The 125,349-nt window shown below is 35.8% G+C and overlaps 3 protein-coding genes and 1 long non-coding RNA gene across 8 annotated transcripts; 1 reads left to right on the plus strand and 3 right to left on the minus strand.

Moving 5' to 3' along the window:
- Positions 1-5,198: 5,198 nt before the first annotated feature.
- LOC126978814 (uncharacterized) lies at positions 5,199-10,479 on the minus strand. Its single transcript, XR_007732708.1, has 4 exons — positions 10,465-10,479; positions 7,530-7,715; positions 6,617-6,757; positions 5,199-5,642 (listed from the first exon to the last, which is right to left on the minus strand). It is a non-coding gene; the product is annotated as an uncharacterized LOC126978814 (long non-coding RNA).
- Positions 10,480-16,961: 6,482 nt separating this feature from the next.
- On the minus strand, positions 16,962-77,738 carry LOC126978802 (neuralized-like protein 4). 4 transcript variants are annotated; one of them, XM_050827879.1, is made up of 32 exons: positions 77,647-77,737; positions 77,253-77,547; positions 74,613-74,714; positions 68,912-69,025; positions 68,109-68,261; positions 60,915-61,038; positions 60,477-60,543; positions 59,336-59,468; positions 58,995-59,150; positions 53,924-54,064; positions 50,231-50,330; positions 49,148-49,250; positions 47,911-48,093; positions 45,724-45,814; positions 43,769-43,886; positions 42,417-42,525; positions 39,205-39,398; positions 37,528-37,701; positions 37,251-37,375; positions 36,232-36,341; positions 35,545-35,677; positions 34,662-34,803; positions 33,527-33,705; positions 32,500-32,584; positions 31,090-31,257; positions 30,024-30,106; positions 29,560-29,712; positions 28,356-28,541; positions 25,688-26,465; positions 21,663-21,822; positions 20,895-20,954; positions 16,962-19,165 (listed from the first exon to the last, which is right to left on the minus strand). In XM_050827879.1, the coding sequence occupies exons 2-32, from the start codon at positions 77,406-77,408 to the stop codon at positions 19,066-19,068; spliced, it is 4,680 nt and encodes a 1,559-aa protein (XP_050683836.1). In that variant the 5' UTR covers positions 77,409-77,547; positions 77,647-77,737; the 3' UTR covers positions 16,962-19,065. The 4 variants fall into 4 exon arrangements, with proteins under 4 accessions (XP_050683836.1, XP_050683838.1, XP_050683839.1 ...); XM_050827881.1 differs by lacking the exons at positions 74,613-74,714; positions 77,253-77,547; positions 77,647-77,737 and adding an exon at positions 70,377-70,516; XM_050827882.1 differs by lacking the exons at positions 16,962-19,165; positions 20,895-20,954; positions 21,663-21,822; ... (18 more) ...; positions 50,231-50,330; positions 53,924-54,064 and adding exons at positions 56,300-56,455; positions 57,598-57,823; positions 57,895-58,004 and having other exon boundaries at positions 77,253-77,738.
- Positions 77,739-84,447: 6,709 nt separating this feature from the next.
- On the plus strand, positions 84,448-101,131 carry LOC126978803 (ER degradation-enhancing alpha-mannosidase-like protein 3). Its single transcript, XM_050827884.1, has 11 exons — positions 84,448-84,781; positions 85,089-85,235; positions 91,398-91,550; positions 91,646-91,799; positions 92,646-92,815; positions 94,117-94,338; positions 94,874-95,039; positions 97,332-97,711; positions 99,167-99,368; positions 99,692-100,481; positions 100,988-101,131. The coding sequence occupies exons 1-11, from the start codon at positions 84,669-84,671 to the stop codon at positions 101,044-101,046; spliced, it is 2,556 nt and encodes an 851-aa protein (XP_050683841.1). The 5' UTR covers positions 84,448-84,668; the 3' UTR covers positions 101,047-101,131.
- A 625-nt stretch (positions 101,132-101,756) lies between these two features.
- LOC126978810 (uncharacterized) lies at positions 101,757-119,864 on the minus strand. Of its 2 annotated transcripts, XM_050827891.1 has the most exons (9): positions 119,758-119,864; positions 114,369-114,501; positions 113,206-113,331; positions 111,815-111,954; positions 107,515-107,691; positions 106,593-106,630; positions 105,890-105,970; positions 103,754-103,840; positions 101,757-103,213 (listed from the first exon to the last, which is right to left on the minus strand). In XM_050827891.1, the coding sequence occupies exons 1-9, from the start codon at positions 119,818-119,820 to the stop codon at positions 102,985-102,987; spliced, it is 1,074 nt and encodes a 357-aa protein (XP_050683848.1). In that variant the 5' UTR covers positions 119,821-119,864; the 3' UTR covers positions 101,757-102,984. The 2 variants fall into 2 exon arrangements, with proteins under 2 accessions (XP_050683848.1, XP_050683850.1); XM_050827893.1 differs by lacking the exon at positions 103,754-103,840.
- Between the last annotated feature and the right edge of the window lie 5,485 nt (positions 119,865-125,349).

Raw genomic sequence — 125,349 nt, forward strand, 5'->3', positions numbered from 1 at the left:
CCCTGTTTGGGGTGGAGCCCGCGTAACTATTATGCTAAGTCTAGAAAGAGCTCAAAGAGTTATTCTAAATATAATACTTTAGAAATCTATCTGATACTCTACCAACCTACTTTACTCAGAATGCCAAGTTTTAACGGTCGGCAACCATATATTCTTCGGAGTATATTAAGACAACATGCTACCCTACCCCCTAAAGTGACTGTTTTTGGACGACACCGCACCCAAGAGTCCCATAATAAAATGTAAAATGGCCTTCGCGAAACATCAACATGATGCTCTATCCTCTAAGCTTTACAATAAGATTCATAAGAATACTTTTATCTACACACAAAGCAATTTTGAGCCTTACCTCAAATTCTTTTCTTCTTTTTTAAAAGAAAGCCACTGCCTATCTTAAACAATTATCATATTCAGAAACGGAACGGAAGTTTACTGTAACCTACAGCAGCGGATTTTGCATCCGGTCTTATAGACATATAAGGGCTCAAGCCCTGTTCACTTGCTCCAGGTGCTTTCTACGTAACGAACCTTCAGAGCCTCGAAGATTGATTCCAAGGTCTGGTTATTTTTTGGTACGTTCTCTAAGATGGATACGGCATCTCCTCAAAAACCAAGAGTTAGCGCCATGAGACTGTGCTCTTCCTCCCATGCATTCCTTTTACTAGTGTTGCTTGAACGCCTTCCATAATGTAGTAGCGTCGAAGCTTTGAAACCTTGAGTTTTGGAATTCCAACAGTTACTGATGTAATGGCAGAGCCCATAATGATAGTTTTCTAGAGCTTTCTCCCCATTCTTAGAAAACATTCTAGGTTCCTCTCTTGGGCGTCGAACTTCCTCTCATAGGCGCCGAACGCTCGTGGGTATTAAGGGTTGATGTATAATTTAGTAACTGCATCATTAGATTTTCGAACTCTTCCTTCATAACATCCAATAGTCCTTTGACTTTCGCATCAATGATTACAATCCCCCATTCTAGTGTGATATATTTATGTGGGCATATCAAGCTGGCTTCTCTGCAATTGTACTGTTATTTGGCTTTGGGAGTACTGATACCTTTCCTACATAGCCTGCATAGTAGTGAGCAAGGTGTCAATATTATCGAAACTGCCTTAAGTCTTAATGGTACCAGTAGGTCCGGATGTTGGTACAGCAGTTATAGGTGCTGGAGCAGTCGCCTGTCGTCGCGTTCGCAGTCCTTCTTGAGTTTGCAGTATAATAGGCATTCGGCTTCTGTCGGGACTACAGGGTTCGGAAAACAAAAGTATAACTTCGCAAATAAGTATTTCACGTCGCAATAGTAGGTAATATACTCTTTACTATGTACCTACAAACAATACTAATACTGATTAACAATGATACACGAGTATCGCCAGACTGTTCACTTTATCGCTCGTTTACTGGATAGCTCAATGTATGATGCACGGCCCGTTACATACCGATAAGGATCATTCTAGATCTAGAATGACTAGGTAGTAACTATAAAAACATGCCTGTGTAAACAACTCCAATGTCAAAGTTCCGTTACGCATTAATTTATTTATGATATAAAAACGATAATTTAAAAAACTTTTAAACCTAATGACATACATAATTTATTATTTAATAAGTTTTATAATTTAAATAATTCTATGTTAACTTCTAAGTTGGTCTTGCAATCAATTTCAGTGAGTGGGTAACAGATGAGTTACTACTTAAAAATTACTAAAACAAAAGATACGTTTATATTCAATACAAATACGAGTTTTATTATTAATAGCATGATCAACTTGTCCCACCCATGCATTTAGCGAGTATTGCATAGTAATTATATGTAAATACACATTCTAATTTAATTTAGAACTTGGGGCAGGCCGAGATGTATTGGCAAATGCGTCATGTTTAAAAACGGACTTATGATGGCTGGATGACCCTGTAATCAGGAACTCTGCTTATCTTAAAATGTAATGTCATATATATCATATACATGTTGGAGAACCATTATTCTCGTTGGCAATGTTATTAATAGTTGTGGGTGACATTAGGGTTAAATGTGAGCACAAAACAATGATCAATGTGTTGCAATATTGTATCACTTCACAATAATTCCTACAGAAAACTCAATAGTTAAGACCAAGCAACGAGTTCGAGACACCGATCTTACTATTATTCAACTAAGTAATATACTCTCAATAATGATCGAACTCGATCCATTGCTATCAATTTCCAAAAGATAATATGTGACCCGGACCCCTGACAATTAAAGATGGCGCCTCAACGTCGCTCGAGGTACGTGCCCTACTCTGATCAGTACGTTTATCGCGTTACACATTTCAGATTATTACCAATACCTAAATCACCATCTCGCCTCGTCCACTATTCTTCTGATTTAACTTTTCAAGGGTTATCTCGCCTTTCATTTGCCACCTCCGTTTTTAATTAGAACCTCGCCTTTCAGTGGCCACCTTATCTTTCAATAGCCACCTTACCTTTTGATGGGAGTCTCTCCTTTCAGTGGCCTCCTCGGACTTTAGTGCCCGCTTCGATTCTTACAAAGCTTAACAAATGCTTAGCCACCTCAACGTGCTAGGATATCTTATAAAAAGTCTACTTATTATAGGCTCTATTCGACCATAGCGTATAATTCAGATTTTCCAAGTTCCAGTTACTCACAAATCAACAAAGTTGACATTATCAAAGGTAATGGACCAGATATGATACCACCAATATTTATCAAGATATGGCTCTGAAACTAGCGTTGACAATTATTATAAACAAATCACTAAGTGATGGGGTTTTTCCAGAGCTATGGAAAATTGCTAAAATCACTCCCATTCATAGAGCAGGCGACAAGACCGATGCAACAAACTGCAGGGCTTCTAATCATAGGCTTTATCCGATTCCGAACATGGCTTTGTCAGTAGTAAGTGGTAAGTACTATCCAGACTCCAAAAATCACAATAATCGTAAATAGAATTAGATTTAAAATCACGCAATTATTTTTACTTTTTAGTGCATATTATACCTATCTCTTGTTTTGTTATAGTGTTTTTGAAGTCGGTTGTTTTTTGTTTTTTTTTTTTATTTTTAGTTTTAGTGAATCTGATATACACTAACTAATAATTTATCTACATATGTGTAGATCGACTTAATTTTGGAATGCAGCAATGTACGTAAGCGCATTGAAATTTGATTACAGACAGTAAGAAATTATGCCACAGAGCGCCCCCTTTGCCCTTACTGTAAGTCGTTAGGGAGTTCCATTGATCATCATATTTGAGTACAATAACTACTTGACCGTAACGACGTTACAATAGGTGGCTCAAATATCTTATATAATCAACAGAGTATCGTTAATTTCCTCCTAAGAATTGAAGAGTTTTGTTACTTTGTCATGGATCCCATAATCAGACCCTAACCAAACTACCTGTGAAGTATATTCTTTCCAATAAAAAATCATCATCATCATCGAAATCGGTTGGTGCGATATTGAGTTATTCTTAAATATTTCGCGCACCGTTTTTTAAAGTTTATTCTTAGTGTTTTCTCATGGAAGTAATTGTCAGATCTGGTCAAGTTGTATAATGGGACAACACGGGGAGCACCAGCTTTCAAATAAAAAAAGAAATATCAAATTTCGTTCACCCAGCCAAAAGTTCTGAGGTAACAAACATAAAAAACATGCCGACGTATTGAGAACCTCCTCCTTTTTTGAAGTCGGCTAAAAAAAGGTTAACGTGGAACATTCTCCTACCATGTCAAAATCAAAAGCTTTCAGAGAATTGCAGTCAGACTGTTTACCAATACCAACTTATTTACACTAAATAATCTTACTAACCATCTCGCTAGATTAAATTTTCTTATCTTCAATTTGTTTATATTAATCTCGTTGACAGATTTCATATCACACACGTCTACTGGCTTCACAACTCTTTGTGCGGCCGTGGAGTATGTGCTGCTACTCGCAACTTTTCTTTGAGCATCCGATGCGAAGAGACCCTTGTCGCGTAGCAACGGTCATGTTGGCGCGCTCAGATGGCAAAATTGTTTGTTGCTTGTCATATGATGGACTGTATTGAACATAGTGGCTAAATTCTCTTTAAACTGTAATTCAATAAGCAGTACCAAATACAACACTCGCATAGAATACCGGCGTGAAGTAGCGGCCTAGTGCCGCTATGTTTCGCATAGGTTAGTATCGAGGACCGGAGGCAATCCTTTAATCCCCCCCCCCCCCCAAACAAAATATGAGAGCGGTCCCAAAACCCCAGGAGGGTACCGGCTCTACAGAGCCGGAGAATCCCGGCGTGCCGGCAACGCACTTGTGATTCCTCTGGTGTTGCAAAAGAATGTGGGCGGCGGTGATCACTTAACACCTGGTGACCCATACACTCGTTTGTCCTCCTATTCCAAAAAAAAGCAGTATCTGCCGTTGCCAGACCCAGCACCGGGCCTCGGTGTCTGCAAATCCCGGTTAAAATTTAACCAGTGATAATCTATCCTCGATATCTGACGAGTTTGTGAGCACCTCCACGAGTAGCCTCACGCTGGTTTGTGGCGCTTCGAATAACGCTCACCATTCGTCATTTGCCGCTGTGTTTGTTCGCTCACGTAACCGATCTTACTTCTAATGTTAAGGAACTTACTCTCGTTGGCATTTTCATTAGTAGTTGTGACCGACAATACGGTCAAATGCGAGCACGAAACACAATGATTAATGTTTTACACTTTTTTAATTTAGATTGAATAGTGTTATGTCACTTCACAATAATTAATGCTTTATGGAATGGCAGGACAAACGAGCGTAGGGTCACCTGATGGTAAGCGATCACCGCCACCCTCATTCATGGTGTTTTGAGAAGGGCGGTGATGGCCAAGTCGGAAACTACGAGACAGTTGTGAGAAAAGTTGTGAAAGGAGTTATGCCTTCGATTTATAAGAATGTTGTATTGTATTGAACCAATGGGCTCTGTTGCTGATAAGGATCAAAATTTGGAAAGATATATATTACTAAAAATTAAAATAAATACCAAATTTTCTTTATTATTCTTTTTACACGAAAGAAAACTTACCCCCTACTCAAACTTTTTGTTAGAAATCCCACTGACCGAAAATACAGGTTGTTATTTTTTTTTAATATCTTTCGGGTCGAGATCCGTCAAAAGTTCAAGAAATTAAAAGAAACTATGCAGTTATCTATCTCGAAATAAAATAACATTAAATTTGAAGTAAGAAAGATGTAATAGCGTTTTGTGGAACAGATGAATGTATTATTTCTGTTTAATGAAGACAATATAAAATTAGAAATAATATCTGAAGGGACGACTCAGCGCCGGATTGCTGTGGTTCCTCCAGATGGAATCAAGAATCTGACGCTCCCGTCGTTTGAACTTCAGTGCTGCCTCCACTGCGCTATTCGAACGCTGGTTTACATACACATAATTGTGGTACAGGTCTACACTAATGACGCAGTTGTCGGAGGTGACCACAACATGGATATATGCGTCTGATGCTAGGATCGCTTCTACTATCGTCTCATGGTCAGCTCCTTCGATGTCATACCCGTTCAAGGCGATGATCACATCACCTTTCTTCAAGCCAGCTGCGGCCGCGGTGCCGCCGAAGTCAACGTGGTCCACGTATGTTACGATGTTCAAATCTTGTCCCTGTGCCAAAATGAAATATAATTTACTATATTTAACCCCATATTGACAGAGAACATTAAATATATATATATGGTCAGTCCACATTACCAGTGGGAGGCTCCATTGCACAGGAAGCCGGCTAGATTATGGGTACCACCACGACGCCTATTTCTGCCGGGAAGTAGTAGCTAGTGAAATTACTGGGCAAATGAGACTTAATATCTTATGTCTCAAAGTGACGAGCGCAATTTTAGTGCCGCACAGAATTTTTGGGTTTTTCAAGAATCCTAAGCGGCAATACATTGTAATGGGTAGGGCGTGTCAATTGCCATTAGCTGAACGTGCTGCTCGTCTCGTCCCTTATTTTCATCAAAAAAAAAAATTGTGTCACGTTGTTTGTCCGCGATGAATTAATGTCACAAACGTCAGAAAATTTCTGAAAACTTTTATTTTTAGATGATGTTGTGCGCGCGCAACGTATTAGCAATGAAGTTTATCTTCAATATCATCAAAAAGGTCCAAACGTCACTATATTTTTCTTTAATGTCAATGTAATTTTGCAGAAAAACATTTAAATATGATTTTAATATTCTTTTATTGTATATGGGTTTGGTTTGGTCTTGTTACCAATGCTCTAAATAAAGAAAAACAAAAAATCAATGTAATTTGTCAGAAATGTGTGTCAAATGTCAATAATTGTTAATTGTTAATGATTAAAAGACATATTTTAATAACCAACTTCAACCTGTTACTTTTGTGTTACAGTGATGCGCGCGCATCTTAAAATTTTCACTCTCATAATTTTTTCATAACGCGCCTAAAGAAGTTAAGTTAAAAAGTTTTTGTTGAAGTTATACAACTTCAACAAAAACTTTTAAACTTAAGGGTTGACTTTAAAGTTACTACGACATACTGTTAATTCCTATCAATTTATCATGTGTCAAATAAAATATATATATATTTTTTTTTGAATAAAATGATATTATGATTTGTACCCTCTCGTAGTGTTTTCCGTAGCTTTGAAACGTGAACCCATAGTGGCCGCTCCTTTTCTTAACAATGATCGTACGCCTTCTGCATACTTCCACTGAAGGAGCCCCAGACCTAGCACCTCCTGATGCCATTGACTCCGGAATCTATTAAATACATCAATTGAGTAACTTAAAAGTGTACAAATTAAATTTAAAAACAAATGAACGATGCGCGCTCGAACCCGCGACCTCTCGCATTCCGTGCGAGCGTGAGAGTTGAACAAAGACATATCAAAGTTTATGAACGTTACGTCACTCGAACGGTTGGCTAAGTGGAAGAGCGCGAGAGTTCATAAATGAGGCTCATGGTTCATGTTTGAGGCTCTTTCAAGCCTTAACCACTGATCGTATGGACATGCAACTACCATCATTCGATGCGAAATTTATCCTAGATGGTTTATGGCTACTTATTTTTCGAATTCCAACGTTGCTTCTTTTTAAAATTCACCCAGCGAAGCGGGCGGGAACGGCTAGTATCTTAATAAAAGAAATGTCGGCGGCGCAACAGGTTGAATCGTTGACTCTCAGCCCTCGGTTCGATCCTCGCCCGCCACGTAGTAAAGTGGTTCCGGTGTTCGAATTCATATGTTCATTTATTCGACGCTTTATAAGGTCGGCGGCAACGCTCATGTGCCTCCTCTGGTGTTACAAGAGTTTGGGCTGCTGTAATCACATACCATCATTTAAAACAAATTGAACAAAGAAACTGAGGCCAAAAGTTATGCATAATAATGTACTTAGATTTGGCAATAACAAACAGTATTCTGAACTTTCTAGAACAATAATTGCGAATCAAATTGGTTTATAAATTTCTTCATTATCTCCCACCGACTCCTGAATTCTTATTTAAAAATGTATCTTTGAAAGTGTAACTCACCGAACTATCATGGGAGTCTTCACTGCGGTAGCTGTTAAACACCTCTACTGCCTTTTTCAAAGGATTCAGGTATCTTCCGTTCTGTTCCCGAGGCGGCACACTGTTCTCCATGACGATCAATTTTATTCTGAATTCGGATTAGTTCAGTTTCGAGGTTGCGGCGCCTCTCGGCGAGTCGCCATCAGTCTGCACACGGTCGGCGCCAAAATACACCTTATTACGTTACAATACAGATTTCAAAACGTGAAATGACTATCGAGCGGATTGCAAACGCGGCGCATGCGCGATTATGCAGGCCTCTGTCGCTTTAAGTAACACTCGCAGACTCCCGTTGACAATAATTTGAAGTAGGACCAATGACTTTATATAAATAACATATAAAATAATAGAGCTATTTATTCTACTACTTAAATTTGCAAGTTTTGCAATGTATACAATAATAAGCTCAAGATATTCCTGTCAAACGTAAAGACCGTATTGCTGTATCGGTGTGAATCGTGAAAGTTCACCAAGTCTATCTCTAATGAACTTCAGGTGTTTATTAACCGATGCCTTCGGCAATATCCTGCGACAAAATTGCCAGCGATCATCTTTGGCAACGCTGTCATGAAGTCCCAATCGACCAACAGATAAAACGTCGCAAATGGGCAAGACTGGAGGGATACCAATCATATACCGAGGCAAGCCCTAGACTCATCATCATCATCAGCCGGAAGACGTCCTCTGCTAGACAAAGGCCTCCCTTAAAGATTTTACGACGGTTGGTCCTGCGCTGCCCTCGTCCAACGTATTTCGGCGATGTTGACCTGATCGTCGGTCCATCTTGTGGGGGGCCTACCAACACTGCATCTTCCGGTACGTGGTCGCCATTCGAGGACTTTACTGCCCCAACGGCCATCTGTCCGTCGAACTATGTGCTATCGGGTGCTTTGTCTTGTCAGTTACTTTGGTTCTCCTACGAATCTCCTCATTTCTGATACGATCTCGCAGGGAAACTTCGGCAATAGCCCTCTGAGCGACCATGAGCTTTCTCATCAGGCCCATCTTTAGGGACCACATCTGCGCACCGTAAGTCGTAACTTGAAAACCTTCGTCTTCAGACACGGGTATTTGGGACGAGAATATTTTACTGAGCTTCCCGAACGCTGCCCATCCGAGTTGGATTCGACGAGTGACCTCTTTCGCCAAATTGAACGTGTCTTACTGGATAGTTTGTCCGAGATAGACGTTACTCGTAGATAATTTCGAGAGTACAGTTCCCAATTGTTATGGGAGTAGGTGCGACATGGACATTTGACATGATCTTCGTCTTGTCCATGCTCATTTTGAGACCTACTCCTTGGGAAGCTGTATTGAGGCCATCGAGCATATGGCTTAAGTCTTCCACAGTCTCTGCCATGATTACGATATCGTCTGCGAATCGAATGTGAGTGATATGTTCGCCGTTGATGGTGATGCCCAGTCCGTTCCAGTCCAGAAGCATAAAGAAATCTTCATCGCCTAGTCTGACTCCCGCTGCAGTCGGATAGGCTTCTAGATCAGATTCTTGCTGCAAATGATGTGTCCTTATATGTGTATAGAATGTTATTTAATCGTTATTATTATAAAAATGATTAAGAGAAAATTTTTAAGAAATAAACATTTTGACTGTTGCTTCTTCGATATATTCTTGATAATGACACGAGAGTGTGTCAGGGATTGGAAATAATACTCCGCTTATAGGAACGATCTTTATTTGCGTTCACTTTTTTCTGAACTTGCACTTGCCGGTCTGCCGCTGTTCCTCTTGTAGGTGGCGGTACCTTCAACGCGTCACACCGCACCGAACACTCTCTTCTATCTTCCTCTTCTTGGAACACTTTTCACTACTTCTTCTTTTCTTCTTCTTTACACTTTCGAGTCAGAACTAGAACTGCCGTAGGCCACCTTTAGTACGGCTTATATACCCCGGATCTGTTCTAATTTCAAAAAGATTCTCCCATTCCATCTTTAAATTTAAATTGTACTAGAAAATTCTTTTAACTATTTTTATCCTGCTTACACATTTTCCATCCCTTTTTTGCTGTTCGATTTGATCCTGAACTTACTAGAAATTTCCATTCACTTTACAAAACCCAAAAAATTCCGTACACTGGTAGGTGTATCTAACCCGGGTCTACAGCGTCTAAAGTAAACACTTTTACGCTAGAGCTACGAGTATTGCTGACGGAGCTGTTGAAATTATCAGTGACTTGAAGTTTGACAACTCTCGTCATGTACGTTGCTGCACGATATGACGATTGACAACTCTCGTCATATACGTCGAAGCGTTGCTACGCGACAATAATGTCCTAGATGTTCATAAACACATTGAGGAATTTACTAAAAACTGTCACACTCATAATTAACACGAGGAACAAACATAAACTTGTTATGCCTACTACTCGGTTAAGTCGAGTTAGTAGCGATGTATATGCTTTTACATTATGAACCCAGAAAGTGTACAAAATAAATGCATTATGAAATTTGAAAGAATTGATAACAAACGTTTGTGTGGGATATGTTATTATAACATAAACGATGTTCTTAATGATACCACAGACTGGGAATGAATCGAACACCCTCAGGCTCTTTAATAACAAATGATTATTGTGCTATATTACATTGTAATCCATATTTTTGTTCATTGTGTGTGACGATGCGGAGGGGTATCATAACCGGAAAAAAACGTCCGGAACGTAAGATTATAATTATTTATAAATATTAATTAACAAGTAACAATTATTGACATTTGACAAATTTCTGACAAATAACATTTAGATTATTTTATTTATTTAGAGCATTGGTAACAAGGCCAAACCAAACTAAAATACAGTAAACGAATATTTAAATCTAAAGAGGTTTATAACTGCAAAATTACATTGACATTAAAGGAAAACATGTACATTATGTATACCTTATTGATATCATTGAAGATAAATTTATTTGACAATTACTATGCGCGCGCACGACGACTGCTGACGACTTCTGACGTTTGCGACATTAATTAATTTTTCTGACTTCTTTGTCCATTATTAGGACAGGCAAAGAGTTCAAGCCTATACAGCCGTATTCGTTAATATTCAATAATTTATATAATAATTTTTGTTCTTTCTACAAACGTAGAATAAATAATTTTAAGGATTTGTTTTGTTACGCCAAAGAAGTTCTTCTTGCGTGCATACATATGTATTCACACACATTTTTTTATTTTAGACAGTGGAATTCAGTGGAAACTGCCCTATTTTAGTAATTCAGTAAAATTAATATATTTATAATAAGAAACTTCGTTCCTATCCGGTGTCCCAGGACACCACACGGTTTGATAAAAAAAGCCCGCTGAGTTTCTTGCGCCCGTTCTTTTCAGGACTGAGGCACTCTATTTTGAATAGCTGGTAGTTTTGACGTGTGCGTGTGTTTAATGTGAGCGTTAGCTAGTCTAGCTCTCCCAACTGAGCTAACCGTTCGAGTGACGTATCGTCATAAAATTTGTATACTTTGTTCAACTGTCAGGTTGTGGCTTCATCTACAGGATCTACTTTAGTTCCTATATATAACCTGCTCAGTCGGAACGCCAGAGGGCGTGGGTTCGAGCCCCGCATTGTTCATAAAATTTTGTTATTCAAATTTTATTTGTGTTTTAGAAACATAGAAAAAAACATGTAAATATATAAATAGAAAAAGTAAACAATAAATTTTGGGGATTGTATGTTGTATGTAGAATTATTTAGACCTGAAAATAACAGAATAATAAAACTAAAAAATATATATGATGTACATTAATTACCATGCAAACTTCTACCGAAAATTGTTTTTGAACGAGATAGTAAGTAGTTTGTTTTTAACACACTATCATTAAAACATCGATCAAAGTTACAACGAGCTACAAGTACTTTTATATTATTTTACTTGCTGCTACGGAACCCTCAATGCGCGAGTCCGACTCGCTCTTGGCCGTTTTTTCTTTATTGCGGTACCGTCGAGATGTTGCCAGAGGTCGGTCACTCCATTCCCAATCTGTGGTATCATTAATAAAGTCGTTTAACTTTAACCACATAATCCTTTTTAAACAATTCTGAATTAGCTTTAGAATTTTGAAAAATATACATCACAAAACAAAATACTTATGAACCCGACTTAACCGAGTAGAGCCATAACAAATAATATTATGTTTGTTCCTGGTATCAACATTTGATTATCACAGATTCTACCAAATTCGCTAGGTACCTAAACATTTTTATTGAAGAGGACAAACGAACGTACGGGTCACCTGATGTTAAGTGATCACTTGATGACCGACGTCAGTGCTGACCGTCGGTCGAGCACAAAATGCAACCTAAGTAGTCTAATTAATAATGTAGCAAGCATCATACTTAAGTACATGGTCTACATTTTTTTTTCTTGATAATGTAGTGTTTGTATCAAATATAAAAGAAACATGATCATAATTCGACTCTTGAAGCAGCATCGCTTCATTTCTTTTATAAACTATTTATCATATCTTAAACTAGGTAATCGTCATAGGTTATTAAATCAAGGCACATGTCTACCAAATTATTTATTGAATGATTAAAAAATAGTAGGTATATAATTTATAATAAAATACGAATAATCATATTATCAAGACATAATTATAAAATAAAGGAAGGATAAACATAATATCATCTCTTAACGGCTAACAAGAAACTAAAAGATATAAATTAGTTTAATTAAATAGAGTATAAATAATTACAAATATTTGAGAAGACGATTATTTTCGATTTTGATATTTCAATCATTTAATACGCAAAAGTTAAAAGCAATCTGAGATTTTAAAAAACACAGTATAGTGCCACAAACTTATCTGGCCCGGTGGCCAAAAGTAGAACTAACGTCGCCATTTTGAAATGTCAATCAGCCTGTTATTCCATGACATTCCCACCATTGATTGTTTGTTACGTGTGTTTATTTTTCTTTTTGTGGTTTTAATAAGTGAAAAATGCCGAAAGCTTTAAAAAGTGATGCGAGGAACGTTATATTACAAGTTAAGAATTATATGAAGGAAGAAAAACGCCTTCAGGCACCAATTATATGCTTCGATAAGTTGTATGAACGCGTTGCTGCTGCCACAGGTTAGTGTTGTCAGCTTCTAAAAAAATACCACCACGCACTTTAAATTAAAATACATATTTTTAAATATTATTTATTTACTTTTTGTTATTCCTATTGTAGGTGTCGGGGAGCGATTTGTAAGAAAACTTGTAAAAGAAAAAGAGCAAGCAGATGAAACTGGAACAAAGATTTCCACTCCAGGAAAAAAAAGGAAAAGGACTAAAGGCAAAATTGAAGTGGACAATTTAGATCTCGGTGTCATTAGAAGAAAAATTTATGAATTCTACAGCATGCGCATAGAAATTCCCACATTAGCAAAGTTGTTAAATGTGCTCCAAGAAGACATTGATTTTAACGGGAGTCGTGAAACACTCCGAAAAATACTCACTAAACTTGGATTTCCTTACAAGAAATCAAAATCTAATCGAAAAGTACTAATTGAACGTAATGACATACATAGCATGGAGAGCTAATTATCTACAAAAAATTTATGAAAATGAATGCGGTGAAAAAAAAACCAGTCATATTTTTGGACGAGACTTATATTCATTCGTCTCATACAGCTGGACGCTGTTGGCAAAGTGATGAAGTTGATGGTGTGCTTAATCCAGTCTCGAAAGGAAACAGATCAATAATTGTTCATGCGGGAGGACAAGCTGGCTTTGTGGAGAATGCGTTATTAGTTTTTCAATCAAATACAAAAAGCGGTGATTATCACGATGAAATGAATAGTACAAATTTCAAAAAATGGGTGACTGATAGACTTCTACAAAATCTACATCGGCCAACATTAATCATAATGGATAATGCATATTTTTTTTTTAGTATTTCTATAAACAAATGCCCTAATTCAAATTATAAAAAGGGTGATATGCAAAAATGGCTGTCAGAAAACAATGTTGAATTTAGTCAACATTTCACAAAACCGCAACTCTACGAATTAATCAAAAGGCACAAACTAAAACCTATTTACGAAATAGATGAATTATTGAAAAGTAATGGACACAGCGTGTTAAGGTTACCACCATACCATTGCGATTTAAATGCAATCGAAATGATTTGGAGCTCTATGAAAAGAAATGTAGCAGATCAGAATATTGGTAGATCAAATTCTGAAATGCCTACATTGATTGCAGAAGCTTTTGATAAAATAACAGTTACGGAATGGCAAAAGCATTGCAATCATGTAAAAAAAATTGAAAACGAGTATCGAAAAAGGGATGGATACTTAGACGAGGCTTTCATCATTAATTTAGGTAGTGATAGTGAAAGTGAAAGTAGTGACTCTGATGATGATGAAATGACTTATGTAATTCATACAATTAAACAATTCCGGTGATATAAGAATACCTGGAATATCTCCATTAGAGAACACTCGGCATACATTTTATGTAAATGATCATAATTATTGTATAAAAATATAAAGATTTTTAATGGCACTATTTGTTTACTTTTTAGTGAAGTAACATTTATGTTACATTAGGCGTGTTCAGAGAGTCACTATTAACGCTACTTTTGCTATTTTCTGTCAGATGCGTGAACAAAAAATAGCGAAAGAAAGCGAAAGTAGTGAAAACCGTGACACCCTGAACACCTCTAATATGTGCATATTATTTTTACCCACTGTATTGCAAAAAATATTTAGTAGCAACACTAAATGCGATAACAGCGACGCTGCCAGCGGGCCAGATAAGTTTGCGGGACTGTAGCGGTTTGTTTATGTTGAATTTATAGTTAATAGGAGCTATTTTATACACTGAATGACTTCAGAACAAATCTAATGATGTATTTGCATGCATTTACACACGCCGTGCATTTGCATGCAGAACATATTGGCTTTGGAACTTTTGTATGTCATTTTATTTTCAAAATTAACTCCCAATTGGATTCTTTTTGATGTCAGCTAAAACACTTACACCAATTCAGACGCAATTGGTACTTTGGTAAAGAAATTGCGCAGAAAAATTCACAGAATTCTTTTCAGCGCTTTATTTTAAATTAAAAATGCAAGAACGCTTCGTATTAATAGTACAATATTGTAACAAATTATAAGACATTGTGTTGAACTTTGTAAGTTATCACACATTATAATTTCATATTGGTAAAGGTGTTTATACTTTATAATCACGATATGCTTGAGGGTCCAAATAAATTGCTCTGAATGACCAAAGGATAAAATCATATTTAATTAGTCTGATATTTCCGCAAAAATATCGGTATGCTGTAATCATCAGTATTTCACTAACTTTATAAACATTCGTTGCGATATTTTTTTTGTTCAACTTAAAAGCCTAAATATATTCGAAGTTCTGGTAACCGGTGCCGACTGTCCGTTACCGATTTCAATATTCACCCAACCCGATTACGTCGGTATATATAAAGATAAGGTACATGCACTTATACCTGATATATTGCACACACTGAACACTTACAAATCATTCGCCTAACCAGACAGTCGGTACTACGCAAAGAATTCTTACAAATCAAAACTCAAGAATACGCTTAAGATATATCTCAAAACCAACGTTTTAAAACAACATTATTACCACAAGTATTATAGTTTGATGAAATATCAAATATCTTCAGATACATCTATTTATTTATACATACATAAATAATATTGAATGAGGAAGTAAGTATACATTATTATACATCAATCGAACAGACTACAAGTAACGTTGCACCTACAATACTATCAGGCACAGAGGACTTGATAACAAATCGAATAAATACTACTAAAACTTCCTTAAAATTACGAATACTTCAGTTGAAATGTATTATTTGCATATATTGAGTAATTAAAGTGGATTAAGGTGCCATTGTTCTAATAATGTCTATGGAAATGTGATCTAAATTTGAGATTTAATCGGAACGCTTCTTATATATATAATCTTGTTATAATCACTTAAAAATAGTAGTTCTCCATCTTAGGACCGTCAAAAAAGAAGTTATGAATAAAAAAGTAAATCTCGATACTGACAATTTCTACATCTACCTATGTACCGATTCTACTCGCATGAGACATTGTCAACGTACAAATTTTCTGCTTAGTCACCTGCAGTTTCTGTTTCGTCGTATTTTAATGACACAATTCAATTCTGACCGCGCCCGTTTTCTTTACGCTACTTGCGGCACGCTATGATGGCAGCTTTGAAGTGACTTTTGAAATCAAACTGGTGCACATTAAGAAACAGAAATTTGTTCCTTCAAAAAACTAGTTGTTATTTTTTCGCAACTAAATGAACAACAAAACCTCAAAATCGCCATTATTGCAAGCCGCTAGTGTTATTGACACACTCCAGTCGCCGATTACGGAGACCTCACGTTTATGCCTAGGTGGCGCATATTGTGGCCATGTGCGCTCACAACGTGATGCCACCCGCGCCATGTTTGAGGGTAGCGATGAATCGATACTACTGAGTACTCATTCGGTATCGATACTTTCATACTGATACTGAGTACTAGTATCAAATGAAAGTATCGTATTGATTGGTGTCGCAATGCCGCCATCCGCCTCAGGCCCGAGCCCTTAACCAGCTAGCGGCCGCGCTCCTATCCGTCAAGATGAATTGAGGCACTACATAATATTATGAAGAATTTATTGGTCAAATTAAATGATTTGGCAGTAAATAAAAAAACGTTGATTATAAATGTATCATTTTTACTCCATCTCTCTTATGCATATCGGGCAAAGCCTCGCTTATGAATTTAGTAATGTTGTTAAAAATTAAATGAGTATTGATTACTCACTAGTATCGATACTTTAATAAAGTATTGAATGTGGTATCGATACTTTATTTCGATACTAGTATCGATGAAAGAGTGGTATCGTTTCATCTCTATTTGAGGGTAACTCGTAGATCATTGTTTGAAAAATGTCAGAATTCTCTGTGCTCTGCAATAGGAGGATAACAATTTCACAGCGTATATTAATAGGGATCATTATCGTACCTTACTTATATTGTGATCATTGTTAAAATAATATTATAATTAAAATGACAGATCAAATTATATTTTAATTTGATTTTCACTTATAATTCAAATTGAAACTAGGTGATACCTTGCTTAAATTTGAATAATAATCTAAAAAAATTGCAACATACTACTTATAAATTTATTTTACAGTAAATATTATCATTTATCGTTTATTAATCACCGCATGTAAACAACATACTGATCTCACAGTATTCTCATACAATAATTTAAATAGTAACAATATACGTTCTCTTATTAATTATAAAGACTAGCTGGCATTAAAATGTTACATTTAAATCTTGTGTCCTGTTCTGTAATAGAACACTGTGTGAGTAAAAAGATATGGAGTGGATATTTATTTCAAATACTTTATTAAAATAGAATTAATACAATTTCGATTGGTTAAAATTTTCTGTTAATATGTATGATACGTATGGAGGAAGGTATGAGTGTGTAAGGGAAATAGTAAAATATTCTTAAGATATTAGTTTTAAAGAAATACTAGAGTTGTACTTTGATTCCAAAGCGTCACAATTTGGATAACAACTGATAATATTATGACAGTAATTGATGAAACTGCTATTAATACAATTATACAAACACTAGAAACGCATTTTCATCAATCTCACAATTTCTACGTATTCAATTCTAATGACAACAGTTAAAATTCGAGTCAGAGCTTACACTACTATAAGTATAACTACTGGGCCTTCATTAAGGCTTAATTTTTTTAACAGATATTAAGAATATGTTAGGCCACCAGTTATCGCAATATAATTTTAGGGAAATATGATTTGACGTCGTGCGATAAATTGATGGCTTTAGCGCTTTCTCTAAGCGGCTGTTTCACAATATCCAAAAAAATAGCAGATTGTCATAGGATAGATAAATTAATGACAATAAAATAATGCTTTATTCGATAAATAAGTACCTCCTTATTCATAATGGTCCGCTAACTTTAAACAGCCGCTAAGGAGTGTTTTTTCTCATTCTGACACAGGTCAATAGAAGAAGACAGAGCGAAAATTAGCAATGCTTTAAGTTAGTTAAACTATTACGAATAAGGGGGGTAGAAAGTAGCCTATTCGTAACTTTACTTGGACATTGTGAACAGCCCCTAAGTTTTCTCCCTGTCGTGTATTCTGTAAATTTGGAATAACTTAACTTCGCATTTATTAATAACACAGAATCCAAGCCTCAGACGCTCTTTTGTGTGTTCAACGCGATAACGGACGTTAGGTGTCAAGCCTTAATGGAGTCCATAAATAATAGAACAAAAACTCGTTCACCGTTACAATTTGTTAGAAGACAACAAATTGAGTGAACATATTTTCGCATAACCGTGAAATGTGCGATTGTAGCCTAACTAGACATCGGATACAGATGTATTTTCAAAAACTCTTACTATCACTATTTACAAAGTCTAGAGTTTAAAAGCCAATGTTTGCTTGTTTGGAAATATTGTAATTGCTGTCTCAACCCGCGGCAATAACTTCTAATAGGTAGAAAAATTATTTTAGCAGACGGCCGATACAGTTGATCACATGTGATTCGTTGACTTGTCGAAATCTATTTATAAAATATTTCTACTTCAGCAGACATTTCAGCGAGTTGAAATAATAGAAATTTATTTATTTTCAACTACAGATAAACTCTTGTCTTTCTGAGAAATAAAAAAGAATAAGGGCTTTAAAGATTTTGTAATGATCATGTGTCCATCTGACGTAGCGCTTTATCGGTATAAAATACCCAATTCTTAGAAATATATCGGTATATATGTCTTCTTTGTGAAATGATTTTAAAATACTATTAAAAGTATTATTGAGTAAACCTGTGGGTTAAATAGTTAATCATGGAAGTAGTAGTAAACCATGCAGGTTAATATTCCTTTCAAAATCTCAGTATTTTCGTATGCATAATATATATTTCTAGTGCAACTTCTAGTCGCCGCAAGTGTTCATTTTTGTAGTTATCTGTTATTCGTTGTTTATTCTAGACTGTTACACACAACAGTTAGCGGCAGTTTCGGACCACTTATGTTAAAGGCATGATTCGAACATCATCTACGATTTTACGACTTACCTATCTCTTAAACCTTTATTGTGTCGTAAGGCGTTTTGTCATTGGTACGCCATAACTTCCAGTTCTTCGTCAAATAAAATGACTCAGACACCATTTTGAATGTTTGCCGAAATTTATTTTGATATTGACAAATAATACGAATTCAAAATGAACATTGCAATGCAATGTGCAATCAACAAACTTATTATAATGTTTCATTTGATCGCGCATCAAGATTACGTGACCGATTGTCGAGTGCGAACATTTTGCACGAGTCGCACCTTGTACATTATAATTGTGATGTTCCTGGCTGTGGTGGAGGCAACATTTTGCACGGGTCGCACCTAGATTATTATAATTGTGATGTTCCTGGTAGTGGTGGAGTCGGTAGTCACTCGTCGCTGCTATAAAGTTCCTCATCTGCTAATACCATGAAAGGCTTCAAGTAGATGAGCAAGGCGAGAAGACGGTCTTTGTCAGCGTCGTTCCCTCTAGAATAATACGAAAAACATAAAATATGTGCTAATCATCGAATAAATAGTGGGGCTTATCAAAGCTGCTGACATTATAATTCTGTGTTTATTTTAACATGACTTTCAATTCATTCACATATTATATGGCAATCAGGGACAAACTGAGCAGGATGCTCAGCTGATGGTAATTAATACGCCCTGCCCATTACAATGCAGTGCCTCTCAGGTTTCTTGAAAAATCCAAAAATCCTGAGTGGCACTACAATTACGCTCGTCTCCTTCAGACATATGGTGTTAAGTCTCGTGTGCCCAGTAATTTCAATAGTTAGTACTTATAATATACTATAGAAAACTCACAGCCACATAATTCGTGAGCTATTTTGACTTAGCTAGTGTTTTAACATTTAAAACAATAAGGGGCTGTTTACGACTTGTCAATGAAAATCGGTCACAGTAACAATAGATATGCTTTCTTTTCTATCTTGTTGCATCTTCGTTGGAGGTTTTCTTATCTCTCATACGCTTTGTCTGTACGCCATTATATTACAAATCTTCCTTTTTTTATGGAATAGGAGGACAAACGAGAGTACGGGCACTTGTTGTTAAGTGATCACCGCCGCCCACAATCTCTTGCAACACCAGAGGAATCACAGGAGCATTGCCGGCCTTTACGGAAGGAGTACGCGCTTTTTTTAAGGTACCCATGTCGTATCGTCCCGGAAACACCGCACAAGGAAGCACTTTCCACAGCTTTGTAGTACGAGGAAGAAAGCTCCTTGAAAACCGCACTGTGGAGGACCGCCACACATCCAGATGGTGGGGATGATATCCTAACTTGTGGCGTGTCGTGCGAAGGTGGAATTCGGCGGCAGGAATCAGGTGAAACAGCTCTTCGGAACACTCCCCGTGATAAATGCGGTAGAAGACACACAATGACACAACTGTAATCTACTTTACTGTAGATGTAGCCACAACCTGAGAGTTGAACAAGACATATAAGATTTATGAGCGTAACGTCACTCGAACGGTTCGCTCAGTGGAAGAGCTCTCGCACGGAACGCGAGAGGGCGCTGTTGCGAGTCCCAAATTGTTCATAAATTTTGTTTTCAAATTCAATTTGGTACCCATTTGTATCATTAAGGCGAAGAGTAAGCAGAAAACACGCAAACATGGTGTGTTTAGACAAGTTTTGTGGGTGAAAGTATAGCATTTCGAGCTATGAACACTATTTGATCCTGTTACACATATCCTTAAGTCTTATTTGTAGGTTGCTTATGCTTACTGTTGGTTATAGTTAACACTGCCGAGCCTTTTTGAACTACCACTTTTCTTTGAAGTTAAACAGGTTTTTTGGCATGGCGTGTCGCATTTTTTTGGTACTTCTCTCAGAAAAGTTATACTTATAGCTTGTACTTTTTTGTGTAGGTTCATTTATTCAGATCAGAAGTGAATAACGAGGATTGTAAGCATATAAACTGTTTTCCACGCAAGAATTTTGAAAATATTGGCTTTGTTATATAGATGGCGGGCCGGCAGCCGTGAATTCATATCGCTCAAGGTCGCTGGCATTTAGTGTCGCCTTAATTAAGAAAATTGATTTGAAATAGAATGAATTACTTACAATAATTTGATATAAAGGTGCAGCAGATAAATACAAACAAATAAAACCTAGAATGTGATTTTTGTGTAGTACTAAATTATAACAATATTTATACCGTCTACAAAACAAAAAGGAACTAATACAAACTCAATATCAATTTCGAGAGCCAATTCTGTGTGGTGCGGTTTTCCTTCTTCGTCCATCCATCTGAAATTAAGTTAGAGACTATAAGAATACAACACAATCAAATGGTTAATAGTGGGTACTTGAAATATTAGACACATCGTTAAATGAGTTTTATTTATAAACTTGAGAGGATTAAAGAATTTCATTGATTCATGGCTAAGCTAACACACATTCAGATCACACATGTAGGTTATATCAATCTTTCCTTAGCTAATTTATATGTCTAGATAGAGTATCTTGCTGTTAGACAACTGATAAAAACAGGCCAGAAATATGAGTTCAGTGTGCGTGACAAGCTATGCCTTATGCTCGCGATTTGTATGACACTTTGTGTTGGTGTGCGTGCATTGCTCAAAATAGAGGTTACTTCTAAACTCATTTTTTTTTTCGACGTTTTCACAGCTGTCATAGTCTATCTAGACGTAAACGTGATCTAAGAAATCTGGTAATTGATACGCCTGCCCATTACAATGCAGTGCTGCTCAGGATTCTTGAAAAAACCCCAAAAATTCTGAGCGGCACTACAACTGCGTTCGTCACCTTGAGACATAAGATGTGAAGTCTCATTTACCCAGTAATTTCACTAGCTACGGCGCCCTTCAGACCGAAACACAGTAATGCTTACACATTACTGCTTCACGGCAATCATAGGCGCCGTTGTGGTACCCATAATCTAGCCGGCATCTGGTGCACTATCACTATAAGGTGCACTTAACATAATGGTCTTACCCGGCGGGGTTGGCCGCAGAGGGCACGGAGGCTAAATTCGCGGGTCGCACGGGTCGTGATGCGGTCGAAGTCTTGGCTGCCATGAGCACCACGCGCGAGACTTGCCAGAACCCTCGCCGAGCCGCACCCACACCGTCGATACGCTCGAAGCGCACCCAACCTACACCAACACAAATATTCATCATCATTTCATGCGGAAGACGTCCACTGCTGGACAAAGGCGTCCCCCAAAGATCTCCACGAGACGATGTGTCCTGCACTGCCCTCATAGAACGTACTCCGGCGATCTTGACCAGATCGTCGTTCCATCTTGTGGGGGGCCTACTAACAATACGCTTTCCGGTACTTGGTCGTCTTTCGAGGACCTTACTGCCCCAACGACCATCTGTTCGCCGAGCTATGTGCCCTGCCCACTGCCACTTCAGTTTCGCAATCATTCATACACATATACTATTAAGCCTGTCAACAAAATTTATGAATGATGCGAGATTCGAACCCGAGAGCTGTGGCGTTCCATGCGAGCGCTCTTCCACTGAGCCAACCGTTCGAGTGATGTAACGTTCATTAATCTTGATATGTATGGTTCAACTCTCAGATTATGGCTTCATCTACAGGATCTACTTTACAGTTGATTACCTGCTCACGATCGCGGGTTCGAGTCCCGCATCGTTCATAAATCTTGTTTGCAAATTTAATTTGTGTAACTGATCCCAGAAGTCAGATCTATCAAAAAGTAGATTGTTTAGATTTGAAAAAGCGACGTCTCAAGTACAATTTCGTAATAGTATGCAAATATTGGGGTTGAGCAGGTCACAGACCTAGAATGGTGGTCCCAAACCCTCGACTGGACAATCACCCAACGAAAACAAAAGTATACGCTGAATATGCTAGTGGAGAAAACCACCAAAACCCTCAAAAATTGAATTTCCGTTTTTAAGAGCAAAATGACACATTCTTCTTCAACAGATAAGTACTCTATTCACGACAGTAATCACCAAATTAGTTACAAAATGATTGCGCTACGAGTTATGGAACATTAAGGGTTTCTCCTAAAACATTCACGAGCTTGAAACCATACTCACAGGTAACAAAATTTACGAAGCACTCATATCCGAAACTCATGACGGCAGTGCCCAAGCGGAATGGGCTGTGCTCATGAAGTCCAATCTAAATTCCATTTACTAAATCTAACTAAATCCACAGACTTCCTCCAAGCTATCTCTCATATACCTCAATTAGAGTGGAGATCCGTACTTGTCCTATAATCTTTTCTGCCGACTATAGTCCACCGAAACATCGAATTTCCAAAGAAATGTATCTTTAATACCAATGACGTTCTATACATGTGGACATATCATTCGCAGTCTGATAACGGAACGGCAAAAGTGTGTTTAAAGACAATGTAAGCACACTTTTCTTCTTAATTATTTACTATGTATCCCACCTTACACCTTAGGGAGATGGGAATGGCTGAAAACCAGCGCTGCATGAAAATATTATTTCAGGCAGCATAAGCTGAGCCTACTTAATCCCTTTTGTCTTAATGTATGTTTTGTAATAAGCTGATATTGTATACTTAAATTAAGTTCAAGGCAATAAATTTTATTATTATTATTATTATTATTAATCGTGTGTCAACTGTGTGTCAATCAACAAGCCTATGTGTGCTATTTAAAGTCCTTACATAATACATTAACGACTTAAAAAAAGATTGTGTGACTTATCATCGATAAGGTTATTTTATTTATATAAGATTGATATGCAAAGAGCGTAAGTAATTTAATTTAACGATAATTTTTTCATTAAATATGGTACAATTAATGACAATTGTCAGCCGCTTGTCAGAATGGGACAGATGAAAGGACACAGTCAGAAATGAAAAAACAATATTCGCTCTTTTTAACCGTCTTTAAAAAAGGAGGAGGTTCTCAATTCGTCGGTATATTTGTTACCTCAGAACTTTGGACTGGGTGAATCTATTTTGATAATTTTTCTTTTATTTTTTAATTGAAAGTTGGTGCTTCCTGCAATTTGGTCCAGATTTGACATTGGCGGCCATGAGAAAACCATAAAAGTGTTAAATTTGCTATAAGTAGGTAAATAACTCAAAATCGCGCCAAAAGATTTCGATACTTCGTTTTTTTATTGCAAGGATATACTTTAAAGGTAGTTTGGTGATAGTTTGATTAGGTTCTGCTTCTGGGATCCATGACAGAGTAACGGAACTCTTCAATTCTTAGGATCAACGATACTAGGCCGAATCTTTTTTATGCTATCCGGATATTTGAGTCACCTACCGTAACGTCGTTTTGGTCAAGTAATTGTCGTAGTAAAATATGATGATCAATGGAACTCTTTAAGGACTTACAGTAAGGGTGCGATCTGTGGCAGAATTTCTAACAATCTGTAATAATATTGCAATGATCTACACAAATTGAGACACATTATTAGTTAATGTAGTTCAGATTCACTAAAATAAAAACCGACCTCAAAAATACTATTCCAAAACAATAGCTATAGTATGCATTAAAAAGTATAAAAATAATTGAGTATTTTAATACAATCTAATAAATAAATCTAATTCTAGTAACGATTATTGTTATTTTTGGAGTCGGTGTCAGCCAAGGTAGGTCTGTAACTACATACATAGTTATAGGTGAGATGTGCTTGAGTCGGACACGCGACGTGAGGAGGCGAGCAGCAAAAGCGGGGCCGCGGCGGGAGTACACCGATTCAAAATTAGCAATAATCGTTCCTAGATTTATTAATTAGATTGTATACAAATACGCAATTACTTTTATACTTTTTAGTGCATATTATATCTATTGTTTTGGAATAGTGTTTTTAAAGTTGGTTGTTTTTTTATTAATTTTGCCTAATGAAGAATGATTGGATATTGTATTTTGTGTTATAACGGCTTACAAGAACGTGAACAATTACATACTAGTGCTATTTACACGTTATCACAGAAGTATCGTTACCTAGTGATAATTGATACTTATTCATAAGAGAGAGATGTGAAGAAATTAACAAACCAAATAAGCATATTTATATTACACCACTAAAGTATTCAAGTTTTTTGGATTTAACCACATTTAAAATTTGAGAAAACATGTCATACAAATATATCTTGATATCCGCTTACACTACATATACCAAAAAGATATACTGAAAGATATCTAAGTCTAAAAAGACAAATTTTATTTAATTTAAGAAAACTAAACTTTTAATAACCTGTATAACTAATTATTTTATGTGAATAAAAATATTATATTTTTGATTAAAAACGTAAAAAACCTCCCGACTGAACAGATCTTCATCGGAAAATAGGGTCAGACCGACGAATGTAAAACTTATAGGAACGCTCTTTTTCTTCTCGGTTTAAAAAAATACCTAACTGTCAACACAAGCATTGTTCAAGTTCAAAAAATGTACCTAATGCATTGTCAATAAGATTGGCAAAAAGGTGGTTTAAGCATTTTCAATCCGGGAGTTTTGATGTCAAAGATGAAACTCGTTTTGGTCGCCCTGTCACACGTAAAATAGACTTCATTCTTGAAAACTTGGAGCAATATCGGCATATCAGTAGTTACGACATACCTAAAGTGAACAAGACCATTGACCACAAAACAATTTAAACCCATTTGTAAATCACGTCACTGCCTACAAGAAGGTAAAAAGTCATCGAACAAATCGGACATATATACTGGAATTAATGTAAAGAAATGTCTGGAGTTTTCACTTGAAATTCAAAAACCCCTAGCGCTCCTAAGATTACTGTGGTGTATTCATCATATATCATATATCAGGTGACCAGTACGCTTTGAATGTAAGGGTTAGAAAAAGTTAAGCTAGGCGCAAATTACATGATCAGACTAGGGATGCATTGAATAAGAACCAGGTCAAGAGTACCAGGAGTAAATATATACACAATAATAAAAATACAATGAGTGGATGGCAAGCACCGAATCAGTACCGTGGACGTAAACGACAAGGTTATATGTATGCGTGTAAAACAAGGTTACCGGCGTAAATCGATTCTGAATCCGGCGCGCACTTAGGACAATGGCAAACGACTTGTCCCCACGAGACAGCCCTCCTCAGCTCAGGGTATGGCCCCACAAGATAGTTCCAGTACTTCAGCACCAAATGTAGATGTTCACAACCCTCGCCGGATGCCTCCCACTCCGACTCCAAGCTGGCCTCACCATATTCCAAGCTTAACAATCGTTTCAGGTAAGTCAAGTTCTCCGCAGTCAAGGCGTCTGCATCATCACGCCGTATCGACTCGTCGATAGATGACGACTGTTCCTCTGTAAGGTCGGGCAAGTTGCCACTCTCCAGTGTCAACCCATCTATTATTTCATTATCAAGGTCCACATCATGCGCTTCTGGGTATCTGTCGTTTTGTTCGATATTCGTATCATAATCTGCATTGCTGTTCGAGTCGTTTATCGAAAAGTCATGAGCCGTGTGACTCTTCTTAACGCATCTGTATTCCATCTCTCTGTTTTGGCAAGTCGGAGTTACTATGAGACTCTGATGCATCATAGCCATTGGTGGGGCACTTACGGCCTTCTTCGTTTTATACGGTGACGCTCTGCTCGGCCCTGGATCACACGTAATGTAACTTTCGATAAGACATTCCTGACTGAGTGATCTTTTTGCATGTCTTAATTCAGGAGTCTTGCTCTTCTGTTCATCTAGCTCAGCCAGGGATTCTCCAGTTCTGCTCTCTGCTATCGCAGGTAAGTCGAGTGAAATGCCAGTAATTATGGAGTAGGGATGGAGTAGTATTGATATCTAAAAAATAAAAATAAAGGTTGTTTCATATTACAAGCTCTACTAAAAACTACAATATAACCTAAATTATAAATAAAATAAGATAATTAAAGATAATTTCGAATTTGACGTATTGTTTCTAAAATATTTATTTGACCGTTCTCACGTCACTATACACTACACTCACTCTTACTGGCGCGTGACCTATACAGCTATTTCACACCGTATAAAATACTCAAGTAATACGGAAACGAAATATATCGTTACATCAAAATTACTCGCTTTATTTTATTTTAACAAGTGAACGCATATAAAACATGGAATCAGTCTTGTTATATTATCTACCGTTGATTATTAGCGCCAAAAGTTAACACAGTTAAGTCACGATACCGTAAACGATCAATGCATAAAAAAGAGTTATTCATAATTAAATCTAGGTCAATATTAGGATGTGATAGAATCTACAACAAATTATCTTGAAATTGGTATACTAAAAATCGTCTTAACAGTAAAAATTAACGATTAACTGTGATCCATGTAAGGCAGTAAGGAAGAAAGAAAAATAATGGATGATTTTGTATTACTTTAAGTATATTTATTAAATAAAACAAATCCAAATAGCAAATAATATTATTTACAGCTAAAAATATCACTTATGTATGACATACAACTCTCAAAAAGTATGTCGTGATACAAAAATTATTCACAAAGTCTATTTGTATACATAGCACTTTTTATGGCATGCCCAAGCAGGTACAAAAAAAACATGAGACCTTGAATTGAAATTGGCTCCGAAGTCGGGCTAATTGTAATATTAACATCAGACCCGTGGCTTTGTTCATTACAGAGAAAACATTAATAAATCAACAAACATGAGATTGGTACTATTTTAGTACCTTACCTTTATAACTTTATCATTACCACAAAAACAGTTATGGTCATAAAGTCACTTTTATTTTTATTAAATAGTAAATCAAATTTCCTAACAGATAGAGCTATAAAAATCACTTCTTGTGAAACAAAATTAAATACTAATAAGCTTGGAAATATGTGGAAATCAGCACATACTCTCCGAACTGGCGGGTGACCAGTATCGGGTCGCCATGGCGACGGTTAAGTATTTAGCATATTATATAACAAATTATTTTAATGATTCACTGTTTCGGGTGTAATGATAAGATAAAAAATAAAGAACTACACACGATTTAAATACCGAAATTGAGGTAAAATAATGTATTTTGTAAGTAATAGATTTTTGAATGTCGAGAGAAAGTATTTATACAATCGTAATAATGTATATTACGTTCCCAGCCATTGTTATATCAGAAAATCCTTCCGAAAACACACTTTCACATTTAATGGTAGCCAAAGACTGGATAATTTTTTTGCAACATGCATTTGAATATAAACACCTACAAACACTTCAAACTCAGATTATTATTACTTTCTAATCCTTCAAAAATATTTATTGAATTTTTAAGTAATTGGTCAACTTATAAGTGAAGACTCATTCAATTACCTTTGGGACGACGATGCGTATGATTTCCACACCACTTTATTATAAACACATGAATCTATTTTAAATCCTTGTTACATCTGTTTTTAAATACCATCCGACCAGGATAAGATCGTACTCATCTAACCGAAATGATCCGTGAGCCGGAAGGTTCTAAGCCCTGCCTGCTACGGGATAGTTTTAGTTCCGCTATTTTAAAGGGTCAGAAATGCTGCCATGTTTTTTGTGCGTTCACTTAGTATATTTCTAGGCATTTAAGCTTATAGTTTCTAGTGATATAAAAAACTACCTGATATTCCCCTTTATCTGGCGTACATACTAAACTTTATTGTATTGTATTTATTTGTTTATAAATTAGAATAAGTACTTTTTGTGAAACTAATCAATTATCATACCTGGCATACTCTCCCGTATAGATCTACCACCGGATAGACGTGGTTGAGATGGAGTGGCACTGTGGCGAGGGTGGCCAGAACGGTGCCGTTTAGTTCTACCACCAGGTCGTTGCTGAATCTGAAGTGCAGCGTGATCACCGACTGCTCTCTAACCTCCTCTAGATCCAGTACCATTGGAGCTCGTATCTGCAGCAGAATTAGATACAATTCGTGAAGCTTTTTAAACAGGGTGAGCCTTCACGGGACGCCTAGCTCATGTAGAACATTAAAAAAATTCAAATCAATTCAAAAATTATTTACAATGATTTCATTATCCGATTATTAATTTTACTCTCACATTGAACTCACGTTTTAATGTGATTTTTCAACCGATCCTGAATATTTATTTCAATATTGTAATCTTAATTTCCATATAGTATAGGAGAACGAAAATTTGCATACAGTATGAGGAAAGGAAACTCTACAAGCACTCTGATGAAACCATGTACACGGAGATCGATAAGAGCTATTCGGCGCGAATGCCCGCGATGCTAGGTATCACAGGAAGGGCCAATTTGTGTAAGACTTATATGCTTAAAATGATTTAATCTACATAGGGAATTAAAATATTTTATTAGCTATAAAAAGACTACACACAAACTTATAAACAAACAAAATACCCCAATCCCGGATATAACAAAGGAAAAACAGTGGTAAGAACATCTCGTGAATGTTCGCCAATGATTCACGAAGTTTAACTGAACCCTATGATTTGAGTGATGGGTACTCTATCCTGAAGGACGAAGTTACAAAGGCTTTAAGAAAAATTAAAACTGGAAAATCAGTGGGCCCAGATGATGTTCACATGGAGATACTTAAACTTATGTAGGAAGAAAATATTGATGGCCTCGTAGTGCTATTTTTGACTCTGGCCACTTGATCACTATGAGTCAAATACTAAAACTATTTCTCAATATAATTCACGAACGCATAAGAACGAAGGGATATTTTATTGATAATATTAGTTTTTGTTTGTCTCTTTTCCTTCCTGATGAGTTTTATGACCATTTTGTTAGTTTTGGTGCAAAAATGCCTGCCCGCAGCATGATGTTTTCATGATGAAGCCACTGGCTCTCTACATACTGATAATTTAAAAGCTTGATAAACATATTATTAATAATTGTATGAATAATAAATGAGATAAGATCAAAGTCAAAAAACTCACATAAGATCCATCGTAGAGCAGTTGGTTGGATAGAACCCAGGATTCAACCTCTAATTGTAGGGCGCTTTTAGGGAGTTCCTCCTTGGGCAAGCTGACGAGCGCACCAATGGCCAGGCTGCCCATCCACTCCTCATCCACTCTGTCTATGCGGAACTGCAAAAACGAAATTCATATTTTTACGTAGAAGCACCGAGTCTAACGTTAACTAAAAGGTTGTCCAGGCGGTAATTGTAGTAAAGTAGTGGCCGTTCTATCCCATGATATACTAATTCACAGGTATGCTTATTGAACGCTGCCGGGGTGAAGGAAAATCGTGTAAACTTTAACAAATCGAACTGAGCCAGCCTGGCCGTCTAAGAACTTTTGTTTTAGTTTTTAGACTATTAGTTAGACTCAAAAGGACTTGAACTCGGGGCCGTATTCATTAAAAATTAGGTGTACAGAAGAAATAATTTAAGTGTTACCCGGCAGCTGTGTCCTCGAGCCAGCGGCTGATTTACGATTGCGATGGCATCGTTATAGCCCGCCGTCCGTATCGCGACTGTGTCTGGAATATAAAAAATTGTTATAGTACTATTTTTGTACATAATGATTTGATCTTCGAGGCGTTTTCAACAAGCTGAAACTTGATTTCAGGCCATTTCAACAGAGGTTCTAACACATACTAGAAAATTGAAAATAACCCATTGTTGCCAGGAAGTTGCAACAGTATTTCAGACAGTACTAAGCAGTAAGACTAGATACTTGGTACAATTGTCAGGTAATCCATTTTCTGGCATTTTCGGGACTGATAAACCCCTTTGGTAAAAGAACATTCTTGAATAAAGGTCTAGAATACATGACAAGGACGGCATGATGAACGTGACACAGAGAAATAAGATACCAACTTTCTAGACGGAATATTGTCTGGAAAGATAGAAAAATCTTCCATGATTAGAACTCTCTAGAGGTTGAGCTAACGAACTTTCAAGAAATCTACGACGGTATGGAAAAAGATGAAAGATCGAACATCCGAAGATAAAAGTGAGAATATTGTGACAAGTTAAAAATTATTGAGTGAGTGTAAAGTATATGTCATTTAGAGTAAATAGTATTAGTGTTTTGTGTAAGCGTTAACAGTCTATTTTCTTCAGTGCGTAATTAATCTTAATCTCTCTTGCATTCTTTAATATCCATCCCCGAACCCCTAGCTCGTAACAATATATATTATTTCTCTTAGTCTGCCAAACCGAAATCTTAAATAAGAATTCCACAGTAACAGACCTAAGGGATTAAAAGCCAGGCAACACGACTCAGAACTCAGACTTTTACTCTGAAAGACACTCCGCTCAATCCTTTTTCCTTCCTAATTCTTATCCTTTTTATAGTTAAACCAGGCAGCAGAGAAGTACCTGTAATAGCAGGCACCTTTTACCAATAGGTACCCTGGCACCTATTGGTTAAAGGACCACAACAAAATATTTTGCAGGGTTTGAAATAATATTTTTATAAAAATAGTTAAACTATCGAGTGAATGTATTGCGAACTTACCCGAGCTACATAATCTAATGTTAGTGCCGTGCACTCCGTGGAACGTTAGCGGCAGCGAGCGTCGCCTCCTCTCTGTGTGGTGCACGGAGCTTGTTGAAACAGAAGTTTCCTCCGACCGCTCGTGTTCCTCCGCATCTGTCGCCGGAGGAGTGAGCGACGAGTTCCGGACTAATACAAAAGATGAATGATGAATGCATTACCAACAACATTAACACTTAGTCTATATTTAAGAAAATATTTCTATTTTTTGTTGAGGATCAAACTCGGGTACAACAATTTCTGTTGATTTTAATAATTTACATTTTACTAGCTGACCCGACGGACCCTGTTTCCAACGTAAGTTTGTCAACGTAAATGTAGTCAAAGCCATCGGAAAAGTGTCATCAGAGTTAATGAGTAGAAATAGAAACATATTTTGCCACATTTTTAAAGTGTTAAAATGGATATTGTATATTGTGAGAGATAGACATATGCCACCATGGACTCTCAACTTCTGTAGACATACGTTATTTTGTTATATCTCAAAGGATTTTCGTTGAAAGGTCCCACACAGACACCGACATCTCCGTTTTTTCCGACATCTCCAACTACTATCGTTGATGTGTACGAATACGTATACAAAAACTTAACTAATTTTATACTTAAACCTACCTCGAGAACCACGCTACCCATTGGTGAAAACAGCATGAAAATCGGTGCAGTAGTTTTCTAATTTATCGCGAACAAACAGACGCGGCCGAGGACTTCGTTTTATAATATGTGTATTTTATACGTAAAAGTGTGTATATAGTAGTCATCAACAATTTCATTCACCGTCTCTGTCTTAAGATTGATAAGTATTCACTTATTAATTTTTTAATGTTGTTTCACACTTTCACTGCCATATTCATCACAAATATGAATAAATGACAATTATAGCAATTTGCTTTTGTGAATAATAATAAAACACTTAAAAATTAAATTTGCCACTGTTAACAAGTTATACATGAGTATTTGTTGGTAATAAAACAATCTACACGACAGTCGCTTATATACAGAATTTCGGGGCTGACGAATGCACATGGCTCGATCATACCTACTCTATATCAGCCGCTGATGAGGGCGATTCCCCGTTAGATAGTACCCTCATCTACTATAGGTACTGTAATTCGTAACCCGACCATATGCCAATATATTTATAATTTTAATACATTTAATGAAATTAATGTAACATGCCTTCAACTACCGGGGACTTTCTGGCACGATACGACATTAAAAAAAAGCGCGTACACCTTCCTTAAAGGCCGGCAACGCTCCTGTGATTCCTATGATGTTGCAAGGGAACGTGGGCGGCGGTGATCACTTAACACCAGGTGACCCGTACGCTCGTGTTTGTGTCCTTTACCATAAATAAAATTAAACAATACTTACTTGTTTGTGGCACGACGGTTATTTCTCGCTTTACTGCTTGTATTTTAGAAACGCAGCCATACAATTCTATCACTACGTACACTTTCTGTGAAACAATTTATTAATTAATTTGTCTTAATGTCATTTTCTTAACTAAGATATATTCCATGTATATAGTTATGGTGAAGTGTATAGGTATGTACAGCACTCATCAAGGGGTATGAATGCTCTCTAAATTCTCCGTGTTACAGGAGACCAATGGGAGCGGTAATCTTTTATCATCAAATGACCTCTTCAGGAACTTAATCAATAATACATTGTAGTCATTTAAATTTGAATACGATATTGTTCTAAAAAGCTTTTATCTCTTTAGCCATCAGCTAGTTTTAGTTATGTTGTGAACGTTACTTAGACCTGGTGAAGTAAAAATGGTTACCTTAATGGCTTCTGCCGTTGTAATACTTTAAGTCAAATTCAAATAATATTTAGCCTAGAAGTAATTTAATAACACTTATGAATTTTCAAAAACATTTTTTATTATTACCACCTATTCAAAGACCTGCATGTGTTGAGAGAACCGACATAATATTAACAATTCATAAGAAATGTTTTTTATGGAAGTACAGAAGTACCAGTTAGAGGCTCCTTTGCACAGGAAGCCGGCCAGATTATGGGTACCACAACGGCGCCTATTTCTGCTGTGAAGCAATAATGTGTAAACATTACTGTTTTGGTCTGAACGGCACCGTAACTAGTGAAATTACTGGGCAAATGAGACTTAACATCTTATGTCTCAAGCTCACGCTCAGAATTATTGGATTTTTCAAGAATCCTGTGCGGCACTGCATTGTTATGGGTAGGGCGTATCAATTACCATCAGCTGAGCGTCTTGCTCGTCTGGTCCCTTATTTCATTTAAAAAAAAGCATTTAAGTGATATTAAGCGTCGACATCGCAATACAAAACGATGTAAGGCGAATCGTAATGCAAAACGTGTCATGTGTCGGGGGAAATATATATAGTTGATTAAAAATATGAGATGTACATACATCGGGAACCTTCTCGAAGGCGGTGTCGAGCAGTTCGGAGTTGTAGTAGACGAGGACTTGGCCGTCCGCAGTCTTCTTAAGACCAACGCGGTCTCCAGGCCGCAGCCACTCGAACGAGGGTGTCACTGCGCGCAGTTCGTGCTCGCGGGAACAGGCATTAGTGGTCTTCATATACCTACCTGTTATAAAATTTAATACTTGAATTACTCAAAGCTTTCGAGGTCAAACTAGCACACGTGTCGCCTGACGGTAAGACAACATACACTCTGTGGCAACATCAGAGGAATCATATCAGCTGTCACGGCCTTCAGATGGTTTCACACGGCTTTTATGTAGCTCTATGTCGTATTGTCTTGGAAAGTCCACGCAAGAAAGTTCAATCCTTAGAGTCATAGTACGAGAAATAAAATTCCTTGAATACCATAAAGAAACGCCACACACCCAGGTGGTAAGTCATGCTACACATCCATTACTCTTTAAACGGTTAAAATTCATATGTATAAATATTTGTATTTAAAACTTTTCGGTTATTTAAAAACACAGCATTAGGTATTTGTCTAAGACTATGTTTCATTTTCAGGGAGACTTAGTTTAGACAGAAGTCAAAGAATAATTGTCACAGTGAAAAGTAGGCTGTTTAGTTACATTTACTGACTCGGATGTGGTATTTGCTGCAGATGATGGGTTTAAGGAAAAATGAATTATAGTGCCAAAATACTGAGTGTGAATAAAATAGCGTATGGCTCTATACCCTTGAAGCATTCACAGAGTACTAAATACCCGACATAAATAGCAGTTAAATCTAAATACATGAAAATGAAATGATTTATTTCAATTGGAATTAATTTAAATGAAAATACAAGTATTGTGGGAAGCTAGAGAGTGGTCATTACTTCATCACTAACGCTTTGCTTTTTAACTCACGAACAAAAATGAGATGATTGTACAACTTTTTGCATGACATTAGTGCATCTCTCATTTCTAAACCACAGGGACAACATGAGATTTGCTGAAACATTTGTTAATACTTCGGCTTCGACAAATTTATAAAATCGTAATAAAGATATCTGTAGCTAGGACAGGGCAAGGTCAGTCGGGTTAATCAGCTGTTAAATGTAATACTATAGCAACTTACCGTCGATGTACGTGGTGAAGTGCGGCAAGTGTACAATCGACGGCGGCAGACTTCTGTTAACATGTGCGTTCAGTATGTTTATGTCCGTGACCCCGATTCGGATGCCTCCAGAGTAGCTGTGCTTGCAATGGTCGATCTTCACCTTTAGTAGTAAATTAAATTAATTAGTAAAATTAAATTAAAGTCACGCGCGATGGAATAGGAACCTTGTCAAACTAAAGTCTGCGTGAAGTGATCGCTGGCATCACTATGACGTCACAAATTAATAAAAGGGAATTATATACCTCAAGAACTTAACAATAACCGTCCCCATACGCATCGTAATTTTGTATATCAATGTATTTATTCTACAGTTGATAGCCAGCTCAAGCCAATAATTGCGTAGTATGAAATTAATTTGAGATTCTTCAAATCTTTTGCAATGTCTAAATTTTGCGCCTTCTGCTGAACTTAGGTATGTATGTCAAATTTTTCTTTCTTCCTTCACTCAACTCTGTGAACATTACTGGCAGGCACATTGTATTTATATTATATAAAGTTTTCTACTATTTTTATATTTAGAACTATTTGTTTCCATTAGAATATTAGCAAAATCCAACAATTTTACCTAGCAGTAGTACTTACTCTGTCACGATTGTCATAGCTACCAAAGAGGATGTAACTACTACGTAATAAGAGGCGGGAGTGCCTAAGTAAAAACTTAAATTTAGTTTAGTATGAAACGTGCAGTGATTTGACATAAGTTTGAAATAATAGTAATTACAGAATGGCGATTGATGACGAGGTATAATCCGGCTAAGTTCGAAAGCGAACAGTTACTTAAAACGTGGTGGATTTCGGCTATCCCCGATTTTTACAATATTATAACCGTCATCTGTCATACCTCATAGGTTTCTCCAACAGTCAAGTGTCCCGAGCTGAAGACGAGACCGTTTGTAGGGTCCTGGGTCTTTCTCACAGCCACAGAGTAATCGAGTTTCAGCTCGATATTTTCACCACTATATTCGGAGAAACTCCTGCGAAATAGTAATATGTAAGAAATAGCTGGCAAAGTTCACTGGCGTTTCATGACGGCGTTAATCACTTAATATCAAATGACGACCACGCTCTATTGTGCTCATCAAACCATGCCTGTCAACTTAGAAATGGTTAAGAATTAACACATGTCATTTAAATTATTGCTTTAGAAAAAATACAATTTGAAATTATAGAAAAAGATATATGAAAATATTTTGTGAATCACGTGTTATCCAGGAGTTTAAGTCAGTTATGATATTGATTCAAATAAATATCTGACCACCATTGTGGCAGCTAGAAAACGACTAACTATTACGATTTAGGAGAAACAGCCTGCTGATATACAGACAGAAGGCGTCTGACAGATTGATGACAGATTCATTGACAGAAATAAAAGAGGCCGGAGGTCGTACAGGATTCGAATCCCGCATCGTTCATAAAATTTTGTTTACAAATTTTATTTGTGTATTAATCCTAGAAGTGAGGGTTATCACTTTAAAAACATAACATATTGTTTAGAAATAAAAGACTTGTTTAAATTTTAACTGTTTACCAATATGGCAGCGGCGGTGTAACGGTTCTAGTCTGCCCAGGGATGGGGTTGTCCGCCTGCGGGTACCCGTTGTAGTTAAATGTTCTTTCGTCATTGCGCAGAATGGTCACCTGTGAATGCACAACTACATTTACAACTATTTTTATCGATTACCTATGACTTGTTTTTACTATGCGGTATAGTATAGACTCCTTAAGGTCCTATTCACTGAGAGGTAGCTTTATATGCGCGTATTATACGCACAGATTAGTGCTTCAAATTAAATTCTGGAAGCATTCCACTATCTCCTATTGAGAGATGGCCACATCAAGTGGTGTTGGAGGTATTTGTTATATTATGAGGGCCGCATTTATTCAGCGTGTATAATAAACCGCCATATTTAATTAAAAAACAATAAATAAGTACTTAAGATAAAATAGGTAGATAATATATACCCAGGGTGGTACAAATGGATTAAAATGTAAAAATATATGTGTACCAAAAAACACAGGATAATTGATGGCCTCTTCGGGCTGAAGGTAGTCGTATCCTATAGGCCCAGAAGAATGACGCAAGAAATTTTTTTCAAACAGCTTCGATTTTCAAGGTTTTTTTCAAAACCGCACTGTGGACTAACGTCTTACTTCCAGATGGAGAGGATGTTATTTAACTACACGGCGTGTTGTGTGATGTTGGCATGGCGCTGAAGAAATCAAGTCAGACAGATCTCCTACTTCCCTGTGATAGCAGCGGAAGACACAATGAAGCGAAGTCACTGCACAATGCCTCCGAAATTTGAGCAAATACATCGAAAATAGTACTACTGCTAAAGGATGTGTTACGCTACATCATTTTAGAGTCAAGTTAACAGGCTTTGTTCATATGAGGCTAAACGAACGACGGCGATAGAAAGCTACATGGAATAAAGGAGAGAGAGTATGTGAATGAAAAGGCAGATTCAGCTGGTGTATGTTGACAAGGCCATAGGTATCGCATCGGACTAACTGCTTCTCAAAGTGGGAGCTCTAAATGAAACTTACCTGCGTACACTGCGCGTACAGATCTATGACCGCGTATATATTCAAATGAGGCACGTACCACGCGACGCCCATATCCATACCATCCAGGTAGAAATGGATGCTTTTATCTGCGTGCCACATGATACCTGGAAACAGAGAAACCATCAGGCAACACGTAATTGTTACGATAGTTAACAACATGATGCCTTCAACATTTGCTACCATCTATGCAACATACATCAACAAATGAAGACGTTGCAATTTTTATTATAAGTTCTTGATAAGTTAGTTGACTTACCCACTCTACTGCCGACAGTGAGTTGTTCGAGGTCGAGCGGGTACCCACTGCGCTCGGGCACGCCATCCTTCATGAGAGTAGAGCCGCTCAGCATGTAAGTGTCGCACTCGAGGTCTGTGGCCGCCACTTCCACGCCCTCCGCATCCATGTCTTCCGGCCGTATTGCCGTCACACCTACCAAACAATAAAGTACCACCTATGTATTAAAATGTAATGAAATTCAAATAAAAATATCATTTGGATTTTCATCCATATCATTATTTGTAATGACACATATAATAGTGATGATTACAAACAAGCCTTGGCATCGGTTCAAAAATTAATGGTAATTGCCTATTTGTATCTATTGTTATTATTGCGTACGGAATAAACATTAAGTGTTGCATACAAGAACTTAGAGTAAAACGTAATCATAATAGCCCTTAAAATATGTTTATACAACATGCTCCCAAAAAATCTACAAAACAAATGTGATACGAAATTAAAAAAAAATATTAAATATGTTTTGAAGAATCGTGAATAAAACGTTTGTGTAATAAAGATTACTATAACATAAATGACTTTCTTAACGATACAATAGATCAGGAATGGAGCGACCACGCTCCGGCTATTTAATAATAGATTTTATTGAACGATACTATATTGTTTCGAAATTTTATTTAAATAAAAGAAGCCCGTTCTTTTCAGGTCTGAGGCATCTATTTTCAAACAAGTGCTAGTTATTGACGTTCAATAATATGATTTAAAATCATATTTTGAAGAAATATTTTAATTTGAATGTAATAACCGGTTATATCCCTAGGAGCCGAAACGGTACGGTAGCTATGTTACCTACGAATATGTAGACAGACCGCACGCTAGTTGTTGTTGATGAAATTGACAAAATATTTAACTGTGTTCTGACAAATAACCAGGACGATTTACAATTAAAATTAAATTTGTTGAAATAGTACACCGAAATGTACGCGTACACCTTATGAATATGATAGTTAATGTAAACGTTGGTGTGGTGGATTAGTTTGTATGAAACGTTTTTTTATATAAGAGGACGCAAACGGGCAACAGTAGTGAGGCAACCGTCCATGGACATCCAGTATGAGTATGCTCTTTTCTTGAAGGTCCCTATGTCGTTTCGGTTCGGGAAAATAACAGCCGGTAATTGATTCCACAGAGTGGCTGTGCGTGGTAAGATTGGACATAAGTTTGAAATAGTAATAGCAATAGGGCGACGAAGTATAATCCGGCTAAGTTTGAAAGTGAACAGTTTGTTTAAAACCGTTATATTATAGCCGGCATACAATCGAGTGAATCGCTTTCTTCTTACGGGCGTTCCCAATATACTATCTACAGATAGAAATAAATAACTACCACCTACTGTCAGTAGTTAGCTGTCAATAATCTGAAGCTGTCCCAATATACCCGATAAGTAATTCTTATCGCCAGTTAACTGTTGCAATTTCCATACAAACTTCTATCCCTGGTGAGCTATACGTCGTCCCATTGACAGACAGCGTGTATAGATAAAGTGAGTTACCGTCGATAAGTTTAATGGGACAGAAAAGTCAACGATAGTTACGATTTTTTATCCCAAGTAGGTCACAACCGGAGATAGACTGAATATTGGGAATAGCCGTTAGAGAGTTTCGCTAGGCTGGTGAGAGTAAGTGAAACACGTACCAATGTCGAGACTGCCGATCCAGCAGTCAAGGATGGCGTCAATCCGCACCTCGAACATGTCGCACTCCCGGAGCGGCTCCGAGCTCAGCAGAACCGCGTCGTTGAACCGCTGCGAGGGCGTACTGCGGCGCGCACTCATCCTCGTCCGGGAAACCACGGCGTTTGGCCCATGCACACGGTGGAAGCACATAGTCCTATAAATATTTAAAACTCTTTATTGCTAGTAGATTTCAAGGAAAATCATACTTTTTTAAACGAGAAAAATACTTAAGGTAAACATTACAAAGGAGGATGGCGAGAATGCATGTAGTTTGGGATCCACTGAAAGAAGTGGCGTACATCATGGAATCTTATTAATAAATGTAGAACGTAACAAAACTAAGAAATAAGCAAATCGTATGTAAGTCTAAAAAAGTGGGAGAAAAAAGGTAGAAGTACCTAAAGATAAAATAGAACCTAAAATTATTGATCAATATCTAATGTTAAATCAATAATTTGTATCTTCTATGCCTAATTACTGACTGCTTAAAGATAATATTATAATATATTTGTAGAATGTTAGCCAGCAGCTAATAATTGAGGATTACAATTCATTCTTTTTTCAAGAAGGTATCGATCGAATCTGTTAAACCTACCTACTGATTTTAGTATCAAAAAACGATAATAATATTATTAAATCTTATTTTGAATTATTACTGAATATACTATGATTTGAGTAGGTATAGATAGTTTGATGGTGCTATATTATAAAAAATTACTGTCATGTTAAAAAAAAAATATAGATATCAATTGCGCAAAACGTTCCGTTAGTGCAAGATGACTTATTTTTTAGTAAATTATAATAATTTATTTCTTTTTAATCCCATACCTAAGCGCCTCAATATTTTTTGTATACACATCGTATAAACTTAAGTTTATAATTAATATAAACTTGTACTTGTACGATGCTTCCTTAATTTTTAAATTATGTGGGTCAATTCTTGCCATGCTCATTTAAAATATAGCTGAGTTCATTATATGAATATAGTTTTCTACGGGGTTTAAATTTATGCGTTAGTCAAGAATATTTTGTGGCAATGTATTAAATACTTTTATACCTAACTCCACTAATTAATCTGTGGAGCTTAAGATTTGTATCGGCGAGCTTACGTCTATTACTGGTATTAAACCATGTATAACAGAATTTTAGTGAAGATATGAATGTTTTTTAACATACATATTAATACATTCAAAAATATACTGGGATGGTGCCCGTTACTTTTGATTTCTCTAAATAGTTCTCACTAGTGAGTAACGCGGTCTAAACCTATATATGGCTCTTTTTTGCAATATAAAAAATGTTTGAATATCGGCAGCTGTATCCCCACATTAGAGTACCATACGACATGACACTATAAAAATTGCTGAAATAAACTAATCTCGCCATTTCAATATCAATGTACACCTTCCTTAAAGGCCGGCAACGCTCTTGTGATTCCTCTGGTGTTGCAAGAGAATGTGGGCGGCGGTGATCACTTAACACCAGGTGACCCGTACGCTCGTTTGTCCTCCTATTCCATAAAAAAAAAGAACAATAAGATGTCTTATTTTCAAACTGTAACAAGATTTGAATAATACATAGGTACCTTATAAGTTTTGAATTTAAATATGTAATATTATGTATACAAGCATCATAGAATCAAATTTACTAGCGTATACATGAACAAAGTGTGCGAAAGAGAAGAATATCTTTAACGTAGATACAGCAAGATAGAAAAGGAAAGCTAATCTACTGCTACTTTAACCGATTTTGATTGACAAGTCGTAAACATTGAACCTTACGCTTGGCATTAGCTCCTTTGGTTTTTTAATATTTAAATAATACAAATCTAAATTGTAGTTATTATTGTTTCTAACAATATATATTTTTTTTATTTGATGCCGATATTTCGATTCAATTGAAATCGTGGTCACATCTGGACTGCGGAGCACGCAAGATACTCTTGACAAATTGACAAATCTCGACACAAATAGGCCATCAATCTGTCCAGATGGCGTCTAAATCGATACACACCTTTACGAGAAAATTGACAACGCTGCATAGGTACCAAGAGCTTCAAATTGTGATTGATTGTACTTACCTACAGTATCAATGAAAAATAGGTCACTAATCTTACTTTTATTGATTATTATGTCCTTTGATTAACTTTGTAAGTGTAAGTTTGGCAACGTCGCTAAGATTTGGACTTGTCGTACTGGTTGCAATCAAGACACAATGTACATAACAATAACACATGTTTCTTGGCCTTTTCTTTTTAGCTATAGATTATAACTCTAATAATTGAAATTATAAAACATCCTAAGAATTTTAATTAGGAGGATGGTGTAAGTCTGGTGGAAGAATGGAATCCAGTGGTCTCAATGTACCGTACAAATACTATAAAACGACCCTGTATGGAAGTCGTTAATAGTGTGTGTATAAAGCAAGTAATCAAACATCGAAACGAATTATGTTAAAATTTCACAATGCTAAAAGTTTAAAACAAATCGAAATCGGTCACATGGTTATCGGGCTGTCAAGTCGACTGTCTATACACGATCTGTGATATAAATAATAACTTCAATCAAATAAAACATAATAATTATTCATTTAAAGGAACCATGTCATATTGTCACACAAACACTACGCAAAGAGTTAGTCCAAATTTTAGTTGTAAGCGGAAGATAATTGTTACCCCACTGTGGAGTAACGTCCCGCATCTACGTGTTTATATTTAATTTCCATAACTTTAGGGTTATAATCTATAGCTACAAAGAAAAGGCCAAGAAACATGTGTTATTTTTATGTACATTGTGTCTTGATTGCAACCAGTACGACAAGTCCAAATCTTAGCGACGTTGCCAAACTTACACTTACAAAGTTAATCAAAGGACATAATAATCAATGAAAGTAAGATTAGTGACATATTTTTCATTGATACTGTAGGTAAGTACAATCATTCACAATTTGAAGCTCTTAGTACCTATGCAGCGTTGCCAATTTTCTCGTAAAGGTGTGTAACATTGATATTTGATAATTATTTCAATTATTTTGCATAAAAGATAAACGCAATGAAAAAAATCGTCTCGTAATAGTCTCGTTAATACCTTAAGAGTTATGAGAATTAAATATAAACAAGTTGTAGATCAATTTCCGTGAGGGAGTGTAGAAGATGTCACCAGGTTATACTTACGGAGTGTTAGTGCTGGATTCGGTCAAGGTCGAAGTCTCCGGCGAGGTGATCGGTAGCGGCATGTAGTATGATGGTACTATAGTTACTTTCGCCACTCTGCCATACAGATCTGAAATAATATGTCAGATTTCAGTTCAATACTCTTTGTCCACTAAAAAACTCATTGATGGATCTTTTTCCACTTTATGTCCACTTTGATCCGTTAAACAAGTCTGTTGTACATAGTGGATTTTTATTTTATGCAGTTTCAAAAAAATTCATTGTTAGGAAATTAATCACCAAGTGATTAAAAAAATATTTTTTTACTATAATGTATATACCTAATTAATATATACAAGTTTTAACTATTTACATTAGAATATCAAGTCATCTAGGATATCCATTACTTATGAATGCTCTCCAAAAAAACTGAAACTTTATAATAGTGAATAGTAACTCCCAATGATTTATTACTAACTAAAATTGAATTATTGTAGTGATTCTGTTATTATGATTCAAAATATTTTAAGAAAATCCAATGCAGCTGTTTTTTGTAAAATTTCTTAACTAAAGGAATCAAGTCGAGCTATTGGAATGAAACAACGATAAACGCCATCCGAAAATATAAACGACCCAAATCAAAACGTTATGTGTAATAAAGCATAATAAGTATATACTTAATTGAATAAAAATTAACTATTTTGTTAATACACTATATTACTTTAGAATTAGGTAGATCTTTTAGGTATAATAAAACATCAATATTTTTTAATTAATTGGGCACAGTGAATCTAACCATCTAACCAAAAAGCATGGTGAAAAATGTTATACGAAGTGAACCTCTTCACTAGTTTATTGTTATGAATTATGACGTCATAGTACATCTGCAAAAGCACCCTTCAAACCTCACATTTCTCAAAATTTTATTATATAATTTATTGCTAAACTATATATTTTATGAAATAGTAATTTTAGTACGATACGATAACATTATCTAACAAGCTATAGATCAAGAGGGGAAACAACATAATATTATTGTTCGGAGAACAAATAATTTGAACACAAATAGTTACTCTTGGGTCAATAACAGACTATAATATACTCTATGGCGCTTGCAAGTTTGGCGCCACTGTGTCGGACGTGCGGGGAACGGCCGTTTTAGCCGCAAGGCATCTTGTAGGACGGAAGAATCTATAATATACAGTTATTATCAGTACATGCTCTTGTTTTACCTAGCCCTATTGTGACAAGTTGGTTACTAATTATTATAAGAATATTTATATTGAAGGCATTGAAGAGCCCTAACAATTATCTTATTTTTTTTCGGTGAACGAATGTCACGTTTTCGAGGATTATAAATGTAAATGTCTCACCTAACACACCGAATACATTTTCCGGTACATTAAACGCCGCCGGGCCTTGATCGACGCCGTTAACAAAGAAATGTAATATCCCCATAGCCTTTCGCATAACTCCAATCGTGTCACCCTCCTGAAAAATAAAAGTAAACTTTATAAGCTACTAGCTGACCAGACAGACGTTGTTCTGTATATAATAAATAAAATAATGTTATTAATGAATTTGTCCAAAATATTTCTTAACATTAAGAATTATTTGATTGTTGTTGTAATGAAATTGTTTCACAGCAGAATTGTTTGATTGTTCTGAACGAACACATCAAAGGATAAACAAAATTGTTGTTTTTATTTAATTTCGAGCATTTTCATGTATATAAATTAAACCTTCTCTGGACTTCCACAAATAATTCAAGACCAAAATTAGCCAAATCCGTCCAGCCGTTCTCGAGTTTTAGCGAGACTACCGAACAGCAATTCATTTTTATTTATATAGATTACTACATAATATTCATTCTCTTCTTTTGATTTTAACTTAGAACCGTATAGCGAATGTATAATTCTTCAATGTCATATACAGGGTCTGTCGTAAATAATGGATAATCCGCTAAGTGGAGGTAACCCCGATGTCAGGCTACAATAAAATCTAGTTTTTACGTCAGTTTTACCAACAGTGTAAAAATGATGCATACTTTTAGTTTTTTTCTAAATTTTTGCTCCTTTGATCATTCAATCGGTTGCCATTTCTTTAAAATTAGGTATTTTTGTATATTTTTTTTGGCATCGTACTCCTAAAGACTTGTTTTATTAAATTTGATTACATTTATAGCCGTTGTTATAGTAAAATATTATTAAAACTAACATTTTAAGCAATTTTTTTCCGTTTTTTTGTAATTACTTGTAGTTTTGACCCTTGATTGTGAAAAAAGAAATGGTGCTATAGCTTCCCATTATCTTAAAAACATATTAGTATGTGTAGATTCTAAAAAGGTATGATAGGTACCCAACCTTAGCAAATAATATTAGCTCCAGGAGCAAAAGAACTAAGCTAGGTCGGGATTTCAATTTCTCAAGTAATGTCATAATTTTCGTGATTCAAGCTATAACACACCAAGACATGATTTTATTCCATTAAGAATGCAATTTTAATCTAAAGAGTATCTAATCATCTGTTAATTTGCATTCGTAAAAAATACATGCGACTATGTGTAACCAGTTACTACAAGTTTATTCCAAATTCAAAGGGATCTTCAGGTAAAAAAAAAACAAAGACGGTTATACAAAGGCCTCCTTGCGTGTGAGAAGGACAGCGCATCAGCTTTGGTTTTTTATCCTTAAGGCGCGAATCTCTCCCTGACCTCTCACCTCAGTGTGATTTAGACTATCGCATGGCCGCATACGTACGTTTGTTTTTTGTGTATTTACATTAAACCATTTTTGCTTTCTTACTGGACTTTGATTTGCCTTCTGTTTTGAACTTGTTAACGTGAGACCCTGACAACTGTGCTCTATTAACGGACTTTGAGTTTGCTTTTGTTTATTTGTGGGAGTAATGCCTCAACAATACACTCTGGCCGAATATGCAAACATGCATTTCATTAACGGTGAATGCAACGGCAACGCTACTAGAGCAGCTGCAGTTTATCGTGAAAGATACCCAAATGCTCGGCGTCCCGACTACAGAGTGTTCATTAGGGTGCACAATGCATTCTCAGAAGGAAGATTTCCTGGCAGCGGTATTGGCGGAGCCAGAGAAGGACGACCTCAACGACACAATCCAGATGAAGTGTTGGAATTAGTGGAGGAAGACCCTGGTACGTCCATAAGTGCCATTTCGCGTCGCTTCGCGTCATTTCTTATTCTAAGGGCCATATGGCATAAAATGCAATTATACTGTATTTTGAAGAAGTGCCCCTAAGGAGAACACGCGATTTTATAAAGCTTTCTTTTAATTTATTTGCGCCCATACTTACCGATAATGTGTTGACACTCTTCATATATTTCTGTATAAGCATGTCGCCATTTTGTTTAACGTTACCATCGGTAAGCACCCAAGTTTTCCGTCTACAAAAAGACAATTTTTATTTATATGTAGCAATAAACTGCTGTGGTACCGAAAAGGCCGAGGTTTCATCTACAAGAAGACTACTAAAACTATAAGGAATGACTAAAATAATCACAGAAAAAAAAATCGACATAAAAGAAAGATAAAAAAAAAATGTTGGAGGAGGTTATACATGAAAACGGTCCGAATTAAATTCGAGACGAATTATCTGTACTAACTCAGTTGTTAGCATGAAATTGAAAATCTTATATAACCTTAAACAAAACTAACTGTTTCGCTTTTATTATTATATTATGAATGCTGGGAATCCTATATAATTATTCCAGATCCTATATAATTATACTTTATATCATACTTATTGTTTTTTTATTACAAGTGTTATGATGTGTGTTTTCTTTTGATTATTATGACAATAAGGGACGAGACGAGCAGGACGTTCTGCTGATGGTAATTGGTACGCCCATTGCCTATTACAATGTAGCGCGCTCAGGATTGAAAAACCCAAAAATTCTGATCTCTTTTACCCACTAATTTCACTAGCTACTGCGCCCTTCAGACCGAAACAAAATAATGCTTACACATTAATGCTTCACGGCAGATATAGGTGCCGTTGTGGTACCCATAATCTAGCCGGCATCCTGTGCAAAAGAGCCTCCCACTGGTAATGTTCATTTTAACACTCTCATTGGTTTCATAATGAATATAATATTGTAATGGGCGCCTGCACCTGCGCTCCCATTTGCCCGTGGATTACAAAATAAAAAACTGAAAAATTAATGACATAAATGCCGCCTTTTTACACGCTTTATATTAGCTTCACTTGTATGTTTGTATGTATGTTTGTAACTGACTCCTTTAGACGCGATTTTGACCCACTTTAAACGGCCAGATTTCATTCAGACTTAGTAGATTTATCGAGGACCGATGACAATACACAAATTTGACAAGATTTTTCCATTATTCAATTTGCAAAATAAGATTTTGCCAATTTATATAATTTTAGAATGAATAAATCACTAACAAGCACCATCTAGTAATTTATTGTAAACTACAAAGGAACCGCGGGACATGTCAAGACAGTTCCACAAAATTATAGTATCTAATTCGTTCAGAAGCGAATAGATGGCGGTGAATTTGTGTTTCACGCCATCTAGCAGCATTTTAATAAACACTTAAGGCAATTATGAAATGAAATCATGGAACATACGCGTATACAAATGATTCTGTAATGATAAAGTAATGTTTTTATTTACGAAAAGATGGCGCTCTAGTTCGGTGATCTCCGGCTAGCTGAATTATGTGATCTTCCAATTAACTAAAATATTTTTACTCGCCGATATTAAAATCCCTACATTCAATCTAAAAAATTTAACTAAAAAATGAAAAATAAATAATAGTTTTAAACAAAACTAAAAAACAAGCTTTATATAAAATTCAACTAAAAAATAGAAAATAAATTTTAATAAATTTAAATTGAAAATGGTGTAAAAAAATATATTTCATTATAAACAAAAGCGTGGGGTGTAGAAGAATTATTATAAAAAAATATATTTCAATGTAAAAAAAAGCGTGGGGTGCTTTTTTATGATATTATTAAAATAATAATTCTTCTACACCCAAAAATTAATTTTATATTTTTTAGTTGCATTTGATATAAAGCGTGTTTTTTAGCTTTTTAAAGTATTATTTAGCTTTTTATTACTATTTTGCAGAAATTAGTTGAAAACAGATTGGTCCAAGTGCTCAAGTTCAAGTAGGAGTTCGAAAATCAGGAAATTATTAAATAGAGCAAATAAATCTGCTTCTTTGCATTTTTTTTATTTCTTTCATAAATTAAAATAGAGTCACTACAACAATGCTTTAGGTATAATGAATAAATATATCCTCTTAATTCTGAAAAAAAAGTATATGATTCACGTTATGATAATAGATAATTTGGTATGCAAATGTCATACACAAGAATAATAATACTATTATGGACCGACTCTCGGTTTTTTAAGAGCGCACATTTTTAAGGCAGTTGCATACACAATTATTATTATCTGTAGGTTCCACGCCGTAGCTGGCTTTTTTGTACGAATTACAGCATACTTACTCAATAAGACTTAGTTTGAACAGATCTCTGATTTGTATCTCTTTGGAAGAATTCTGCGTGACTCCTATTTCGGTACTGCCGGCCCACTTGGGTATGACCAGCTCAATTCTAACTTGGAACAACTCATCGGTCCTCAACGTTCGGTTCGTCATCACTAATGCTTTGTCGTAGGATGTGTGAGCGCTAGAACATTCACATTACATCATTATTTATCTTAAGCACCCTACACATATAACGAATGGTGGCGAATGAAATGTATAGAACGGAAGACAGCGAGCATTATTGGTCTCCTTTATTGCGCTTTTCTTTACAATTATTCTTTGTATACGAATTTATACATCTACTGCACTCCTTACTCACTTATGTATTTTTTATGGTTACTCACTTATTTTTTAACTTACACAAGTAAATCAAAACGTTTGAGTAAATTTGTTGCATTGCTTTACATACATAGTATAAAATATAATGTTATATGCTGGCTGCCAAGCTGGAAGAAATAATACATAATAAATAAATTCCGACGAAGCAATTTATTTAAATGAACCGTGAATTATTGTGTGGATTGTTTTGGGAATCTCGTCAACACTCGAAGTTAAAATAGAATTAACCAATTAATTGCACAAAAAGGGACGTGAATGACAATGGTATGAAAATGTAATCTATACTAATAAAATATGGAAAGCCGTTTTTTCCTTCGGTTACAATGCGAAAACTACTGAAGCGAGCGGAATAATTATTATACCATAAGATTAAACGTGTTCTGGAGATTATAGTATATAATTTATTATAGTCATTACATATGAAAATTCATACAATGAGAGGGCGCGGGGTACTCAATTCATATGGCAAACTCAAAATACAGAACAACCAGAAGACGTCATCGCGCTCAAAGTGGAAGCGGCGTAAACCGGTTCGTTTTCTTGTCAATTAGTCAATGGCCGACACCCGTTCTGTTTACATCTCGTAGCTGTTGTCAGTATTTATGTTATAGTTGTATTAACGTTTTTACCAAATTACTTAGTCGTTCCTACATAACATTATAATTTTACCCCAAATGCGGTAATGATATGGTACCTGGTAACACTACGCGGGCACGCGAGGCTTGGGCGGGGGATTTTGGACACAACACGCTGCATACAAATGTGACTGAACACTCCTTCTGGTTTGTTCTGTATTCTGAGATGGCAAAACAACGTTCGCCGGTTCATGTACTAGTAAATGAATATTGAAAACTTACTTAGGCCGATTAGCAGTCTTGCCATCGTTAGTAATAACAGCATACGAATCACGCACCGTATGAAATAAAAGACTATCTTCGTCTATGTTTGGTGTTAGTGAACCTGTCAACAAATGAAACGTATCATATACTAAATTCGATAAAGATATATGAATCGCGTACGACTGTCGCAGACATACGAAATTATACGTGTAAATTAGAATTCAATATGTTATAGACTGACTGAATTCAAAAGAAATTAATGCACAAGTGCGGGTAGTGTATGCCGAATTTATTTAAATATTACGTGTTCATTTTTTATTGGCTTTTTCCGAATGGGATGTCCGAACACATGGGTTCCGCAATCTCAATATGTGTGCAGCGTAGTACGTTTAGTTTGAGCGAAATCCCATAGGAAATCGAATGTATGCCGTCCATAATTACGATACAAATCGACTGCAGCACAGCCGAAATACTTTCTGTTGATTATCGCTCCACAATCCCAGAACGTCGCGCGCCGTAAAAAAATGTAGGTTATTCGAATCCCCGCCATTTTTCCATAGATTCGAGCGAATTTTAATTTTTGCACTATACAAAATGTAAATTACTACTAAAATAAATAATTGTTTCATTAATACTTAGTTTATTTTTATACAATCAGTAATGAATGATATTAGGTTACCACTAGGACTGGTGTTTTAATGTTAGCAGTAAGCTAACTGTTTCAGAATCTTTTAGAGGATTCATATTCTGGGTGTAGATAAAGTCTTGTATGTAACTGTTGATAATTAGGTATTAAAACACTCATGTAATACTATTATAAATCCACATTCGTGTTTTGATACCCCTTATACACAACAGTTGCATAAATAACTATTAATTAGCCTCATACGGCAAAGAAATGCTCCTTCTCTACCATAGCTGCTTTGCTCAAGAGGTGAAGTCCCTCGGCAGGACAAATTAATATCATCATATATAAAATATTTCACGCCCCAACATGCAAAAGGTAATAGTCGCTAACAATATATATATACAAGGCTTAAGAATTGGTATATTATGTATTACAATTGTAAATAAAATACATTCACTCGAAATGGTACTTACTCAGTGCCGCAGAATGTCTCGCAGGTACTTCCGGGATATCAATGATAGTATGATGTAGCGGGGCGATGTTTATGTCGTCGCAGGGACCTACTATTGATACCTATAAATACACAATTAAATCAATCAATCAATTGTTGCTATATTAAAACCTCTCTTCAATTATTGTAAGCAGTTAATTTGCCTTAAAGGTAAATTCGTTTACCGCCGTACTTACGAGGTTGAATTTTCAAAACCATGCGATTTTCCTAAGGCTGTGTGCTATCTTCTACACTATTACATCTGCATATCAATGATATCTTGCACGCCTCATGCATACATTGATATGTAGATGACGGACTGGTGATGCCGAATACACGGGCCATGCAGGTCTCTCTTGGGAAACCGTCGACCAGTGCCATTAGAAACTCGTGTCTTCTGTCGAGGACTCTCTTGTGCAGGTCGTCGAATGGAGTAAATAGAACCTTGTCCACTTTAACCCCCAGAAGACTCAAGTTTGAGCGTTTACCACAAAAAAAATCCCCATTCGTTGTATCACCGCTCTTTGATAACGCCGCCTAGTATCGGAATACTGGGTCTCGAAATCGCGAGCAATTGCCAATTCCGCGGTCATCTGGACAGCAATATCTAATTCTTCCTTGTGCGGTGTTTCCGGGACGATACGACATGGGTACCTTCAAAAAAAGCGCATACACCTTCCTTAAAGTCCGGCAACGCTCCTATAATTCCTCTGGTGTTGCAAGAGAATGTGGGCGGCAGTGATCACTTAACACCATATGCTCGGTTGTTCTCCTCTTTCATAAAAAAAAAATAATATCGCTGATTACTAAAATAAAATACAATACTATTGCGTCTATCAGCATTGCAGTTAAGCTCACGTCGCATTGCTAAGGTTATTCGCTTTTAAATCATCCCTAAAAAATATTTCCTGATATTGAGTGCCCATTTGCACAAGATGCCCGTTAGATTATGGGTACCACAACGGCGCCTATTTCAGCCGTGAAGCAGTAATGTGTAAGCATTATTGTGTTTCGGTCTGAAGAACGCCGCAGCTAGTGAAATTACTAGGCAAATGAGACTTAACATCTTATGTCTCAAGGTGACGAGCGCAGTTGTAGTGCCGCTCAGAATTTTTGGGTATTTCAAAAATCTGATCGGCACTGCATTGTCATTACAATTTCCCATTGGCAGGGCATATCAATTACCATCAGCTGAACGTCCTGCTCGTCTCGTCCTTTCGTCCGACAATGTAGAACCCCTGAGAATATACATAAAAGTCTACGGTCACTTACTTAATCCCAAAACTATTACAGCACTTTTCAACTAAGTTTGCAAAGTCGTGCATCCAATATACGAAAGTTATAAAACAGTCAAAGCGTTTTAAATAAATATAGACAAGATAAAAATTATTACGACGGGTACTCGCGATATATATATTTAGAAGTATAATAAGAGAAAACGCGATTTTACAACCCCTTAAAATAGTGGTCGCCTACCTACGTTCACCAAAAGACAGTATTCCATACCAGTGCCTCGGGGTCTATAAAGTTGACAGCAGCTACGAATCTCCTATATCTATACGAAAAGAGCTATTTCTCAACGCGCTAAGGAACACATAAGTAAAAAAAACGATCCTAAAAATCCACAATAGCAGAACACTTGCTTAAAGCCGGTATCAACCACTGGATCGAGCTGCATAACCCACCGGTGAATTCTGCTGAACGCCAATACATCCCACGGCTTGATAGAGAAGTTATCGAAACTAAAAACCATGCTAAGAATTTTAATAGGTAGTTTGGAGGATGGTTTTAAGCTAGCGCAAACATAGAATCCCGTGGTCTCACTCTGCAGTATAAATGCAATAAAAAGACCCGAAAGTATGGACGTCGTCAGTAGTTTCTGTCGTGAATTAGGGAATCAACGACCAAAACGAATTAGACGCCACGTGGAAAGTTCGATATACTATTAGTGTCAAGTGTCAATGTGTCAAGAGTTTCTCGCCGCCTCCGCAGTTCCGCCATGACCACCAGGCGCGTATTTGGTGGGAAATATATGAGTTAAATTAATAAAATATATATCGTGAGTACCAGTCATAATAATTACTATGTTAAAGTTGACAAGAAACTGTTGTCGCATAGCCGCAGCCGCCTTACACTTTTAGAGTTTCAGCGCAATGTGTGTGTGAAGATGGTTCTTAATCATGATTATTATCATAATTAGTAAATACATTACATAAATTCAGTATGACCAGTCAGGTCAAGACCAGTCATCATCCTCATCACATCTTAGGTAGAACTTCTAAGGCTATTACTTTACGCTAGCATGAGTGTCTACTATATCAATGTTTAAGAGTTTCGAACCCGAAGAGCAACAAAAAAGGATCCAATATTCACTGTATGTCCGTCCGAGCTGGATGCCAATAAAAGAATGTTATATAAAAGTATTTAAAATGTACATCTTTTACGATGGAATGGAACGCAATTGTTCGGTTCTGATGATATATTTAAAAAACGGGTCTGCGCGTCGATTGTACCTTAAGAACCTTAACATGTGTACTAAACTTCTAATACGTAAGCTGGTATATAATTCAAGTAAACAATATGAAAACAATCACATAAAAAAGCAGCCAATCGCATGGTCAAATACTGTCTTGAAATACCATGGCATTGCCAACTTTGATATAAAACTTAATGTTCTGCCGGCGCCACCATCCACATTAATGTCATAAACGTGGCTGTTAAATAAACAATTTGTGTATCTCGGAATCGACTTTAACTATATGGCTGATATTTACTAAAGTGGGAAAAGCTGATGTAGCCGTCTCACTTTTTCTAATCGATCAGAACTCGGCGGTCCAGGTCCGGCTATATTATGAATACTTTACTGGCTTCTTTGCATACTTATGTGATTTTGTTACGGACAATAGAATTAATTATCATTATTGTTATAAATCACGATACCTTTAATAAATTAAATATCCATAATACGCCTATTTATTATTTATCAAATCAAGTAACAATTGAGATGATAAACTGAACCCTTTTTTAGCTATTTAATTATTTATGTGACAAAAGAAAGGTGAATCTGTTCTGAAGAACAATATAACCACTAAATTGGATCTTCTTTATAGTTCCATAGCTTTTTGATCATTGTGTTCCAAAGTAGAAATATCCCAGGTTACTCATAACATAAAGTAATAGTCTATTTATTCAGTCAAAAGAGGTCCATTCGTTTCGGTAATAAGCACAACCAATCAGACACATAAATAAAAAAAAATATATTTCTCGTAGCCTTCATCATTATCATCATTTCAAACGGAAGACGTCCACTGCTGGACAAAGGCCTTAGTAGTAATTATATATATCCAGCCTTATCTCATCGTTATTTTATTCATTCTATAATCGTTTATATTACATTATATTCACATTTATCTGTTAATTTTATAAAAAAAGACACTTCAATTTTATTATTACAAGCAGCACCCAGCCACGACTTATTCTGGCAAATTTTGATGGTATGATCGATAATAATCTACGACTATGCCCATTTCCTTCGCAAAAGCGCAAGTAATAAGTTGGAAGAGTTAATCGTAATGGGATCAACGGCTTGGCAGCGCTTTAAATGGGGACAATCAAATATAAATTTTAATTATAAGACTCAAGGACTAATTTGGAATTGGAAGTTTGTAATTATCACCTTGACAGTAATCCCGTAGATATCGACGACGCCCCATATTTTCCGGTCGACCTGCTCTGCAGCTACACCTTGGTCGAAGCCGTTGATGAAGTAATGTAAGTTGCCATTCTTTTTCCTCATCACACCAACGGTGTCGCCCTCCTGAAACCATGTACGGCACAAATAGACTCATTACAACTTCGATTAAATACGACTAGGTTAAAGATCTTAAAGCGGCTCTACTTAAGAGCGGAGATAGAGAAATGTGTGGTATAATTTGTGTTAAATACATAGTAATATAACTTTATTGCAGACACAGAGATCCATAGTACAATATAGTACATTACGATACGACTGCGCACGTAGGTCATCCAGCACTCGTATCGTATACTATTTTTCCTATTAAATTGCGCAAAGTTCGCTTACTACAATTATTTAGAATAATTATTGGAACGTATAGAACAATGGCGTTGGGGCGCTGGGACTGGACCGCACGTTTTGACAGGTCTACTCCAGACGACAAAGATGTAAACAAACCGGCGCGAGCAAGAGCACTCCGGCTCGGGGAGACAGTGTCGAGTTAAGTGTTAATGCGAAGAGAGTGCAGAGATGGCGCGTGCGTGTACACATTGGAATCGCTCGTATACTCTTATACATTCCCGCACGCTCAGCTACATGCCCAAATGTTCTTGTCAACGTGTGGGAAAGTGGTATATATAAACGTGTGGAATAAACAATAACAACCAAGCTAAGAAATAAACATTAAGTCATAATTATAAAAATTGAAAAATATGCAACGTTGCAAACACCGTTAATTTTATTAAGGTTACAATTTCTACGCATCGTCGAAACATCTTCGTCAACGGCAGTCTGCCAGACTTCTGCCGTCTTATTACAAAACGTAGACTAAAGATAGTACTGGGTTTAAAACTGCTTTAGACCATGGACTAAGTTGATTGTTATTACAAAACCAGCTTTAAGACTAAACCATACATCATCTTAGGTACCATAGATAAACCACTGAGACCCCTAGTTTAAACGAAGGTACAACTTTGTGGCATACGTCAACTACATTGAATTTTATCTTGAGAGTAACGTTGTTGTCTTGTTGGTAGTATTTTGTAAAAATTCAACAAAAATAGACATTAATCGACAAGATTTAATATATTTATAAGCTTTGGACATGCTGGAGTCATCTTGGCGACCTAATAGACGTCACAGTCGAGTCAACCCTTTTGAATTAGATGACGAAGATTTTAGATACAAATACAGATTTAGTAGAGTTTGCCAAAACATTTTTATTTGATCCGTGACGATTTAATTCGCGATCCTCGGGGATCTTCGTTGATTGCGCATTACGTAAGTGGACGCAGCGTGAGGTAATTGCTTCTTGTTTTTAAACGAAAATTCTCTGTATAATAGTTGACAAACTATTCATTTATAACTTAACACTTATGTATTTTTTACTTTCAAGATGATACGCCAGACTTACACGTTGTTTCTCAACCATATAAGTAAGACCTGCAGAAGGGTTGCTAAAAGTTTAGCGCGAATGTCTCATCGATTTATAAAAATGCCTGTTTCGTTGGTCGAGCAGACGGAAACGATGAGAATATTTCGCGCAATTGCTAATGCGGCACTTTTTGGCGCTATTGACTGTACCCATGTAAAGGTAAAAAAATTAAGAAATGGTGATGGTCAATTATATATTAACAGAAAGGGACATCCATCAATCAATGTACAGGTCCATCAATATTTTATGAAAATATTTATAAGATCCATTCATATTATAATTTCTATAATATCAAGGAATAATTTCTCAGTAAAAAAAAAACTTTATGACAACAATCAAAACAGACTAGAAATGTGGCTCTATATACTTTACATTTTTAAGAAATTATTGTAATTAATCCTAACTTTACAGGTAGTTTGTGATTCAGATCTAAAAATAATGAACATTGTGAAGAAGTGGCGTGGCAGTGCCCATGATTCAAGAATAGTTATCCCTGTACTCCATATTTATTTACACCATTAGTAAACACCACAAGATAAGTTAGATACAACAGATGCCATATCCGTACCCGAAATACAGTGGAACGATGTTTTGGTCTCTGAAAGCAACGGTTCCGCTGTTTATTAAGAGGCATATATGGAAATATAGAAACAGTAAAATGACAATTGTGGCATATGCTGTACTACACAATATTGCAATTGATATGAAAGAAAATCTGTTTCCTGTTGTGGAGGCAGTATTTCATGAAGAGCATGCTCCACTCAGAGTACCAATACAACAAGTTCCTACAAGTACAATAAGAGGCAATATTAGGAGAAGGCAATTTATTGAAACTCATTTTTAGTACATAATAACAAAATTTATTTCATTATTTTACATCTAATTTCTTCTTTAATAAGGCTTCTTCAAGTTCCAATATTATTGTTGGTAATTCTATATTTTTTATGTTAATTTTATGTTCCTCTTCCATCATTTCTATTGTCTTTCTTTGAAGTCTATGTATGAAGCTTTTTTATAATTAGGTTAACGATCGTGATGATCTGTAAAATTAAAGTTATTGTAATTAATGCATATAAAGTAAATACATTTTACCAGTGGGATGCTGGATGCTGGCTAGATTATGGGTACCACAACGGCGCCTATTTCTGCCGTGAAGCGGTAATGTGTAAACTTTACTGTGTTTCGGTCTGAAGGGCGCCGTAGTTAGTGAAATTACTGGGCAAATGAGACTTAACATCTTATGTCTCAAGGTGACAAGCGCTATTGTAGTGCCGCTCAGAATTTTTGGGCTTTTCAAGAATCCTGAGCGACACTGCATTGTAATGTGCACGGCGTATCAATTACCATCAGCTGAACATCCTGCTCGTCTCGTCCCGTATTATCTAATATTTAAAAAATTATATATGCAATGAGGGTATGATAAAATTAGTGCCTACATGATTGTATGTAGTATTTGTTGTAGGGTAGAATTATAAGTCTGATGTGTTTTTCACATAAAGAAAAAAGAAGATTTATGATTTCCATTTTTTTTGTTTAGTACTTAATAAGTATAATATGTGAATCTCTTATTTTGATACAATTTGTGATTCTTAAATAATCTAGGTCTATACTCTATATGCTAGTTGGTATTCTAGAAGACTTTGTAACTTTTTACTAAAGATTAAAATACCATTATAAAATAAACATTCATCTCCTACATTGAATTATTTTTAAATAAATTTTGATCTAATGCTATCTAGAATTTTTTTCTAAGAATTGTAAAACAAGATCATTGCATCAGTGCACGTATGTAGTAGATTAATCGTGGGTATCTATCTACAACGCATAAATATGATGAATAAATAAATTATATGTTTTCTTAAATAAATTAAGATTTATTTAAAAAAAATGTTTTTTCCTATAAAATTTGTGTTTTATTTAGATATTTATTTCCAATTTATACTATACTTATACTAGATTCTTGACTATCTATCTATATCTATACTTATACTAGATTCTTGATTAATTACTGTCACTGTATCATCTACTACTGAGGTGGTACCACAGTACCAGTAACCAGGTACCAGTAATTGGTTGTTTTGTAGTATGAAGCTTAAAGTCAGACAGTAAATAAATAAAAAATGATAAATAAACAGTTATTGTAACTCATAGAAAAACTATTATTTTTGAGAAAAGTACCTACCATTGCATCACTGTCAAATTCATTATATTCCATTAAAAAATCATGAGGAGCTAGCGTCATAATGGCTATATCCTCTGGAGAAGGTGAAGTGGGTTTTTGACTGCCTCCAGTCTTCAATTGCTTTGTTCTAAAAACTGAATAATTATGCTTGGCCACCAACTTCATTCTTTTCCAAGCTAATTTAATTTCCATAGTAGATCTACTTTTGCCAGTTATCTCGTTTAATCTAGAAAGATCGGATTTCATGATCAGTTTACAATGACATATTTTAAGAAAATAAAATAATGTGTTACTTACTTTATAATATTGCTCCACTCTTTTAACTTTCAAATATTAGTGCACTATTTAGTCGACTTATCTTCAATAATGTGCGCAGACTCGGTTATTACAGACTGACGTAAAATTTCCTTAAATAATACAATATTAAATAAGTAATACGTAAGAGGTTAAATATTATAAATGTTACAATATAGTATGTACTGACTTTCTCTTCAGAACTCCAATTTTCACCTCGTTTTTTCTTTTGATATTCCATTATGTTATTTATAAATAATATGTAACATAAATATTAAGTACGTAGCTACTTCTCCAATCACTGATTTTCAATGGACTCTAATTGAATGAGTCTTAAAATTCGCGCGCTCGACGTTCTTATTCCTTTATACGTTTCCGAGTTTTGATTGTAACGTCAAAAGCACGCCAGCAAAATTCTTTAAATGTAAGTATACTATTTTGAAGAAAATAATATATTTAAGCTAATTTTCATTACAATAAAGCTGTTAAATATGTTATGTAATCATAAGTAGAAGGTAAATTTTCGTTATTTTGGTTTTTAAATAAAATATCATCGTTAAATGAAACGGAACTTGCCCGAATAAGTGATCTGAAAGAGTGAACTGTCACTCTTTCAATCTTTGTTCATGGCTATAATATAATTAATCTGTGCATTTTTTTGAACCTATGACTCTGGTGCTAGTTGGTCCCTGGTAGATCTACGATTTGTAATAATCACACGGTTTTAACCTGGTACCAATTTTATTACCGTAACAAAGCTGGTTTTTCAGTTCTGGTTTAAACCCGTAGCGATATATTTTTTTTGTAATAAGGCGACTAAAGATTGTTTTTTTTTTTCAACTCTAGTCATAAAATATGCCGCTATTCTTTCTGCTATATTACGCTTTGTATGCTAACGTGCGGACGCGCTAAAATACATCAGTGTGCTTTTAATAAGTGCAAAAATAACCACTGTAACAGTACGAAATCAGAGTCAATTTGTGTTTTAAGTTACAAATTATCATAACCGTTTATTTAGAAGCCGTATTTAGAAGCGTTTAAGGCCTTAGGTAGCTCTCCAATAGTTCGTCATATGACATAATATAATAATAAAAGACACTCACGCTGAGATCATCCAGGTTAAAGTTGCCGTATTCGAGGCTAGTGCCGTGGCCGTTCACGAAGACCTTACAGCCCGACATCATGATGGTGCCCGAATCCAAGTTAGTCATCGTCGGCGGGAAAGACAACGTTGCGGGGTCATGGGTAGTAACGCCCATCTAAAAAAGAACTTGCTGTACAAAGTGGTCAAAACCTTATTTCATAATAACAAAAATTGATTCACCAACGACTCAATCTGGATGATCAAAGAAATAAGGACAGGACAAAGAGACAAACAAAAATTTAAAAGAAGATATTGAGACATTTAAATTTGAGAATTTTTTTGATTTAGTTATATACCTACCTCTAAGCTACCACTCCACTTAAGAACAAGTGAATCTATTCGAATTTCAAACAGCTCGTTGTCTTTCAAAGGACGGTGTGTCATTACCACGGCATTGTTGAAATCGTCCAACGGCTGCGCGCGTTCTGCCGATCTGTAATCCAAATAAAAACATACTTTTTTTTTATGGAATAGGAGGACAAACGAGCGTACGGGTCACCTGGTGTTAAGTGATCACCGCCGCCCACATTCTCTTGCAACACCAGAGGAATCACAGGAGCGTTGCCGGCCTTTAAGGAAGGTGTACGCGCTTTTTTTGAAGGTACCCATGTCGTATCGTACCGGAAACACCGCACAATGAAGCTCATTCCACAGCTTTGTAGTAGCGTAGAAGAAAGCTCCTTGAAAACCGCACTGTGGAGGACCGCCACACATCCAGATGGTGGGGATGATATACTAACTTCAAATAAACTCAACTTACCGTACATGATGTTTATAAATCGGAAGAACCCGAAAAAGAATCGAATCAGGAAAGTTGTTGAACTTTTTTGGTACACATTTTATAAATAGCAGACAGTAAGCATGACTTGCGTACTGAGGGTTGCCTATATTATAGACATAATTAACAAGTTAGACGTTAACTTTGTAATCAAGAGCAAAAACAATATTGGTACTTATATGAAATGGGCAGACAAACAATCTTTTGTTGAATGGACTCATGTAGTATCGACCAGGAAACACTGAGCGACGAAGCTCATTCTATAGTTTGGTTGTACGTGGAAGCAATTTCGAGGAGGAAACGCCACACATCCAAATGTTTAAATATCAAGACTGGCGTGTGATGCGATGGCGATGGAATTTACCGAAATCAAATCAAAAATCACTTTGGATGTCCCCGTGATAAATGCCGTAGAAGACACACTACAAAGAGATCTCTCTACGCAGGGTCACGTGATTACGCCGGCCCGGATTAGCGTACTGAATCCCCGACGATTAAATTTGATAGTGGGTGCATCCGTTGCCCGATCTGCAGCCTATAGAGCGCTAGAATATTGGGTCGGCCTAAAGTATTACCTCGTTGTATGTATGTATAAACCCTCAGTTTTAAATTACAAAACTTACTATTACTAATACTTTTATCTTAAGTTCAACATTGACTCACCTATAGTTGTCAGACATTATGACAAGAGCTCCGCACCTGGGATGGAAGTACAATCGGTCTATCTCAACTGAAAAATAAAACAAAACGAGTGTTACAAAAAGCCAAATCTGCGTATGGGGGTTTATAATACTTGTAAATACCGCGAGAGTCTGGACTTTGCACATATTTTTTGTTTCTGACATGTAACTGTCGTACTTTGTCTATTTTATTTCTTTGTAATATTGTGAGAGATATCTGAGTCGTTTTCTAAGGGGAAGGAATGTACAATACCGCTTATCAATGAAAGCACTTATCACATTTACAATCCTCTGGTGTTCAATGTGTAATTGGGTGGCGGCGAACAATTACCATCAAGTGGAACATCATCAAAACTAACTAGCCGATGTTAACGTACAAGCCAAATTTTAGGATCAAGCGAACCATATTCCATTGAATTACCCAAAGCACATGCGCCAACTTCGTCAGCTTGGACGTAGTCCTCACAGGGCTCTGCGTCACGCCCATCCAGTAGTTCAGAATCCATTACGCTCGATGCCACGTCATTGTTTGGACTCGTTTCGGTCTGTGTAAATAGAAGTAAATTAGAAAAAAAAATCTATGGTGAGCAAAATAATCTTTGCTACGCAGATCAGATCAGATATCTTGAACAAGCGATCCGGCTCTTAACACTTCCCGGGTACAAAATTGAACATAATTTTTTGGCTCATGGGGGGATGGACCTGTCTACTCTAGGCTGCGTGTTAATTCGTGTGTCTACAGGTCCCATAGTGGTTACGCAGAAACGGATCATCTCATGGGCTGCGTTCAAACGGCCATTGACGGCATAGATCCCCTCCGCTGAAATCGTTGTCTTGGGTGACTTCAACGGGCACAATGCTGAATGGCTTTAGTCAAGCAACAAAAACAACACAGGGCGATCTATGTATAATTTTGAATACACGTGTTTCCCAGATGTGGATAGCCGCTTGCGTTTCTTACACGATCTTCTGTTGACTACACATCGCGATAGCTACCAGGTCTCTGTCGACACCTCACCGGAATGTCCGGCCATTGCCTGATCAAGAGTGTTGCACCTATCCAACGGCTACATCGCAGATCACCAGCGACCTGCCGCATTTGGCACAAGTCAGCAGATTCGGAAATAAAGCTTTTTTTGCATCCTACCCTCTGTTTTAGTTAGTTTCCCTTCAGATGCATCCCAGTGCCTGTGCCGTTGCAGTGGCCGATGTGATAATACAGGAAATAGATATTGTCATACCAAGCTCTATAGTACTGATCGTAGGCAGGTACTGATCGTTGGCAGATCACATCCGTGGTTCGATGCCTCAGTTAAAGCAGCAACTAGTCCTAGCTGTAAAGTTCTAAAGAGGAAATACAACCGTGCCTCGCGATTCTTTAAGCAGCAATCACCCGTGCGAAATCAGCGGCTTTATCTAGTGTGCAGTATTTTTGCCTCCAACTCGACTCTTGACGACAACGGAAAAACACCGACACTCGCGGTGTCAGGGCTTAAGTACAGTTCAGACACAGAACTGTTCCGCGAGCTCTGTTTATCGTTGGACGTAAAGACGTCGAGCGGGCCGGATAGAAATTCTCTCATCGTGCCCAGAACGTGTGAACTTCGACAACACTTTCCTTAATGCCTCGCCTAGTATGGGAATACTGGGCCTCGAAATCTAGAGCCATTGCCAATTCCAAGGTCATCTGGAAGTCCAAGACAAATTGGCTTCGAAGAAGTAGGGTGTCAAGAGCGAACGAAAAACAAAATGGCCTTGCACTTTGCAGCAGTGCTCAACAGGTTATTATCTAATGCACATGAGAACGAGAGAGACAGATATGGGATCGTTGGTTTAATATTTACCTCGCGAGTCGACATAATTAGTTAATTCATCGATTTAGGCGGTGGGCTTATAATAATCCAGTAGGTAAGATTACCTTACTCTGTTAAATTGCGAAGGCATGTTTTAGGAACATTTTATTAAATAAAAAATAAACAGCGCTCCTTCTTCTCTAGTCGTATAACTTTCGACGAACACTTATGCGTCTGTAACAGTGCTGACCAAAAGTTTAGCGTAAGGTAAACTTACTGGGTGGGTGTTTAAAGAAATTAAGGTTTCCTTATAGAATAAAAGAACAAAATTGAACGAAATCAACTTTAACACCAGTGCTTAATTGCTATATAATTTTAATATAGGTTTTTATTTGCCTATATGGAAAATGCACGCCCCTGAAAATTGGTCAACTTACACGTGAAAATTAATTCCCTGCGGAAGAGCATCCGTATAATTTCTGTGCGACTTTATAACACATGAATGTATTTTAAATCCTTGTTTTATCTGTTTTTAAAATCCCGCCCAACCAGGATCCAACCGTACTCACTCGTCTTACCGAACTAATCCGCATGCCGGGACAATTTGTAAGACCTGCCCACTAGCGGTATAGTTTCAGTTGCGCTATTTTATAGCGTCAGAAGTGCTTGTATGTTTTATATGTGTTCACTGATTAACAGTATTAATTATTATTAAAATACGTACGAACCACATTTTTGCTAGCAAAATGATCCCTAAGGGGATTGAGGCAATGCTACTCGAATGAGCGTTACATAAGCGAGCATTACGAGTAAATCTAAATAAATACCCACACAATTAAAGTACTCAGCGCTCAGATGGGACACATAGGACAAGACATCCAATGGTCAAAAGATATAATATATAATATAAAATCGCGGAAAAAAAAAGAGCGAAGTAAGCGAGTAAAAATAACTTTATTTCTGATGAAAAGTACAAGCCTAGCATTAGTGCTATTTGTATTGTACCTACTGGACGAACTAGAGCATGATATAAGTTTATGGATTAAATGCTATAGAAATGTCACAGCCTGACATTCTGCAGCAACGCAACGTAAAGGACTTAAGAGGGTTTTGTGTAACGATAATCGATACCCAAACTTATATTATAAGGTAATGGGAAATTATACTATGCGTGTGTAATTTCCAATAATCGAATAGTCACATAAAATAATATAATATTAATACACTTTTACACAAATTATGTAGCCCCAAACTAGGCATAGCCTATTATACGATGGGTGCAAGACAACGACATATTTAATACACTATACAGTTTACTTCAACACACATAAAATAAATATAAACGTCCATGACTCGGAAACAAACAACCATATTCATCATATCAATGTTTGCACCTATACTATACTAGGCTATTCTACCGACTATACGAACTATATTGAATGAAATAGATTCATGGACGAATAATGTACACGTAGAGTATCGAGCGACAGTTTTATCCCCACTGGGAACAGTCAACATTGCACATTTGACCTCGTAGGGGCCATCCATAAAGTACGTCACACGAATTTTAGGACTTTTGAACCCCTACCCCGTCCTTGTCACAGGTTGTCACATTTTTATAAACCCCCCCCCCCCCCTGAATTTGAACGTCAGGAACATCCTTAGTGTCGAAATCATTCTCTTCCATCCATAAAGCATCGTCATCATTCATTCAACAGAGAATTTCTCGGGCACGTCTAGCCGCAATTCTTTGAGGACGAATTTTCGCTATAGGTAACATTTCTTGTTTTTTATGCGATTGTTTGTGTTGATTAGCGGCTTTATATGACGAAAAATATAAACCACATACGCTACACGATCTTTGAAATATGTATGACTCGACACTTGCCCTAGTAACGTAATAACGATCGTATGGAACTTGTTTCAGATGGGATGATGCTCGGAGATTTAATGTCAATTTCTCGTGAATTTGAGTGTCTCACTTGCATTACAACGCCGCTCTAGAAGTTAAATGACGTTGCATGAGAGATTATCGCATAGCGAGAATGCTAAATTATTAATAAATATAGATCAAGTTCGTAAATTTTTTAAATTTTTAATTCACATCAAAACTTTGCGTTTTAGTATTTTAAATATTAACATGTGACGTCACAAAAGTACTGACCCCCCCCCCCCCCATGCCCCTTGTTACACGATGTCACACTTCGGTGATACCCTCCCTCCCTATTAACGTGTGACGTACTTTATGGATAGTCCCGTATGAGTTATTTAGTCGTGCTCATACCGGGTAGTATAGAGATGTTTGATTCACTTCAATTCACCTTTCACTCATGTAAAGCTGAAAACAAGTATTAATGTGCTTTTATAATATTTCAGATTCAAGCGTACAGCAATCCTCCTCCAGCATGGTGTCACGTGATATCTATTTTCAATATTTATTTAGCAAGTGACACTCTCAATACACAGCAACAGATAACTATTTATATCAACACGTAATTAACGGAGAATTGTTTTCAAAATAGTTTTATTTACTTATGCTGCAGCAACATTGTAGCGATAAGGCAACGTTTTGTGTTGTCGCGTGTAGTGAAGCAGTTCGTCAAATTTTTACGAATATATAAAGTTTTGGGGTTTTCCTTTGTTACACCAAAGAAATATAAATTCTTACGTGCGTACATAAGTACACATATATTTTGTGTAGTTTGAAAGTTATGTTAGCGCGAATATCTTAATATTATAATATTTAATAATCTTCGCTAGGTGATACTGTTGATAAGTAATGAGTTGAGTACAGCAAGTCATTTTTATATGACGGTACCACGGCTAATTTAGAACAGCTCAGTACTGCACACGTAATCTGGATTTTCTTGGCGAGTGAAATTTAAGGGCCACCATAAAAGAACTCTGGTATAAAGATCCGTGCAGGAAGCTTCCTTGAACCATCCGTTAATTGGATGAAGCATTTCATATCAAATTAAATGTTACACAAAAAAAATATATCAATCGTGGGTTGACTAAAGAATTTCTGTCATAAGTATAAGAATTATCTAACAGTCCAATGTCACCCTGTTCGTAATTAAATTATCTTTATTTTGATAATTGTTTACTTGTTAAACAGATAAGTGCAAATTACTTATCTGTGTATACCCAAGAGTTATGACGGGCTAAAAATTGTCAAAACAACGTTTGATATTTCAAGAATGATCAATACAAAACCATTGTATTGATCATTTTTTTTGTACACAGTCATTTACCATCACATATGAAACTCGGTAGATTGTGATAATCTATGTTATGAATTATCATAATTAATGCTTTTAAATTATATATATGGTCTTAGTATAAAATGTTCATACAACCTATTAATTAAATTTTATAATGCTATTTGATTATTGAGTTCTCGTGACAGGCTTTGTCATGCTCGCTTAAATGTCACTTGTGGCGGCGACGTAAAACGGGTCGTTCCCTTCCCTAAAATATGGTCGAGTGAGGCGATGCCTGACTGTGGTGGCAGAATGATCCTGTTAACAGAAACTCTACTTCATATTTTTTTAAATTAAAGTTATTATATTTTTTATATCTCCTAATAAGGTGTTCGCAAAATACTTTTTTTGTTTACGGTGTGTGTATTGAGGCATCTACTGTACTCAATAACTCTTGTGTTTTTACTTTGTAATTTACATTTCCATTTTTTACACACTCTTTTATGATATTATACATTGAGTATTTACTATACATATGTATAAAGAGTGGCAATGAGTTTTTTACCACATAACCCTTATCGAAGTGGTGGTAAATATAAAAAGAAAAGAAAACTTTTGACATTCACATGACACTTATGTCATTTCCCTCACCTACATGAATAAAGTGATTATGATTTTATTAAATATAAAATACTTTTCATTCATTAAGCCGATGGGTGAAGAAAATTTCCTATTCTGATCCTCTAGTGGTAGAAGTGGTATGGTTACGCATAATTGTTCGATATTCGAAATGGCGTTTAAAAATGTTTAATGTGACAAAATGTAAAGAAACACACGGTATGTAACCAACAGGTTATCAAAGAAGAATAACAAGATTACATTAAATGAAGCACCTCTAAGCTTTTACAATCCGAATGAATACCTTTTTAATGTCCAGGCCACGCTATTTGTTACACGAACTAGATTTTTACGAGAATTCGTGGCTTGGTGTACATTTTCAAATTCATCTCTATTTTGGGTTCCGCACCGAAGATAGATAGGATAGGGTAACCAACGATCACTCTATTACTAAGAATCCGCTGTCCGTATGTTTGTCTGGCTGTCAATTTTGTATCTAACAAACCGTTACACCTTAAACCTTAGTTAAGTGTTGATATTACTAAAGTGTACATTGTACCTACTATTTCATTATTTCTTCTCTTACCTAGTATTTAAATTTAATTTAAATAATATAGTTATAAGATTTGTTTTGTTTGAATAAATTATTATTTAAATAATTTATTCTTCTTATTTCATTAGTATAGGACCCTAAGTTTTACCAAAGGGTGGCTACAACTTAACAAGCTGTGCCCCGCGATAATATATTAGCCTGCTATACTTAAAATCTGTTGATGCCCGTAAATAAGTTTTCACTCAAATAAATTAGATCGGTGGGTTATAGGCGAGAGTGGTCTCCTCTCGAGTCTCTAGTCGATTCGAGCCGACGTTACCCGACCGAACGTTCCGGTTCACTCTCATTCAATACCCACGCTATAAATTGCTCAACACACATAAAGAAGTTTTCACTTCTAAACTCTTATTCGGAGATGACTTGAGCCGCTCTTCATTGGGGAGCGCCTGCGTAATGGTGATAACTGTACTCAATTAGCGGCGCCAAAAAAAGTTTCATGCTTCTAGTGAAGTACTATCTCGCCTTACTTTATACCAATAATAGTTAGAGGAGTAATCTCGAATCGAGGGGAGACTTTTTAGAGGTGATGAGCACTTGTGTTTTCGTAGCGTTGAATTGGACTACTTAACTTATTTATTTAATTTTTAGCATATTTTTTATATTAATAATTAATTGATATCAGTAAACTCTCTGCAGTTTGCAGAGATCAGTATAATATGCCAATACATCTCTCACTCTCTCTCATAAACCTCAATAATGCCCTATGCGCTCCTATCCACGGAGTCTTTAAATTGAGTTCAGGGGATGATTGGCCCCTTGGATCGGTCTGTCTTCTCGTAAAAGGTTTTAAAGTAGTTGTCTGATGATTGTAATATATAAAAATGTAGCATCAGAATTTACTTGAAGTTAAATATTTATTTTTGGTGCTTTAAAGCGTCTGCAAAGCAATACGGGAGGCGGAAAGTGTCTATTGTGTATATTGACGACTTATTTTAAGCGATGTTGTCTAAATCAACGTGATTAAATCAGCTTTGAGAATTTACGTGAGGTTAGTAATGTTTTTATGTACCTTGATTACCTGATACCTACAAAATAGGCAAGCTAGCAGGTAGGCAAGCGATTGTAGTACATACCAACACTACTCAAACATCCATATTTCGTTCGTTAGAAAATACGTGACGTGTGGTGGCCCTGTGATCTTGCTCTAATATTATTAATCAGATAAAGTTAAACAAGTTGGTAGCATTAGGAAAAAAAACAATCTTAATCTGTTTTAGAGACATCAAAGGTTACTTATAGCATAAATGAATTACTAAATGATACTATTGCAATGAATAAAATTTTAATTTTTATATTATCTGAATTGTTTTTAGAGCGAAAAAAAAGAAAAGCAATTTGATACGCGGTTATATTAACTACACTATTATAGATGATATATTATACGTTACCTGATCTAAGCTTGTCATGATGGTACTGGTGTTGTACTTGATGGTGACTTGGACACACTGCCCATACAGGTCTATCACGGCAAACACCGTCGCCGGCAGATCAGTGGCAGCAACGCCCAAGCACCGTCCATTTATGAAGAACAGCAACTCAGCCTAAAAGACACATCTCGATTGACTTCGATAGCAAATACTTGATGTAATGGCACTCTACCATCTTGGACAAATAGCGAGCGTACGGATCACCTGATGTGAAGTGATCACTACTCTACACTAGAGGAATCAAATGTTGACGAAAAGTTACCAAGGCGTCCGGAATTTTCGTGTTCTGGACATTATGACGATATTTACGTCAGGCAGCCGCGTGGGCCACTCAACCAAGCAATCACTTGGAAATTGCCTGTGAGATCCATTTCTACATTACCACCTAAAGACACACGCTTAGATTCAGACTTGATCCTCAAGATCCACGCGCATCCATAGAGCAAACAGGTTCTTATCCTTAAAATTGCAAAAAAATAATATTATACACAATCTTGTACCAATGATTGTTATAACATTTAAAATACGCTGTGTCGTTCAGTCGCGATTGTGTCTCCGAAAGAAATAACAAAACTAGCTGCACCGTATCAAGGTGATGGCGGCGACGTCTATGTTGGAGAGGATTACTCTTATTTTCAAAAGCCCACGTAAAGAGTTGAGAAAAGAGCGCGGTGCTGCAGTGTTGTTGCCTCGTTTAAATGACATCGATAAAAGAATACCTAATTAAGAAATAATCATGTATGTGTATGTGAATCAATAGTCACCTTACTCGTCCTCATCACACCTAAGCAGTCACCTTCGCGTAGCGTGTCTAACTCGGGTCCATAAGAGTTGATTAGTGTTGTTCCATCCTTTAGCACCGAACTACCTGACAGTACCTGAGAAAATGAAACTGAGTAAGCTATTCAGCATTTCTTACGGGATCAAGTGACAGTTTTTCCAATACAATTTATGCAAAACGGACAGGACATATCGGATGGACCAGCTATCGCTTCCCACAACTATTAGCCCGAGAGCTGGCACCAATTTTTGGGTAGATATCTGAGGCAAGCTGAAAACTTGTTCTATGGAACAAGTTTTAGCTTGCCTTGAGTTGGGGTATAATAGGAGAGGTATGCCTCTGACAGATGACAGGTATGTCTCCTCAGACCTGGCTGGTGAGTAGAGTTCTAAAAATATGTTATAGGCAATATACAATTTTTACATGTTGCAGTTTTAAGTTTGAAGAATAAATCAAAAAATAAGCCAGACGATTGTGTTGTATTTATTCGAGGTTTTAACATTGCTAGACAAGTGCAAAAATATTTTGCATAAAAATATAAAAAATGTATTTCAGGCAACCTGAAATTATAATAGGGTATTATTTTATAACTAAATATAAGATTATCAAGCCTTTAACAAAATCATAACTTATTATACTTTCTTATCATAAGCCTGACCTTGTGTACCTTCATGTAAGTAATACAAATATTATTCAAAGTAAAAGTCAAGTAAACTTTATTGAATTTAGCTGACACTAAGCGCTTTTGAATAGTCATTAATGGTTAATATTTTTTCGAAAGTTTCGTCGCCTCTGCGCATTGTGTGGCCAAAATATGAAAGAAAGAAAAGAATACGTTGTCTGCATATTTTGGACAAGCGATTATTTTTTCGGAGGTGGTTCAGGAACTATTCAGAAGGTATTCTTAACATTCATCTCCAACACCATATCTCGAATCCATTGCCTTTCAGCTGCTATCCCCTAACTGAAATAAACCAATCTCGCTGTGTCACTATAATCATTAGGCTTAAGCGAATGGCTTTGGTTTCAAGAGTTTTATATATAACTATTTTTGCCATAAAATATAGTTACAAGTTGTATTCTTATTTGAAACATATTTGCCAAGTTAAAAAGTTTGATCATTTCACGCCCGACATTTCACATTTTTGAGATTGGCCATCAGTACTACTAATAACTTCAAGTCTTGGTATCGTCGCACGTTAGTATATCGGTCTTCGTCTGCAATTGGTGTGTTGGCTTCCACCAGTAACGGTCATATAATTGCCTTTTTTAGATCTTGGATTTACGCCCTATCATTTGCTATGAACTTATCGCTTTGAGCCCTCATTCTATTAATCCCGTAACCTTCGTTTCTGCTCAAATTCATACCTAAAATCTAAATCTGAGAATCGTAACTAAATAATTTATCGTGAAATAATGTATCACATAACACAGACTTTTTACAGTACCTGTACTTCTTGCACTTGTTTAACTCACGATTAAGGTCAGATTGTGATCCGAGACACCGCACTAATAATTAAGAAAGATGTCATCAGTGCAGTCTCCGCTCACCCGCTCGCAGCCAAGCGTGATCGACGCATGACTGGCCGATACGTCCGTCCATTATCGCTTTACGGGTCACCTCTTTGGTAGGTATAGCACATAGCAAGCCGTGTTCCACGACATATTTTTGCAACTAATCAGGTTTGCATGTAATTTGGCTTCTAATAAATCTACATTCACATCTCCGATCAAACTCATGTCTTCATACTTTTCAGTAAACTTTTTATTTGTTCTACGAAGTACAGTTTATTCTTAGTAGTTTGCCTATGCACCGAAAATATGTATAAAGGTATTTTTTGTCATGACCATCCCATAAACAGTTTCAAAAGCTTAGTTTCAAAAGCTTAGTTTCATAAGCTATTTCACTAATTACAATACCTGTCTTACTGTATCTCGTGTTAGGTACACGTGGAGTGGTTACATATCTGGAGGTCTACTCGCAAAATCGACAACGATACATTCGGAACGATACGAATATATCGCAACTATCCTACTCTAACAAATGTTCGAATTTTTTATCGTTTATCGTTACCATAGACCAATATTTTGATTTTTTTACGATGTTAATGTGAATGAAATATGTTCAAACTTAAACATTATCTGTGCTATGTCGCTGTTAAATGTCAAAACTCAAAACATAGTTTAGGCGCTAAGGACCATGCCAGACTCTGCACAACCCATTTGGTTTCATTTACACATAATGTAAATGTTAAAAAAGTATTTAATGAATATAATATGAACATTTAAAATTGAATAAATAATTCAAAACTTGCGGATAATAAAATGTAAAAAAAAGTAACTCAACCCTTCTGGTCGACTTCCTATTTCACAGGCGGCCATTTGCATTATATCTACGCATAAACGATCAACAAAATGACTTAAATGACTTAGTAGTAAAAAATTCCTGTTGAATAGTAAATCACATATAATTATTTCAATAATATTTATTAAGTATGTATATTGTATGGCAAATATATCTATATAACTTGAAACGATAATAGCATCGACAGCCTAGAAGGTGTCGTTGAGATTATCGTAAAAGTGACGTTTGATTATTTGTGAAATTCGAATATTCATCTCTGACATTTTCAACTAAGAGTAGGGTTAGGACCGATAATATCGAATAATGTTACGTTCGTTCAATCATCGTTTTGACATTGATTACGATGTAACTAAGAGTAGGATTCGACACGACTAATGCGACGATTTATCGAATATCGATGTTAGGTGTAGGCCCCCTGTTGAGAAAACTATAGAATTGTTAATTGTTGTCGTGTATGTACGGTGTCTGGGTTGCATGTCGTGGCTCATCCCATTATTTGTTTTTTCGTTTTTAATGTATGAAATATACATATTCCGATGCCCACCTACCAGCTACATCACCAGTTCGATGATACATGATACTTACACACTACATTTTTAGATTCCCTTTGAATTTTTTATAGTCGCATAAATATCTTATCACCAAACTTTAAATTCTCGCCTATACATATTCCGGTGTCCATTTCTGATATTCTTCATAAGTTCCACTTCACAAAATTATTCTCTCCGTATGCTTGTTTGTTGATGAAAAACCAAAAACGCTTTATACCTATATATTATATACATTTTAAGGAGTTCACTCTCTTTTTCTTACTCTCAGATTCTATCATCACATATTTTTGAATTGAATACTTCTTGTGGCGCACCGCTCACAGATTATTCGAATATGTCTCGAATCTCGGAACTCTAATCACCGAACGTACACGAGCGAGAAAGATACAGTCAGCTGCTCTTCGCTGATGTGTCGCTGTGTTTAGTATATTCAATTAAAACGTAATAATTTTCAATATGAATTTAATAGTAATTATTGGTACTGGCCCCAACTGGATTCAAGTAGCCCAATCTAGAGAGGACTGGCTATCTTTGGAGGAGGCCTTAACCTACAGAGGAGTTCTTACAGAATGAAGAATAATAGTATAGGATTAAGGAAAAACTAACACAAGTAAATTTAGGAACCAAACTTAATTACTAACAAAACTAATAATTGTATGTAAGTAAGCTAACTTAATCTAATCTAACTTCATGTTTTATAAGCTGTAAGAAATAGAAGGCTTTTTTTATTATTGGTAATTAAATAATTATTATTTTTAACAATTATTTGGTTTACATTGTGAGGTTACTGAGTGTAGTTAGTGGTTTATCAAGCTAATAGTATATATATTGAAAATACATTATAAATAAAACATAATTATTATGTGTTTTTTATTTTAGTTATAATTATTACACGCCCAATGTATGCTTTGTAGAATATGAAAATTAAAATAAATAATTTGTTTTATATAGAATTAAATAAATAATAACTTGAATATGTGCTGGTTTCTCATTTATTGTACTAATACGATTCATAGTATGATATTTATATTTCATAAAAGGCCACTTTATTTAAACTTGCAAGACTTGTTGTTATAGCAAATCAACGAGTTGACATCTCGTCCCATAAAAACATTCTTTTTAGAAAGACAAAAAAAGACTGTATTAATATTTAATAGTATGTCATATTATTCTTCTAAAGGCATTACACGGACTGTTGATCTCTCAGGGTTATCCTTTTTTAGAATAAGATAGTCCACATCGCCAGTACTCAATATGACATACTTTTTGTACCAATAATATTCGGCAGGAGTCCTACGAGTACCAGATTCCAGGAACACTAAATCGTTTTCGACGTGTCGAATAACTTCAAATGCTTTCTCATTTGTCCATGGTTTTTCTTGATTCACGATGATAAATATGTTTAAAATTACTGTATTTTTCTGGAATTTGGACTGTATTTAATATTTTTTTTCCACGCCATGATTTCTTGTTTTGATCAGCAGCGACACGCGTGACGTCTAGCTCAGTAGGCAGGGTCACTAACCACTGAGCTATAGGTAGGGGTCGTCAATATACTTATATGCTTCAGTTTGCCGCGGCAGTTTTCAAACAGCGGCGTTTGAATTGTCCATTAAATATTGCCGCATATTATATAATGACAATTCAATTTACATTTTGCCGAAGGCATATTTCATAACGGGGAGCGTTTGTATACGGACGACTTGTGTGAAATGCAAAATCATACAGTGTGTCTGCGATATCTATAACATTATATCATTATATCTTTAAAAAAACTCGCGTTTTTTCGACATCCAACATGACCTTCGTAACAATACGAAATTTTCGTCAAAATCGTCTGAAAAAGGACTATTACTTTACCAATTAAACTAGTTGTTTCTAGTATGTAATGCCAACCTCTGTTATCACCATTTGGTTTGTCTTCTTCTTACATCCTGCATGTAGGTATTTGCCTGTACCGAGATTCAGTATGACAAGCGATTTCATTGATCCAATTATTTTTATCGCAGCACATGATACAGGTCATGTGCTTTATATCATCGATGCTTCCCGTGTTTTGGTGCTCACCGAGAATTATTCTTAATCATATCATCATCTCATCTCCCTCGCTGTAGTTACAGCTCACGACAACACATATCCTTTTTAACCGACTTCAAAAAGGAGGAGGTTATCAATTCGATCGATATTTTTTTCGGTCTCTGAGATTTATGATCCGATGTACGTAATTCTTCTTTTGTTCGATGCGAAATAGATGCCATTTGGTCCCATAAAATTTTTACATAGTTTGGCCGAGTACAGTTTACATTCTTTTGAATATCGTTATATATTCGTTTTGAACATTTTCTAGAAAATCTACTTATGTGCCTATGACCTATGTACATACATAACATTATCAAGAATATATTGACAGGCAAAAATGTATATTATTTTAATTTTGCTCTTAATAATTATCTGTTCAGAAACAGTTCGGTTACATAACATCTTGATTAATAATCGCAAATGAGTACACGGGTAATTACATTTCTTTTAGTGACCTCATTTGGAACCCAAATGTCGAACCCCTTTTGTACCTAGCTCTTTTCAAATGGATCAAAACTATTTAAGTGGTAAATTACCAGTTCTCCACTATATTCCTACTACTGATATGTCGATCTTGCTCCACCTCTTCTAATATACATAACTAACATAATATGTGAAAATATTTTTTCCAATCTATTATTATAAATCAACTTATAAGTTGCAACAATATTTATATTAAAACAACATACCCAAGCTGTATTTCGTAGCTTAGTCACCGTGGCTGGCAGCTCTATGTATTCTGGGTCCAGTGTGGTGACACCAATTTCAAGGCTGCCATTCCACACATTGACCTATACAGAATTACATTTAAGTGTTGCATTAAAACTATCAACATGTATTTATTTATGAATACAAAGAAAACTATCTAGAAATTCATTATGATATTGGCTTAGTGCCATATTCTAAGGAGTGTTCTTAATCAAGAATCATGATTATAAGTTAATGTTATATTATGACTGTGTTAATGAATCAGGATGAACTGTATTGTATGTTTTAAATTGCTCATTACTCTTATTTATTTCATCAGCATTTTGTCATACTATTCCTTTACAATTTTTATATGCTAGTAAGTGGTTTTGTTTTGGCTGCTGGGGCAGTAAAGTCCCCGAATGGCAAACATGTACCGGAAGACACAGTGTTGGTAGGCCCCCCACAAGATGGACCGATGATCTGGTCCAGATTATGTTGGATGAGGACAGCACAGGTCCGATTGGCGTGGAAATCTTTGGTGGAGGCCTTTGTCAAGCAATAGACATCTTCCGGCTGATGGTGATGATTAAGTGGTTTTGTATAAAGAGTAACTAGTATACACTCTTATAACTGTAATGTGATCAGTCTGATCAGTCAATATATCATAGAAAGACATGTAGATGCCATTGAAATGGGTCATTCATATTAAAAAAGTTCAGTAAGTCAGGCAGCATATTGGTGTCCATTGACTGTATTTAGATTTGCTACTGGAATAATTTTTTTTAGTTAACTTGGAGTATTGAGTCTACAGCCCAAATTATGTGCTATAATTTTGATAATCTGGGCCTCCATTTTGGAAAGCATTTGTCAATGAGAGACATCCTTAACATACCACTCTAACTTCTGATGGAGACATTAGTATATTGGATGTGCCCAGCTTGATATCTACTAATTCTTTATAAATAATGTAAAGCTGAAGAATATATTTGTACTTAATTACTAACTGCAAAAAGAAGTTTTTCTTCTTTTAATTTAGTCATTGCTTTTTTTACCAGAACTGTGAATTTTATTACCAAAGGCAAAAGTTTTTGGTAAAATGTTATCCATCCCCTTTTAAATTCTAAGCAGTAAATAACCTTGAATCTATCCAATTGATCAAAATTTTTTGTTGTCACACATAGATTGTCTAGATTTCCCACACTTTTCAATCCCGAAATAGCCCTCAAATATAGAGATATCTTATTGCTTGTCTCTTTGATTTGAAATTTCTTTCATATACAGTAATTATTGTGTTTTACTGAGAAGTTTGACTAGTAAAATATCTACTAAAACATCCATCTTTAACATATGATTGACCTTGTCTGATAGTAAAAGCCTATGACTAAAATAAAAAAGTAAAAGCACTTAAAAGATATAGATATTGCAATATTATTGAATTAAATGGTTGAAGGAATGACAGTTATCAAAAGTAAAGCATCCATCTATAAAGGAATAGTAGAAATAATCTGCAGAATACTGAATGAATTTAATGAATCACAGACATCAGTATAATACAAATTATGTGAATCACCATAAAAATATGATATTAAAGCCAGCCTGTAGCAATCAATGAACTTTTTTAGTAAATAAATGATTTCAGATTTTCAATAACTTCACCATTCACTACTTAAAATGTGTTTTGGAATTATAACTTATTCATAATTAATTTTATCATATTATATTATTGCTTATATTTTTCTATCATGCAATATTGCCAGTAATGTTTTTAGGTAGTTTTTATGATCACCATATCATTGTATCACAGGTAGCTAAGTTTTTCATTTATTCTATACCTAGGTCAATCCAGATAAGTTTTCCTCTCCACTACACATAGCTTTGAGGGCGGTGGATTCAGACTGTCTCTCCGAAGTAGATCCACCAATATGGCTGTTATGTTAGTTTTTATGAGTTGTTTATTAAAAACTATTTTGACACCGAGAGGTATTACCTAATGTTTATGTGCTAAAAAGAGCCACATACCTTGTTGTAGACAAAGAGAAACACATTTGTCAATAATATTGGATATTGAAAAAGAATTGATTAAACAACATTACAACACTTCAGACAAAATACAGGTCCAGCCAATATGAAGAATTACAATTGACTGTGGTCTAGTGCACTTCTGTAAAATAGTTTTCAATGCAGAACTACTTAAATTATTAGAAATTCAGTTTTTCTAAAATAGCTCAATTGGGGCCTAATAGAATCGTTCAGCAGAGAACTTCCATCCACATACAAACAAACTCAGTTTCATTGCACAGTGCTTCTAGATATGTGTTGCAAGAGAGTGTGATTCCATTTGCTTCATTGTCCTCTTATTACTTAAAATGAAGAAATAGAACAATAAGTTATTTACATAACTTCAGACTTTGGTTACATTTATTGTAAACATCTATAAAACCACCTTTGTATAGCGGAATAGATTTGTGAAACTACAGTCTCTGTACTACATACTCCATAGACACACTCAAAGGAAATTGACATGAGCAAAAGCCCTAGCAGTAGCAGAAGGTATTACAGCTCATATTTTATATAATGTAATGAGTATGAACTTACCTATTATTTATTGGTTAATCAAAATTCGTAATAAGCCATCTCACCTTTCGATCGATGGTCACTTCAAATATAATATCATCTTGTAAAGGTTCTGCACTCAAAATTAATCCATGATTAAATTCCACAAAGTTTCGTACAGCCGTTTTGTTGTCATGTAATAATGTAACTCTATCACCACAACGTCTATGAAACCGCATCATGTAAACCGTAAACCACTTACTACTATTAATTTAATACATCAGTCTACACCCTCGCATCTCATTGTAACTAATTAATAAAAATATATGATAAAATTATTTCACTGGAATGGCAAGCCATATTTGACTAGATTTTATTTATCTGCAACAGAACGTTTATAATAATTTTTTGCATATAATAAAACTCAGTAATATAATGACATCGCGAAGATATTGTATTGATTTTCAAATTGAATCGAACACAACCCAGGCGGGAGACGACAAATAAAACCACTGCTGAACGTAGTGTTTAAATTCTCTTTGACCACTGCAAACTGCAAAGATGAAAGAATAGGTACTAGGTGGATACTCTATAGTTAGTCCTTCACTAGACTCACTACAGTCCGTTCACAGTTATTTTACCTCTGACAGAAGTCATTATATGTTTTCTTTATGTTGGTGTTCCTGTCGAGTCGTTCTGTGAAGTTCCTAGCGTTTTTCTTTCATATTTATGATATTTCATCTGTTAGCATGCCGAAACGAATTCAATGTAGCGGAAGAAATATTATACTATCGGTGCGTGATTTCTGTGAAACAGAAAGAGAAAATAATGCTCCTTTCCATTTGGAAATGTTCGTCAACGAGTTGCCGCCATGACGAGTATGTAAATTAGGGTTACCCATCTTTAGTATTTTTCCCAATTTTAGTGGAAACTTGATGTCCTAGCGTCATCAGTAGATAATTTCTGTCGCGTCAACTTTGATTTGTTCTCACCATAAATGTTAGACTGCTTGTTGTTGTTCTTGCGAGTACTCTCTACATATATACACAGCTATTTTTAATTTAAAGTAAAATAGGCTTTATAAAATAAAACTTTTTTCCTGTTTCAGGAATATCTGAAAAAACCGTAAGCACCATAACTAAAGAAGGCGAAGTTGCTGCATCCACTTTTCAAAAAAATTCTACGCCCTTAAAAAAACGCATCCAAGAAAAACAAATATTTTGGATGAAACTTTAGGAAACACTTTGGGATTATTTTGCATGATTTTGATCTGTGTGCAGTTCGAAATGAAATACTTGAAATGTATACCGTCAGAAAGGAGGTACCGACTTTGGGGAAGCTCTTAGCAGAGTTAAAAATTGATATAAATTTTCGTGGAGATCGTACTACATTATGGAAAATTATACCTACCTACGAAAAAATGCTTTTTGAGTTATTTTCATATTGTAATTATTATCATTTCGTATCTTACTGAAAAGTTTATTAAATTGGAATAACGAACTTCGCTCCTGACGGAAATCTCCCGATCACTTAATAGTTTTTTATTTTAAAATAATATTATTAGATAGGTATATTCTTAAATATATATAAAGGTCTTACATTAAATAACAAAACGAACGGAAATTAATATAATAAGATAGGTATAAATAATATTATTAGATAGGTATATTTTTCATCATCGGAATCCGAATAATAAAACTATTAAAATAACTTGTATTATTTCTGCTCTTCTACCCGATATTATTCATTCACTGCATAAAAACCATTAAGTTCAACCGTTCATGCTGTTATGAACAAATTTCATATGAGGTATATTGCCGAGTTATCATATTAGTTTTATATAAAAGCGATAGCCGCCACCCGGTGCGGAGAGATGGCTACACTCGGTCTTGTGATTAAGTTCTGTATAAAATTGTGTGTGGAAATTAAAGTAGTTCGGGAGTCAAAAAGTGTCTTTTTAAAAAGGCCACCAGCGCGTCCATCCTAACAATGCGTACGATGATCCCGATCTGTACGAATTATCTCTTGGTACGAGCTGGTTCTCTGTACGCCACATTTGTTAGGAAGTTAGGAAAAATAGACTATAATAATAAATATATCACACTGATGTAATTATTATTGAAAATTAACCTTTACATAACAAAAATTAAAATTTGGTAAGCAAATTTCTGTAATGACTCCAAATATAAATTTAAATGCGTTCAACCGTCCCGATAACAAAAGATCTTATTACAAACTTTACGTTCAAATCGTTGTAAGAAAAAAAATTTCATCAATACCGTAAAATTTTACTTGTCGTTTGAGGGAGTCATAGAAGATAAATATGGCAATATAACGCTCAGGTTAGCTAACCTAACGGCTAGAGGTAAAATAACTGTGAACGCACTGTAGAGGTATATAGCAAGCGACACTGACAGAATAAAGATAACTAAACGAAGAGTATATCTAGCTATTGTTTTTAAAATAGACGTTTGCAGGGAGGACTTTACTGTTTTTAATGAATTCTATTTACGACTCTGGAAACAATGGTAAGAAGCTGAGAGCAATAATACTAAGCCATTAAGAGCAATTTATGCTGTTTGTTTAAATTAATGCACCTATTGATCCGGGAGCCCTCTGACTGTCTTCATGCAGATTCACATAAACCTTCCAATACATTTTTCAATACAATTCACTCGAAGTATCTAGTCGTTTGCTAAGCGGACGAATAAAATTAGTTAGTCGTCCGATTATCGGATGAATAACATTTAATTAATCGTCTGCTAAAACTTTATCAACATCTCCCTTCTGTGAATTTTTATTTACTTATTAATTCCATGACCTTGGATGCAAGGTCCTTCAGTCGGAAAGTGGTTTCTTTAATTTTATGATTCCTTTATGTATTAAAATACTTATCATAACACATTTGTCTAATTTTTTAAATTACCTATTCAAATGTATGTTTTGTGTTTTATTTATGTGTTTTACCCGTTTAGAGGTTGTAATTTTTTTTTGTTATTTTCTTGAAAACTGTGCATTGTAATAAGATTAGTAGCACTTTAATCGTGGACCAAATCTCTATCAACTACAATTTATAAAATTTGGTTAGGTGAGGTTATGTTAGAACAATTAAAACAACGCACGAGCTGAGCGTAGCAGGCTGCGGTTGCAGCTGGCGAGTGCCAGAAACAAATACTAGGCGATTCCCTTTCTTTCCTCCCCATAAATATGTCCCAACCCTTAAAAATTTCATAATTTCAGGTTAAGTTATAATGCTTTTTTCTCTGGAACGGTGCTTTACCTTGAAATTAGATTTGAACGGTAGCATTATAATAGGGGACTAAAGCTCTATCAAAAACAATATTTTTTACCTCATAATTCGTACTACGGGATACTAAGTTTTAACCCAAATTTCTGATAGGGAGGACTAGCCACTACAGCAATTAATCAAAACGGATTGCCAATTACTACAGGACGATCGCAACATATTTACTATGTACTGGAGCATCAAAAAGTTGGCTTTGGCTTCTTATAAGTGTAAAGTCATAACTTTCTCTAACAAACGAGAATTAATTTCCTTTTTTTATAAACTAATGAACCAATACCTTTAAAGAGTAACTGTTATTCGTGAGGATTATGGTTTGACTCGAAATTAACATTTGAAATACATATTAAAAGAATTTCTTCAAAGCTAGATTTCCTATCAGAGTTACAATATTCCTTACAAGTTTCAGGTTTACTTTATGAACGCGACGCGCCTAGTAAATCCGGCTACGAATGGACCAAATTGAACGCGACGCCGGATCCGGATATGCACAAGAGAGAACTACCCAGGAACGGGGATAATGAAAACACATACTTTACTACATCGTGAAAGGGTGAGGTGATCACCTGTTCACGTGCGGTTTCGATATGGCGGCGGAATTTCACTTCCCGCATATTTATAAGGCCCCTGCCCCGCACCTCATGAGTATAAATATGTACGGACGCCCTCCCTCAGTCTTTCGGGAGCACGGGAGCAATCGAATGCTAAGCTTATTACTAAGCTAACATCGTTATAAATACATAAAATATCTATTTACATCTATAAAACTTACAATCTTATGAGGATCTAATTGGAATGCTATTAGAATCTTACTAGATCTTTCTGACCGCTAAACAACTATGTGCAGACTCTATTATTCCTTTCTAATTAAATTTAACTATATATACATACACAAGCACTAAATTACATTAATGCTGCACTTCTAAATTAGGTGTAAATGAAACTACATAGCATCGTATCTTTATTGCATCATTCTACCTAATTCAACACATTCCCTGTGATAATTATAAGACAATTATAAAACATTATAGAACATTAATAGCTATGAATACAATAGTTATTGATTTTATAAAACTTATTTAACACTTCTTATAATTATTATCACGACACTTAAGAAAATATAAACTGCTTTACAAATCTGTCGTGTACACTTTACAGAGTTACAAAAAAGTGCATAATATCTCTAGCTGCATAACACTTTTCCAATAATTATTCAGGTCATCGCCAGAATATGCTTCAGCTATATGGGACCCCTTGCGAATAGCTTACTACAACTACACCAAAACATTCATGTAAGTATATATCTATCGTGTAAAATTAAAATATAGATTTGATTACAAACAAACAATTGTTCCGGGCCTCGTTGACCGAATTATGTGAGAATATGTTAGCTTGGCCGGTGTTTGTGGCATAATCTGTGCTGTCGTATTCATAGCAGTGAATACCGCTAATCTGCAGCATTTCATTAGTATGCAGTAAAAATAGTGTAGGGGATAGCTCGCAGCGTTGTGGGACACCAGCGTTTATGGGTTTTAAGTCATAGTATGCACCTTTGATAACAACTTTGATGCTCCGATCAGGCGAAAAACTCTCAGGTAGCCCATAGGATTGCAATTTCGCTTTAAGCACTTTGTTCAATACCCGATTGAAGGTCTTCGCTATGTCTAAACTCTCCACCAATGCCTCTAACATCGATCCAAGTATACACGTTTCTTAGGGTTCAAGTACAATTAAGGCACATCCCATAATTTTCGGGCGCGAATGATGCGTAAGAGAGCCGCAAAAGATGGGTAAGTTCTGGCGATAGCTCCAAAGTACATGTCCGCAGCACTATCAGGGAAATATCATCGGGTCCCCTATACTTATAAATTTCCAAGGTGGAAAGTGCCATAAGCATGGCGCATTGCGGGATTTTACCTCCGCTATGAGTTGCATCGTGGAATTAGTGGTGGTGGTGCACCTTAGTCATCCAGAGTCAAGTTGGATCCAAAAAGGGAGTTTTTCGTGACATGGGCTAGTGATTTATCATCACTTTGCAGTTGCGGAATGGCAGGTTGGCTGAAATTTTCTTGGACAGCCCTGGCCAGAACATACAAGTTCCCGAGGAAAGGCGTACAAGTCTATCGATAATTCCGCCTATTTCTTCGCTTCGCCTCAGTAATAACTCTATTGAAGGGCTTGGAGGCGTGATTGTAGCCTTTTTTTAGGTTCGCTGATATTTTCATCCTCAGATCCCACTTGGGTCAATAACCATGACTGATAGCAAAATTCTGCTTTCGGTGAGAGGCTCTTTTGCAGGAGCGGTCAAAATAAGAATGTGACCTGCCCACTGTTACTTTTCAAAAAACTATGTTTATATTAAGTACGTATATATCAATGAATTAATTAATGATGTAGTCTTAAAAGTGTGAGAAGTTTGTGTGGTTATTATAACATTAAGGATTTGCTTAAACAGACTGGGAATTGAGCGAACACCCACAGGCTCTTTAATTATTATTTTTTAATGTACGATATTAAATTGTAATTCGTATTTCAAAATCATAATAGAATCCATATTTAAAAAACTCTTTCTTCTCCCACTGACTTTCTTGAGCCCGTTCTTCTCAGGTCTGGTTACCTTATTTTTTAGGATTTGTCCTGAGATCTCAGGATTTTTGGACTGTTCTTAGGATTGCAGTTGGATGCTGTAAAATCTTTAGTAAGTTCAAATGAAACACTGATGAACATGAAAACACAAAAAATAAAGAAAAAGTTGTATACAAAAGGATACTATGAAATATCTGAATATCTGGACCTAAAGAACCCTTGGGACTGAACTACTGGGCTGTTACATGTCTTTCTCAGTTTGATAAATGTCATTATAGTTATATAATTTAAATATTAATATTGTTTCTGTTTTTTAATCAATTTTAATAAGAATAATAATAATAATTACTATATACTATATTAGCTTATGTAAATTGAAACAAAATTGTAAGTAGAGGCATTTACTAAGTACTGCATAATATTTACATGAACATTTTTTTGTTTTTCGGTAGATTTCTCGTGACAGGTATCGTCATGCTTGCTTAAATGCCTCTGCTTGTGGCGGCGACGTGGGGCGGGTCGTTCCCTTCCCTAAAATATGGTCGAGGGAGGCGATGGCTGGTCCATGCGTCATGCTCGTGAACGGGTGCTACTCGTAGTGGCTGGATGATCTTGTTACCGAGGTCTGCTTGATGTGTTTTTTATTATTATTATTTCCTTTAAAGTTATTATATATTTTATTTTATAAAATGCTCATATAATGCCTCTATTTATTTACGGTATGTGTGAATTGATGCATCTACTATATTCTATAACTCTTGTGTTTATAAGTATTAATTTACTTTTTTTTTCTGTTTTTGACTTACTCGTGTAAGCCTCTCAGTTTTTGACATTTGAGTATTTTTGTTGCGTCACTTTGCATATATTGTAATTGAAATGATTTGTGAAACAATTAAAATGTAAATCTTAACTTAAAAGAGTGGCAATGAGTTTCTTGATACTTCTTCTCATTAGCTCATACGAAGTAGCGGTAAATTCAATAAGAAACAATATTTATATATTTTTTTACATTTATAAGTCTCATTTCCGTGACCTACATGAATAAAGTGTTTTTGACTTGAATTTGAATTTGAAACAAGGACCAGTGTTTTTATGTATATAATGGCCATTAATGTATGAAAGCTTCATGCGATTGTTTTTACCCGTTAAATTCTTCTTTTTATTAATTAATTCTTCGTCTTAATAATTCAATGGACCCACCGTAGCTGTGCATTCTCTTTGATAAGTGACTATCTATCTGACTCTATGGGGTTTGAGAGAAAGCATCGTACCCCGAAAATAAGTCGGTCTAAGGGTCTCGTTACTGGGCCATAAAATCTTATAAAATAATGTTTCGTACACGTCAGACGTAACCTAACAGTATAACAGATGTCAAATGTCTGATATTTTATTGAGTTCAATAGGGATAGGGGTTAGTAATAGTGTTCTGTGTTCATGATTTAATAAATATTTTTATTCTATCTTTATCTTTAAAGCCTTCAATTTATTATATGCAATGTAAAACTAAAAAGAAACCATATCCACGAAAAGTTTTTTTTTGTTTATCTTATCAAATAGTATTCAATCTACGAATAATATAGCAATATTTGTGTCCCCATTCTAAAAAATAGTGATGATAATGTCTTGTTATCGTACGTTATTAGTTTTCGTTTTAGCAATAATTTGTGTGAGTACAGAAGAAGAAACTGTTCAGCGTATGACTAAAGAAGAGAGAATTAATTTAAGGTACGACGTGTTTACTTTGCTTCAGTTTTTAATATACAATTAATATGTAGCATTTTGTTTATATAGAGCAGTGTGGTTGACCTACGTATACAAAATGTTAATTTAATAGGTACAAAGTAAAGAAAAATTTATACAACAGTAAGTGCATAATCTCACTAGACTCTATTATTCACCAGCTATCAAGCGGACCATAGTAATTTTAGCATGAAATTAAAACGAAATGAAATTAACTAGGGAAAGTAAGTAAGGCTAAAGGAGCTCCAAAACTAATTCAATTATTCTTTAGTCATAATATTTTTTTTAATAGAGAAGAATCCCGCCATATGTTCTACCATGCATATCATGCATACATGGACAATGCATATCCAGCAGATGAATTAATGCCACTCAGCTGCAAGGGTAGATTGAGAGGTGTCACACCCACTCGTGGTGATCTGGATGATGTTCTGGGAAAGTAAGTGGTTTCTAAATCTGAAACATAATCTGTGTTATCAATAAACACACAGTGAAGTTATTTCAAATTTAAAACTTTTTGTCTTTTATGCTACAGAATTTAATGACAGGGAGCAGTAATTATATACTTGGAGTAACTTTTCACTGTGTTTATTAATATGACAGAATGATTCGTGATAAATTTAAACCTAGTTACAAAAATGTACTTTAATGCATACAACACAGTGTGTAGCTAATGTTATGACACCATTTGCATTCATTTGCTGATTGATGTATGCTCAACGTCGTTGTATTTTTTGCAACTCAAATCAAAAAAATATTTATATACTTATATAGGAAAGTATGAGAGAGAGAAGAACATCTCTAATAAAGATGCAGTATGATAGAAAAGGTAAGTGAATCTATTGTAACTGTAACCAACTTTGATTGACGAGTTGTAAAAAGTCAATGACACTTAGCATTAGCTCCTTCATATTTTCAATATTAAACAAATAGCTAACACACACATTTAATTGTAATTTGTCACATATTATTGGGCTGTCAGGTGGCCTATATGCTAGTATATTGGATAAGTTGAGCCAATCAAACTTATTGTTACTCTTTTAAAGATCTGCTTTACATAATATTTATATGTGACTGCAGTAGATACATGAATACACACACACCAAATAAAAAATAAAGGTAAAGGCTTTATATTATATTACCAAAAACATTGTGGCTTGAATGTGTCCATCTAGTGTCTGTTAGTCTGGAGATGTGTTAGGCCCATTGCCACTTTAGTTTTAATGCTTGATTTTATGCATCAGATAATAGTAGTAGTGGTCTTCTTTCTTATCTACTAAGTGTGTACTTTATTAATTTTCCTTTATTTTAACATGCTTTCTATTTCCATGATTGGCAACCATATAGTATAGTTTGATGAAGTCTGAGCTTTTTTCCGTTACCATTTTCTTCATATCTAAATTTGAAATATTTTCCTTTTTCTTTCAATATGTTTTCCAGGCTCGATTTATTTGCCACTCTATTATTATTTTTCATTTATTTCCTCTTCATTCCTTATTTTATTTAAGGATATTAGCTTGCCTAGGTATACATATATATTCTTTTATAATGTCCAGTATTTGTCATCCGGTATTTGTTGATACTGATAGACTATTTGTCATAACTTTTTTGGCACTTGCTTCATGTAACCAACTAAGCATAGTTTCCAGTTGTTTTGGGTTCTCATTAAAGATTACTAAGTATATTGTTGGCAAAACTATAAGTATATTGATGGCAGAGCAAAATAACATCAAAACAAAGGTCCAAGAGTTGGAAAATTAACTTGACTTGAATAATCACAAGTACCATGCTATTGAACATTAAAAAACTCAGCTAGCACATCACAATGCACAAATGACATGCATTCGACTGAACATTATCTATGGGAGCTACAAGATCGCAGCAAATGTGCAAACAATATTATCATGGCTGGACTCATAGAATCCAAGAATACCGACAGCAAAGCACGATTATCTGATGATGAATCAAGATTAAGGGATATACTTTCCCGAGTCATCAAAGACTGCCCAAATCTCATTAAAATATCCCAGTTTGGCAAATATGACTCAAACAAAACGAGGAGTATTAAGATCTGCTATAACTCACAGTTTACTCCAAAACAGCTACTATGAAACAAGGAGACACTACCTGATGGTATAAAATATACTCAGATTAAACACCATAGCAATAAAAATACCTCAATAAACTAAAACTAGAGCTAGAAAAACGTTTGGGTCAAGGTGAAACTAGCTTCATAACATAATATATAAAAGGAGTTCCCACTATCATTCAAAAATAACTCAAATTTAAATTATACTTCTTACAAAATTATAACTAATTATAGCGACCTCACGGCTCACAAAACAACTAAATTTTTTCTATGCCAATGCACGAAGTACCTATATGCAAAAAAGAAAAACTAGAAGAACTCAAATGTACCCTCCAGGCTCTGCCCGCAAAAAGCCATATTGTCCTCCTAACTGAAACTTGGGTAAAATCTCTCGATTAAGCACAAAGACTACAATTCAAAAAATTTCCGCACAATAGTGCGCACAGTAGTTGTAACAACAACTATAGACCTGACAAAATAGGAGGAGTCTCAACTGTACGTTCATAATGACATTCATAGTTTGATAATGTGCTTATACAAAAATGGTAATAACTATTTATGGGTCTGATTACAGAACTGCGCTTCAGACGTAGGAGTAATATACACAGACTTTAAAAGTTTCTTGGAGGACTATCCAAAAATGCTATGGTTTTTGGAGACTTCAACACCAACCTATTAGAATCAAATACATCAGTAAAGCTATATAAAGAACTAGTTTACGAATCTTGTTATAAAATTCTAAATAAAGTTGAAAGTAGTTATTTAACTAGGTCCAATGTAACCAAAAAATCAATATTAGACCATGCTTGCACAAATCTGAAACATGACCATTTCCATGTATCACTTATAAACTCTTCCATGTCAGATCACCGGCAAATGTATGGAACCGGCAAAAGAAACTAAAGCTGGAATGTTAAGCTATAAATTATAAGAAACTATACAATGCAGTAGAGGAAGCTAACTTGGACCAACACCTTTCACATCTCTTTTGAATGAAATAACCAACAAGTGCAAGTTAGAGGCAAGCATGGAATATAAAACTAGATTTCTTGACTGACCAAAAGAGGAATGGATAATGAAAAACGTTAAAAATAGTATTCAAGAGAGAAATCTATGCTGGACTGCGTTATGAGCTGATCCTGAAAATGAAGAGTTAGTCCATGAATATAAGAATTAAAGAGCCTTGACAGCCATTGCAATAAGGAGGAGTTCCAGAAATGCATTAAAAAGCCAAAAAAAAATGTGGAATTTGATCAATGATCTTAGTAAAAACAATCTTAAAACTGTGATAACTCCCTCAAAGCTTGTCATTAACTCTAAATTAATAAGGGATTAATTATGAAATGTTTCAATAACATATGTAGGTTGTTTTATGTCTTATATATTTGCCTTACATTGTATTGCATTCTGTACCTACCAAAATCATTGTTTGTTACCTACTTTAATTGTTAAAATGTTAATTTCTCATGCAAGTGACAATAGGTCTTAATGAGAATAAAGTTATTTAAATCTAAAAGACTTGACTAAAGAAGTCGTTGTTGATCTGTAAAACTCTATTCACCCAGTTTATGTTGTTAAACACTTCTAGTATAGCTTTAAATAATTTAGGAGAAAGGGGATCTCCTTGTCTAGCTCCTCTTTGAATCCTGATTTCTTTTCCTTTAACTTCTTATTTAAATTTGCAGATGCTTTTCATATATATATTTTTAGTACCTATATGTATTTTGAGTTGACCTTTAGTTTATTTAAAGTAATCCAGATGGCTGTGTAGCTAACACTTTCGAAAGCTTTTCTGTAGTCCACAAAGGCTATGTTATATTATTTGTACTTTTCAATTATTTATTTGACCAAATGTATATATGATCCATTTTTGAGGAAATGGTATATTGGTCGATGTGGCATCAATGAATTCTGTGATCCGACTTAGTATTATAGATGCAAACAAGTTATAAATACATTATTGGTGACTGATGGGTCTATAATTTTTAATATTATGAGGGTCTCCTTTTTTGTATAACAGTACCTACTGTGTAATGCTCCACTGCGAAGGTATGGGTCTGTGTTTAATAATAAGTTGAAAAGTCGAGTAAGGCGATTTGTTATGGCAGGTATTACTATTCTAATAGCTTCATTTGTAATTCCATCCGGACTAGGACTTTTATTGAATTTCATTTGTGTTATGTGTGTTATTAATTCCGGCTCTTTGATTTCTATAACATAGGAGTCGGTATCATTTGTTTCTTTAAATATTTTACTAAGTTCATTTCTAGTTTTTCTATCTTTAGGTGTTGTTTTTATAAGGTCTGATCTTTTATCAATAAGCTATTGTTTTGTCATTTATAATATTCTTTTGTCAGAAGTGCTGTCAGGCTTGGGTCAATGCGTTGGTATCTATGGATGTGAATTCCAGCGAAACAAAACACTACAATCATGCCTCCAGGTCCTTGGAAAGAGTTATTACTGACGCGAAGTCGAAGCACATTGGCAGAATTGGCGAGAGACTTGCACGCCTTCCCTCGGGAACTCGTGCGTTCTGGTCGCTCGCCAAGGCTATCCAACGAAACTTCTGGCAGCCAGCCATTCCGCCACTGCACAGGGACGATGACTTCGAACACCCAAACTCGTGACTAGTTTTTGTTTCGGGTTCGCACGCGTGTATCCAGGATTCGTCACCTGAGACGATGATGTATACAGCATTTGAGGATCCTGCGTGGAATCTTTCGAGAGTTCTGACGCACTAAGTAACGTGAGCCGCTTTTTGTTCTTCACAGAGCAAATGCGGTATCCATCGGGAAAAACAACTTTTTTACACCTAATTGTTCATGCAAAATTATTTGTATTTGACTCATGCCAATGTCTAAAGTTCCCTGAATTTCGCGGTATGTCACATGTCGATCTTCTTCAATCAGCTTACGCACAGCATCAACGTTTTCTTTGGTGACTGCAGTTTTTGGATGACCTTGACGGGGATCATCACTAAGCTTGACACGTCCACGTTGAAATTCAGCAAACCAGCGATAAATTGTAGTTTTGGATGGGGCTTCATCACCAAATGTAGAAATCATCCGGTCAACACACTGTTTTTGTGTTAAACCACTTCGAAAGTCATAATAAATGATCGCTCTAGAATTATCTGGAGTAAATTCCATTTTCTCAACGACTAAACAAGTTTGACAAGACCTTGTGACAAGACAGAGAATCTTTTTTTAAATAAAGAAATGGTATTCGATTCTTAAAGCCAAGGAGTTTTCAAGTAAAAAGATTTTAATATGACAGGAACAGTGGAAATATTCCATTCCCGATACTTTCAGTGCAGCCCTCGTATTCACATTTGAAATGTTTTTGATCTGGTCGACTGAAACTGATATGATTATTATTCATAAGAAATTTACACAGAATTGTTTAGCAAAACAAACATTTAGACTAAATACCATTTAAAAATTAGTTAATTGGTACTCATTCTTCAAAAAAAACTTAGATAAGAGCTTGTAGTTCTTGAAGGTCGTGTGCACTCCACTGTATTACACAGTATATTTCATATGTTAGAATAAGTTAAATCACCATTTTTTGTGTCCATTGTATGCACTTTCATTATAAAACAAAATTACAAAATTTTATATATTACTACAATTATTAACATAATACAACAAAATATATATGTATGAAATCAGACTAATACTAAAATTATTTTAAACTAGCTGATCCGACAGACGTTGTTCTGTTCATATTTAAAAAATCTCTTGCGAGTGGAATTTCGTAAAGTCCGTTCTTAGCTGACCTCTACTCGGCGAAAACAATAATCCTCCCAAATTTCAAGTCTCTACGCCTAATGGTTCCAGAGATATCGTGATGAGTGACTATATACATGGAAATCTCATAAATATGTAAAACTATGGCAAAAATAAATTTTGGACTATATCATCATGGTGGTTCTATCGAAAATTTTTCGAAAATAATTCAAAAATTATGAAACTCTTTCAAAATGATCTCTACTGGCCTGAAATAGAATCCTTAAATACTCACTTTCTCTATGGACAATTCCACAATATTGGCTTCTTTGGATTTTTCAGGGACACAACTAGAGATCACACTCTCCCAATCTTAATCCAGCAGATTAAGACCGGGGTTAGACTATAACTAGTTTTATTGAACCTACCAAGAGCCCGGCACACAAACATTCCAATAATACATTGTATATTGCTATCACAGAAATTCAGTTCTATATATCACAACACTCCATTTCAATATGAAAAGAATATTTCACAGTTTATCACGTAAATGAGGAAACATTAAATTTTCATATATATATAAGATTGGTGATTCTAAATTCAATCATAACATTACTGGTATTTTTTTTAAATAAATCTGTGAAGTCTTAGCTTGCGAGACAACTTTGATTTTCAGAATGTTCGTATATTACTTAATGTACTTAAATGACTGAACTATCTATGTGATTTAAGTTTGCTTATGCACCATTTGTTATAATATAGTATAATTGTCATGTATTTTCAGCTTTTCCTTGACATTAGTGGACAGCTTAGATACATTGGCTGTGATGGGGGATTTCTCCGAGTTTAGTCGAGCCCTCAAACTTGTGATAAAAGATGTTAGCTTCGATCATGATATAGTAATCTCCGTATTTGAAACCAATATTCGGATGCTCGGGTAAGTCGACGAAACTATGTGGTTGTTATCAGTGCTCCATCCACTATTCCAGTCTAGGTTTAACCATTATGACATAAACATTGCAATTATTTCAGTGGATTACTGTCGGCGCACGTGCTTGCGATGGCACTAAAACACGACATTCCAACCTTACAATGGTATAATGGTGAACTCCTGGATATGGCTGAAGATTTGGGTAGAAGACTGCTCCCAGCTTTTAACACATCCACTAAAATACCCCATGGAAGAGTAAGTGATTGTTATTTTGAAAATCATTGAATGATCTGTTGGTATTTTGTTTCGCTAATAGGTTTTGAACCTCCATAGATCGGTTCATAATTAAATTAATAATAGTTTCATGCTGTCTTGTTGACAGCTAATTAAAAACTTCCCGTACAAATACTCATTACTGGGAGCCCTGCCTCAACCTCCTACTGGTAAAATTGTGATGACCCTTCCGTTAAAGCCACAATGAAAAGAATGTAATAGATCCACGGAGAATGTTGGGTTTAATACTGGCTGCTCTTTACCAATCGTTTCGGTTTTTTCGCACAACATTGTTACATGGAGCCTGTTTTTTTTTTATAAAATAAGAATAATTTTTCTAATGAAATATTTTCAATTATTGCTTTGTTTACACACGCGCAAATTAAGTAGTCCTTTATGACATTCCATTCCCAATTTGTATCTGCGCATGTTATAATACAATGTTACAATTATGACATTTTTTTTTTCATCTCTGAGACCACACCGAATGCATATTCAGCCAACATTTTTTTGCCACATATTTACTGCGCATTTCGTCATATCGACTCACAGCAATGTGTAATAAGTAACACGTGGGATCGTAGAGAAATTAAACATACTTTGTTTTATTAAATTATATATCATCATTAGATTCCTTATAACGTTTTTGTCTTATATTATATTTGATATTAGTTTGATGGCCAACTGTTCTAGCTCCAGCACAATTATCATCAAAGTTTTAAATTCAAATTAATTTATTTTTAACGTCTTTGGCGCTCTCATTTCGAAACATATGTCTGCTATGCGTGCTCAAAATGTATGCACCATTGATTACATTGATGTTTTCAGGTAAATCTTCGTCACGGAATAAAAGGATTATCAGAATCAAGTGAAACGTGCACAGCTTGTGCTGGTACCATGATATTGGAGATGGCTGCGCTGTCTCGCTTGACTGGAAACCCTATCTTCGAACAGAAGGCGCATAGAGCTATGGACGGTCTCTGGAATATACGACACAGGTATATACCATTGTTTAAGTGAATTAATTATTTGGACCTAAATCCCACAAGAGATTCATATTTACAGTTACGTGTTAGTTTCAATTAGAGTACCAGTACTACATTATTAGTACATAAAATAAAGGATAATATCCGGACGACCGAGCCTTGCACGGATTTTTAACAATGTACAAAACTTGAACAACAAAAAAAAATTACCTTTGTATTCTAATGTCGTTTTAGCTGTTTCTCATTAAAACAGGGATACAACTACAATTTTTTTTAATTGAAACCTAGCTAGATCGATTTGTCGCCCCCGAAATCCCCTGTATACTAAATTTTATGAAAATCGTTGGAGCCGTTACCGAGATTCTTATTATATATAGAATTGCTTGTTTAAAGATATAATATTTATCTTAACCCTTCGCTATCCACCCATATATCTCATAGTTTGAATGTCGATTTAGTACCCCGCTACTTTTGCTCGTGACTTATCGAGAGCGAGTGCGTATCTATGCGTATTATTTTACGTATAGCAAAAGAATGCTTATAGTAAGGAAAAAAGTTATTGAATACTACTTGCGTCGACAGATACCCTTGACCTTGAAGTGCAATATCGCTTGTGTATGATATTTAATATCATATATATATATAATATATATTATACATATATATAACTATACTATATTGATACAATATAACCACTGAAGTATATTTTACGATAATATTTCAAGTAAAGTAAAGATATTTCAATATATGACCAAGTAAATAAAAAACAGACAAAAGAAAGACGCTTCAAAGTTTCTGATTAATCGTGACTCAAATTGAGATGCATGTTATATATTTATAATAAAGATGTATTAAAAAAATAGCAACTTACTGAATATTCGCATTTAGCACGAAAACTATCGTACGCTTCGACGTTCGACGATGACTGCCCGTTGCGCCTTGACATTCGGAAATTATAGCATGACCTCAATGATTTGTTCGTTTAAAAATCATACCCAATTATTGACTTTCATTCTATTATATTTACAAAGGAAAACAGCACTACCTAATAAAGAAAAAAGGCTAGAAATCGGAAGAGGTCGTTTTGATTTTGTCGATTTGCGTAAAACGTAGTGACTCCGGCCCCTCGGATTCTCGAAAGGTTAATAATACTTTAATATTCAAGTACATAAATAAGGAAACATTTATAAAGGCGACCGTTCAGATGACACAAAACCCAAATTGATTCGTTAGTTTTTAAGAAAAAAGTTTACAATATTTATTCCATACATGTATAATATAATATATATATTTATATATCTATTTAACTCCAGGACATCAGATCTAATGGGCACAGTGTTTAACATACATTCCGGCGACTGGGTGCGAAAGGACTCAGGGGTGGGGGCTGGAATAGATTCATACTATGAATATTGCCTCAAGGCGTACATTCTGCTTGGAGACGAGAAATACTTAGCAAGATTCAACAGGCACTATAATGCAATCATGAAGTACATTAGCAGAGGTCCCATTATGTTGGCGGTACATATGCACAGGTAACCTTAAGACTGAAAGCATAAAACATCCATATTCATCATACAAATGTTTACGCCTACCAAGATTCTCACTCGGTACCCCCAGCCTGTGGGTCATATTTTTTATTTAAATATCACATTATTTTAGAATCCCATATAGATCAATTTATATAACAAAATCCAATCAACTCTAATATTTGATACAATCAAGCCATTTCCCTTTATTTTTACGTAACTGCCGCAACAGCAACGTGTACGCATAATATGTCAAACTTGACAATGCCCGTTTGTGGCGAAGGTTTGTATAGAACTTTCTCAAAAAATGTGCAAATTAAAACTAAACGGCTCTTTTGCGCGTCTTGCATTTCTGGTGGCGTTAAAGTAGTAGTAAAGTTCATCACACTCATTGCCTTCACTTCATTTCATTTTTTAAATACAATCACCTACTTTTCAAAATCACTGACCAACAACGTAACACAATAAGTTTTTCCCGCGATAAATAATTCACGTTTCACGTAGTATAAGTAATGTGATGTCGAGGTGTTTGTTGTTCCAGGCCTCATTTGCAGTCCCGTAACTTCATGGATGCGTTGTTCGCATTCTGGCCCGGGCTGCAGGTGCTGCTAGGAGACGTGCGGCCGGCCGTCGAGACCCACGAGATGCTGTACCAGGTGATGCAACGACATACCTTCATACCCGAGGCTTTCACCACCGACTTTCAGGTAACGTGAACTCGGTAACCTTATTATTTTTAATAATCAATATTTTATAATAAACAGCACAGGCACTTGGATTATCCGAAAGGAAAAAGTCCTTGCCCCAAAGGTAAGATGCAAAAAAGGAACGCATTCTATCACAATCTGCGGATTTGTAGTGCCAAACGAGGCGGGTCGCTGGTGAACTGCCACGTGGCCGTTCGATAGGCACTACACTCCCGACCAGGCTATGGTTTGAAGTTATGAGAGGGGCGTCGACAGAGACATGATAACTATCCGGATGAGTAGTCAGCAGAAGATCCAATAAGGACGGCATGTAGATATTCACGTCTGGGAGCTTCGTTGGCGATCCAACCAATTGGAAAAGACCATACGCCAATGCAAAATTATTACACAGAACCAAGCCTTTTGGCGTTTTGCACGTTGAATTCACCCAAAAGACTACGATTTCAGCGGAAGGGATATGATTACGCATGTCGTCAATTCGTTTGTCGCTTGAATGCAGACGATCAGATTATCCGTTTCTGCGTTAACATTATGGAAACTGTAGACAGACGCATAGATACGGACGCAGTCCTCAAAATCCACCCGCAGCTAGAGAGTAAACAGGTCCCTATCCTCAAAATTGCCGAAATGGCGACAGCAGATATCCTCTCTGACGTATATACAAATATGCCCATTTTTGTACCCGGGGTACGTTAAATATGATGAATCATTCGGTCGAGATATGTGCGTTGCCGTATACACAAGGCCGGCTGAGCCGACTCAAGGTGGTGGTCGGCCGCGGCGTTTAAATTAGAGTGGATTCCCCTGAAACGTCCACATTAAGCGTGGAGCGGGGTGCTGTGGTGTTAATGCTTCGTTTTTACTTGAATATGTGCAGTTCTGTGCCCTCCCCAGAACCGCGGGTGGCCTGAACGAATAAGCTCGGGGAGGGATTTTCGGAATCTCGTAGAGCCAATACCCTCCTTAGCTAAAATCTCTTTGAGGACCGCTAATATATTCTGGCGCAGGGATGGAGGAGATGGGCTACGGTCCTCAACACTCTCTCTCTCAATATGCGAAACATAGCGGTGCCAGGCCGCTACTTCACACCGGTTTTCTGTGCCGAGTCTGGCCCGTTCGCACTAACGTCATAATACGGCGGCCTGACTCTATATTCTATATAACATTGCAAATCATGATTCTAAGTTTCTTTAAATGTAATTTAACTTAAAATTAGGAAAACGGTTGCCCCTGCAACTGAAAAGGTAATGGCCATCCCTACAACTCCCCGCTAATTCCATACTTAGATGCTTCAAATTGTATTTATGACGATTGTGAGCTCTTCGAGCTTTTAAATATAATTTGATTTGTTTTGAGCTCTGTTGTCTGAAAGGGTTAGCTGTTCGATGTTTTTGAGCTCTTCGAGCTTTTGGCTGGAAAAAATTAATATAACACTATTTTTTGAAATTTCAAACGATAATAAATTTTGAATGAATGAACTGATTTTCACGCAATTATTGGCATGCGACGCAGAGTTTTGAGCCTCATAACGAATCTTCGAGTTTCAATTGATTGAACCCGGAATTTTGAAGTAATTCTGGTTCTTTAGTGAACGATGACTGACGAACGAATCAACTGATTTTGACTGGCTTGGTGGCGATCGACGTGGTTTTTTGATGTTAAGAGCTGATTAGTTTTTGGAATCGATCGGTTAAGTAGTTTAAGACTTATTTCAAAAAAAACACTAATTAATAAATTATTTTTCTTAGTTTTTTAGAGATTTCTTGAAATCTACCGGTTCAATTCAAAATCTAAGTTTTGGATAAGCCCTTTCGAATGGATGAAGCTTTCTAGGACCTTAAAACACTGTTCACAGGGCCTTTAAAAAAAAGAGCGACTCTATAGTTTTCATTTCTCACTGTGTGCTGGTCGCGTCCTTTCATCTGTCTCATTCTTACAAGCGGGAGAGAGAGAGCATGTGAATACTTGTCCAATAATTGTACCATTTTTAATAAAGAAACTTTTTGCCAACCCATCTCATATAAATAAAATAAATTTACCGGTAATAAATCACACCAACTTTTGTTGCGTCGTTAACGTATTATTTCCGCTCTGTTTTAAGGCTCACTTAGACTTGGTACAGCACACAGTAGACACTAAGGAGAAAAGTGTGCTAACATTGTCTTTAAGCACAGCCGTTCCACTGTCAGTCTGCGAATTATATGTCCATATGTATAAAACGTCATTGAATAGTGCATCTTCTATGCATCAATCCACACACACAATTAATCAATCATAACCTATTTGTTACAGGTACACTGGGGCCAATACCCACTGCGTCCCGAATTCCTCGAATCCACGTACTTCCTCCACCGCGCCACTGACGACGACCACTACCTCCAAGTCGGCAAGGCCGCCCTCAAAGCTCTCCAGCAACACGCGAGGGTTCCCTGCGGGTATGCGGCCGTCAACGATGTCCGAACCAGGATACACGAAGACCGGATGGACTCGTTCGTACTCGCTGAGACGTTCAAGTATCTGTATATGCTGTTCGCTGACGACTCAGATATGCCTATAAAGCTGGAAGATTATGTTTTTACCACGGAAGCGCACTTTCTACCGTTGTCTTTGGCGAGCGATGGGAACGCGACCTTCTTGAACATCAACGACTTCGATGAGCATAAGTACAGGAAGTAAGTATTACTGATGATATATCAGGGTCGCGATCAATGGCAACCGAAAAAAGATAGCAAGATCAAATTGGTTTTTATAAAAAAATTAAATAATAATACTTAAGGGCCACGATTGGAAATAAAAAAATATCCTATCTTTAAAGTTGGACTAGACTGCCATATCACAAAGTTCGCATCATAATTATGAGCTTAACCTTTCCGCATCGGCCGTGCCCGCGGGCACTGGTAATTCAAAAAACAATGAGAGCGGCTGTGCCGCGGGGCACTTTTTTACCTCATCCAGTTTTCACCCTTATTAGGTGTACAAGATGGTTTATTTGCCTACGCAGTTATGAACGAGTGAATTCCCAAACACATTTCGATCCGTTACGATTCAAGGCCACCAATATTCGACGTCATAGCTTTACGGACAAAGCACTTATGTGTCCACTTGTTCCCGGCCGGCGCAGCGAGCGGTCGTTATCAAGACTTTACACGAAGATCGTTCTTTGTGGAGATTTAAGCTTTATTTTATAATTAACATATACTATTCATTACAAAAACATAAAAGGAAATAAATAAAACAAGTAATTAACAATAATAACAATATTTATTTTAAAATATACCTATTTTTACACTTTTTTTCGAATGAAAAGTCTGTGTGAAAAAAAAAAGAAAGACAATATGAATAATTTATACATGGTCTTATAGCATGTTTCAATAGCTTTCAGTGACAGTCACTCATATCACCCTAGTTATAAGCATTTTATAACTACACGTAAAATAATACACACGGGGAAAATGCCGCGAAATTGCCGGAAGCTTGCCGATCAATAGTGTACAGCGAGATCCGGAGCGCGCCGATCCGGAAAGGTTAATTAGTCGATCAAAATTTATTTACCTATCGTAGGGTATAGGTTGGAAGACACACAATTAGCGTGGCGCTACGATAGCAAGTGAGCAAACTTGAATGTGAGTGCCAATTTGAAAAAAATATTAGATAATTTATTGTAATAAATACATTTCATGCATTTTTATGTGAATAAGTAAATTGTATACTAATCTAGTCATCACATACACTAAGTTTTTCTACTCACCTCACTTTACTCCGTCAACACGGCTGAATTCAGTACATACTCTTTTGCCACGTTTGCGACATTCTGTTGTTTACCCGTATGAAAAAGCTCGCCCTATCGATTACATAAAAACTTAATTATAGCATTACAAGGATTAAACAATGATAGAATATATTGTCATTATATAACCACCGCTCCGAATTAGTTGTTGTTATTTGGAAAGGTGATAGGTGAGGTTATTGATGCAAATGTTTTAAATAAAAACATTTAATACGAACAAAATATCGGTAACTGTTTTTTGGCAAATGTTTTGTATGAGTTGTCCTGTGTGGTGTACAAACCACGAAGTTGGACACCTATCTATCTACCTAACTTAAAACGGCACATTATCCCTCGATAGAACGTGTCCGAGCACCACATCCCTGGTGGCGGAGAAGGTGCGTAAGCCTCTGCGGCAGCTGCTCGGGACAACGGCGGCCCGACCCCCCGCAAGACTTCGCCCCCTCAGCGACCCCAAGCAGATCCACACCCTGGCCAACATGGGAATATCCGTGCTCACCTTGCCGGACGGGAAAGTGCAGCTCCTCTATACTACCAACACCGTAAGTTTAATCTTAAGCTGATGCAAGATCTCCTCATGTTGAGTGATAACCGCCGCAACATCGTAGAGCAATCTCTAGCGTGTTTCTGGCCCTTAGGGAAGTGAAGGGTGGGGTTCGGCATTTTAAGCGTGAAAGGTAACAGACGGACAAGTTGTTACTTTTTGCATTTACTGTATAAGGATGACATATTAACTATTATTATTATATTTGTAATTATTAGATTATTTTAACAAATTTTAATTTGAGAGAATTATTAGGAGTAATGTTTCAAATAAAATTGTTATGCGGATCTCTAAAATATTAATTTGTAAATAATGTTTTAGGCAAAGTCATCCAAAGAAGCAGCGGAAGGACTCACGTTCATGCGCGAAATGTCTAAATGGAACGCACTTGGCGATACCGAGAACGGCGTTAATGCAGCCGCTGTCAAAATCAATGATAAAGTGTTCCCAGCCGGACCCGGCCACTTCGGCAAAGATATCTCCGGCGCCGATAGATACGTCAGCACCGCAGCCTTCGTTATTCCCATCGATGCCTGCGACGAAATCCTCAACAGCCACGCCATTATAGGCAAGTTTGCGATCGCAATTAGAGGTCAGTGCACTTTTGCGGAGAAAGTGCGAAATATCCAAAAAGGTGGCGCGCAGTTGGCGATAATTTTGGATAACATTCAGGGCACAACTTACGAGACATCAGCGCTTTTCGCGATGTCGGGAGACGGGAAGGACGACATACAAATTCCCGCCGTGTTCCTGTTTCTCAAGGAGAGTGAGTATCTGAGCGAGTCGATGCGTGTCAACCCCGACATTGTATTGGTTATTGGCGAACTTAAATCGATGAAGAGGGAATACGAAAAATCTTGCGATGAGCCTCTCTGCGGTTTGTTACAGTCGCCGATTTCAGGTGACAAGGAATCTTTTGACGATCTAAAAAGAGTTCTGAGTCAGTTAATCACTCAGTTTGAATTGAATTCAAACGACGAACAAAAGACATGCAACGAGAATACGGTACAAGATTTCATACCGAAAGAGTATATAGAAGACGTCCGTGGCCCAGATGTATATCGAGGGGGAAAGGGAAATGAAATAGAGGACTCGACGGAGACACCTGCAAGTGAGAATCAAGATGGCGACTGACAGTATGCCATTATGCTTCATGTATTTATAAGAGACAGTTGTAGTGGATTTGTATAAATATGTAAATATTTAGTTAGAATGTGAAGAGCAATTTCGTGCCTTGGTCGTGTTTCATAACAGGAAGAGTAAACTGTTAAGCAATATCTGTGTTGATTAATATCTAATTGAGCATCGAAATGTAAAGCTTTACGACCAATTATGTAAGTTACTTAAGTAAATCTCTATATTTGAGTCTTTTAACTATTTATACGAAGCATAAAACATTATTTATAATTTATAGGAAATCCCAATACCTGAGTAAAGATTTTTTATTATCACTTAATAATTTTTAAATATTATTTATTTTTGTACTTAAAATTGTGTTTTAATTAAAAAACACATTAAAACACAATTTGTTTTGTTACTTGTGGAAGTGTTACCCCTCTGAATATCATGTTTAATACATTTCGCGTAAATTATTGTAAATATGTAAATATTTTACAGATGAATGCGGTGTATTTGATGACCATGTAATAGAATCGATTCGTTCCCTAAGTTATTAAATGAAAATTTATGTTTATTATAAGTGAATATATATTTATATAAATAATGTTAAGTCGAATAAATCCTTGATGAAAGTATTAAGAATTTGAACTTAATTCGTGTGGGGCAGTACTGCCATGCACACTTCAACTTCAGCTTCAGTCTTAGATTAGGTATATGACTAGAAGGACACAGGCGCGCAAGTTAACGTCAAAAATTCTGGCGCCAGGTTCGTTCTGGCCCGTTGAGGGCAAATGTTGACCTCGCTGTGTGCACACGAATAAATAAATTAAAAAAAGATGACCAGTTGCGCGATTATAGATAGTGTGCCCAAGACTATAGGGATCGATTAAATAATGATGGAACAATAATCTAACACCAGTAAGTATCCATTATTTCTATTATATCCTAAAAATCAAATATCACATAAATTTTAACGATTCTTTCCAGCCATTTTTTCAGTGTTGCAATTCTACCAAATTCGAATCTCCTCAAATCAGTACAAGTGGAATAGGATGATTGTTATTGTAATATGGTAGATATATTTCTGAACGAAATCGATCCGAAAAGTACTCGAGGATGTGGTTTTTGATTGGATTGTGAGTGTACGGCATACGTATGTTCTTGCAACCGATTTCAAAACACATACAGAGATATGGTTACATTACGTTGTATGTAACAAAATGGTTGTTTATTATTGCTTATCGATCTAAGATTTTTAATAATAGACTTGTTTGAGTTTACATTCATCATGTATTTTGTGCAGATATTTACGTTTCACAACAGTTGTCAATAAAATTGCTAGGGGAGCCCTTGATGTTATTTGGAAGTAATTCGAGCGTGTTCGGAAAGTTTGAAAATTGAAGAATAAGATGAAATGCTTAATATGTATGTTTATAAAAAAAATCAGCAATGAAATCCTTAAAATAAATTTAAGTTTATTAATCACTAGCTGACCCGGTAAACGTTGTTTTGCCATATAAAGTATAATTCACGGATAGTTTTATAAGTAATAAAATATTGCCTATATTATAGCCTGTACATCATTTTGTTCTATTGTCAATAGTTTTTGCAGCGCACGCAAAAATAGGTTTTCGATTTTACACCTTTTGTTACAAAATAGCAATTTTATTACGGATCCCTAATTTTGAAAAAAAAACATAGCCTATAGCCTTCCTCGATAAATGGACTACCCAACACTGAAAGAATCATTCAAATCGGACCAGTAGTACCAGAGATTAAGAGATTTTATTTAATTTATAAAAGTTATAAACATTTTAATTGTTGCCTCTCAATATATTCGTGATAATCATAAGGTTACCGCCTGAGTTCAATATACATTCTTGCCTGCTATTCGGCTAAGTTGAGCTAGTAAGTCTTTTGCTAGGCGATTTAACGACATGATCCCAGAAATTATTTATTCAAAAGAGTTGTTAAAGACATTGTAGTGATTAATTTTACTTACAATAACATAACTCATTCTCTTTATTATACCACCTCTTGGGAATGGACTGATCGTTCTCAGACTAATTAATTGATAAATTATGTTGTAACGCCCTCTCTTCTCTGTTCTGAGCCATAGGTAGTTTTTGTCGTTCTATAAGTGATTTAAAATCCTACTAAAACAAATTGTATTTGAATAAGGATAAGATTCGTCTGTTTGCAGATCTAACGGGAGAATTTATAAATGGTGGATTTAATAGAACTTTAATAAAGCTTCTACAAATTATCGAAAGGAAACTGTTCGACTTTTCTCAACATTACCTCTGAAAATTTGATCAATTAAAAATCTCTTTTTTTCATCCTTTGTCTACCCCTAACAAGTAAATAGGCAGATTAATTCCTCTGGTATCAGGTATTTTAAATAGCAGTGCAGTATACGATTGACACGCTCGAGTAAATCCTAAAATCCTCTCTCGGGCTCCCCAATTCTGGTTGTAATATAAATAATGAGAGGTTTAATAGGCAGTCTTGAGAGCTGATTTAAGTCTTCGAACTGGAGGGCTATAATCAGGGGCGGGTACAGGAGGCCCTTGAGGCCAGTTTGGTCGCCAGTTAGGTTCAGGTGTTGACGTCTTCGATGAAATTTGTGGTCGTTTGGGTTCTTCTAGATATGAAAACGGCCTGACTCCCAAACCGTGTGGCTGGTTCTGTTGATTTCGTAACCACGACTCTGATCTTTCAAGTCTGCAACAAAATAGTTATTTTATTATTAGGCCTTAATTTTCGATAGTTCATCAAAACATTTGCATATTATCTCTAAGATATTAACACTTATAGACTATCCAAATATTTTGAGATTTCTTTAGTGTTAATTCCGTCAATATTTGTCTTTAAACAATTCGACACGTGTTTCGCCTCTACACCTCAAACTCTGGCACGAGAATCCTGCCAGTCTGTTCTCTTGTTTATAGACAAATATTGGTGGAATTAACACTAAAGAAAACTCAAAATATTTGGATAGTCTATAAGTGTTAATATCTTAGAGATAATATGCAAATGTTTTGATGAACTATCGAAAATTAAGGATTATTGATAATTATTGAATATTAAAAAATTTAGATACTTATGGATTTCCGCAAAATTTTACTTATACACTACTTAGCTGAGTGAGTACTATCTTAAACTTAGTATACCCATAATATTATTTTTGTTCTACGAAATAACAACAGGCTTTAAAATATTTATTCTAAAAAATGGTAATTGGTATGCTTTGTAATTATTCACCTGGATGATTCCGCATTGAGGTTATCACGTGAATAGCTCCGAGGCACTGGAAGGTCGTCCTGATATGCTCGATTCACATGTGAATTGCTGGAACAGTAATGTCCGGCATAAGAGTCTGTCTGGCAAAGATTTATTATGCGGTCTATGTGTAAAGTGAATTAGAAGTCGTCGAACCAGATAGACAATCGGTAGTGATTGAATTGGTTTCTTCATTTAAAAGGGCATTTGCGTTCAAGCGGCAATGACGACGTGCGAGCATAGATCCCCTCCACTGAAATCGTAGTCTTGGGTGATTTCAACGGGCACAATGCCGATTGGATTGGGTCACGTACCACAGACTAAGCAGGGCGATCTGTACATAATTGTGTTCGTGTGTGGTCTGTCCCAATTGGTTGAGTCACCAACGCGGCTCCCGGATGTGGATAGCCACATGCCGTCCTTATTAGATCTTTTGCTGACTACACACCCCGATAGTTACAAGGTCTGTAACGACGCGCCTTTTGGAACAACCGACCTTTGCCTGGTCTGTATAGTGCCTATACGACGCACACGTCGCAGACCACCAGCGTCGCGCCGCGTTTGGCACTACAAGTCAGCAGATTGGGATAGAATGCGTTACTATATTTCATCCTATCCTTTGGGAAAGGTTTGTTTCCCTTCGGATGATCCCAGTGCCTCCACCTTTGCAGTAGCAAATGTGATCTACACACTACTACAGGGATGGATATTTTTAGATATTATATATTTTCTATACCAAGCTCTGTAGTGCCGTTCGGTGGCAGATCACAGTCCTGGTTTGATTTGTTAGTTAAACCAGCATCTGACTACAATAAAACAGGTGTATCGAACTTGGATTGCGGAGCTGGGCACAAAGGAGCATAATCTCGTATAAAGTCCGGAACTTTGACTTCTAAGCTTGGGTTGTTAATGACGAGGTACAGAGTGACACGCGTTACTCTTCCCCACAACAAATCCCGCTACCCGCTGCCATCTTTATTACCCCGTCCTCGCAATCGTCTATCACCCCGTGGGACGGTCGCGCACGAACTTGCCGGACTATGGAAAGCAACATCTTTCTAATAGCACTTTGCTAAAAGTTCTCACAACACGACTTATGACGGTCTATTAATACAGTTTGGCTGAAGTCTCCACTCCTTTTTTCAATATGACTCCTTGATAAGACAACAAGTATGACTGATGCAGGATCAAGTTTCATTTTCCGACCAGAAATGAAGATTTTTGGAAGCTATGAGCATTGAGAGTATACTTTTTCATTTTGCTTGTTGTAGTGATCTTCAATTGTGAATTTTTTATCATTAGTGAAAATGGTGCAACGCAACCATCGATCGACTATTTAATTGCAGGGATTGACGTGGGGCATATCCTGCATATCTACGGTAAGCACCTAGCTTTATGACTTCTGCGATAATTCATGAAAGAGCCGTAGTTCCCACTATCGTCATTTCTCGCGATCATTTTTTAATTTTTATTGTGTCCTAATAGGATTTCGAAAGATTCTGCCTATTTCGTATGGAAAAGAAGGCAACGAGCGTACGGGTCAACTGGTGTTAGGTGATCACCGCCGCCCACATTCTCTTGCAATACCAGAGGAATCTTTGCCTTTAACAACAATAGTCTTATTAGTTATAACAGCAATCTTTAATATTCTTCGACAGAGGATGTGTTCCATCTATCGATAATACTATATATGAACATAGTAGTATGTTTAGAGCTTTTGAAATGTCTCGACCTTGAAATGGTCAACGGCTGCATGACCAGTTTGCTTGGCAATCACTGCATTTCAGTTTTATTTAACATACCATTCCATTATTGTTATTTAATATTAACCTTAAAAAATATGCGATGTGGCAGAAAATTATCGGAGTACATACAAACAACATAGTGAAAGCATTCCCAAATTCGTAAATGACTCCAAAAATAAATTTTCATATAATCATCATAATATTAGATATAATATGTTTGAATCTGCCGGAATTTTAAGCCCTTTAGCTCAGATGTCAGAGTTACTAACTAAAAATAGGTCTCTTATCATTACTTTTCTCTCCCACCCCTATAGTAGTATCCTATGAAAAATATCATTAATGTTATGTTAAATATGTGTATGATGTGACTTACTTTCTAGGAACGTCTAGAAACATATCAGGTCGTTGCCAGGAGCTCGCTCGTGATCCGGACTGCTGAAGTATTCTCGTGTGACTAGAATTAAAGTATTCTCATCTTGATAATATTAGTGAAAAGATTTTTGTATATGGTTTGGCTTTATAACAGAAATTTACGCCGCTGATATTTTCAAGTCATTTTGATTGGAAACGCCGCGCAAATAAGCTCTATCCACAGTTTGAATGTGTGTCGTTGAAAGGTCCGTCAATACAATACTTCGAGTGAAGCCACACATTGAGATGGTGAATATAATGATGAAGACTGTAGTGTGGTTTGAATAATATAATTAATATTATAATATGATTTTCCATAAGCTCGACGAGGGTGGAGCAATATAATAATAAATTTAAATTAATAATAGTGTAAATGAGAAAAAGATATATTTTATTTTTAAATTTAAAATTAACCTCAATTCCTGCCTTATCGACGAAAATTATATAAATAGATGAAAATTATACATATATTTTTTTTTAAATTGAAGAATGGAATAATTTTATCAAATTAACGTATTGTCATCGATCCTCGATAAATCTACGAAGTTTGAATGAAACCTGGCCGTTTAAAGTGGGTCAAAATCGGCCCTAATTAAGTCGGTTACAAACAAACATATATACAGGTGAAGCTAATAAAAAGCGTGAAAAAATGAATTCATACTTACTCGTAGGCATTGAGTGCTCCTAACTTGTGAATAGGATGCTGAAACACAATTATGATAATTATTATGAGTTTACATTTAATTAGCCGTTGCAGTGACATGTAGGTATAAAATATTATGAACAATTCTATGTTTTTTTTGCAACACCTTTGTCTACGTTTTTTCCTCACTGGTATCACAATATTACCAGCTGCCCTAGTTTCTTGTTTTGGGAGCTGATTGTATGAATTGGCAGTGCGAGGCAAGAAGTGTCCCACAATTCGTGTTCGCTGCTGATATTATTAGCGCGACCGAACTGCTGGAGAGCTCCATCTGTAGGTACACAGCACCAAACATTCAAACCGATCCGATAGGGTAAGTTCGATGACCAGGAGCCCTATTACCAAAATCGAAATACCAAGTTTTGGTTGCCGGATCCTTCATTTTCCTATTACGAAAGTATTTTGGATCCGAAGATCGATAAGAAGTTCGCGATTAGACATTTTGTCTTTCGTTTATCTTATTCCCAAATTCACTTGACATTAACCTCTTCGTTGTTTGACATTATTATGATCGTAACTACAACTTCACTTTTTATGGTTCCGAAACGAAATTCGTCCGCACTATTCGTATCCGAAGTAATAGGATTTAATTCGAAGTTCGTCGTTCTTTCATTTCGGACCGAAACTTCGGCTTTAGATCTTGATAATAGACCTCCTGAACCTTTTTCTGTTAAAATGGTAATCACAAATTATCTTAATATACTTACTATGTTTAGGTAACTGTTATTAATTTCGTTTCTTTAATGTGGGTGCTTGCGTATTGCGTATTATTAAATTCTGTTCATTTTGATTGATTTAGTAGATCTAAGATACAGTAATCTCTGTTGTAGATTTGATCATTAGTATAAATAATATAAAGACTGAATTGAGTGTTAAACATGTACCTCATTCCTTTGAACGTCACTCTGATGACTGAAAACGAACACCAGCAGACACCCGAGTAGGACGATGTTAACTAAATGAAACATGTATCCCTTTAGTGTGAGACTCATCAGTAGTAACGCAGACAGACGAATCATATCCAATTCATAATTCGACATAACGCCGGCTGAGTTCTCATTCTGAAAAAATAAATCAAATATATAAATCCCTTAATTTCTTTATAGAAATGTCATTTGAATTCATAATTAATTTCTTATGTGATCGTCACTACACCGGCACCCGTGGGAGGTTTACCAGCGGGAGGCTCCTTTGCACAGAATGCCGGTTAGAACGGCGCCTATTTCTGCCGTGAGGGAGTAATGTGTAAACATTACTGTGTTTCGGTCTGAAGATCGCCGTAGCTAGTGTAATTACTGGGCAAATGAGACTTTACATCTTATGTCTCAAGGTGACGAGCGCTGTACGATTTTAGGGCCGCTCAGAATTTCAAGAATCCTGGGCGGCACTGCATTGTAATGGGCAGTGCATATCAATTACCAGCAGCTGCACGTCCTGCTCGTCTCCTTCCGTATTTTCTTTAAAAAAACCGGCCACCCACACCCTTCGGAAAGACAACAGTATCACCACTTTGGAATGAAGTTGTGATGGAAGTGTAGATAGACATTGTCTGCTAAATTATTAAGATATTTATAGTTACATAAAAACTTTTTACAAAAAATAACGACTTGACTGACTGATAGAAGGTAGGTAGCTAAAAAACATTTAGGAATCGTCGTAGTCATATCTTTATCAGTAACTCTTGTTGAGGAATCGGCAAATATTACGTGTTGAGGCGATTTTACAATATTGATCCGCAGTCGAAAGAATTATACACGACTCTCCTCCCACCTTTACCGCTTACTCTTATTACTTACAAACGGATCTCTCACGCATTACTAAAAACATAATATATAGCAACTAAATATATATATACTGCACAAGAGAAAAACAGCGCAATTCACACCCGATGATGAAGATAGTATGATTATTGTTGTTAGTTTGCTGTTTGAAATTTCAAAGTAACAGCTTCTAACTGAAATCATAATTAACAATAATCTATTAAAAATAATCTTAATTAATCACATAATTTGCTAAGCAGTCTTATAATATTATAATGATAAAATACATTTTGTTGTTTGTGTTATAGATGTCCTCTCATGTAACGCAGTGTTGATATCGATGAAGGCGCGGCGCATTCGTCCATAACGACATAACAATGTTCTTAATTTTTTTCAATTAATTGTCTATTGATCTTGATATAAATATCTATGTATCACAGTAGGAGGTAAGATAATTTGTAAGTTTATTATTAGAGCGACCGCGCGCGTTTGTAAGCTGGAATAATACATTGTTTTAAGCCAGTTTTGCTCAATTTATATTTCAGTGCTGTATACTCCGTAATAATACGGAAACGTACCAGAACAATACGGAAAAACTGTAACAATACCAATGTAAGAGAGTGCGTACCTACTACAACGTGAACTGACTATGTATTCCACTATAAGTTTGCATGCCTTATGGGTTAGGATAAGAACACCTGTTTATTATAAGCCAACAACATCTTATTATTACCTTATCTTGCAAATAAAGATGATTTGATTTGATCTACATATTGTATAATATGGAACACATAATTATAACATATTATGTGTAATTCTGATGTGAAAGCTCTATTACTGTAAAGTATCATCAAAATCCATTCCGTATTTTTTACGTGAAAGATATTTAGAATATTATATGTAAGAAGAGAAATAGAACAAGTCCCAATTTTTTTGGAATTTTTAGTTTCTCTGTCTGTTCATCTGTTTGTATGGGCTAATCTCTGAAACTATTCGACCGATTTAATGGAAATTTCGCATGATGATACCTTACATCCCCGATCAAGATCTTACATACTTTTCATCCCGGAATTAAAGAGTTACCGTGGGACAGTTAAAAACCTCTACTTACTTAAATAGCGTAGTACACAACAACGTCTGCACATTATTTAATAAAATTTGGCACGTTGATACCTTATATTGCCGGTCAATATCTTAGATACCTACTTTTTTTCCCCGAATAATAAAGAGTTACCGTGGGACAGTAAAAAACCTCTACTTACTTATATTGCGTAGTACACATCAACTTATGATCCTAATTTAGTAAAATTTATGATGTTGATAATTGCCAGTAAACACTTTCAATACTTTTTATCTCAGAAAATTAAGGAGTTCCCGTAGGATAGTTAAAAAACTAAAGTTACTTGTATTGCTTAGTAAACAATAACTTGTGCACATAATTTAATAAAATTTGGCATTTTGATAATCATATTGCCTGTCAACATCTTGGATACCTTTCATCCTGGAAAATGAACGAGATCCCGTGGGAAATATAAAAAACTATAGTTTCTTATATAGCTTAGTACACATCAAATCATGTATCTAATTTAATAAAATTTGGCATATTGATAATTATACTGCCGGTCAACATATTGGACATCTTTCATCTTGGAAAACAAACATGTTCCCGTGGGAAATAAAGATTAAAATATACATAGTTTCGCATATAGCTTAGTACACAACAATTTATGCACCTAATTTCGTAAATATTGTGAAGTTGACACCTTATATTGCGGGTAAAACACAGTGTAAGAATTATAAAATTTAAAAATCCCATAAATATCCCATACATCGATACATACTAAACTTAATCTTACAACCCTGTGAAAATCCTAGCCCTACCTTCCAGCTTTCCAAAGAAGTATCTACTCATATTATAAATACGAAAGTTTGTATGAATGTATGGACCTGTGAAGATCTCAGCCATACCTTCTGGCTTTCTAAAGAAGTATCTACTTATATTATAAATACGAATGTTTGTAAGAATGTATGGATGTCTGGATGTTTGGACCAGTGAAAATCTCAGCCATACCTTCTGGCTTTCTAAAGAAGTATCTACTTATATTATAAATACGAATGTTTGTAAGAATGTATGGATGTCTGGATGTATGGACCAGTGAAAATCTCAGCCATACCTTCTGGCTTTCTAAAGAAGTATCTACTTATATTATAAATACGAATGTTTGTAAGAATGTATGGATGTCTGGATGTATGGACCAGTGAAAATCTCAGCCATACCTTCTGGCTTTCTAAAGAAGTATCTACTTATATTATAAATACGAATGTTTGTAAGAATGTATGGACGACGGATGTATGTTTGTTTTTGTTTCATGGGAAATGTACTAAATCGATTTGATTGAAACTGTACAATAATATAGCTTACATATCCGAATCATACCTACATAGCAGATATTTAAGGTAGATAATCTCTGTCTGTTCTACATTATTTGAATAATTATAACGATGATGATTAACTGAGTGTGCGATATTAAGGTGCGGTCCGGTGGCAGGGGGTGGGACGGGCTTGCGGGCGAAATCTTAGTACAAATTAACATACATTACACAATATAGTTGTTAGAACACTTATATCTGGAGAAGAGCTGGACTGATTTTCATGATTTTTAATTTGTTGGATTTGCCTCCATCTGGAATCGCAGAATAATATAAAATCATTGCAAAATTGACTAAAAATTCTTTCTTTCATTTAAAATCACTATCACAATTTTCTAGAGGGTTATATTTTTTTATGGAAAAGGAGGGCTAAAGAGCGTATGGGCCCCTCTGGTGTTAAGTGATCACCGCCGCCCATTCTATTGCAACACCAGAGGAATCACAAGAGCGTTGCCAGCTCTCTGCCAGTAATCTCTGGATCTACTAAACCGATTTGGAAAATTCTGTTACAAATAGAAATTAAAATTTCTATGAGTGTCATATATATACTATATACTATTAACCCAAAAATTAAAATACTTTTTCATAGTAGTTGTGTTTGTAAAATACGTCGGAGAAAAAACCGTCGAACACTAAAAATAAATTATAATATGGCAAAACAACGTTTGCCCGGTCAGCTAGTTTAGAATATTATAGTAGAATACAAATAATTCAGTCAAAAATGAAATGTCATTTATGACAATAATTCATACAATGAGCGGGTGCTTACTATATATTGCCAGACAACGTTAGCCGGATCAGCACTTGTAAATGTATAAATAGAGAGCTCGGTAACAATATCTTTATCCTACACTAAGAGAGCCGCTTCTATAAAGAATATTCACCAACTAATGACACCAATAGGTAAGATAACGTAGACCAAAAATAAAACGTATCAGGATTCTCCTCGCATATTATATATTGTTGTAATATGTTTCGTGTGTGATATACATACTAGTCGTGACGTCAAAGTGCTGATGTCCATTCCAAAATGTATTCCAAATGTAAGATCCACAACAAGAACGGCAATGGACACTGTCACGTAAACGTATGTTGTCACGCTGATGTACCGGCCTCCGTCTTGCATTTGAGACACTGCAATTATCATTATAATCGGTTACAACCTATCTTCTAACGGCTGCACGTATCTAGAAGCATCATCTACCCTAAACTGTAAACGTGCTTCTTGAGTGAGCGCCCTGGCCCAACGTGGTTGCCGAACTTGTCTCAACGCACACACATAGCTGGCATTGAGATGAGAGATGAGATTTTGTGTAAGAACATATTTGATTTTTAAACTAAACTAAAATGTCTAATTTCATTACTTTATGATAATGAATACTTATACATTGAAATAATAGAAGTTTGGTTGTTATTTACAGCTCCAGTCGACAAAAGGAGCGGCATCGGTCATAACAAAATTTACGAGAGCAACTTATACAGGATATGTATATATTATATTAAGACATAGGCCAACTTTATTTTAAGGAGCGTTACATAGACTACCGTGACAGCCGTAGTGTTTTCAGGTCGATAACACATGAGTACCTTCAAAGAAAGCCTGTGAGCGTTACAAGACGCAAGAGCGCCAGTGACCACTTATCCAAGCTCGGTTGTCCTCCGTATTAAAGAGTATAATTTATAAGATTTTTCTATGCAAACTGGTGTTATGGGAACTGATAATCCCTGATCTAGCAAACTTTGGACAAACATCCTTGCGCAATGTCACCACGGCGATAAGACATGACAAACAAATAGATCCTAAGAGGCATCTTTTTTACAAGCTTTTCATTAGCTCGTGTATGTATGTTTGTTTGTAACTGACTCATTTGAGCGCGATTATATCCACTTTAAGCGACCAGATTTCGTTCAATCTTGGTAGATATGTAGAGGACCGATGACAATACATCAATTTAACAGAATTATTATGTTTTTTCACTCTGTACGAAAAGATTTTTGTTAATTTATATAATTTTCATTTATCTTAATTCATACAATTTTAAATGTCAACCATTATCTTTTAACTATTATATTACCTTTTAACCGATTTATCTAATATTAGGAAATTTTCGAATACCAAAGAGAATTTTTAATTCAACAATGCAAATAATATTTAAAAAAAAAAACAAAAAAAACACGCTTTTATAAATAAACTCAAAAGTAGGAAATATTTCCTATTTTTCACTTCAGTTTTCTATAAAAAGCGTGTTGTTAGTTTTTTTAAACTACTGTTAAAATTATTATTATTTTTATTCAGAGACACCAAATCCAAACAAACAAACACAAATTATAAAACAGGAATTACATTATATGGATCAGTAATGTACAAATCGGTATGTTGATTACCTGTCATAAGTATTATTGCGGAGATTACACTCAGTACAGAAACACTCAAAGTGATGAGTGCCAGTATGAACACCGACTGTGATCTTGTTATTCCTTCCACGGTCAAAGAATATTCACATGATTTATCTGAAATAAAAACATACTTTACATATCTATTGTGTGTGGTGTGGTCAATGGAATTGTGGTTAAAAGACAATTTTATTTATCGTTGCTTTCATTTTTAAAATTGCCCTTCATTTTTTAAAATTCGTTATATTATAACGGCCTTACAAATAAACTTCGTATAAAGTTATAACTGATGATAAACAAAGAAAGTGCAAAATGTTTACATTATCGTTGACAATACTGTCAATACAATGATAATTCTTAAGTTTTCCTAATGACAAGCTGCCTTGCAAATAAACGCAGGAAACGATATAAGTCCGAACAAACCATTCGTAAGCAAAATGTCTAATTGTAAGGCCGTTAGTGTCTTAATTCTAAATCATTGATATATAAGAACCTCAAAGAGATATTGTTATTGTTTCCAAATTCAATATTAAATATCACATAATAATCAACTAAGTATAATATAATGTATAAGATCGCAGAAGCTCCAATAAGTGCATTCGAAAATTGAAAAACTAAATATAAACACTGTTTTTATTGTATGTTCAATAGCTTTAATATCATAGTAAGCGCTGGTGAAACCTCATTATTTCCTGAGAGAGGTTGCGTCTAATTGACACCCTTATTTATTGCGGTAGGCGGTGAGGTAGTGTGGCTGTAGCATTATAAATATAACATCTTAAGTCTTTCAAAGCTATAAAATGCCATTTTATACAGTAATATGTTTATTGCTTGTAATCATCTTTTATGTTCCTCTCTCTTTCTCTTTCTCTAGCTGAACAAGCAAGCTCAAATTGTTTACTAAGATTAAAAATATCTTTATTGATTTTTTTATTTAAAATATTTACAAATTTAATAAATTTTAATTTAGAAACAGTAACGAAATCCGTCTTCACTAAAATCGTGTAGGTACATACCTATATACTTAAGTTGTACTTAAATGTATATATACTTTAGTTTAGCGACTACCGCAGTCTATAGTAACGTGGACCTCACTATAAATGATTGTGTTGACTGACACGAGAATTTAATCAACAATATTTAAGATATATTACCTTGTATATACACCCTGAATAAGGTAATCATAAAGTATTCTGCTCCGGATGAAGCGACCACCATGCCAGTGTCGCAGTTGAATCTGTACACCCACAGTATGATGACGACTATTACGGCAGTTGCTGAGACTAACTAAAATCACAATAAACTAGGGTATTTTATTATAAAAGAGACAATATCTAGAAATTGAGATAGCTTAGGTAATAAAATAATAAATTAAATTATATAAATTCACTTTACAGTTTTTTTACTAAACGGAACGATGGCTGCCTTGATATTAATACATCAGGTCATGGAAACAAAGGATTATCAAGTAATCAACCAACAGATTGAAATTTCTTTTGTTATTTTATATCAGCGCATTTTTTCGATGATATCATGACTATAGAACAATTTAACTCAACGATTCAGGTCAATTCAATTGTTATATCTTGTTTTGCACGGAATTGGTTTCAGCAAGAAGCGAAATATAATCTAGGGTAGGGTAGGGTAACTCGCACAATACATAACATTATTAAAAATTAAACAGTAAACGAGTATCTAATAAGAAAAATATATTGTCCACTGTGAAATGATAATTATATTGTAAATAATTTATCTATGAAAAAATAAAAACGCTTAACAGTGTAAGGTACTCGTGACCGGTGACCGTGCTACAGTGAGTCTCTGGAACCGGGTGGTAGCTACTAGCTAGCCAACCAGTACCGCTGGCGTAGCGGCGTAGCAGCTTAGCGTAAGAAGTTACACTGATTGTAGTAGCTGGATCTGACAGGAGCAGTTACTAACAAACTAAGGGTGGAGGTATGAGGTTACCATCGAAACCCAACAATAAAGAAACTGGAAGTGATATTTTTGAGTTAAATATGTCACTATACGACGTTTTCATTTAAAAAAATAAAAGGTATTTATTTCAGGCATAATAAAACCCATAGTTACAAAAAAATTTGGACGCTGTAAAGGGGTGCCAAGTTAAAAGTAAAATGAGACTAACTAAAACTATAAATATTGCACAAATTTGTGCAGTCATTTTTTGTTCTTGTCCATGTGAACAGAGATCCAGCGCTTAAACACTGGATTCCTGATGTCGTCAGAGACAGCCACAAGTATTTTGTTGTCGGAATGTTGGAGTCTCCGCCAGAAAGAGGCAACGTCTGTGAACATGCCCGACGTGCTGCAGCACCGCGGGAGCCGCATAAGAGCCCGGAACGCATCATTGTACTGGACTCTTATTCTGCTCATAGCTTTCTGAGAAAACGGTACCCACAGCTGGCAGGTGTACATGCCTAAACAGTATGCCTTGAATAATATGGTTTTTACATCCTTGCTGCATTTTGCAAATCGTCGAGCGAGCATGTTGCCTCTGACTGCAAGGGCCCTCCGCTCGCGCTCAATGTCATCATCGTCATACAACCGTTCCGTCAACAAATGTCCTAGGTACCTGAACTGCTTAACTACACCAACCACCGTGCCGTACAAAAACACACTCGGCACTCTCTCCGGAGGCTGTCTTGCCTTAAACACCATCATTTGAGTTTTAGAAACGTTGTATTTCAGTCCGTGCGCATTTCTATAATGCTCACAGACCAAAAGCAGCTTCCTCAACCCCTTGATCGAGGGGCTGAGGAGCACCATGTCATCCGCATAGCTTAGGTTATTCACGCAAACGTTCCCTATATGGCAGCCGATCTTGGTGCTCCTCAGCTCCTCAATCAGCCCATTGACATAGAGATTAAACAGATCCGGAGAGGTCACCCTTCCTGACGAACTCCACACTCTAGCCTATAATTGCTAGAAGTTGCGTCGCCCCATTTTAACCAGTTCGTTTGGCTTCCGTACCAGAATCTCAGCAGCTCGACCACTTGTGTGGGTACTTGTGACGCCAATAGCTTGGCCCAAAGGATATTGTAGTTGGCCAAGATCAAATGCGCGGCTTAGGCCTAAGAAGCACGCATAGACAGTAGTATTTCTGGACGTGTAGTAACTAACAGTTCCCTTTAAACTAAATATATAAAACTAATTTTTGTCTTCACTACTTGTAAAGTTTCAATAGGTGTGTTTGGGTCTATCGTTTAAATTATAAATCTCTGAAATAAATAAATTAACTTAATTACTCAGATAGTATAAAATACACAACTATATATATTCAGTTAGTAAACTTAGTGCTTAACGAACCATATCCACCCTTGATGTTTATTCATTTATTTATCTAAGGCTCTACTTTTTAAATTATTTAATTATCACTCAGTGAAGATTGCCTCTCATGGAGTTATGTTACCGGCCTGCGAAACTAGCTAGCTCCGTGTAATGCAATAGCGTACCACTCCGCCCGTCACCATATAACGAAAATAACATCTTTCAAACATAAACCCAACAGTCCAAGTCCTGTTTATCGGCAAAAACGGCTGTATTGCCAGTACTGTCTCAGACGAACAGTGCGCAAACACTTGTACCGCTAATGTCGACTACTAAACTAATAACTTATAGCTATTATATAATAGATGTAATTTATCGCAATATAACCATATACCTAATGTAAATGGCAGAATCTTAGATAATTTTTTTGTAATAGTGAAGTAATTATCACCTCCTGTCCTATTCCATTAGTATCAGATGACCCGCATTACCCAGCTGTCTGCATTACAGACAACTTCGTACAAAGTACTTAAATAATTTGGCTGATTATGACTCAATCATCTAAGACTACTATAATTGCGTGAAAACTTAAAGTATCCCATTCCTGTAGATCCCTTGAACAAGCCGTAACCTTTTTCTGTGGTATTTTAAATGACTTAAGAAATAAGTATGTTCCCTCAAAAATATCGCGTCACGAATATATCCTCCTTGGTATAAAAAGATCTGTTATCGTACGTAGGATTGTATTTGGAATTGAATTTGTATGTCTCTTTTCATAAATTTAAGAGTGGCTTTTTATAACAAGGATGATATATTCGTGACGAGATATTTTTGAGGGAACATACTGATTTCTTAAGTATTTAAAATACCACAGAAAAAGGTAACGGCTTGTTCAAGGGATTTACAGGAATGAGATAGTTCAGGTTTCCACGCAATTATGATCATCTTAGATATCATCATCAACAGCCGGAAGACGGTCCTGCGCTACCCTCATCCAACTTATTCCAGCGATCTTGACCAGATCGTGACAAATGTAATAATTATATCTAATTAATGTATTGCCTTCGGTCCTCGATTAATCTACGAAGTTTGAACGCAATCAGGCCGTTTAAAATGGTTCTAAATCGCGCCCAGATGAGTCGGTTACCAACAAATATACATACAGATTATGATAATAAAAAGCGTGTAAAAACAGAATAGAACGAATTCTAATTACACCGATTCCACCAGGTTCAGCATATTGAAATCTCCTAGTCAAATAAAGTCATCGTATTTAAAACAAATACAATTACTATTATTAAAATTACAAGGGTTATTTAAAACAACATCGGTAAGGTGTTCTGAAAAGGAAGTTAATTATGCTGATAATGAGGTATTGAACTTTGGTTACAAGTATAAGCAGTAGTACCTTAATGCATTTATACCTAATTACAGGTTTGCGGTATAGTCAACGTCATCGTTACCCATATATATCCTCAACATGCGTGCACCAGTCACTGCGACATTCGGTAGCGAGCTCTCTAATTACGGCGGTTAATATCCCACCCCCCCCAGTTTGTTTGGTCTTACCATAGTCACGGTAACGTCTTTAAACAACGCGAGCGATAATCAAAGAGTTTACTATCATGCACTCCGTCGTAGTATTTAAACAAATGTTTCCATAGAAAGCCGTTCTCTTAGTACCTACGTCAACCACGTACGATTTGATTATTTGAGTATTAAATGACAAAATATAGTATAAAAATAGTCCATTAAATCATTAGTGTTTACTATTTGTGCAAAACACCACGTAATTATTAGTAATATGTGGAAAGATAAGTGCGTACGCATGGCTCGTTAGTATGCATAGTATTATACTGCCGGCAACTCAGCCCTTCTGAATCTTTGTAAGTTTCACTCTTACAAATATTATAAGAAGAAAATATAACAAGTTGGAAACTTTACAAAAATAGCGCTGACAGTTAAATCTTTTGAGATCTGATTCGGATGCAATTTATAGTATTTGAGATGTAGGGCTTTTTCGAGCAAATATTTTGCCAAATATAGGTAAAATCCTGCTCTTTACTCAGCTTCTTAGCTCTATTTAAGAGCATATTATTTACATACGTGAGATGATTGTTCACATAGACCCTGAAGGCCCAGGTTAGTAGGTATTAATGTGCGATTATTCGCTACAGCATCGAAGTCATCTTTTAGATATCTGCTATATACCGATACTATAATATTCTCATAACCCATCCAATGTGGCTCCTTAGTTTGTTAAAAAACTCAAAAAGACTTCAGATGGACGCCTAGGTACTTCTATTTCGATGTTGTTCACCATAGATCATTACTTCGTTTCCCGCATAACGCTTTCGAGATTCATAAAGTTCTGTTGCAGTGTTTAAACGTCTTTCTTAGCCTTTATCAAAATTTTCACTTCCTTGTTGACCTCCGTGAATCTGCGTGTTAGAAACTGCACAGAATTCTGGACAAACTCTATTAAAGTCTCCATTTCGCAAAACTCTGGTGAGTTAAGTAGGCTTAGATCGACGATGTCTGCTTTCATGTTTTTCATATCGGCGACTTCATCCTGTATATCTTTGATACTATACTACTACTACTACTACTACTTTCTACATTAGCGATGGAAGGGATTCCATCTGAGCAGACAGGTGGTTTATCTCGAATTTGGAAATCTCTTAAGCAGCGGTTGGTTTTCGGTTTCAGATTTGCGTGCGTTAGCAGCTCCGGCACTCCTATAATTCAGGCATTTCCTATTGTTTATTCTTCCTTCACCCAGCTTACGGTAGCCACCCTCGGCGATAACAGCACAAGGAAAGTCAAACCGACTTCGACATAAGGAGCACTCCATCTCGGAACTCAGCATCATATCCGAAGTAATGTATACTAACTAGGTATATGTTTGTAAATTCCTTTGATAGATAAAGATTAATTATCAAGACTAGTATTAAATTCAAGCTACAACTTTTTAACACATAGTTTTTATATACATATACACTATTAAATCTTCAATCCTTTTACCAACAATTAAAATGGCTCTTATTAATATTACACAAACATTCCCTTTGTAAAGCTATGGAAATGTGTTTCAATATTGATTTTAAGTTTTAGTGCGTACTGTACATATAAATTATAACTTCCGATTACAAAATTTCGCATTAGCAATATTTTATACAATTCGAGCGTTTATTGCGTTGCAGCCCTAAACAATTATTATGAATTATAAATAAAATGCTCTATTATAATACTCACAAGGGTTAAGCTACCCGACAAAAGAGCTGCCAGGGCTAGCTCTGGCGACACTTTTTTATTCATTTTGAATATTGACACACACGTTACATATAGTGGGCGATCGTCGACAAAGGGGCCACTGATATCTATACTAATCGCATCACGATAATTATTATCGACATTAGTAAGTAATGTTATCAGCTGAATCACGCGTTACGTCCCTAATGTATTTTATAAGAATGTAGCAAATTAAATAAATGATTGTTAGAATTAAGTTTGGCGTTTATGTTTATAAGATTATCGTATATCATTATTGAGCGGGTACCCGCGACATTACTACTACGATATATTATTATAGTAATACTTATAGTTAAGCTGTTCATTAACACGATTCGATTAAACCTCATTACTCCTCATTATTTGTATCTAAATGACAGGTCTTTTTATGTGACTATATGACAGATCTTGCTTGCAATCCCACAAAAACGGTAGAAAACTATCTAAACACATGATACAACCCCAATGACATCATACTGCACCCGTCAGCCGGCAACAAGAGAATGTCTCAAGTGAATCTAATTACACCGCCACCAAAACACAACATCAAGTGTACCTAGACAGGCAAAGCAAAAAAATCTACTACGGATGACGTCACAAATTGCTGTCGCGTAGGCGAGTGACCACTCCATGATACTTCAAAACAATATAATATTATGACGTTCGTTTTTTTGGTGATAAAGAAATCGATTAGAGTAATTTGTTATGATTTTAAAGTGATAACCCTCACTTTTAGGATTAATACACAAATTATATTTGAAAAACAAAATTTTATGAATGATGCGGGACTCGAACCCACGACCTCCGGCGTTCCGTGCCGGTGCTCTAACCAACTGAGCTAACCGTTCGAGTGTCGTATCGTTATAAAATCTTGTATGCTTTGTTCAACACTGGTTGTGGCTTCATCTACAGGATGTACTTTACAGTTGATAACCTGCACAACCCCAATATATGCATATTAGGAAATTGACTCTTGTAAATCTAAACAATTTAATATGTTTTTAAATTGATAACCCTCACTTTTAGGATTGAAAAAAACAACCACTCGAACGGTTAGCTCGGTTGGCGGCACGGAACGCCGGAGGTCGTGGGTTCGAGTCCCACATCGTTCATAAAATTTTGTTTTTCAAATTTTATTTGTGTATCAATTAGAGTGTTTTCAATGCGACTTAAGTTCGGGTTTGTGCACATTCAATTTATTTTACTGTAAGCTAACCGAACAACAGTTGTTTTAAAATAACTATCCCGAGAATTATTTATTATATTATTACATTACACTGGTTTTGAATTCTTAGTAAAAATAGGTATGTTTATAGGCACACGCGAATAGGGCAGAGAGGATATATGAGTTATCTGTTTTATTCTTAATATTTTCGTAACTCTTTTTTACATTCGTGTAGATATTGTGTTTCTGGGAAAGTACTGGGAGTACAACGACTAATTAACATCCTAAATCTCAAGGTCACGACGTCAATCTCGGACGGTACCGTGTCGTAATGGGCAGGGCGCGGCGTACCGCTTTCCATCAGACCTTCACAACACAACATCATTCTTGTCATCTCATATAAAGAAATCAAAAATTATAATTTTTGATTTTTTTGAGATTTGAAATTTGATTTGATTTATACATACCTACCATTAACCTTTGTTATTCATACAATATTTTACCGTTTATATAAATATCCGTACCTAGTTAAAATAAAGTCTAAAAATCTGATATGCGTATATTTATTTATAAATGATTTAAGTTATCACCGTTTCAATCAATATCTTTGCTGTAACCTTATGCTATTAAACTTAATGGTTTTCATCGTTGGTTTTAACATTACTTGTTTGAGTTAAGCAATATGATCTCTTGGCAGTTTTATTATAAGTGTTTAGTGATTTTTTCTTTACTTATGTGCAACGTTAAGAAGGGATATGGGGACTATTTACAATGAATTTATCACACTTTAAGCAAATGCGATGAATTTTTACTACTGTGCTAGCTAAGTCACAACTCAGATAAAGAATGCGACATTGTGTGTGCAATAGAAAAAAATCACTTCGAGCTAATTTACAAAATGTCTTATATTACATTGTCTCAAACTTTTTCGTCTGTGTGTTGCATGTCGCGTGACCATCGGGCAGCGCTTATAGTTCGCATATTGGATGCAATTGTGTTCGGGTGGAAGAGAAAGTTCGAAGTCCACACACTTGATAAAGTTTTTTTTTATTTTATGAAAATGTAAAGCATAATATATAAAATTGTTTTTTTTCTATGCTGATATTAATATCTATGTTATTTTGTGAAAAAAAGTTTCACTTGCATCGTGGTTTCATAAAACCACACAATTGCTTTCTTTATTTTAAATTATTTTTAAGGAATTTTTACATAATAGAATGTAGGAATTATTTACCTATTTCTTTCATTACTGCGTTTCGGTCTGAAGGGCGCCGTAGCTAGTGAAATTACTGGGCAAATGTGATTTGATATCTTATGTCGTGAGGTGACGAGCGCAGTTGTAGTGCCACTCAGAATTTTTGGGTTTTTCTATAATCCTGACCAGCACTGCATTGTAATTGGCAGGGCGTATCAATTACTATGAGCTGAACGTCCTGCTCGTCTCTTCCCTTATTTTCATATAAAAAAAAATATATAGGATTTAAAGTTATCGCAAATAGTCACCCCTATCCCCTCCTAAAGGCAATACTTCAAATTACCTATAACTTCACACTGTTTCTTCTGCATATCAATGATATGTTGGACACCGGTAACAAACTTTGCTATACAGAATAAACATGGGCCATGTGGGTCTCTCACGGAAAATCATCGACCAGTGCCGGGAGAGACTTGTGGCGCATATCGAGTCCACTCTTGAGAAGGTCGCGGAATGGGGAAAAATGAACCTGTCTAATTAAACTCCTAGAAGACTTGAGTTTTCGCGTTTACCACTAAAAAAACCATTTGTCGTATCACCGCTCTTCGACAACACCTCCCTTAAAGCCTCACCTAGTATCGGAATACTGAGTGTCGAAATCTCGAACGATTTCCGATTCCTCGGTCATCTGGAGGGCAAAGCCAAATTGGCTTCGAAGAAACTGGGCGTCATTAATACAGCACGGAAATACGTAAGCCATCCCACATTCTAGCGCTCAACCGCATCTATCACGGGGAGAGTTCCAAAGAGCTGTTTCACCTGATTCCCACCGCCGAATTCCACCTTCGCATGACACGCCACAAGTATCATAACCACCATCAGTCCTCCACAGTGAGGTTTTTTTTAAGAAACTTTCTTCCATGCACAACAGAGCTGTGGAATGAGCTTCCTTGTGCGGTGTTTCCAGGACGATACGACATGGGTACCTTTACAAAAAGCGCGTACACCTTACAACAAGTATGTATGTACAAGCGAGTATGTGGGCGGCGGTGATCATTTAACACCAGGGTACCCGTACGCTTATTTGTACTCCTTTTCAGTAAAAAACCCTGTATTTTATAATATTTAATGTCTAATGGTGGCAGTTCAACGTAGCAGAAGTTTGTACACCTAGCTCATGAACCGACTCAACATTTTTTAAGGCGCAGTGTTGGTAGGATGACCGACGATCTGGTCAAGATCGCCGGAATACATTGGACGAGGACCGATCGTCGTGGAAATCTTTGGGAGAGGCCTTTGTCCAGCAGTGCACGTCTTCCGGCTGATGAAAAAGAAGAATTTTATTTCATACTAGCTGAGCCGGCAAACGTTGTTTTGCATATAAATTATTATTAGATTTAGACCGTTTCATAGACATTGCAACATTATTTTATTTTTCTAAAATAAAAGCAGCCCCAGTTATTCCTAATTACATCAGCTACCTGCCCATCAAAGTCCCGTCAAAATCGGTCCAGCCATTTCAGAGATTAGCCGGAACAAACAGTCAGACAGACAAAAATAGTAAAATATGTTATTTTGGTGCACGTACCGGATATATATTCATATACATACATGTAGTAAAAACGGTTATTTCAATATTACAAACAGACACTCCAATTTTATTTAATATTATTGTTATTATTATATTTACAAAACCTCTTTTTCACACTTTTCTTTATGAAGTACAATTGTCAAACTACGACATTTTATTAATAGCATATCGAAACATACTATGTCAAAGATCTCTGAAAATGAACTAAACACAGCGAAAACAAATAAAGGTTAAAAATGCTACAACGAATGAAGCTGTTTCATCACCAACATGGATAACAACTCATGTACTCCATGTCAAACCTTGAAACAATATTAACAGGCCTTGTGGCGTGCGCATGGTTGTGGCGCCTCGGAAGTACCATTTACTCAACTTACTCATTTTCGGATACAATAACGCCTGAGTGTCTGGGTGCTCGAGTCAAGATCTTCCTCACCGCTCTTCAGATTCTTACCATGGTAGCGCTCAGTATTATGCCTCTATCGCAGTTTCCCCGCATCAGTTTGGCCAACAGGTTGTTCAGTATACCTTCTCAAGCATATTCTCTATACTACGTGAATGCCTACGTGGCCCCAATATTTGACAGCAAAAGAGTTACGATGGTTCTCTATCTATTAACATTACTTTCCATAATTTACACTGCGTATCAAATTAATGTAGATTGGAACAGAATTGAATAACAGAGATCTTTTGAATACAAAATGTTTTATTTTTCACTCATATTTATTAAAACTTGAGAAATTTATCTTCATGGAGAATGTAACCAAACTGACTAACAAATGGTATCAATTAAAATACTAGAAATCGCTTAAAAGGGTTTGTTCTATCCTACGTCGTAAAGACCTCTCAGATTAGTTTTTAATAAATTTCTGTGAGAGCACACCTTTGATTGTGCAAGCTGATTTGAAAAAAGTCAATATATATTGCATAATGTTTTGTAGAAAAATAGGAGAGGACTTTTATAAATAAACAGAGTCAGTCTGGAATCCGCCATCTTCATTATTGTTATATTATGTTGTTATAGCGACAATGAGATACACAGTCCACTGACAGACGTACACTTGGGTGGACGGACAGTAATAGAGTTTTCGACCTTCGTTTGATTTGCGTTCTCTTAGCCATGTCTCATCAACCTAGAACCACTGCAGTTGGACTTTTGTTCTTAAAATTTAATATCCTATCAGAATGTTCCTTAAAATAATCACACTTTGAGTGAACGCCACGGATCCAGATGGTGACAGATTTGTAGCGCCGATATCAGATAATACTAGCGGATGTAAAAGTGATCATTCTGTTCACAGAGTACTGAATCTCCAACAATTCAAGTAGTTCTGTGTTGCAAGCGGTCAAATAGTCCGAGCTGGCTGTATCAGATATTAATAAGAATAAGGGCCGATTCGGTCCTGGCACTCGCCGGCTGCTACCGCGGCACGCTACGCTCGGCTTGTGCGTTTAGATTAACAGTGTAAAGTTTGTGGGACCTACTAGTGAATAAAAGCCGATTTGCTTGGATAACAATTAGTTGATTATACTAATGTATAACTATTAAATAATGACTATATAATAAAAACAAGAAACAGACCAATCAGAGACGGCCACATAAAC

Source organism: Leptidea sinapis, chromosome Z, assembly GCF_905404315.1.
Source record: "Leptidea sinapis chromosome Z, ilLepSina1.1, whole genome shotgun sequence".
Classification (NCBI taxonomy): Eukaryota; Metazoa; Arthropoda; class Insecta; order Lepidoptera; family Pieridae; genus Leptidea; species Leptidea sinapis.

Bases quoted from the DNA above. Each gene is read 5' to 3' on its own strand.
- LOC126978802 (XM_050827879.1), bottom strand. From the start codon at position 77,408: ATGATGCGGTTTCATAGACGTTGTGGTGATAGAGTTACATTATTACAT. The intron at 37,702-39,204 runs GTACGTGTTTCA...ATTGTTTGGTAG, and splicing joins GATCGGCAGTCTCGACATTG to GTGTGACGGCAATACGGCCG. The intron at 33,706-34,661 runs GTAAGTTGCTAT...ATTTTATAACAG, and splicing joins CTTCACCACGTACATCGACG to GTAGGTATATGAAGACCACT.
- LOC126978803 (XM_050827884.1), top strand. From the start codon at position 84,669: ATGATAATGTCTTGTTATCGTACGTTATTAGTTTTCGTTTTAGCAATA. The intron at 85,236-91,397 runs GTAAGTGGTTTC...ATGTATTTTCAG, and splicing joins CTGGATGATGTTCTGGGAAA to CTTTTCCTTGACATTAGTGG. The intron at 100,482-100,987 runs GTGAGAATCAAG...AATATTTTACAG, and splicing joins CTCGACGGAGACACCTGCAA to ATGAATGCGGTGTATTTGAT.
- LOC126978810 (XM_050827891.1), bottom strand. From the start codon at position 119,820: ATGAATAAAAAAGTGTCGCCAGAGCTAGCCCTGGCAGCTCTTTTGTCG. The intron at 111,955-113,205 runs GTAATCAACATA...TGATAATTGCAG, and splicing joins CGCAATAATACTTATGACAG to TGTCTCAAATGCAAGACGGA. The intron at 103,841-105,889 runs GTAAGTCACATC...TTACTGTTCCAG, and splicing joins TTTCTAGACGTTCCTAGAAA to CAATTCACATGTGAATCGAG.